Source organism: Phyllostomus hastatus, unplaced genomic scaffold (genome assembly GCF_019186645.2).
Source record: "Phyllostomus hastatus isolate PE091 unplaced genomic scaffold, TTU_PhHast_1.1 phas_contig_118, whole genome shotgun sequence".
NCBI lineage: Eukaryota > Metazoa > Chordata > Mammalia > Chiroptera > Phyllostomidae > Phyllostomus > Phyllostomus hastatus.
Window position 1 is genome coordinate 12,168,658 of NW_025333543.1, and position 144,179 is coordinate 12,312,836.

Genomic DNA, 144,179 nt, shown 5'->3' on the forward strand with positions numbered 1-144,179 from the left:
TAAAATTTAGCTGTGAAGCCATCTGGTTCAGGGCTTTTGTGTGCCAGGAGGATTTTTATTACTGCTTTGATTACATTCTTTGTTATCAGTCTATTTAGGTTTTCTGCTTCTTCGTGTTTCAGTTTTGCAGAAGCAAAACAAAGCTGGAGGTATCACAACCCCTGATATCAAACTATATTATAATGCCACTGTAATCAAAACAGCCTTGTACTGGTACAAGAACAAACATATAGAGCAATGGAACAGAACAGAGAACCCAGGAAAAATCCTAGGGTATGACTAATTGATATTTGACAAAGGTGGTGAAAGCATACAATGGGGCAAAGACAATCTCTTCAGTAAATGCTGCTGGGAAAACTGGACTAGTATATGCAAAAAAAAATGAAACTAAACCACCAATTTATATCATATGCAAAAAAGAACTCAAAATGGATAAAAGACTTAAATGTAAGTAGTGAAACCATATAAATCCTAGAATAAAACATAGGTAGTAAAATCTCAGATATTCAGTGTAGAAATGTTTTCACCAATATATCTCCTAAGGCACTGGAAATAAAGCAGAAATTAAACAAATGGTACTATATCAAATTAAAAAGCTTCTGTACAGCTAAAGAAACCATTGATAAGATGAATAGGGAACCCAATCCATGGAAGAACATTTTTGTCAATGATACTACATCTGACAAGTGTTTAATCTCCAAAACAGACAAAGAACTAATACAACTCAATGCCAGAAGACAACCCAATTAAGAAATGGGCAAAAGACCTGAGTAGACACCTCTTCAAAATGGACATACAAAAAGTTATAGACATAAAAAAATGATCAAAATCACTAATCATCAGAGAAATGCAAATTAAACCCTCAATGAGATATCACCTTACACCTGTCAGAATGGTTACCATCAATAAATAGACACACAACAAGTGTTTGTGAGGATGTGGACAAAATTGAACTGTAGTGGGAATGCAGACTGGTGAAGTCAGTGTGGAAAACCATATGAAGTATCCTTAAAAAATTGAAAATAAAACTTCCTTTTGATCCAGTGATTCCACTTCTGAGAATTTATCCCATGGATCATGAAACTTCAATACAAAAACAGGTAAGTAACTCTATGTTTATAGCAGTACTACTTACAATAGCCAAGATTTGGAAATAAACTTAGCGCCCATCAGTAGATGAGTGGATAAAAAAGCTGTGACATTTACACAATGGAATGCTACACAGCAGTAAACTCTTACATTTTGCAACAGTATAGATGGGCCTGGAGAAAATTATATCAAGTGAATTAAGCCAGTCAGTGAAACAGAATTATCACATGATCTCACTTATATGTGGAATCTAATAAACACAATAAGCCAATGAACAAAATAGTAACAGAAGCTTAGATATATATAAAACAGACTGACAGCTGCTGCTGGAAAGGAGGAGGTGGGGGATGGGATGAAAGGTGGTAAGGGGTTTAACCAAACAACATTTGTGAACAACCCATGGACACAGACAACAATATGGGGATTGGCTTGGAGAGGGTAATGAGTGGGGCTAGTGGTGATGGGGAAAGGGAGAAAAAGCAGGAATAACTGTAACTGAATTAAAAAGACCATAATTTTTTAAAAAGTATCAGTATTTATTTTTTTAAAGGAAGTAGAATTAGAAGTGATGACAATGTAATCTAGTAGAAATATCTAGCAAGTAGCTAGAAATGTGACAATGTTTCCCAGAGAGCAAGAGTTATAGATTTGTGATTTGGTTAGTGATTACATTTAGAGTGATACAGGAGTCTGCAGAAAGTGTAACTCAAACTTTTCATTTACATATGTAGAATCGGAGTGTGAGAGTGCTTCATCACTATAGATGTGTTGCTCCTTCTGACCATCATTAACTATCAAATGAAAATGAAGAAATTCACTCTATTTGGGGAGAAAGACCCAGTGTATAGATAACACTAATAGAAAATAAGTGGGAGGAAAACTTGTGATCATTGAAGGCCCATTGTGTACTAATTTTTTATTTAATAAATATTTAAGTGCCAACTATGTATCAAGCACTATGCTTGCCTGATTTAATGGCATGCAAAACCAAACATGTACCTGCATTTGAGAAAATGAAAGCAGGTCGGAGTGGAGAGAGTTAGGGCAGTGTGGTGGGAAGTCAGACCAAAGGTAAAAAGGGGCCAGACTATATACAGTTTGTACATGTTTAAGGATTGTGACCTTTATCCTAAAGGAGATAAACCATCTAAAGGTTTTAAGGATTTTTTTTTACATACATCATTTCATTTAATCCCTATAACCCTGTAGAGCAGGTATTATGAGCACCCATTTACATGGGGAAACAGGTTCAGAGATTAATTAACCTCCCTAAGAGCTATAAACAGAAAATGAGGGTAGGGATAGAAGGTAGGCAGGCAGGCATGCAAGCAGGGTTTCTTAAAGAGAAAGAGGAATTCATACTTCTTGAGAGCCTACCTTATGCCAGAAAAAATAAATACTGTGTCACTGAAGATTCACAACTTTGCAAAAAAAAAGGTTTCATTACATTTTAGATGGAGACCCTAAGTTGTACATAGACAAGAACAGAGATCAAACCCCAAGACCATCCTTCTCCACAGCTGTTGTGAAATGCTGCCTCCACGTAATATCCCCTAGTACTTATTCTGTGCGTTGAGAGTACGAATAAAAATCAGCCCTGGAGTTTGAAGAGCCCTCAGGATTTGAGGCCGGTGAACTAAGGGACAGGGGGAATAGGCCAGGAGTAGGGGTTGTTGGTGGAGTGAAGACCCCGGCGGTATATTAAATGGAGTTTCGACTTAGAAAATGTGGGAAGAAGGGCTTTGAAGGTGAGCCTAAGGAGTTTTGGCTTTATCTGGTCAATGGACACAAAGCCACATCTTATTCCAAAGGTATAAGCAGCAATGCCTCCTGCAGTATTTTCAATCCACTTGTGGCTATCCCACCCCAGTGTTACAGAGCAACAAGGGGGGGCCTACGGGTGATATACTATTACTGAAAGGAACCCCCCAGGTTCGTTATGTCCGCCACCAGAGGAAAGACATCTCTCAATGCCAGAGATTCATGAAAAGGAAAGGAAATGTTTATTTAATGCTATACAGACTTAAAGTAGTGACCTAATGTCTTCATCAAAATCCCCAAGTCCCTTAAAAAACCCACAAACACACACAGTCCTTCCTTCCCTCCTTTGTCCAGTCTGGGGTACCATATCTCAGGAGAAGAAACAGAAGTCTGTGGCTCAGGCAACACCTGGTTCTTCCCAGTAATCCATCTCAGCTGGTAGGCCACCCTCGGTTCCCGGCACCCTCAGTTGTGTCGCTGGGATCTCTGCTAAAGCCGGGTGGTGGTTCCCCCTTCTAAAGCTGCAGGGGTCCCCACTCTGGCAAAGCTGCGTGGTTCTCTCTCCACTGCCCCAGTTTCATGGTGCTTCTCTGCACAATGGCTGTGGGAGTCTCCACTCAGCCAAAACCGCATGGTTCTCCCCTCAGTAGCTACAAGGAGGAGGGTCGCCACTCTGCCAAAGCTAAGTGGCAGTTCTCTGCTAAAGCCGCAACGTGATTTTGTCTGGCAGGGCTGCAGGAGTCCCCACTCTGCACTGCCACAGCTGCATGCATGATTCCCCCAGCAATGGCTGCCACATCTGGGTTTAACTCCCCGCGCCAATCCTCCTCTGTAGCCCTATTTCCGACTCCTCCCACACTCAGTTACACCTGCCAGCACTCTCAAAGCCTTCCAGCTTTACTAGGCTAACATCGTGGGTCTGAGCAGGTGTGGCCCCATGTCATGGAGCCAATCGCCTCCAAGTTCCTGCGCAGGCACCGTAACTCGACCTGCCCCCCAGTTACGTCTTGGGGGGAAGTTACTTCCATTCCCCTGGCTCAGAGCATGGCTACAGCTATTTAACATGCCTATACAACCAGTTAAAGGTTATAGATATGTTAAATGACCACACCACAGGTTAGCTGCAAAGCTGTTGCTATACAAAGCAGCTCTCAATGGCTCTGCTCCATGTGTCCCTTCCCCCAACTCACACCATGGGGGAGGGGAGGACATCCTAATATTTCCTGAACACCTTGAGTTCTGGACCCCATTCCAAATTCCTATTTGGGGCCCCCCTCTTGGCTGCACCCTGTTACACCAGTTCCAGGTGCTTCATGGATACGATCGGTAAGATTCTTAGTGGTCTTCTCGCTCCCTATTCTCTGCTGCTGATTTCAGGTATGTGAAGGCAAAAGAGGTAACGCTTAGCCCTAGGTGGGGAATGCTCGCACACGGCCAGGCTCACCAGAAATCCCCGCAGGGTGAGGAGGTTTTGCAGGAAAGGGCGGGTCCTTGGGGTAGGGGAGGGGCGGAGGGCGGGGCGGAGGGGCGGAAAGGAGGGGGCGGCAAGGAGGCGGGCTGCTTAGTTTGACCCCCAAGGCGTTCCGTAAGGCGGGTTCTGTGGTGGGAACATGGCGGCTGTGGCGGGGCCGGTTGCGGAGTAAGTTTCGGAAAGAGACTGGCCTGTTCTAGTGTGTGCGCCTGGGGCACTCAACTCTTCCCTCGCTCCCGTTCCATGTCATAGGCACAGCTTACTGTGTTGCCCTCAGAGATGACTTCGAAGGTTGAGAGAGCTTTGGTGCCAGCGGCCCAGTCAGGTAGGCGGTGAGAGGGTGAACAGCTGGGCGGTGAGACTAGGGCACAGACACCTCACAGGGCTCCGCCTAGTTCCGACCCCAAGCGCCGCCCAGGCGTCTTCCCGAGGCTGGAGCTGGGGTACCAGCGGGAGAGTACTTGATGGTGGGGTGGGGGACGAGGGGAAGGGGCGAGGTGCAACATGAAAAGTATAATAGTATCACCCAGCCTTTTCTCACTCAGCTGGGCGTCCAGTTGTGGTCACCTTCTCCCAAAGTAGAGCCGTTGTTGAGAACTGCCAGGCCCCTCCGACCTCCCATATCTTGCTAGAAGGAGGTGGAATACAAGGAGAATGACTACTGCTGCCCTGTTGCTGAGGGATGTATATTCGAGGCACCATTCTCTTTTTATGGAGTAGGCCCAGAAAGTTTATAAAGCCCATGAATTTATAGAACCGAAGCACTGGAATTCTCCGACCCTAGCTGCTCAGCATGGTTCTTTAAGTTTTTGACACTTCCCCTAGATGGGGCGGAAATACAGTATCTCGGTTGAAGGACGGTACACGTGTTAGGTGTGTCCAGGAGTCCCTAGTGAGCCATTCCCTAGAAGGTAGGGCATGGAAGATAACTTATTGATTGATTTAGATGAATGAATTAGATGAAGGCTGGAGTAAGGCAGAAAGAGAAACAATCCAGAAGTTCATGAAATCCCTTAGCTCTACTAACTAGCTGTGGGATATTGGACAGCTTGTTTATTGTTTTTGTGTATTAATAAGTGTTCAGTAACTAATTGATATTGTTATTAAATATAGTTATTTCTGGATTAGTCTTAATTTCTTCAACAAGTATTTAAATACCTACTTGGTGTCAGACTGCTAGACTCTGGGCATATAGTATTGACAAATTTTCAGAGACATTGTGATCTAGTGGGAAATGGAGACAAGTGATAATCCGTATTTGCCTATTGTAGAGGAAGTACAGGGATCATGTACATGGGTCAGGGATGGTCTTCCTAAGAAAATAATTTAAGACCCAGAGAGTAGGCGTGAGCCAGGTGTGAGGACTGCTGTGGGCCAGGGAGGAGGGGAGTGCACCTGGAGAGGGAATAGCACTCAAGGAATTGAAAGGTCAGTGTGGCTGAAATACAAACTTCAGGAGGAAGGTGATGAGGCAGGAGAGTTTATTCACGTCCAATGCACAGAGCCTTATAAGGCATTTGAAGGAGTTTAGACTTTATTACTAAGGGTAATGGGAAGTCTTTGGAGAGTTTTACACAGCAGAGTGATAAGAAAAAATTTAGTTTACAAAAGGACATTTCTTGGAGAGGTCAAGCATGAAATGCCTGTGACCAAAATTGGGATTACGACCTTGGAAAGCAGAAACATTTAAGAGGTGTATAGGAAGAAGAGTGGTCAGTACTTGGTGAGGATTAATCTAGGTGGTGGGGAGGAGAAGTATACAGTTTTTAAAAAGCAAATTCTGGCAGTTATTAAGTTTTTCTATGTGCACATTAACTTTTTTGTGCTCCATTTTTATCTGCCTCTCAAGTAATTTTCCAATGATGGCTGACTGATTGAACATGATTGTAGTGCTTTGTTGTTTTACTCTCTGATTTAGGCTAATTGTTGTTTGAAGAACATCATAATGGGTGAAAGACTTTTGTAAATTAGCACTTAAAAGTAATATTCTTCCATATTGATTTTGGCTGGTAAGAGTGGCTGCATATATTCCATTATATTGATGTGCTGTACTGTTTTAAATCTGGATTTTTACTTCTGTTAACAACATAGAACCAGGGCAGTGCTTTTCTTTCTATCAGGTAGAGTAATGTGTATGTATATTTTGGGGCAGATAATAATTGAAGGCATGGAAATAGATGAGATTGCTTATAGAAAATATGTAGTAGGAGAAGAGCCTAAGCTTAGGTTTGAAAGTCCAAAGTTTGTATTGGGAATGAACAGCCTGCAAGGAGACTGAGAAGGAGAAATCAGTAAGTAAGGAAGTAAATCTGGAGACTGCTGTTTGGAAACTAAAGGAAAGACAGGTTTTAGAACGAAAGAGTCAACAATGTCAAAGGTTGTCCAAAGAATGTACAGTATAATGAGTGAAAAGTACCCATTGGATTTAGGAATTTACAGGCCATTTCAGAACTTGGCAGAACATTTATTCTTGTGGGGTGGAAATCACAGTTGTGTGATAAAGGTGTGAAAAGTAAAGCAATCAAATATCAGCTGTTAAAAGTGCAGAAGATTGAACTTGAAAGAGGAGATGGGATGACTGAGATTGTTTTTGTTTTTGTTGTTTCTGGGTGAGTTTTGGGGGGTGTATTGTTTTTGAAAAGAGCTTTGCACATATTTAAGTTATGGATAAGAGAAGAGTGGGAGTTTGAAGAGAGAGGAGAGAGCGTTCACTGGAAAAGCAGAGGGGAATGGATTCCTAGTATGTCTGAAAATTTTACCTCCAATGGGAAAGGGACACTCTTTCCTTGTATCAGGAGAGGTAGGAAGAGGTGGGTTTGTGGTGTTGGAAACTTAAGTGAACTCCCCTTCTGATTATTTTGTTGGAGGCAAAGTCATCTGGTGAGAATGCAGTGGGAAGTGGGTGTCAGAGATTGAGGATAGGGAAGAGAGGTTTGGATGATAATGGAAGAGAGTATTGATCAGGGACACACAGAAGGATGTCTGTGGTTGAATGGCAACCATTTAGCCTAGTGTATGATTTATTTTTCCTCCAGCAGTGTTCAGTCACTAGAGCCCAGACTGTACCCATTGACTCTTTGAGGATATATATATTTCAACTTATTTGCTGAATGAGTATATAACACACAAAAGTGATATTAAAAAATGCAGTACTCTTTGTTTTATCAGTTTCTCATACTTATTGAAAAAGATAAAGCAAAAATATATCAATGGAAGATATTTTCTGTAGAGGTATTTGGTATCTTAAGAAAGAAATTATTGAATGAAAATATAATTGAGGAAAATCAGTTAAAATACTTAATTAAATAGAATTAGCTATAAAAAATATGCTTCCTGAATATGTAGAAGTAGAATTAATAATAATGCTTGGAACCTTTTAGAAACCCTAAGGTTGTCACCCAGTGACATTTTTCTCCAGTCAAATGGATAATTACAGGTTTATCCCATATTAATATATTTTCATTGGGTCTTTCTTTGTAGGGTCCTGCTACTAAGAAAGCATACATAAGGTGATCACAAACTAGTTACTTTTTGAATTTTTATCTGGTTGAGTTCTCCATGGATATTGAGTGAGACCATGAGTCATTGCATGGATCACTTCTTCTGAAACAGTATACTAGAAAAATTGAAGAATTACCTAGTAGGTAGTTAAGCCATTTTTGTTTTTGGCAATTGTCATGCTTTCAGTGCAACTTGTGGGGCACTTAAGATTGAAATAATTATCTGCTCCTTTAACAAAGAATTGTGGTAACTTTAAAAAGTAAAATTAAGTGTTTAATTTACAATAACTTGGTCAACATTCCCACTTTTCACTTTTGACTAGGAAGGTCAGGAATTGGTTTGCTACATGGGTGGTACTTAGATTTGGAAAGTAGGTTTGATAAAATAATTTTGTAGAGGTAAAGTACCTGGAGAATTATGGGTCAGTTTTAAAGGACTAAGTAACTTTAATACAGTTAAACTTTGCTTTAGAACATTTATTAAACAATGTAAAGACTAAGGTTTTATAGCATTTTAGAGTTGCCATGTATGCAGGGGTGTCCAGCCTTTTGGCGTCTCTGTGCCACACTGGAAGAAGAGGAGTTGTCTCCAGCTGCATGTTAAATACATTGTCACATGCAGTCACAAAAATGTTTTAAGTAAATTTATAGTCTTGTATTGGGCCACCATCACAGCCATTCTGGGCTGCATGTGGCCCACAGGTTGGAGAACCCCTGATGGGTTTTAGGCAGGTAGTAATGATTGCTATTATTGGATACTGGTGCTTTTCAGAGTAGAGGTAATGATGAAGTCCCTCATTCTACTTAAGATCTGAATAGCATTACATTATGCTAAACCCATCTGCTACGATCTAAGTTGAATATCTCATATTTGCATGTTGTTGAAAAACCAGATATTAGAGTAAGAATGAATTGGGCAAATTCCTTACCACCTCTGGAAAAACAGTTTCATTATTGATCATTTAGTCATACAGTCCTTGCATATGATGAGCAGAAAGCACAGCCTTTTTAGTTTGGATAAACTGAATTTTTAAGCCAGAGACACTTACCATTAAGGAACTTTATTTCTCACTTATTTATTATTATTTTGTATGAAGAAGCTACATGTTAAAGGTAAATTATATAAAATTAACATTGAAATATGTTTTCTTCTTTTTAGATCACTAAACAAAAATTCTACCAAAGAAAATGCTGAAATAGGAGTTACGGATACATGGCATTTGCTGGATGAAATATAAGGAGTTAATTTTTGTAACGTGGGGAGAAAGCCCAAATTGTCAGATTACATGTGTAAATCACTGCGTTATTGCTTTAGTCATTGTCTGTATTTAGCAATGACAAGACTGGAAGAAGTAAACCGAGAAGTGAACATGCATTCTTCAGTGCGTTATCTTGGCTATTTAGCCAGAATCAATTTACTGGTTGCTATATGCTTAGGTCTTTATGTAAGATGGGAAAAAACAGCAAATTCTTTACTTTTGGTCATTTTTATTCTTGGTCTTTTTGTTCTTGGAATTGCCAGTATACTCTATTATTATTTTTCAATGGAAGCAGCAAGTTTAAGTCTCTCCAATCTTTGGTTTGGATTCTTGCTTGGCCTCCTATGCTTTCTTGATAATTCATCCTTTAAAAATGATGTGAAAGAAGAATCAACTAAATATTTGCTTCTAACTTCTATAGTATTAAGGATATTATGTGCTTTGGTGGAGAGAATTTCTGGTTATGTCAGCCATCGACCCATTTTACTAACCACAGTTGAATTTTTGGAACTTGTTGGATTTGCCATTGCCAGCACAACTATGTTGGTGGAGAAGTCGCTCAGTGTCATTTTACTTGTTATAGCTTTGGCCATGCTGATTATTGATCTGAGAATGAAGTCTTTCCTAGCCATTTCAAACTTAGTTATTTTTGTAGTCTTATTATTTTTCTCTTCATTGGAAACTCCCCAAAATCCAGTTGCTTTTGCATGTTTTTTTATTTGCCTGATAACTGATCCTTTCCTTGACATTTATTTTAGTGGACTTTCAGTTACTGAGAGGTGGAAACCTTTTTTGTACCGTGGAAGAATTTGCAGAAGACTTTCAGTCATTTTTACTGGAATGATTGAGCTTACATTTTTTATTCTTTCAGCATTTAAACTTAAAGACACTCATCTCTGGTATTTTGTAATACCAGGCTTTTCCATTTTTGGAATTTTCTGGGTGATTTGCCATATTATATTTCTTTTAACTCTTTGGGGATTCCATACTAAATTAAATGACTGCCATAAGGTGTATTTTACCCACAGGGTAGATAACAACAGCCTCGACAGAATCATGGCATCCAAAGGGATGCGCCATTTTTGCTTAATTTCAGAGCAGTTAGTTTTTTTTAGTCTTCTAGCAACAGCTATTTTGGGAGCAGTTTCCTGGCAGGTAAGCTTATAGTTTATTTATTATATCAGTGCCTGTGCTGTGTGATTAAATGCTTGCTTCAAGTGTTCAGTTATTAGAATTGAAAAATCAACTTCCTGACTTCAAAAAGAGATTCTTTTTTTCTATGCTTATCTAGTTTTGTTCATAAAGTTGAAGTACTGAATAAATGTTGATAGGATAAGTTAGTAGTTAGTTTGACCTTTAGCAAAGAGGTACCAAAATGTTAGGAATACCCAGCATGTGACGTGCCTCCCACCTTTTGCTTGTTCATTAATGAAGAAATCTTCATAGATTAAACATTTCTATAATATTGAACATTTGAAGGATGCTTAGTGATAGTACTTTAATTCTTTCATTTTTATACATGAGGAAACTGAAAGCCAGAGAAGGCTTATCTCCAGAATCACTGGTAATATCCAGAACGAGGTTACCTAGGTTCTGTGTAGTCCACTGGTCTCACTAGAGCACATTATTTTTTACATAGCCATTTGCCTAAAGATTTTATATAAAAGGTGATTAGATGTATAATAACATATCAGGTATTTACAGATTAACACTTCTCCTAAGAAAGAAAAAAATGGGTTTTATAATATATTTAGTCTACAGAATGGTAAAAAAAAAAAAAAGGGTCTTTTGCAGACAAAGGCATTTAAACTCTATGGTTGGAATTTATATATAGAATATTAATCCAGTCTTCCATTCTTTGAACATTTATTGACTACAATATGTCAAGTACTGTACTGTGTCAGTGATCTCAAGATGACTAAGACATGCCTGTGTTCTTAAAGAAGGCACAGTCTCTAATGAGGTGGGGAATAGGCAGACATGTAAAGAAACAATTATTACAGTGACAAATGCTATAATTTGAGTACATCAGGTTGGAATGTAAGGCATAAAGGAAGGTCAGCTCTAGTTGGTGCGATTCTCTGCTTTGCAGTAGTTAGTTCCTGCAGAATGATTTCTGGATGTGACTATTTCAAGGGAGATGTGGAGACTTTCCTGTGTATGGTGCTTTTTAGTCAGTGTGACCTAGGTAGGGAGCCTGTGTGGGTGTAAACCAAATGATGTAAATACTGTGGGTGTAGCCTCAGTGTATATTCCCCACTTTACTTGCCAGTGCTAGGGACTATCAGGATGATGATGACAATGATGGTGATGAAGGAGTTTGGTGTGGGAAACTAACAAGAGTTATCTTTCCTCTTCCTCTCCTCAAAGAGCTTACTACCTATGTTTTCTTCTAGGAGTTTAATGGTCACAGGTATTGTATTTAAGTCTATTTTGAGTTTATTTTTGTATATGGTACAATAAAGTGATCCAGCTTTATTTTTGTTTGCATTCGTCTATACAGTTTTGCCAACACCATTTATTAAAGAGTCTGTCTTTTCCCCCACTGTATATTGCTGCCTTTCTTGTTGTAGACTAATTGGCCATATATGTATGCATTAATTTCTGGGCTATTCTGTTCCATTGTACCAGTATCATACTGTTTTGTAGTAGAGCTTGAAATCAAGGAAAGTTGTATCTTCAGTATTCTCCTCTCTCAGGATTACTTTGGGGACTTTATGGTTTCATATAAATTTTATGATTATTTGTGATTATTCTGTAGATTTCTTGGGTAGTATGGATATTTGAATGCTATTTATTCTTCCACTCTGTGAGCCTGGTATGCCCTTCCATTTGTGTTGTCTTCATTTTCTTTCTTCAGTGACTTACAGTTTTCAGAGTATAGGTCTTTTCCTCCTTGGTTAAATTTATTCCAAGGTTGTTTTTTTTTTAAATGAAATTGTAAATAGAGTTTTTTTTTCTTAATTTTGGTTTCTGATAATTCATTATTAATGTATAGAAGTGCCACTGATTTCTGTTTGTTAATTTTGTATGCTGCAACTTTACTGAATTCATTTACTGTGATAGTTTTTTGGGGAGGCTTTTGAATTTTTTACATATAGTATCATGTCATCTGTGACAGTTTTCCCTGTTCCTTTCCAATTTGGATGCATTTTATTTTCTTTTGTTTTCTGATTGTTGTGGCTAGGACTTTCAGTAATAGCTGTATGTTTAATAAAAGTGGTGAGAGTGGGCATCCTTATCTTATTCCTGATTTTAGGGGAAACATTTTTAGCTTTTCACCATCGAAGTGGTGCTGGCTGTGGGCTTGTCGTTATATGACTTTTATTATGTTGAGATATGTTCCTTCTATTTCCACTATGTTGAATTTTAATCATAAATAGATGCTGAATTTTGTCAAATGCTTTTCCTGCATCTACTAAAATGATCACATGATTTTCATCCTTTCTTTTATTAATGTGTTGTATTACATTGATTGATATGCAGATATGGTTGGTATTGCAGATATTGACTCATTTTTGCATTCCTGGAATAAATCCCATTTGGTCATAGTGTATGATCCTTTTACTATGTTGTTGAATTCGATTTGCTAATATTTGAAATTTTTTGCATTTGTGTTCATCAGGGATACTTGCCTGTGATTCTGCTTTTTTGTGGTCTTTGTTTTGATATTAGAGTAATGCTGGCCTCATAGAATGAGTTGGAAATATTTCATCTTCAATTTTCTGGAATATTTTGAGAAGGATAGTTATTAATTTTTAAAAAAATATTTGGGCCCTGACCAGGTTGGGCTTTGTCCTGAAAAGCAAAAGGTTGCTGGTTCTATTCCCAGTCAGGGCACAAGCCTGGGCCAGGTCCCCTGAGGGGCATGTAGAAAAGGAAACTGATTGATGTTTCTCACATCAATGTTTTTCTCCCTTTCTTCCTCCCTCCCCCTCTCTCTAGAAATAAATAAAATATTTTAAAAACATAAAAATGAAAAGAAATATTTGGTATAATTCACCTGTGAAGCCATCTGTTCCTGGACTTTTGTTTGTTAGAAGATTTTGATTACTGATTAAATTTTGTTACAGTAACCTGGCTGGCATAGCTCAGTGGATTGAGCGCGGGCTGTGAACCAGGCATTGCAGGTTCGATTCCCAGTCAGGGCACATGCCTAGGTTGCAGGCCACGGCCCCCAGCAACCGCACATTGATGTTTCTCTCTCTCTCTCTCTCTCTCTCTCTCTCTCTCTCTCTCTTTTTCTCCTTCCCTTCTCTCTCTAAAAATAAATAAATAAAGTCTTAAAAAAATTTGTTACAGTAATTGGTCTGCTCAGATTGTTGTTTCTTCCTGATTTGGCCTTGGAAAATTGTATGTTTTTAGTAATTTATCTGTATCTTCTAGGTTGTCTAATTTGTTGGTATATAGTTCTTAGTATTCACTTAATGATACTATGTATCTTTGTGATGTTGGTTGTAATTTCTGATTTTATTTATTTTGTTCCTTTTTTGATGAGTTAATAGAAGGTTTACACATTTTTTTATATTTAAAAAGCAGTTCTTAGTTTCATTGATCTTTTAATTTTTACTCTATATCTCCATTTTATTTATTTTCATCCTGATCTTTCTTTATTTCCTTCTACTAACTTTGAGCTGTCCTTGTTCTTCTTTTTCTAGTTCCTACTGATAAAAGATAAGACTGTTTGTTCAGATGTTTCTTGTTTCTTGAGGTAGCCCGTTATTGCTATGAATTTTCCTCTCAGAACTGCTTTTTCTGTGTTCCATAGATTTCTGGATCATTATATTTTCATTTTCATTTATTGGTAGATATTTGTTGATTTCCTCCTTAACCCATTGGTTATTTAGGAACACATTGTTTAGCATACACCTGTTTGGTTTTTTCTAGTTTTTCTATGTAATTGATTTTATATCATTTTGGTTGGATTATACCTTAAAATTTTGTAATTGGGTTTAAATCATTTTGGTTGGATTATACCTTAAAATTTTATTTTAATTTTTCATTACAGTTGACGTACAATAGTGTGTTAGTTTTAGGCGTACAACATAGTGATTAGACATTTATATAACTTACAAGGTGATTACCCCAATAAATCTGGTACAAATCTGACACAGTACATAGTTATTACAGTGTTACTGACTGCATTTTCTATTCTGTACTTTATATCCCTATCTGTTCTGTAACTACCAATTTCTTCTTTTTAACCCCTTCACCTTTTTCACCCAGCTCCCTAACCCTCCTCCACTCTGGGAGCTGTCAAGTTTATTCTCTATATCTATGTGTCTGTCTGTATTCTGCTTTTTTATTTTGTTTTATAGATTCCACATATAAATGAAATCATGTGACATTTGTCTTTTCTGTCTCACTTACTTTGCTTAGTATAATACCCTCTAGGTCCATTCACATTGTGGCAGATGGCAAGTTTTCCTTTTTTTTGTAGGTATTCATTGTATTGTGTGTATGTATCACTTCTTTATCCATTCACCTATAATGGACACTCAGGTTGCTTCCACATCATAGCTATTGTAAATAATGCTGCAATGACTGCAGTGAATGTTAACGTGCATATATTTTTTGATTTTAGTGTTTTGCATTTCTTCAGATAAATATCCAGAAGTAAAATTGCTGGGTCATTCTTCATCTCTTGTTAGCCTTTGTTTTAAAGTCTTTTTCATTTGGTGTAAGTATTTTTTTTTTGTTTCATATTCATGAAATATCTTTTTATTCCCTTCACTCTGTATGTGTGTTTTGATCTGAAGTGTGCCTGACCTAGGCAGTATGTATAAGTGTCTTGTTTTATTTTTTGCTTGGCCACCGTATGTCTTTTGAATGGCGCATTTAATCCATTTGCATTTAAAGTAATTATTGATAGATAGGTATTCATTGACATTTTGTTCCTATTTTTGATCTTTTTTCTCCTTAAAGAAGATCCTTTAACAGTTCTTATAAGAATTGATAGATAGGTATTCATTGACATTTTGTTCCTATTTTTGATCTTTCTTCTCCTTAAAGAAGATCCTTTAACAGTTCTTGTAAGACTGTTTTGGTGGTGATGCCTTTCCCTTTTTCTGTAAGCTCTCGATGTCACCTTCAGTTCTAAATGATAGCTTTGCTGCTAGAATATTCTTGGTTGTAGGTTTTTGCTTTACATCAATTTGAATACTTCTTGACAATCCCTTCTGGCCTGCAAAGTTTCTGTTGAGAAGTCAGCTGACAATGTAATGGAAGCTCCTTCACAGGTAACTAACTCCTTTTCTGTTGCTACTTTAAGATACTCTCTTTCTCTTTAATCTTTGGCATTTTAAGTACAGAGTGTCTTGGTGTATACTTCTTTGGGTTCATCTTGTTTGGAAGACTATGTACTTCCTGGTCTTGTATGTCTGTTTCCTTCACCAGGTTAGAAAACTTTTCTGCTAGTATTTAAAAAAATTTTTAAAGATTATTTATTTATTTATTAATTTTTAGACAAGGGAAGAGAAGAAGAGGGAGAGAAACATCAGTGTGTGGTTGCCTCTCATGCGCCCCCTACTGGAGACCTGGCCTGCAACACAAGCATGTGCCCTGACTAGGAATTGAACTGGCTACCCTTTGGTTTGCAGGCTGGCATTCAGTCCATTGAGCCACACCAGCGAGGGATCTGTTAATATTTTTTGATGTAGGTTTCAGTTCCTTACTCTCTCTCTTCCTCTTCTGTTAACCCCATGATGTAAATATTGGTATGCTTGAAGTCCCAGAGGCTTCTTATACTATCCTCATTTTAAGGGATTCTTTCTTCATTTTGCTATTCTTTTTAAGTATTTTTTATTGATTATGCTATTACAGTTTTTCCAATTTTTTCCCCCTTTATCCCTGTCCACCTTGCCCCCCAACCCTCTAGCATTCCCTCCCCAATCCCCAGCATTCCCCCCCTAGTTCATGTCCATAGGTTGTACATAAAAGTTCTTTGGGTCCTCTGTTCCCTATACTATTTTTTATCTCTCCCCGTCTATTTTATGCCTACTAATTATGCTTCTTCTTCCCTTTACCTTATCCCCCCTATTCCTCCCCTCTCCCTCCCCACTGAAAACTGTCCATGTGATGTTCATTCCTTTGATTCTGTTCCTGCTCTATTTGTTTGCTTAGTTTTTGTTTTTGTTGTTTTTCTTTTAGGTTCATTTGTTGATATTTGTGAGTTTGTTATTTTATTGTTCATATTTATGATCTTCTTTTTCTTAGATAATAAGGGCTTGGTGATGATAAACTCCTTTAACTTGATCTTATCTGGGAAGCACTTTATCTGCCCTTCCACTCTAAATGATAGCTTTGCCAGATAGAGTAATCTTGGATGTAGGTCCTTGCCTTTCGTGACTTAGAATACTTCTTTCCAGCTCCTTCTCGCCTATAAGGTTTCTTTCGAGAAATCAGCTGATAGTCTTACGGGCACTCCTTTGTAGGTAATTGTCTCCTTTCCCCTTGCTTCTTTTAGGATTTTCTCTTTGTCTTCAGTCATGGGTAGCTTAATGATGATGTGCCTTGGTGTGTTCCTCTTTGGGTCCAACTTCTTTGGGACTCTCTGGGCTTCCTGGGATTCCTGGAAGTCTGCTTCCTTCATCAGATTAGGGAAGTTTTCCTTCATTATTTGTTCAAATAAACTTTCAATTTCTTGCTTTTGTTCTTCTCCTTCTGGCACTCCTATAATTCGGATATTGGAACATTTAAAGTTGTCCCAGAGGTTCCTAAGTCTCTCTTCATTTTTTTTTTTTTTTTGGATTCTTGTTTCTTCCTTTTCTTCTGGATAGATATTTATTTCTTTCTTTTGTTCCAAATTGTTGCTTTGAGTCCTGGTTTCCTTCCTGTCACTGCTGGTTCCCTGAATATTTTGCTTTATTTCACTTTGGGTATCCTTCATTTTTTTTTTTTCATTTTTCAACCCAGCTCAATCAGATCTGTGAGCATTTTGATTACCAGGGCTTTAAGTTCTCTTTCAGATAGGCCAGCAATCTCCTCATTGCTTAGTTCTGATGTCATGCTCTGTTCTTTCATTTGGGCCCTATTTCTTTGTCTTGTTGCAGCTGATGGGTTGTAAGGGAGTGGGGCCTTAGATATTCACCCAGGCAGGGCAGCCCTCCTTGCAGGGAACCCTCCTTGCTATGCTGAGGTGCTGCCTGTGGGAGAGGGACCAGAGAGGGAACACTGTGGCTGGCCTGCTTGTCTCTAGTGCACTTTTTAACTCTCGTGTGAGGCTGGGAGTGTCTCACCACGGCAACCCCAGCCGTAGCCCACAGTCAGCTCTAAGTCTCAGTTTTCCCTTTAAGTGAGCCCCTCCTGCATAGCCCACCAAACTCAGCACCCAGCCCTGACCCAGAGGTCTGCTTTGTCTCTGTGGTTTTTCTGAGTCTATGGCCTTACCTGTCTGGTTGTTCTGGTTGATTTTTTTTCTTGAATTCCTTGGTTGTCAGAGTTCCATGCGGTTTGATTTTCTGGTGCTTTTGGTGGTTTATTGATTTTAGATTGGTTGTTATCCTCCTTTTGGTTATATGAGGAAGCCAAGGGTTTCTACCTAGGTTCATAAGATTTCTCTTATAGGTAAGGGAGGTCATATGGTATTTGTCTGTTGTCAACTGTCTTACTACATTTAGCATAACAGTCTCCATTTCTATCCAGGCTGTTGCAAACGGTAGGACTTCATTCTTTCTGCTGCATGGTATTCCACTGTGTAAATGTACCACATTTTCTTAATCCACTTATCTACTGAAAGCCACTTCAGCTAGTTCCATTACTTAGCTATTGTAAATAGCACCGTTGTGAACATCAGTATGCATAAGTTTTCAAATGGTGTTTCAGGATTCTTAGGGCATATTCCCAGCAGTGGAATCACTGGTTCATAAGGCAGTTCCATTTTTAGTTTTCTGAGAAAATTCCAAACTTTTTTCCACAGTGGCTGCACTAGTCTGCATTCCCACCAGATGGCAGTAGGATTCCCTTTTATCCACTACCTTGCCAGCACATTTTTGTTGCTTTATCAATAATTGCCATTCTGACAGGTGTGAGATATTATTTCATTGCAGTTTTAATTTGGATCTTTCTGATGGCTAGTGATGTTTGAGCATCTTTTCATATGTCTGTGGGCCATCTATATGTCCTCCTTGGAGAAGTGTCTGTTCAGGTCCTTTGCCCATTTTTAAATTGGATTGTTTGTCTTCCTGGTATTGAATCATATGAGTTCTTTATATATTTTGGGTATCAAACCTTTGTCTGATATATCATTGGCAAATATGTTTTCCCCTAAGTCAGTTCCCTTTTCATTTTGATGAAGGTTTCTTTAGCCATGCAGAGACTTTTTGATTTGATGTATTCCTATTTGTTTATTTTTCCTTTCCCTAAGAGATATATTGGCTAAAATATGACTATGTGGAATGCCTGAAATTTTACTGCCTATGTTTTCTGTTAGGACTTTTATGCTTTCAGGATTTATATTTAAGTCCTTTATCCATTTTGCGTTTATTCTGGTGTGTGGTGTAAGTTGGTAGACTAGTTTCATTTTTTCCATGTACCAGTCCAGTCTTCCCAAAACACTGTTTATTGAAGACTGTTTTTACTCTTTTGTCTGCTCGTGCGTACCCCCTTTGTCAAACATTAATTGACCGTAGACACATGAATTTATTTCTGGGCTCTGTCTTCTGTTAACATTGATCTCTGCGTTTGTTCTTATGCCAGTACCAGACTGTGTTGATTACATTGGCTTTGTAATATTGTTTGATATCAGGTATTGATTCCTTCCAACTTTGTTCTTCTTTATCAGGATTGCTGAGGCTATTCGGGGTCTTTTTTGGTTCCATATAAATATTTGGAATCTTTGTTCTAGACCTGTGAAATATTCCCATTGGTATTTTAATAGGAATTGCATTGAATTTATAGATTGCTTTGGGTAGTATGGACATTTTAATGATGTGTTGGTAGTTCTTCCAATCCATGAACATGATATGCTTCCATTTATTTGTGTCTTCCTCAGTTTCTTTCTTCAGTGTTGTATAGTTTTCCAAGTATAGGTTTTTTACATCTTTAGTTAAATGTATTTCTAAGTACTTTATTTTTTTCATTGCTGTAAGTAAATGGGATTTTTTCTTAGTTTTCTTTTTCTGATAATTCATTGTTGGTGTACAAGAATGCCATCAATTTCTGAATATTGCTAAATTCACTTACATGGTCTGGTATTTTTTGGTCAAGAATATAGGGTAGTCTCTGTACACCCTCATGTCTGCTGCAAATAACAGTTTTACTTCCTCCTTTCCAATTTGGATGCCTTTTATTTCTTTTTCTTTTCTTCTTACTGTGGCTAGAACTTCCAGTAATGTGTTGAATAAGAGTGTGAAAGTGGGCATCTTTGTTTGTTCCTGGTCTTAAAGGAGGCTTTCAGCTTTTGCCCATTGAGTATGATATGGTCTCTTGCAGTAGGTCTGCTCAGCAGTAGGTCTCTTGTATATGGCCTTTGTTATATTGAGGTATGCTCCCTCTGTTCCTACTTTGCTGAGTGTTTTTACCAAAAGTTGATACCGGATTTTGTCATATGTTTTTCAGCATCTATTGATATGATACTGTGATTTCTGTCTTTCATTATGTTAATGCAATGAATTACATTTATTGATTGGTGAATGTTATAATACCACCATTGCATCCTGGGGTAAATCACACTTAATCATGTTTTATATGATCTGTTTAATTTCTTGCTGGATCTGGATTGCCAGTATTTTGTTGAGGATTTTAGCATGTACATTCATCAGAGATATTGGCATGTAGTTTTGTTTCTTTATTGTGTTTTTACCTGGTTTTGGAATTAGGATAATACTGTCCTGTGAAAAGAGTTTGGGAGTCTTCCCTCTTTTTCAGTTTTTTGGAATAGTTTGAGAAGGATAGGTATTCTTTGAATATTTGGTAAAATTCACCTATGAAGCCATCCATTCCAGGGCTTTTGTGTACCAGAAGTTTTTTGATTACTACTTCAATTTTGCTAGTTGTTATTGATATTCTCAGGCTTTCTGCTTCTTCTTGATTCATTTTTGGGAAATTGTATGTTTCCAGAAATTTGTCCATTTTGTCTAGGTCATCCAGTTTCTTGGCATATAGTTGTTCATCATATATTCTTAAAATCCTTTGTTTTTCTGTGATTTTTTTCTCATGTTCTGATTTTATTTATTTGGTTCCTCTTTTATTTTCTAGGTGTGTCTGGGTAAAGTTTGTCAATATTGTTTATCTTTTCAAAGAACTAGCTCCTGAATTTATTGATTCTTTGAATTGTATTTTTAGGCTCTTATATCATTTAATTCTGCTCTAATCTTGATTATTTTCTTCCTTCTACTCACTCTGACCTTTGTTTGTTTTTGTTTCTCTAGTTTTTGTAGATGTAGGGTTAGGTTGTTTATTTCAGATTTTTCTGTGTTCTTTAGGTAGGCATGTAATGCTATGAACTTCCCTCTCCAGACTGCCTTTCTTGTGTCCCATAGGTTTTGGGTTGTTGTGTGTTCATATTCATTTGTTTCCCACTACTTTTTGATTTCTTCCTTGATCTCATTGTTGACCCATTCATTATTCAATAACATGTTATTCAGTCACCATATATTTGAATATTTTGAGTTTTTTCCTTGCGGTTCATTTCTAGTTTCAAGCCATTGTGATCTGAGAAGATGCTTGATATGATTTCAGTTTTCTTGAATTTGCTAAGTCTTATTTTATTTTGAGTCCTACCTTGTGGTCAGTCATTGAAAATGATCCATGTGCATTTGAAAAGGATGGATATTTTGCTTCTTTGTGGTGAAATGTTCTATAAATACCAATTAAGTTATGCCATCTTGATCCAGAGTATTGTTCAATGCCACAATATCCTTGTTGATTCTTTGTAGGAAGATGTGTCCATTGTTAACAGTGGGGTGTTAAAATCCCCCCTGATGACTATGTTGCTATTGATCTCCTTAAAGTTCTACAAGATTTTCCTTATGTATGTAAGTGCTCCTGCGTTGGGTACATATATGTTTACAAGGGTTATATCTTCTTGTTGACAAGTCCCTTAAGTATTATGTAGTGACATTCTTTCTCTCTTGTTACAGGCTTTGTTTTGAAGTGTATTTTGTCTGATAGAGGTATTTTTTTTCATTCCTATTTTCCTGGAATATGTTTTTTTCATCACTTCACTTTTAGCCTGTATAGATCTTTTGTTCTGAGGTGAGTCTCTTGTAAACAGCATTTTTGTGGATTGTGTTTTCTTATCTACTGAGGTACTCTATGGATTTTGTTGGAGCATTTAATCTAGTTACATTTAAGGTTGTTATTGACAGGTACTTGTTCATTGCCATTTTTTCCCTTCATACATCTATTCCTCCTCCCTCACCCCTGTGTCTCTCTCTCTCTCTCTCTCTCTCTCTCTTTCTTTCTCTCTCTAAATTTCTTCTTCTTAAAGCAGTCCCTTTATCATCTCTTGCATTGCTCGCTTAGTGGAGATGCACTCTTTTAGCTTTCTTTTGTCTGGAAAGCTTCATTTTTGCCTTCCATTTTAAATGAGAGCCTTGCTGGATAGAGTAGAGTAGTCTTGGTTTTAGGTCCTTGCTTTTCATTATTTGGAATATTTCTTGCCACTCACTCTGGCTTGTAGTGTTTCTGTTGAGAAATTAGCTGATAGCCTTATTGGAGCTCCCTCATATGTTACTAGCTGTTTCTCCTTGCTGCCTTTAAGATTTGCTCTTTCTCTTTAAATTTTGCCATATGTCTTGGAATTGGCCTCTTAGGGTTCATCTTGATTGAGACCCTCTGCTTCCTGAACTTGTGTGTTTTTTTTTTTCTCTTACCAGTTTAGAGAAGTTTTCTGTCATTATTTTTTCACACAGGTTTTCTATCCCTTGATCTTTTTCTTCTCTTTCTGGTATTCCTATGATTTGAATGTTCTTATGTTGCATGTGGTCCTGAATCTCCCTTAAACTCTTCTTGTTATTTTTGTGTCTTTTTTTGTTTTGTTGCTTTGACTGGGTATTTCTACTTGTTTTCCAGCTCCATGATTCAGTCCTCTGCTTCATCTATCCTGCTTTTAATTCTTTCTAGTGTATTCATTTCAGATATTATATTTGTCATTTCCTTCTGGTTCTCATTCATAGTTTCTATGTCCTTTTTCATGCTGCTTTACTTCCCATTATAGTCCTTGTAACTTCCATAGTTCCTTGTAGTTTTCTCTGAGTTCCTTGAACATCCTTATAACCATTATTTTGAATTCTGTATCTGAGAAATTGCTTGCTTCAATTTCATTTAGCTGTTTTTGGGATGATTCGTCTATTTCTTTCAATTGGAGTTGTCTCTTTGTCTCCCCATTTAGGTTACTCTTTTTGTTTGCTTCTGCATCTCAGATTGCTCTGCTTTGCTTGCCTGTTTTTGTAGGGTGGCCTTCTCTGGTAGGAGTTCTGTGGGACTCAGTAGTGCAGTCTCTTTGATTGCCTGGTCTAGATGATTAGGAATGACATTTATTCAGTGTATGTGGGCTGTCTTGTTGTACTTGGGCTTTGATTATTGAAGCTCATTCATTGATGGGTTCTCCCTCTGGCTGATGGATTGAGAGTCACAACCCCTACCATGTTTTGTATGCTGTTGTACAGATGCTGGCAGAACAAAGCAAAACTACCCTGAAAACCAAACCCATGCCAGCAAAAATTACCCCCTACCACATCAGCAGTATGAATAGCAAATGAGCAAAAATTAATAAAGGTGAAAGAGATTAAGAATATTATAAGATAGTAAAAAAGAATATGAGATGACTAAAGGTGAGAAAAATGATTTTAAGAGGGAAGGGTGAGGAGAAATAATAAGAGTAGGGAATTGAAACAAGGCAAAGAAAGGGAGAAAATAAAATTTACTATGTAAGTAAAAAAGAGAAGGGTGATAGCAAAATGGAGTAAGAAGAGGGAATTATATGAGGTTTGAAATAAAATATAAAAAGTAGTGAACCATTGGTAACAAACTTGCAGGAAAACCACAACAGGGTCAATAGCAATGACAGCTGAGCAAAGATTGATAAAGGTGGAAAGAAAATAAGACTATTATATGAAAGAAATAATGAGTGTCTACTACACTGCATGTGGTATATGTCTACAATAAAGTAATATAATTTTGAGAGAACAGAGGGAGGAGAAATAATTTGAGTAAGGAACAGAGTCCAGGCTAAGAAAAGGAACAATAATATCCCATACTCAAGTAAGCAAAAACAGGAGGAAGGCAAAACGGAGTAAGACAGGGGGTGAGTAACCTGAGATTTGAAATGAAATAATAGTGAACAAATAGGAAGAAAATTGAAGAAAAACAGCAATATCCATGCCAAACAAGCAATACTTAGTAAAGGTAGAAAGACAGTAAGAATATTATAAGAAAGGGAAAAAGAATGTGGGCTGACCAAAGTAAAGTGATTTTGAGAGGATAGGGAAAAGAGAAATAGTAAGTGTAAAGAATATGAACAAGGTGTAAATAGGGAGAAAATAAAATTTAAAATGAAAATAAGAAAGGGCAGGAAGAAGGCATAAGCCTAAAGAGTGGAAGAAGGGAGTAAGCCAAAAGAAGGGTACTAGGTGATTTTTTTAAATGAAAATAAGTAATATAAAACTATAAAAGGAATAAAAAATGAAAGACAAAAATAGTAAATTAGTGGGAATACTATTGAATAAAAAGGAGAAATGTTACAAGGCTGTGCAAGACAAAAGAAGAATGCAAATTCTGAAGAATGAGGTAGAATTTGTCTCAGTAAGTTTGTTGTTTATCTTCTGGACCCACCTCTGGCTTTTTATCAGTTCAAGGTCCAGGGATGGGTCACCCAACATCTGGCAGCACTGCATGTACCACCTTCACCTTTCTCCAGAGGGGGCTTCTGTTGTGATTGGGAGAGTGGAACTCCTGGGGCTCCCTTGGGAAATGCTGTTCAGTCTTCTGGGAAAATTGTGGTTGTGTTACCCTGCCCCTCCACCACCCATCTTGGTCTGTCCCAGCTTATTTCCAATAATGTATAGTTTCTTATGAACTAGCTGTCTGCTTCAAGGGTGGGGCCAATGTGTGTAAGAGGGTCAGCTCTTTTCTGTGTGGTGCTGTTCTCAGACACTGCTGGACAGAGTCCGCATCATCTGGCACCCAGGAACAGGGTGGTTCCCAACAGCGGTTGGCAGCTCTTTGTGAGAGCAAAGGCTGGTAGGGCCCTGATTACCCCTTGCTGCATCGCTTTCTGATCTCTGTGCGTTTGTGGACTTAGTGGAATCAGACCCACGGAACCAGTGTATTTTGTCTCCCCGAGAGAAGTTTAAAATGAGCCCTTTGGGAGTTTCTCTTCCTGTCTTTTCCTACAGATACATACCCTGCAGAGGGTTCTTGAGCTTCTCCTGCCTGTTCTGCCCAGCTTCCCCTTTGGATGCAGTGCTTGCAATCTTGCAGGAGGTCGGTGCTGTGTATGTCCTTCCCTTCCCAGAAATTAGAACTCTGCCAGGGAATGTAGTTCTACCTGGCTGTAAGTAATCTCAGGTGCTTGACTCTTATCTGTCTAATTCCCAGCTCACTGCCCCTGCAGTAGACACAGTCCCAAATTTTCCATTTTGTGTAGCCCCTGGCTTGCCAGCCATGCTGGGTTGGGGCCCAGAAATCCTTTTGCTGTGCAATTTTATGATCTCACTGCCCAGCTGTATTCAGTGGGAGCAAACTGCACTTTTAGTCTTGTCCGTTTGCTGGCAGGGCAGCTGTACACAGGGTCCCAGCCCAACACATTTCAGCTCCCCTTTTAAAAAGTCTTTCTGGTACACCCACTGCAGTATCAAGTCACTGTCCAATTTTCTGCACACACCACCTCCTTCAACTTATAAAATATCTTTACTGTCCATTCTGAGGTGTCTTCTGTAGTTCTTGGCTCAAAACTTCATATTGGTTGAGATTCTGTTGATAGTTCAGGTTATTTGTTGGAAGATCAGCCAAGAAATCTGAGTGGGTACAAGAGCAAGTGGACTCAGCTTCTACCTACTTGGCCACCGTCTTCTCCCCTAAGCCATAATTCTTTGCTTTTTGCTGTTCTGATTGTTTTCTGCTTCCTTATCTGCCATATCTTACTTGATCAACTCTGCTTCATCTACTCAACTGTTAATTCTTTGTAGTGTATTTTTCATTTTGGTTAATGTATTTTTGACTGGTTCTTTTTACATTTCATATCTCTTCGTTGACATTCTGACTGATATTATTGAGCTTCCTTGTAACCAATGTTTTGAACTCTGCATGTGGTAGATTGCTTTTCTTCATTTTGTTTAGTTCTCTTTCTGGAGTCTTGTTCTGTTCATTCATTTGGGATCTGTTCCTTTGTCTCCTCATTTTGGCTACCTCTCTGTATTTGTTTCTGTGAATTAGATAGAGCTGTTACATCTCTAGGGCTTGATTGAGTAGTAACCTTATGTAGTAGGTGTCATGTAGGGCTCTGTGGTACAGCCCTGTCACCAAGTCTGCATTCCAGGTTGACCTCATGTGGGCCCTGTACACCCTCATTTTGTAGTTGAGCCTTGACTGCTGTTGGAATGTCAATGGAAGGGATTTACCATAAGAGCAGTTTGTCCCAGTGATTGGCTGCAACCACAGCAGAGGAGCTCCTGTCAGGGGCTGACTCTATGGAGTGTCAACAGGTCTCTGGTGCCCACTGAAACTGACCCTTGAGTGTGTTGCTGGTGGAGGTGGTTGGGGGTGCTCCAGTGTGGTCTGAAGCTGGACACCTTGTGCTCTGACTCTGCAGCTTTCCAAGAAGTGCTGACCAAGATCAGCTGTTGCCTGTGCCATGCCAGGGGCCACCCAGCATGAGCTAAAAAGCGACCTGCAGATGGCTGCTACTTGTGTTAGACTTGGAGGTGCCCAGGAGAGGCCAAAGTGTGAAGTGAGGTTGGCTACCACTAGCACCAGGCCTGGGGCCACTTGGCAAGGCACACCAAGGCCAGATGCTACTTCTGTGGGGTTTGTGAACTTCTGAGAGGTTTTAGGAAAGTCAGCAGCATGACCTGTGGGGAGACTCTACCTGCAGAGCTCCCCTGGACCATTGCCGGTGAGAATAAATCTACCAAGACATGATCTGCTTGGGGAGGAAAGGTGACCAATCTCTCAGAGGAGAAGGGTTCTGAACATTTCCTTTCCTACGTTTTTATTGAGTTCAGGTCACACAGAGATACATAGTATGCACATAAAGCTCATCAACCAATGTCCAAAAAGCTACAGTCATGAAAAACTGACATCATTTGTGGATAATAGTTGAAGAAATACAAGGATTGTCTCTGGTCAGGGTGGCTTTAGCTCAAGTGTCTGTGTCATAGCAACAGGGCAGAGCAAGCCTCAAAGGAAGGAAACAATACATATTTTTTCTCTGGCCTGATTTGGCCTGCAGGAGCTGTCTGTTCTAGTACAAGGTCTCAGCTGCCTCTAGCATAGTTCCTAGGCTGAGTCAGGCAGGGAGAGCAAAGCAGCCAAGAGACTAGGAGACTTTTACAGAAAGACTAAGGACTCAGGCTATGACAAAGCCAAGGGGTAAGGGTCTTTCTGACCCTTCTCTGAAGATTCCTAAGTCCTTCCCTGGTGGCTCATCACAACTGTGCCTGTCTTAGGTTGTGTTGCCCCTCCCTTGAGGGAACTTAATCATCATTGGCTAGCTAGTCATCCACCCAGGCCAAGCGGGGGTGAAAGTGAGGGAGGCAGGGGCTGTACTCCTGCCAGGAGGAAATGTTCTGTCTCCTTAGTGGCTCATGTCCCCAAGGCCTTTTCACTCAGGCCTAGTTGTGGGACATTTTTATTCATTAATGAGGCTACAGTCCTCAAAACCAGAAAAAATGGCTCTCAACAATAAGCCAAGACTGGTTTATGGTAAAGCCACTGGAAATGGCTTGGGTGGCTCAAATTTGGGTGAGGGGCAGGGTCTCAGGGAATCACCAGGGTGAGGCAACGGTGTTAGCCAGATTGATGGATATTCAGTCATAGTGCCCATCTTCAGACTCTTTTAGGGAGGGCTCAGCAAAGGAACAGTGGATTCTGTCAGCACTCTGTCTGGGAGAAAACTGGCCTGTCATCCCTGATCCTGAAGTCAGACAATTCAGTTCCTTCCCATATGTCCCTGACTTGCCTTTTGAGCTGCTGCCCCAGTGCTGGACCTGAGAGGGAGTCTGAGTATTTCTGTGTAGGCGCCTTAAGAGGGATACCTGGAACTCCAGAGACACCATCTCAGCCACAATCTCCACTGATTTCCATGGTCAGAAGTTAATGGGGACTCTCTCCTGGCCCTAGATCCATGGGCTGGGGCCCTGATGTGGGATTGGGATTCTTTGCTCCTTTTGGGGGACCTATGCAGCTGAGATATTTCTCCACAGATTTTTAACTGCTACACATGGGTTTAGGACCAGCCTGTTCCATGTCTCCACCTCTCCTCCCAGTCTTCGTGTGGCTTCTCTATATCTTTAGTTACAGGACTGCTGTTTAGCTATATTTTAGGTGGTTCTCAGAGATGGTTCTTCTGAAGTTTAGTTGTAATTTTGATGTGGTTGTGTGAGTTTCCAAGTACTGTGTTTACCTACGACGCTAAAGTTGGCTGGAAATATGAAAAGATACTGTATATGATTTGAATCTTCTTAATTTATTTGGACTTGTTTTGTGGCCTCACACGTGGTCTATCCTATAGAATGCTTTGTGTACACTTGAAAGAATGTGTGGTGCTGTTTTAGGTGGGATGTTCTGAAATTATCAGTTAAGTCCATCTGATCTGCATCATTTAAGGCCATTCTTTGTTGATTTTCTGTCTGGATGTTCTATCTATTGATGTAAGCAGGGTTTTAAAGTTCCCTCCTGTTATTGTTATACAGTCAATCTCTTCCATTATACCTGTTAATACTACTTTGTGTGTATAGGTGTTCCTGTGTTGGATGTATTGATGCTTACAAGTGTTATATTCCCTTGTGAACTGATGCCTTTTTCATTACATAGTGCCTTTTTTTGTCTCTTGTTACAGTCTTTGTTTTAATGTTTATTTCGTCTGAGTATTTCTACCATAGCTTTCTTTCCTTTCAACATAAGCATTTACTATAGTTTACCACTTAGTATTAAGATTTTTAAAAAAGCTTTTTTCAGTTATACTTGACATACAATATATACAATCTAGTGATTAGACATTTATATAACTTTCAAAGTGAACACCCCTATATGTCTAGTAGTCCACCATCACCAATACATAGTTATTACAATATTACTGACTATATTCTCTGTGCTATACATCCCCATAACCTTCTTTTACTTCCAGTTTGTACTTTTTAATCCCTTCATCTTTCTGATCCCCTTAACTCCCTTCCCATCTGCAGCCATCAACATATTCTTTATATCTGAGCCTGTTTCTGTTTGTTCATTTATTTTGTTTTGTAGATTCTACATAAGTGAAATCATATGACATTTGTCTTTTTGTGTTTGACTTCCACTCAGCACAATACCTTCTAGGTCCACCCATGTTGTTGTAGATGGCAAGATTTCATTCTTTGATGGCTGATTAATTTTCCATTGTATATATGCACCACTTCTTTATCCATTCACTTTTTGATGAGCACTTAGGTTACTTCCATATCTTGGCTATTGTAAATAATACTGCAGCATACATGGATGCTTATATTTTTCTGATTTAGTGTTTTGGGTTTCTTTGGATAAATATCCTGAAGTGAAATTGCTGGGTCATTCTTTATTTCTTGTTATATAGCCTTTGTTTAAAAGTCCATTTTTGTCTGGTATAAATATTGACACTCCAGGTTTTTTGTTTCTTTGTTTGTTTTCATTTCGATTAAATATCTTTTCCAGCCCTTTCCTTTCAGTCTGTGTGTCTTTCAATCTGAAATGTGTCTCTTATATATAGCAAATGTAAGGGTCTTGTTTTCTTTTCTGTTTGTCCACCCTGTGTCTTTTGATTGGACCAATTAATCCATTTGCATTTAAAGTAATTATCGATAGATATGTATTTATTGCCATTTTATTTTTCATATTTTTAATCTTTTTTTTTCCTTTTTAAAGAAGACTAACTAACATTTCTGGTGATACTGATTTGGTGATGATGAACTCTTGTGCATTAATGACTTTCTGTAGTGATATATTTGAATTCATTTTTAATATATTCTTTTTATTTTTGTGTGCTAGTATAGATTTTTTGTTTCTGTTACTATAGCCCAGATGTCCCTTAAACTATGCTCATTAAAAGTTTTTTTTGTTTTAATTAGCTCATTTCTATATTCTCTTCCAGATTTGTTCTTTTCTGTAATCTAATCTGCTGTTGATTTTTTTCTAGTGTATTATACATTTTAATTACTGTATTCTTCAGTTCTGAATTTTTTCCGGTATTTTTCTACCTTTGTTGAAGTTCTCATTGAGTTCACCTGTTCTTCTCCCACGTTTGTTAACCAGCTTTATAACCATTGCTTTGAACTCCTTAGTTGTTAGATAGCCTGTCTCCATTTTGTTTAGTTTTATGTTTTCTGGGGTTGTCTCCCATCCTTTTGTTTGGAACATGTTCCTTTGTCTCCTTATTTTGTCTTGGGGAAGGCTGTATTGTGAGCCAAGTCCAGGTACATTGTGTGGTGCGTGTGGAGCTGTTTCAGAGGGGCTCCACCCTGGGCTGGTGAGTTGAGTGGGGTAGGGTGGGATCTTAGTGTAATGAGGAGGGCAGGTGATGGTGTTAGGCTAATGAAGAGTGATAGATTTGGCACCAGGCAGATGGAGAGTACAACAGAAGAAACAATATAGTGGCACCTGCCAGCAGTTCCATCTACTGCCAGCAGTTCCATCTACAGACAGAGTTCCCATTGATCCTTACTCCTTTAGTACTATCCTTAAAGTAAGTCAGTTTAATTTCTCCACATGTGACCTAGGCACTTCTCAAACTGCTGCCTCCACGTGGAAGCTTGGACCAAGTGAGCTGTGGTGTGAGCCCTTTAAGAGCAACATCTTAGTCTCCCACAGCCCTTCATTTTCTCAGAATTAATCCCTGCTGCTTTTCAAAGCCAGATATTGTGTTGTCTACTCTTCCCAGCACATGTCCTTTGGGCCAGAATGCCCAGTGCAGGCCTCAGAATCCTGACTCCTCAGGGGGATCATGTGGCTAATTTACTTCTTGTTTGTGAATTATCACACCATGGGTGTGAGACCTGACAAGACCATGACTGTGTCCTTCCTACCTGTCTCAATATGGTTTTTTTTCTATATCCTTAGTTATAGGTATTCTGTTTGGCTAGTCTTCAGGTGGTTCTCATTGATGGTTACTCTATATTTGTAATTTGGTGGTATTTGCTGAAGGAGGTGAGCTCCAGATTTTCCTGTTCAGCCATCTTGACTGGAAATCAGTTTGGTGCTAGTTTTAGTGCTCACCTATAGGCTTTTATGAAATCAGCATAATTTATAATTCTGATGAAGATAAAAAGAGAGGGACGTGTCCAGATGCCCAAGGAAACAACCTCATGGCTTGCTCTTAAGTTTAGAGATTTTTCTCTAATCTATCACATGAGATTTTATATACCTATCATTACCAACTATTATTATTTGCAGATTGGGGGTTTGATATGACTTTGTAGATGCCCTTTTTACCAAACCAGAAAAACTATAACCACAGTCAATGTAGGGGAAGCAATGGCAATCATAGGTGTGACAGATGTAACAAGATCAGCCTCACATATAAGGCACATATAATCCACACTGCGGCAGTTTTATTTCTAGCAAGAGAGCAGATTCAGCCATATTATTACTTCACTTGGATTGGATATAGGTAGTTTTAAAATCTGCTCAAAACTAGAAATGCATATGTTTTATATTTTTGTTCTGTTGTGTTTCTCTTCTAAAATTTAGAGCTGATTTTGTCTATATGTGAGAGAGGACAGTAATTCTTTTTACCTTGAGGGTATACTTTTCCCCCCAGATTTAAAAATTGTTATATATCTAAGATAGGAAAAAGAGAAAAAACAAGACAGAATACAAACCAAAAAAGAATCCCCTGATCCTTAATTTGGCAGAGGAAGAAACCTTGTAGTTGTGTAGGAATATTATATCTATTCATTATTGCAAAATAAAATGAGTTCTTTGGAAAAAATAAATTGTTTATGAAGGCTTGACAATCCTATTGCTGTTTATTAAAACAGCCTGAATCTTTAGTGTGAAATTTAATTTTAATTTTTTTCTTGTTGTTTATTTTGTTCATTAGGTCCCACATATAGGTGAAATCATATGGTACTTGTCCTTCTGTGATTGACTTGTTTCACTTAGCACAATACTTTCCAGGTCTGTCTGTGTTATCACAAAAGCTAAGATTTTTTATGGCCAAGTAATATTCCATTGTGCAAATGTACCACAACTTTTTATCCACTCATATACTAATGGACACTTGGGCTGTTTACAGACCTTGGCTATTGTAAATAATGCTGCAATGAACATAGGTGTGTATATGTTCTTTCAACTGGTTGTTCTGGGTTTCTCATGTTATAGTCCCAGAAGTGGGATCCCTAGGTCATAAGGTAGTTCCATTTTTAATTATCAGAGGTTACTCCATACTGCTTTCGACAGTGGCTACATTATGTGCATTCCCACCAACAGTGTGTGAGGGTTCACTTTTCCCCACGTCCTCACTAACGCTTGTTGTTGATATATTGATAGTAGCATACTGTTAATTTGATTATTTTTTCTCTCTTTCCGGAACACTGTGAAACAGGGACATATGCTTTGGTTTTTCTAAAACAGCAATACAATGGCCTGAATATTTTTTAATGTATCTTATTGATCACACTATTACAGTTGTCCCAATTTTTACTCCTTTGCCCTCCCTCCACCTGGTATCCCCATTCTCGCCAGCATTCCTCCCTCTTAGTTCATGTCCATGGGTCATACATATAAGTTCTTTGGCTACTCCGTTACCTGCACTATTCTAACATCACCCTGTGTATTTTGTACCTACCAATTTGTGCTTCTTAATCCCTACACTTTTAACCCCATTACCCCCCTTGCTCTCAACTAATAACCCCCCAAATGATCTCCATATCTTGATTCTGTTCCTGTTCTGCTTGTTTGCTTAGTTCATTATTTGGATTCAGTTATTGATAGTTGTGAATTTATTGCCATTTTAATGTTCATCATTTTGATCTTCTTTTTCTTATGTAATTCCTTTTAGTATTTCATATAATAATGGCTTGGTGATTAAGAACTCCCTTAGTTTTACCTTGTTGGGAAATCTCTCTATCTGTCTTTTAATTCTAAATGATAGCTTTGCTGGGTAGAGTAATCTAGGTTATAGGTCCTTGCTTTTCATCACTTTGAACTTCTTGCCAGTCCCTTCTTGCCTGCAAAGTTTCTTTTGAGAAATCAGCTGACAATCTTATGGGAATTCCTTTGTGGATAACTATTAGCTTTTCTCTTGCTGCTTTTAAGATTCTCTATCTTTTACCTTTGGCATTTTTTTTTCCAAAGATTTTATTTATTTATTTTTAGGGAGGGAAGGGGGGGGAGAGAGAGAGAGAGAGAGACAGACAGACAGACATCAATGTCAATGTGCAGTTGCTGGGGGTTATGGCCTGCAACCCAGGAATGTACCCTAGCTGGGAATCGAACCTGGGACACTTTGGTTCCCAGCCCGCACGCTCAATCCACTGAGCTACGCCAGCCAGGGCTTACCTTTGGCATTTTAATTATGATGTGTTTTGGTGTGGTCCTCTTTGGGTCCATCTTGTTTGGACTCTCTGTGCTTCCTGGACTTCTATCTATGTCTATTTCCTTTGCCAAATTAGGGAAGTTATTGTTCTTTCTTCATTATCTTCTCAAATATATTTTCAGTTTCTTGCTCTTCCTCTTCTCCTTCTGGCACCCCTATGATTCAGATGTTGGTATGTTTAAAGTTGTCCCAGGGAATTCTAAACCTGTCCTTGTTTTTTGTTTTTTGTTTTTTTATTCTTTTTTCTTCTTGCTGTTATGATTGAATGCTTTTACCTTCCTTGTGTTCCAAATTGTAGATTTGATTCTCGGCTTCATCCCCTCTACTGTTGGTTTCCTGTAGATTTTTCTTTATTTCATTTAATGCAACCTTCATTTCTGCCTGGGTCTTATTTAAGCTGTGGAAGTACTCATTGAGTTCCTGGAGCATCCTGATAACCAGTGTTTCGAACTGTGTATCTGGTAAGTTGCTTATCTCTATTTCTTTTTGTTCTTTTTCTGGAGTTTTGTTCTGTTCTTTCTTTTGGTCCCTATTTCTTTGTCTACTCAATTTGGCAGCCTCCCTGTGTTTGTTTCTGTTTATTAGGTAGAGCCGCTTTGACTGCCTGTTTTATTAGCATGGCCTACTGTAGAAAAGCGTACTTGTTAAGTTGTATGGGGTGGATTTTTAGGTATTAGCCAGGAAAAGGCACTTGGTGTCACTGCTCTGTTGCTCTGTGTGTGGGAGGGCTCAGCAAAAGGACAGTGCCACTCCCTGGCCTCTGGAATTTTGCCCATGAGGAAGCTGTTTTCTGGCACTTGCCCTATGCTGGACACTTCACTTTCTCCCCAAATGCTACCAGTGCCCGTCCAGCTGTTGCCCAGGTGCTGAGTCCCAGAGGGGGTAGGTCTCCTTGAGTCCTACGTCAGTTATGGGCTCTTTCAAAGGAATTGCTTGAGAGTCCTGCTGTTACTTCAGCCACCCCTAACCACACTGGTTTTTACAGCCACAAGTTATGGGGACTTATCTTCTTGGTTCTGGAACCCTGGGCTGGGTGGTCTGGTTTGGGGCTGGGATCCCTTGCTCCTGAGATATCCCTCTGGAATTTTATCCACCACATGTGTATGTGGGACCGCCCATTCCCATCTTCAGCATCTCTGTGCTTCTCTGTCCCTCTGCACCTCTCCGCTTTTTCATGCATCGCTGAGCCTCTTCCACTCCTGCCCATTTGAATGAATGTAGCTTCTTTAAGTTCTTGGTTGTCAGATTTCCACACAGCTCAATTTTTCTGACAAGTCTGGGTGATACTGATACCTATTTTGTAGTCTAGTTTTAATTTTTGCTATAGTTGTGCATGTAGCAAGGCGTATTTACCTGCACCTCCATCTGACTGGAAGTCCTTCCCATTCTGAATATTGTTTTATTCTTGAAGTAAGACATTTTTTCTTTCCCCCAACTGATTTTTCAACTTTTAATATTCTTTTCTAAATTTTAATGACTGGAATACTCTGGTTTCTCCTAAGATCATATAAATCTTTCACCTTTTACTAAATTTTAATGACTGGAGATAATTTTTTACACTGTAATAATAAGATTTAACCATTTATTACCTCCTTTATACATGTTATCCACCATCCTCTGCTCTTTATGCTTATTGTTTAATTTTCATGACACTTTGAGATAGTTACTATTATACTATTTTATATATGAGACATGCTGTGATATTAGGAAACTTGCTCGAGACCACATAGCTAGTAGGAATCCAGGTAATTTGCCTTCACAACCTTGACTCCTAACCACTTAGTGCCATGTGATTATAGAGTTGAAAATGAGCATAGAGGTTATTCAGTGTAACCTGTTTATTTTGCTCATGGGAAAAAGTAAGATAGAGTAGACTGCCTGAGTTTTATTCCATACCAGTTCTGTTTCACTTTTATCTAGATTGTGGTCCCCCCAAATTTCTATTTTTGCTGTCTCTTTTAAGGCTATTAAAAAATTATAATGCATTTGCTATGGTCTTAACTCTACACCAAGATTTCATAAGTAGCAATAATCATTTACACAGAGAAGTAACAGTCATTCTTTTGTTTCGTTCATAGTGATCTATTTCAACTTAAATGCATTATTGCAGATTACAGCTACCATTTTTGTGCCAGACATATTTTATATATTTCTAATGTGTAGAATAAGCTCATAAAATAAATAGCCCCCCTTTATAAATTTGGACTCAAAAGGTCAATTTGGTCATGTACACACAAGTGAGTAAGTGGTTGAGCTAGGACTGGACCAGAGTCTTAACTCTAGAGCTTGAGTCCTTTTACAGTATGTCCTATTGCATCTCTACAGAAAAATCACTTTAAAACTATAAAGTAGCTTTCCTAATATTCTTAAATTTATTGAAATAACCAAAATTTTGGAAGTTGTTTGTTGTTTCTTAAATAAATATTTCTCACACTGAAAAGCATAATACTTCCATTAGTATATTGCTTTGTAAAATACATTTATATATTTTGTTTTTTAAGTGAGTTTCATTTTCTTAGGACTTCTGTGTGTAATATTTCCCAAATCTGGCTTACTTGAGGTGACTCACACAAAAATAATTATGAACAAATAATAATTATATCTCTTACGAAATGCCAGATTTTTTAAAGTGAAATTCTGACATTGGTCTCTGTGTATTGCATAGAGATTTTGTTCCTATTACCTGAGAAATTTTAGGGTATGAAAGTGTTGAATATTTTGATGATGACTTGGAAGCCCAGCTGAAATTACTTTTTTACAAAGGACATTATTTATAGTTTTTTACTTGTCTGTTATTATGTTTAGTTTATATTTGCATTGAGATTTGAACCATGTTTTAAAATTTGATAGTGAGTGTAGGATGATTTGAGATGCAAAGGAAAGTACCTACACTTGTTTTGATTAAATAAATTGATCATATTTTTCAAAGGGAATTGTTTAAAATGAAAAGAGTACTCCTAAGTCACAAATGACTTTAAAGTTGAAACTATAAAATAAAAATTTGCATGCTAGTAAAATTTAAGCTTTCTGAAAGTGGTGAGTAGATAAAACATCCTAAATTTATTTTGTCTCTCCCTAGACATACTTGCCATCTGTTCATTTAAGGCTGCAAATTTTTTGTATGCTAAACTATTTACTTTCATTTGTATGTTATCTTGATAACATATTGACTATTTCTTTTCCTGTTTTTTTCAAGTTTAATAGTATATTTTATTGAACCCAATATATTAAAAACATTATTTTAACATGTAATCAATGTAAATAATTATTAATGACATATTATTTCACATTCTTCTAAACTACTAAGTCATTTAACCCTACTATGTATTTTACATTTATAGTGCATCTCAGTTTGAATTAGATACATTTCAAGTGCTTAAGAGCCACATGTTTCTAGCATCCACTATATTTGTGAGTACAGATCCAGGCAATGGGAGCCATTGAAGGAATTTAAGTGAGGGGTGCCATAATCTGATGTGTGCCCCAGAGTAAGAATTTTGGTGATGATGAAAAGGGTGGATTAGGACACGAGCCACTCAGGATTTTTGTGTATAGTTGTACAGATTGTGTGGTACAAGGACATGAATAAGGACTGAAATCCAGCCCATATTTCACCTAGCAAGTCAGGTTCTGAACAGAGAATCTATTCCTAATTGGTCAGCCCAATGGCAGTGACTGTTTTCTAATTTTCACAAAGATGCCACATTTGCCTGCCCTGGGGACTAGCAGGTCACTGTTGAAGGTTCTCATGGATAAGAAATATCACATCTCTTTATAAAGCTGAGTTAATTCCATTTTGAATTCCCAGTCCCATAAATCCATAGGGAAACAGCCTTACTTATTCTTGGGATACCTCACTCAGTTGTGCCTGAATTCTGATACTTTGTATGCACCAAGGCATGGGGCCTTAGACCTCTAGTCATCTGGTCATGCTAGTTACTGTTGGGCTATCCATTGATGCCTGTGTAGGGTCTTTTAGGCCTGGCAGCATTCTGATGTTTTGTGAAAACATTTTCATGATGACCCCAATTGCTATATTTCTTACCTCACAAACCTCACAACTTTGTTCTGTCACCTTTCGCACACTCTGCCCAGAATCCAGGCCAGGCTCTGCCACTCTGAAATTCACACAGCTGTTTATCTTCTAGTTTATCTTCTTTACTTATAGTAGGAGACTATTTCAATTTGTAGAAATCATTTTCCTTTTCTGTTTCTTACTAATTTTATTTCATTTTTAAAAAATTTTTATTGAATTTATTGGGACGACATTGGTTAATAAAATTATATAGGTTTCAGTTGTAAATTTCTATAATACATAAGTTGTGTATTGTACTGTGTGCTTAGCACCCAAAGTCAAGTCTCCTTCCATCACCATTTATCCGTCTTTTACCTCCCCCACATGCCTTTCCTCTGATAATCCCTTTACTGTGGTTTATGAGGTTTGTTTTTCCTTTTGATTAATCCATTCATCATATTATCCCAGCCTCCCAACCCTCTTCCTTATAACATATGCCAGTCTGTTCTCTGTATCTTTGAATCTTTATTTTATTAGCTTCTTTTGTTGATTAGATTCCACATATGCATGAAATCACATGGTATTTTCTTTCAGTGACTGGCTTATTTCACTTAGCATAATACTTCCTGGGTCCGTACATGCTGTTGCAAAAGATAAGTATTCCTTCTTTTTTATAGCTCAGGAGTATTCCATTGTATTAATGTACCACAACTTTTTTATCTACTCATATAGTGATGGGGACTTGGCTTTCTTCCAGATGTTGGCTATTGTAAATAACATTGCAGTGAAGACAGAGGTGCATATATGATGTGGACTCTGTGCAGTGGGGTCTGCGGTGTTGTGGATGAGACGAACAAATTCACACAGATTACAGAAGTCCTGTGGAGAAAAAGGGACAGCACGGCCACTCCCTGAGAGAGAGAGAGAGTGCCTTGACCCTTGCCTGGAAAGGCTTTTATTGGTTTCCACTAGCATTACATCAAAGAAGGTTCTCATTCATAATGTTCGTGTTTACTTTTTACAGATAACAAAGGAAAGGATGTTACTGATACTTCCTACAGATTAACAAGGAAAAAAATGTTGCAAATGCAAGGGAACCATAAGAGTGATTGGTCTGGTTACACTCTTGTCTTTGGGAGAATTAGCACAGACTTCAGGAAGTTACTTTAAAGATATGCAGTAAACATTTGCTGCTTCAACTCAGGGTGAGGGAGTTTTAGCAAGAACAAGTCACAAAGCAACCTAGGTATGTTGCAGGCCTGGTTTCCCAGGAAAGCCGATCAGTGAGTTTGGCTCCTGTGTGCCGACTTGCGCCTGCTGGTTTTCTGATAGGGCTGGGCTACGCTCGCCACACCAATCAGATCGGTTCCCTATACATATATTCTTTCAAATGGTTGCTTCAGGATTCTTAGGACATATTCCAAGAAGTGGAATTGCCGGGCTTTAGTAAGGCAGTTCCATTTTCAAATTTTTGAGGTAACTCCACTGATTTCTGACAGTGTCTGACCAGTCTATTCCCACCAGCAGTACATGTGGGTTCCCTTTTTTCTATATCTTGACAATATTTGGTGTTTGTGGATTTATCGATGATAGCCATTCATTCTGACAGGAGTGGTGTGATAACTCATTGTGGTTTTAATTTGCATTTCTCTGATGACAGTGACACTGAGCATTTTTTCACATGTCTATTTGGCCTTCTGTATGTCATCTGTGGAGAAATGTCTTTTCAGGGTTTTTGCCCATTTTTAAATTGGATTTTTTTGATGTTTAGTTTTATTTTTTAAAATTTATTTAATTATTTATTTTCATTAACATCTGTCCACCATAACCTTTTCCACTTCCACCCATCCTCCTCCACCTCCTAATCACCACATTATTGTCTGTGTCCAGGATTACTTTTTCTTTTTTTCTTAAGCTCAGTTTTGCCACCCCAGTATATGACTCCCCTGCAAACTGTCTACCTGTTCTCTATCTAAGAGTCCATCTCTGTTTTGCTTGTTTGTTCATTAGATTCCACATATGAGGGAAATCATATGGTATTTGTCTTTTTCTCACCGGCTTATTTCACTTAGCATAATGTTCTCCAAGTTCATCCATGTTGTAGCAGAAGTTAAAAGTTTCTCTTTTTTTTTTTGTGGCCGAGTCGTATTCCATTGTGTAAATGTGCCATAACTTTTATCCAGTGACCTACTGATGGACATTCGGGCTGCTTCCAAATCTTGGCTATTGTAAATAACGCTGCAGTGAACCTAGGTGTGCATATTCTTTTGAACTAGTGATTAGGGTTTCTTCAGATAAATTATCAGAAGTGGAATTGTTTGGTTATAAGACAGTTCCATTTTTAATTTTTTTGAGAAATTTTATACTGCTTTCTGTAGTGGTTGCAAAATCTGCATTCCCACCAACAGTATACTACCCTTTTTCCACATCCTTGCCAACACTTGTTTGGTGATTTATTGATGATGATAGCCGATTTGACAGGTGTGAGGTTATATCATCATGGTTTTAATTTGCATTTCTCTGAAATTAGTGATGTGAACATCTTTTCATATGTCTATTGGCCATATATATGTACTCTTTGGAGAAGTGTCTATTCAGGTCCTTTGCCTGTTTTTAATTGAATTGTTTGTTTTTTTGTGTGTTGTTTTAAAACTTTTTAAAAAAATAAATTTTGGCTCTTAACCCCTTATCAGATGTATGAGATGTATTTGGTGGTAACAGACTCCTTTAGCTTTTTCTTATTTGGGAAGCTTTTTATTTCTCCTTCAATTACAAACAGTAGCCCTGCTGGGTAATGTAGCTCCTTGCTTTTCATCACTTTGAGTGTTTCATGCCAATCCCTCTTAGCCTGAAGTATTTCATTGAGAAATCAGATGACTGTCTTCTAGGAGTTCCCTTGTAGGTAAGTAACTGTCTTTCTGTTGTGGCTTTTGAGATTCGCTCCTTGTCTTTATACTTTGCCCCTTTAATTGTGATGTTTCTTGATGTGGGCTTCTTTGAGTTCATCTTGTATAGGGCTCTCCATGCATCCTGGACTTACATATTTCTTTCCCTCACCAAGTTAGGGAAGTTATCGATCATTATTTCTTCAAATATCTCTTGCTTGCTCTCTTCTCCATATGGTACACCTATGATGCAAATGTGTTATGATTCATGTACCAGCGGTCCATTCAATTATCATATTTTTTCATTTGTTTTCCTTTTCTTACACTGATTTGATGTTTTTTTTCTATCTTAACTTCCACATCGCTGATTCTGTCCTCTACTTCATATAACCTACTGTTTATTCCTTTCAGAGTATTATTTTAGATATTGCATTCATTATTTCTGACTGATCCTGTTTTATGGTTTCTATGTCACTTTCCGTGCTATTGAGATCTTTATAACCCTTACTTTGAACTTTATATCTGATAAATTGCTTGCCTCCATTTCATTTAGCTCTTCTTTTGGAGAGTTCTCTTGTTCTTTCATTTGTGGCCTGTTTCTTTGTCTCCCATTTTGGCTGCCTTCTGTGTTTGTTGCTGTGTATTAGGTACATATGCAAAGACTCTGGTGCAAACCTATGGCAGATGCTGCCTGTGACGGGCCTTGGCAATTTGTTTTGAATTCTCAACCACAGCTTGTGGTTTCCTCTGCTGGCTTTTACCAGCCCTGGTTCTGGGGACAGGTCAGCAAAATTCTCAAAGGACCAAGAGATCTGCCTCTGCCTACAGGCTGCCTGTTAGAGTGAGTCACTGAAAGAGCTTCTGTCTGTACTCCTCAGCAGGGCTTTAGCTCCATGGGGTAGTAAAAGTGGGATTCCTGAGGATAGGACTAATACTTTCCCTTACGCTGATGCCATGTGGATGGAAGTCCTCTGCTAGAGAAATGGCTTCCACAGAATGAGGTGATAACTGAGTGCAGGGATTCCTATGGTTGAACCTTCAGCTTTCTCCTAGAGCCACCAGCCTCAGATTGTCCTCACAATGTCTCTAATCCACTCTGACTTCCCTCCTCTGAAGCCCAGGGTAAGTGGGGAAGCAAACAAAATTTTGTGTATTGGCCCTTTATGAGGGTGACTGCATCTTTAGCCAGCTCTTTCTGGCGGACAGAAACCCCACTGCTTTACACAGCCAGATATTATGTGACTGCCTTTTCCAGTTCTGGTGCTCTAGGCTTGGGAGTCCAGTTAGGGGTTTAAACCGCACACTTCTCAGAGGGAACCCCACCCCCTGCAGCCACTGGAACTTCCATCCACTGACCGTGGGAGCCCAGCCAGGCCTCTTGTTCCTCCTAATGTCTTGTCAGTCTTTACATGACTTTTCTGTAAGTCTTTGGTTATAAGGCTTCTCCCCAGCCAGTCTTTAATTGGTTATACAGGATAATTTTTCTATAATTTAGTTGTGATTCCCGTTCCATTCTGGGAGGAGATTAATGTAATAGTTTCCACCCAATCTGCTATCATCTTAGAGCAGATTCTAAAGGGTATCTTTAGGTTTTCTTGGAATCTGGCATATCTATGCCACCTACTTCTCACAGGTCCCAGGAAGAAAGGGTCTAGTTTTATACATTCTTTGTAGATTTTGGATATTAACTAACCTATTATATGTGTCAGTGAATATGTTTTACCATTCATTGTGTTGGGTAGTCTTTTCATTTTGTTGAAGTTTTCCTTTGCTGTGCAAAACGTTTTAGTTTGATGTAGCCCCATCCTGAGGATATATATAATAAAAAATATTGTTATGAGAAATGTCCACGATTTTACTGTTTTCATCAAGGGTTTCTATTATTTCGAGTCTAACATTTAAGTTGTTAATTTTTAGTTTATTCTTGTATGGTATAAGAAGGTGGTACAGTTTCAGTTCTTTGTATATAGCTGTCCAGTAGTCTCAACATCATTTAATAAATGGGCTCTCTTTACCCCATTGTATGACTTTGCCTTCTTTGTCGAATATTAATTGACTATAAAGGCATGGTTCTATTTCTGGGCTGTTTTCTGTTTAATTTCTTATCATGTCTGTTTTTATGCCAGAACTATGATTCATTACTGTGGTATTGTTTCTCGAGATATCTGTGGCTAGTTGAAGTCTCTTGTTGTTCCATATAAATTTTTGGATTATTTGTCCTAGTTCTGTGAAATAATCCATTGATATCTTGACAGGAATTGCTTTGAATTTAGAGATTGCTTTGGGTAGTGTGGACATTTTAAAGATGTTAATTCTTTCTCTCTGAACATGTATATGCTTCCAATTATTTATATCATCTTCACTTTCTTCAGTGTCTTATACTTTTTTGAGTACAAGTCTTTCACATCCTTGGTTTAATTTATTCCCTAAGTATTGTTTTTGAAGGAGTTGTGAATGGCAGTGTTTTCTTATTTCCCTTTCTGATAGTTTATTATTAGTGTATAAAAATGCAACTGATTCCTGGAAATGTATTTTGTATCTGGCTACTTTACTGAATTCATTGATCAGTTCTAGTAGTTTTTTGGTGGAATCTTTAGGTTTCTTTGTATACAGTATCATGTCATCTGCAAATAATGTCAGTTTTATTTGTCTCATTGCTGTGTCTAGGACTTCTAGTACCATGATGAATTAAGAGTGGGGAAAGTGGACATCCTTGTCTTCTTCCCATTCTTAAGGTGAATACTTGTAGTTTTTACATATGGCTATCCAGTTTTTTCAGTACCATTTATTGTAGAGACTTTCCTTTCTCCATTCTGTATTCTTGGTTCCATTGTAAAATAGTTGTCCATATGTGTTTGGCATTTCTGGGAGCTCTCAGCTTCAGTCTATTGGTCTGTGTGTCTTTTTTTCTGGCAATACCATAATATACATGTGTGTGTGTGTATATATATTTAACTTTATTTTTGTTGTTGACACTACACATATATCCCTGTTCTTTCCCCTTTGCCCCCCTCCACTCAGCCCTTTACCCCCTTTTCCTCTGGCCATCACCACACGGTTGTCTGTGTCTATGGGTGTTTTAATTCCTTTAGTTTGGTAGTGTAGTTTCTTTCTTTCTTTTTAATTAAAGATTTTATTCATTTATTTTTTAGAGAGGGGAGAGAGAGACAGAGACAGAGACATCAATGTGCAGTTGCTGGGGGCCATGGCCTGCAACCCAGGCATGTGCCCTGACTGGGAATCGAACCTGTGATGCTTTGGTTCGCAGCCCACGCTCAATCCACTGAGCTATGCCAGCCAGAGCGGTAGTATAGTTTCGAATTGGGGAGTGTGATACATTTGGTTTTTGTTCTTCTCTGGATTGCTTTGGTAGTTCAGGGTCTTTTGTGGTTCTGTACAAATTTGAGGACTTTTTTTGTTCTATTTCTTTGACAAATGTCCTTCAGATTTTGATAGGTATTGCATTAAATCTGTAGCTTAGTTTTGGTAATATGGACATTTTAACATTGTCAGTTCTTCAGGTTGATGATCATGGAATGTCTTTCCATTTCTGTATGTCTCTTTAGTTTCTTTTACCATGCTTAGTAGTTTTCAGTGTATAGGTCCTTTAATTCCTTTAAGTTATTCCTAGGTTTTTTTTGTGTGATTATATGTGGAATTTTCATTTCTCTTTCTAAAATTTTGTTGTTAGTATATGCAGATGCATCATATTTTTGTATATTGACTTTGTATGCTGTGACATTAATGTACTCATTTATTATTTCTAACAGTTTTCTGGTGGAGTCTTTAATATTTTTCTCTATAAAAAATCATGTTATCTGTAAATAGTGACTGGTTTACTTTTTCTTTCCCAGTTTGGATATATTTTATTTCTCTTTCTTGCCTAGTTGCTTTGGCTAAGATTTCCAGTGCTATGTCAAATAACAGTGTCAAGAGTGGGCATCCTTGTGTTTCTCTTGTTCCTTATCTTAGAGGAAATGCTTCCAGGTTTTTACCATTGAATATGTTGTTAGATGAGTGGTTTGTCTTATAAGGCCTTAATTATGTTGAGGTTAATTCTATACTCTTTTTATTCAAAGTAATTATCATGAATGATGTAGCTTGTCAAATGCTTTTTTTTTTCTAGTGAGATGATTGTATGATTTGTATTTCTTATTTTGTTAATGTGGTAAGCCATGTTGATTGATTTGCAGATGTTGAACCATATTTGCATCACTGGAATTAATTGTGTTTGATTGTGGTATATGATCCTTTTAATGTATGGTAGTATTCCACTTACTAGTAATGTGTTGAGGATTTTCATGTGTATTTCAGCATAAATATTGGCCTGTAGTTTTTTGTTTTTGTGATGTCCTTGCCAGGTTTTGGTAGCAACATAATGTTGGCCTTGTAAAATGCATTAGAAAGCATTCACTCCTCTTCAGGTTTTTGGAAGAATTTGAAAAGGGTGGGTATTAAGTGTTTGTTGAACGTTTGGTAGAATTCACCAGTGAAGCCATTTAGTCCTGGGCTTTTGTTTAAGAAGGTTTTTGCCTAATCTTTTTTCAGTAGTCTTACTAGTAGTAATTCATCTGTTCAAGTTTTCAAATTCTTCATGATTCACTGCAGGAAGTTTCTGAGAATTTGTCCATTTCTTCTAGATGGTCAATTCGATGGCATATAGCCTTTCTTAGTCGTATTAAATAATTATTTTTATTCTGTGATATCTTTTGTAACTTTTTTTTCCATTTCTCATTTATTTGAATTATTTCTCTGGTACTTAATGAGTCTAGTTAGAAGTTTGTCAATTTTTTTATCTTTTCAAAAACCAGCTCTTTTCAATATTTTTTAAAGTCTTTTAAATAAAATTCTCTTTATTTTTCTCTCTGATTTTTGTATTCCCCTTCTACTGACTTTGAGCTCATTTGTTTTTCTTTTTTCTTGTTCCTTAAAGTATACTCTTAGACTGTTTATTTGAGGTATTTCTTGTTTCTTGAGGTAACCTATGTTACTATAAACATCCCTCTTAGTACCGCTTTTGCTGCATTCCAAAATTGTTGGTATGTATAGTATTTTATTTTTATTTTTATTTGTCTCTGCAAAGCTTTTGGTTTCTTCTTTTATTTCTTCTTTGACCCAGTAGTTCAGTAGAATGTTTAATCTGCAAATATTTGTGATTTTTCCATCTTTCTTTTTGGGATGATTTCTATTTTCATAGTTGTTATTGGAATAGATGCTGGATATGATTTCAGTCTTCTTAAGTTTATTGAGACTTGTTTTGTATCCCAACATAATTGTTTGCCCTTCGGAATGTTCCATGTACACTTAAAAAGAATGCATATTCTGCTTTATGTTAAAAAAGGAAAGTTCTATTTATATCTATTAATGTTATGTCATGTAATGTGTCATTTAAGGCCAACATTTCCCAGGGGATTGTGTCTGGATGATTTTACCCATTAATGTACAATAAGTAGGGTATTAAAGTCCCTTACTGTTATTAAACTGTCAATTTCTCCCTTTACATATGTTTATAATTTCTTTATATGTTTTGGTGCTCCTAGGTTGAGTATATGTACATTCAAGTGTCATGTCTTCTTGATGGATTATCCCCTTCATCATATAAAATGTCCATTTTTGTATCTTATTGCCTTTGTGCCTTGAAATCTATTCTATATAAGTATGGCTACACCTATTTTTTTTGTGGTTACCATTTACATGAAGTATTATGTAAATGGTACATAATACCATTTACCCCTTCACTTTGAGGTTGTATTTGTCTTTGGAACTACGATGGTTCTCCTGAAGGCAGCATATAGTCGTCTTTTTTTAAAAAATATATTTTATTGATTATGCTATTACAGTTGTCCCATTAGCCCCCATTCATTCCTCTCCACCCAGCACACTCTCTTCCACCCACATTCCCCTCTTTAGTTGATGCCCATGTGTCCTAAGTTCTTTAGCTTCTACATTTCCCATACTACTCTTGCCCTCCTATCTATTTTCTATCTACCATCTATGCTACTAATTCTCCGTATCTTCTCTCCCTCACTCCTCCTCCCACTCCCCTATTGCTGACCCTCCATATGATCTCCTATTATGTGGTTTTGTTCCTGTTCTAGTTGTTTGCTTAGTTTGTTTTTGTTTTAGGTGTGGTTGTTAATAATTGTGAGTTTGCTGTCATTTTACTATACATGTTTTTTGTCTTTTTTTTCTTGGATAAGTTCCTTTAACATTTCATATAATCAGGGCTTGGTGATGATGAACTCCTTGAACTTGACCTTATCTGAGAAGCACTTTATCTGCCCTTCCATTCTAAATGAAAGCTTTGCTGGATAGAGCAATCTGGGATGTAGGTCCTTGTCTTTCATGACTTGGAATACTTCTTTGCAGCCCCTTCTTGCCTGCAAGGTCTCCTTTGAGAAATCAGCTGAGAGTCTGATGGGCACTCCTTTGTAGGTTACTGTCCCCTTATCTCTTGCTGCTTCTAGGATTCTCGCCTTCATTTTTGCCTTGGCTAATGTAATTATGATGTGCCTTGGTGTCTTTCTTCTTGGGTCCAACTACTTTGGGATTCTCTGAGCTTCCTGGACTTCCTGGAAGTCCATTTCTTTTGCCAAATTGGGAAAGTTCTCTTTTATTATTTGTTAAAATAACTTTTCCACTTGTTGCTCTTCCTCTTCTCCTTCTGGTACCCCTATAATTCCGATGTTGGAACATTTCAAGATGTCCCGGAGGTTCCTAAGCCTCTCCTCATTTTTTTGAATTCTTGTTTCTTCATTTTTTTTCTGGTTGGATTTTTTTCTGGTTGGCATTTTTTTCTTTCTTCTTTCTGGCCCACACCACTGGTTTGAGTCCCAGTTTCCTTCCCATCACTATTGGTTCCCTGTACATTTTCCTTTATTTCACTCAGCATAGCCTTCATTTTTTTTGTCTAATTTGAGACCAAATTCAACCAATTCTGTGAGCATCCTGATCACCAGTGCTTTGAACTGTGCATCTGATAGGTTGACTATCTCTTGGTTGCTTAGTGGTATTTGCTGTGGAGTTTTGAGCTGTTCTTCCATGTGGGCCATTTTTTTGGGGTGGGGGGTCATGTCAGGCCTGTTATGTATGTGGGGCAGAGCCTCAGGTGTTCACCAGTCACTGGGTTGTGACACTGTATGGGGGGCGGGGTCCAGGAAGGAACAATGGTGCTTGGTCAGCTCTCTGTAGGACTTCAGTCCCTTCCACCACTTCCCCCAAGCAAACTGGGCCTTTCTGGTGCTGATTCCCATGTGGGTGGGCTTGTGCACATTCTTGGACCCTATGGGTCTCTCCAACGAACTCTCTTGTGAGGGTGGGAGTCTCTCCCTGAACCTCAACCCCCACAGGTGTTTTCAATCTGTGGTTTGAGGCTCTGTTTCTGGGCACTGGGACCCTGGGTTGTGTGCAGTGCCTCACTTAACAATTGCAGCCTTGCTGGGTCTGCTGGTTGCCACCGCTCGCCTGGGGTCTTCTGGCCTCCACCTGCATGCCCAGGGTCCGCCCGCTGCAGTCTTGAGCACTCAGGATGTGTTATGCACTCGGTGCCACCGCTTTTTGTGCCGTTACCCCTCTCCGCCCCTCCTACTGGTCTGAATGAACGAGTTTATTTTAACTCCTCGGTTGTCCGACTTCCATACAGTTCAATTTTCTGTCAGTTCTGGTTGTTATTCTGTTTCTGAATTGTTGTCCCTATCTTGGTTGTGGGAGGAGGCACAGTATGTCTACCTACGCCTCCATCTTGGCAGGGAGTCCTTTTTTTTTTTTTTCCTTCTGAATCCATCTACCTACTGTTTGCCTTTCAGTTGGTGAGGTCATTCTCTTTTCATTTAGGGTTGTTATTGATATGTGAGAACTTCAGCCATTTCATCTGTTGCTTTATGGTTGCTCTGTATCTCCATTGTTTTTCTGTATGTTTATCTCTGCTACTTTAGATTGGTGGTTTTCTATGCTATTTTTCTGTTTCCCTACATTTAAAAAAAATTTGTGTCTCAGCTCTGGATTTTTGTTTTGTGGTTGCTATGAGGTTTATATAAAATGTCTCATAGATAAAGTAGTTTTTCCTTCTGATAGCATCTTCATACACCTATACAAGTTCAGTTTTTTCTTCTTCCCCTTTTATTGTCACAGATTATCCCCTTTTTATGTTGTTACTAAATTGTAATAGTTACAGTTATTCTTAATGTTTTTAAAACATTTGTGTTATAATTTTCTAATAACCCTATTCTGAAATAGAGTTGCAGTTTTTTGCTTTTGTCTGTCACACCATACTTAAGAGTTTTGTATACTTGTAACCTTTTGTTTCAGGTAGTGGAGCTACTGTCAACATTTCTTGTTCAGGTCTTGTGTTGGTAAATTTTATCACTTTTGCCTGTCTTGGAAAGCCTTTATTTGTCCTTCATATGTAAAGAATAACTTCGCTGGGTATATTATTCTTGGCTGATGGCTTTCTCTCTTTCCACATTTTAAATGTATCATTTCACTTTCTCCTGGCCCTGTAGGTTTTTCCTGAGAAATCTGATAATAATCTAATTGGGTTTTATTTTTGCATTGAGATAATAAGGTGTTAGATTCTTATATTCAAATGTCCAGCTTACTTTCTGAGATTGGAATGTTCTCATCAACTATTGCTTTGAATAGACTCCATTCACTTTTTTTTCCTGGGATATCTGTTATCCTTAATGTTTCTCTTCTAATGGAGTCAGAAAATTCTGGTAGAGGTTTTTTGTTGTTGTTGTTTATTTATTTATTTTTTACTCTTAGTTCTCTCTATTCTTCCACCTGAATCATTTCTAGATTTCTATTTTTGAACTCACTAATTCTCTCTTCCATCTTGGTCTGTTCTTTTTTCCAGTGCTTCCTAATGCATTCTTCTTGTCATTTATTTGAGTTTTTCAGTACCAGAATTTGTGTTTGGTTCCTCTTTTTATAGATTCACTCTTAATAATGTATTCCTTTTGTTCATTGATTTTATTCCTGAGCTCACTGAACTACCTTTCTGGTTGTTCTTGTAGCTCATTGCATTTCTTCATAACTATAGTCTTAAATTCTCTGTCATTTTAATTAGTCTTCCATGACTGAGTTTGGTCTCTGGAGATTGTCATTTATTATGTGTGCATTACCATTTTACCTTGTTTTTTCATGGTATTTGATGCATTGTTCCTCTGCCTTTGCATATGAGTTAGTGAAGTTTTTATTTATTTTTACTTTTCATTTTTATTTTTAATCCTCATTGATTTTAGATAACAGGAGAAAAACATTGATGTAAGAAACCTTGATCAATTGATTGCCTCTCACATGTGCCCCAACTGGGGATCAACCCTTAATGTAGATATGTAACCTGACCGGGAATTGAACCTGTGACCTTTAGTTGTACAGGATGATAATCCAATCAACTAAGCAACACTGGCTAGGAGGAGGTAGTGAACTTTTTTGTTGTGAGTATACAATTTTGATCTTAAATCAGCAGTTTTTTTGTTAGAAGTCTTTCTTTTATAGAAAGTCCATGTATCATACTTATGATTCCTTTAGCTTCTACATTTCCCATACTATTCTTACCCTCCCCCTATCTATTTTCAACCTACATTCTATGCTACTTATTCTCTATACCTTTTCCCCCTCTCTCCTCCTCCCACTCCCCTGTTGGCTAACCCTCCATGTGATCTCCATTTCTGTGGTTCTGTTCCTGTTCTAGTTGTTCGCTTAGTTTCTTTTGGTTTTGCTTTAGGTGTGGTTGTTAATAATTGTGAGTTTGCTGTCCTTTTACTATACGTGTTTTTTCTTTATCTTCTTTTCTTAGATAAGTCCCTTTAACATTTCATAAAATAAGGGCTTGGTGATGATGAACTCCTTGAACTTGACCTTATCTGAGAAGCACTTTATCTGCCCTTCCATTCTAAATGAAAGCTTTGCTGGATAGAGCAATCTGGGATGTAGGTCCTTGTCTTTCATGACTTGGCATACTTCTTTGCAGCCTCTTCTTGCCTGCAAGGTCTCTTTTGAGAAATCAGCTGAGAGTCTGATGGGAACTCCTTTGTAGGTTACTGTCCCCTTATTTCTTGCTGCTTCTAGGATTCTCTCCTTCATTTTTACCTTGGCTAATGTAATTATGATGTGCCTTGGTGTGTTTCTTCTTGGGTCCAACTTCTTTGGGGCCCTCTGAGCTTCCTGGATTTCTTGGAAGTCTATTTCTTTTGCCAGAATGGGGAAGTTCTCCTTCATTAGTTGTTCAAATACGTGCTCAATTTGTTGCTTCTCCCCTTCCGATTCTGGTACCCCTATAATTTGGATGTTGGAACATTTAAAGATGTCCTGGAGGTTCCTAAGCTTCTCCTTGTTTTTTTTTTTGAATTCTTATTTCTTCATTCTTTCCTGCTTGATTGTTTTTTTCTTCTTTCTGGTCCACTCTATTGTTTTGAGTCCCAGTTTCCTTCCCTTCACTTTTGGTTCTTCGTGCATCTTCCTTCATCTCTTTTATGGTAACCTGCATTTGTTCATCTAATTTGCGCCCAATATCAACCAATTCTGTGAGCTTCCTGATCACCAGTGTTTTGAACTGTGCATCTGATAGATTGGCTATTTCTTGGTCGCTCAAAAGGATGAGTCCTGGGGGACTGATCTGTTCTTCTGTTGGACACATGTCTCTCTCTCCTTTTTTTTAATATTTTTTTTTTTCTGGGTCTGGTTGCTCCTGTTCCAGTGAGGGGTGGAGCCTTAGGTGTTCCCCTGGGCTGGGCTCCCCAGTCGCTAGATTGTGACGTTGTAGGTGGGGCTGGGGACGGGCGTGGGGGCAGGTGCGGGGGCGGGAGGGAACAATGGCAGTAGCTCCGTTCTCCTGGGATCTCCGTCCTTTCTCTGGGATCCTGGGTTGCGCACTCTGCTCTAGTCCACAGTGCTGCCTCACTGGGTCTGCCAGCCGCCGCTTGTGTATTCAGGGTACACTGCTGCGTGCCAGAAAGCTTACGTGCTCCTGGTTGCCTTATGCGCCCAGCTCTCCCCGATCTCCGAGCCCCGCGCCCTGCGCCTGTCTCCTCCTCTCCACCCTTCCTACCGGTCTGGATGATAGGGTCTACTTCAACTTCTTGGGTGTCCGACTTCCATTCAGATAAATTCTCTGTCAGTTCTAGGTGTTATTCTGGCTCTAAATTGTTGTTGTTCTAATCTTGGTTGTGCGTGGAGGTACAGTGCGTCCACCTATGCCTCCATCTTGCCGGAAGTCTGGAAATTTCTTTAATAAGACACAAAATACTACATTACATTTAGGAACTTACATTAAGCAAAAACAGCATCACAGGAGTCACAGAGGGGAAAGGTACAGGCCTACCTTGGAGATACCATAGGTTCAGTTCCAGACTACTGCAATGAAATGAGTATCACAGTAAAGTGAGTCACAAATTTTTTGGTTTCCCAGTGCATATAAAAGTTATGTTTACACTATAATGTAGTCTATTGAGTGTGCAGTAGGATTATATCATGAAAAACAATGTATGTACCTTAGGTAAAAATAATTTATTGCTAAAAATGCTATCATCTGAGCCTTAAGCAAGTTACACATTTTTGCAGGTGGAGGGTCTTACCTTGATGTTGATGTCTGATCAGAGGGGTGGTTGCTGAAGGTTGGGTGGTGGCTATTTCTTAAAATATGACAATAATTAAGTTTGCCACATTGATTGACTTCCTTTCACAAATGATTTCTTTGTAGCATACAGTGCTCTTTTTATAGCATCTTACCTACAGTGGAACTTCTTTCAAAATTGGAGTCAGTCCTCTGAAATCCTGCCACCTCTTTATAATTAAGTTTATGTAATATTCTAATCTTTTGTTGTTATTTCAACAGTCTTCACTGAATCTTCACCAGTAAGTAGATTCCATATCAAGGAACCACTTTCTTTGTTTATCTGTAAGAGGGAACACCTCATCCATTCAAGTTTATCATGAGATTGCAGCAGTTGAGTTACATTGTTGGGCTCCACTTTTCTTGTTTGGTTTCATAACTTCAGTTACTTCCACCACTGGTGTCATTTTTTCTAATTTTATTTTTCAATTACAATTTATATTCAGATTATTTTGTATTAGTTTCAAGTATATAGCATATTGGTTAGACAATTTAATATTTTTACAAAGCATTCACTGATATTTCAAGTACCTACCTGGCATTAGACATAGTTATTACAATATTATTGTTATTATTTGTATTTTGTCTTTTTCAATTACAGTTTACTTATAATTTTATATTAGTTTCAGGTATATAGCATAGTGATTAGGAGTCATATACTTTACAAAGTGTTCCCCTTGATATTTCCAGTACCCACCTGGCAATATACACAGCTATCACAACATTATTAATGATGAGATTCCTTGTGCTGTACCTTACATCTTTGTGACTATTTTGTAACTGCCAATTTGTTCTTTGTAATTCCTTGACCTCCTTTCCCAATCCCCTAACTCCTCGCCCCTCTGCCAACCACCCATCCACATTCTGTATCTATGAGTCTATTTTGTTTGTTCATTTATTTTGTTCTTTAGATTCCACAAGTAAGTGAAAACATATTGTATTTGTCCTTCTTTGTCCTACTTATTTCACTTAGCATAATACCTTCTAGGTCCACCCATGCAATCACAAATGGTAAGATTTCATTTGTTTTTATGACTGAGTAATACTTCATTGTAACCACCACTTTTTCATCCATTGGTCTATTTGTGGTCATGAGAGTTGCCTCCATATCATGGGTCTCATGAATAATGCTTCAGTGAACATAAAAGGTGCATATATACTTTTGAATTAGTGTTTGGAATTTCTTTAGCTATATAATCAGAAGTAGAATCGTTAGGTCATAAGGCTGTTCCATTTTTTTTTTGGCGGGGGGGGAGGGGACCTCCATACTGTTTCCCATAGTGACTGCATCAATTTGCATTCCCACCAACAGTGCATTAGGGTTTCCTTTTCCTTATATCCTCCCAACACTTTGGATTTGTTGATTTTTTTGGTGTAGCCATTTTGACACCTGTAAGGTGATATATCATTGAGGTTTCAATTTGCATTTCTCTGATTATTAGTGATTTGGGGCATCTTTTCATACATTTATTGGCCATGTGTATGTATTTTTTAGAGAAGTATCTGTTAAGGTCCTCTACCCATTTTTCTCTTGTGTCTGTGTGGAGTCATGTGAGGTCTTTATCAATTTTGGAGATTAACCCCTTATTAGATTTCTCACTAGCAAATACATTTTTCCTTTCAGTAAGTCATTTTTTTTGTTTTGTTGACGGTTTCCTCCGATGTCCACAACCCTTTTAATTTGGTGCAATCCTATTTGTTTATAGAACATTATATATCCCACTTTGGAAAAAAATATAAACATATATATATATTTGTGAACATACATTGTATGAAGCCTGTAAATATTTTAAGAAGGTAGTACCTGTGTGTGGATGATGGTACCTTCCATAATTTGAATGACATAAACATTAAAAAATACAAGTAAGTAAAGAAGTTTACTTACTTGTATTTTTTAATGTTTCTAAATTGGTCATGTACTGTATTATTGATGTAATTGATTACAGAATGTACCAGATATAGGACCTTAAATCCATTTTTCTATTATGGGAATCCGTTTTCTGTTTTTTTATTAAATTTTAATCAAATAAATCTCCTTATTGTAGCTAAAAAATTTGTCTTCATGCACATTGGCACATGACTGTAATATGTACAGTAACAACACAGAATATAGGATAGTATCACCATTGCAAAGATATAAATCAGGACTGAATAACTATCATCCTTCTATTTTCACACTGAAAATTGTAAAGAATAGAAGGTGCATCCTTCTTTTCTTTACACTGAATGGGTCCTTTTTTTTCTGATCCTTTATTGTAGTTACTACCTAATCTTGCCTCCTCTTTTTAATATTTCTAGTGCCTCTTTTTCTCTAATCTGCTTTTGGATGTTTAAATTTTCTTCCTTTATTTCATATATTCTTAAAGTATATTTTATTGATTATGCTATTACAGTTTTCCCAATTTTTTCACCTTTACCCCATTTCACCCTGCACCCCCAAGCCTCCAGCATTACTCCCCCTTAGTTTATGTCCATGGGTTATACATGTGAGTTCTGTTTCCTATCCTATTTTTGACCTCTCCCTCTATTACTGCCTACCCCCCTCCTTGCTGCCTACCAGTTATGCTGCTTGTTCCCTGAACATTTTCCCCTGTATTCCTCTCCCCCCACACTGAAAACCCTCTATGTGATACCCATTTCTCTGATTTTGTTTCTGTTCTAGTTGTTTGCTTAGTTTTTGTTTTCATTGTTTTTTTTTTAATTTTTATTTTAATTGTTGTTCAAGTACAATTTTCTATCTTTTACTCCCATCCCAGCCCACCCACCCAGCCTTCCCCACAACCCTCCTATTTCCACCGCCCGCCCCCCAGTTTTTGTCCATGTGTCCTTTATACTTGTTCCTGTAAACCCTTCCCTTTTTCCCCTTAAATTCCCCTGAAATTCCCTCCCCTCGCCCCTCTCGCCTCTCGACACTGTCAGCCTGTTCTCTATTTCTGTGTCTTTGGTTATATTTTGCTTGTTTGTTTTGTTGATTAGGTTCCTGTTAAAGGTGAGATCATATGGTATTTGTTTTCCACCTCCTGGTTTATTTCAATTAGTATAATGTTTTCCAGTTCTATCCATGCTGTCCCAAAGGGTAGGAGCTCCTTTTTTCTTTTTGCTGCATAGAATTCCATTGTGTAAATGTACCATAGTTTTTTGATCCGTTCATTTACTGATGGGCACCTAGGTTGCTTCCAACACTTGACTGTGGTAAATTGTGCTGCTATGAACATTGGGGTGCATAGGTTCTTTTGGATTGGTGTTTCAGGGTTCAAAGGATATAATCCTAGCAGTGGAATTGCTGGGTCAAAAGGCAGAACCATTTTTAGTTTTCTTAGAAAATTCCATACTGTTTTCAATAGTGGTTGTACCAGTCTGCAATCCCACCAACAGTGCAGTAGGGTCCTCTTCTCCACAACCTCTCCAACACTTCCTGCTTGTTGCTTTGTTTATGATGGCCATTCTGACCTATGTGAAGTGATATCTCATTCTCTCTGTTATAATTTTCATCTCTCTGATAGCTAGCAATATTGAGCATCTTTTCATGTGTCTCTGGATCCTCTGTATGTCCTCCTTGGAGAAGTGTCTGTTTAAGTCCTTTGCCCATTTTTTAATTGGGTTGCTTGTCTTCTTAGAGTGGAATCATTTAAGTTCTTTGTATATTTTGGGGATTAAACCCTTGTTTGAGGTATCATTGGCAAATATGTTTTCCCATACAGTTGGTTCTCTTTTTATTTTAATACTGTTTTCTTTAGCTGTGCAGAAGCCCTTTATTCTTATGAGATCCCATTTGTTTATTTCCTTAATGTCTCTTGCTCTAGGGGACATGTCAGTAAAGATGTTGCTGCATGAAATAGCTGAGATTTTCCTGCCTATGTTCTCCTCTAGGACTTTAATGGTGTCACGGCTTATATTTAAATCTTTCATCCACTATGAATTTATTCTTGAGTATGGTGTAAGTTGCTGCTCGAGTTTCATTTTTTTGCATGTAGCTGTCCAGTTCTCCCAACACCATTTGTTGAAGAGGCTACTGTTACTCCATTTTATGTTGCTGCCCCCTTTGTTGAATATTAATTAACTGTAGATACTTGGGATTATTTCTGGGCTTTCTGTTCTGTTCCATTGGTCTATGTGCCTGTTTTTATGTCAGTACCAGGCTGTTTTGATTGCAGTGGCCTTGTAATAGAGTTTGGTATGAGGTATTGTGATCCCTCCTACTTTGCTCTTCTTTCTCAAAATTGCAGCAGTTATTCAGAGTCGTTTATAGTTTCATATAAATTTTTGAACTGTTTGTTTTATGTCTGTGAATTACGCCATTGATACTTTAATAGGTATTGCATTGAATCCGTAAATTCCTTTGGGTAGTATGGACATTTTTGTGATGTTAATTCTTCCCATCCATGAACACAGTGTATGTTTCCATTTGTTTGTGTATTGATTTCTTTCTTCAGTATTGTGAGTTTTCTGCATACAGGTCTTTTACCTCTTTGGTTAGGTTTATTCCAAGGTATTTTATTTTTCTTTTTGGTATATTGAATGGGATATTTTTTGTTTTGATTTCTGCTTCTGCTGTTTCATTGTTGATATACAAAAATACCTTTGATTTCTGGATATTGACTTTGTATCTTGCCCTTTAGCCAAATTCATTTATTAGGTCAAGCAGTTTTTTGTTGCAGTCTATAGGATTTTCTCTGTACACTATCATGTCATCTGCAAACAGTGACAGTTTTGTTTCCTCCTTTCCGATGTGGATGCCTTATTTCTTTTTCTTGTCTGATTGCTGTGGCTAAAACTTTCAATACTATATTGAATAGAAGTGGTGAAAGTGGACAGCCTTGTGTTCTTCCTGATCTTAGTGGAAGAGATTTTAGTTTTTGCCCATTGAGTATGATGTTGGCTGTAGGTCTCTCATGTATAGCCTTTATTATGTTGAGGAATGCTCCCTCTGTTCCCACTTTGCTGAGTGTTTTCATCATATGTGGGTGCTGTACCTTATCAAATGCTTTTTCTGCATCTATTGATATGATCATGTGATTTTGTCTTTGTTTTTGTTTATGTGATGTATTACATTTACTGATTTGTAAATATTGAACCATCTTTCCATCCCTGGGATGAATCCCACTTGGTCTTTTCTGATCTTTTTAATGTATTGCTGGATGTGGTTTACCAATATTTTGTTGAGGATTTTAGCATGTATGTTAATCAGTCATATTGGCTTGAAGTGTTCTTTCTTTCTTGTGTCTTTATCTGGTTTTGGGATTAAGATGCTGTTGGCTTTATAAAAAGAGTTTGGGAGTCTTCCATCATTTTGGATTTTTTGAAATAGTCTGTGAGGGATAGGGGTTAGCTCTTCCTTAATGCTTTCTAGAATTCTCCTGTGAAACCATCTGGACCCGGGCTTTTTGTGTATTGGGAGTTTTTTGATTACTGCTGCAATTTCATCTGCTGTTATTGGTCTGTTCAGGCTTTCTGTTTCTTCATTGAGTTTTGGAAGATTATATTTTTCTAGAAATTTGTTCATTTCTCCTAGGTTTTCAAATTTCTTGGCATACAGTTCTTTGTAGTAATTTCTTACACTCCTTTGTATTTCTTTGGTATCAGTTGTAATCTCTCCTCTTTCATTTCTGATTGTGTTTATTTGGATCCTCTCTCTTTTTTTCTTGATGAGCCCTTTTAAAGGCTTGTGGATTTTGTTTATCTTTTCATAGAACCAGCTCCTGGATTCATTGATCCTTAGAATTGTGCTTTTTGTCTCTATGTCATTTAATTCTGCTCTTATCTTGATTATTTCCTTCCTTCTACTTGCTCTGGGCTTTGTTGTTGTTCCTCAAGTTCTTGTAGGTATAGGGTTAGTTAGTTTGTTTGTTTGTTTAAAACATTTCTATCTGTTTTAGGTAGGCCTGTAACTCTATGAACTTCCCTTTCAGGTCTGCCTTCACTGTGTCCCATAAGTTTTGGGTTATTGTAAGTTCATTTTTGTTAGTTTCCAGGAGCTTATTGATTTCTTCCCTAATTTCATTCTTGACCCATTCATTCTTTAGTAGCATGCTTCAATCTCCATGATTTTGAGTGTTTTGGGTTTTTTCCCTTGGTGTTGGTTTCTAGTTTCAGTCCCTTGTGGCTGGAGAAAATGTTCGGTATGATTTCAGTGTTCTTGAAGTTGTTGAAGCTTGTTTTGTGTCCTATCATGTGATCTGTCTTTGAAAATGTTTCATGTGCATTTGAAAATAATGTGTATTTAGCTTGTTTGGGATGAAGGACTCTATATATAATCAGTTAAGTTCATTTCATCTAGGGTATTGGTCAGTGCCACAATATCTTTGTTGATACTTTGTTTGGAATATCTTTCTATTTTTGACATCCCCTACTATAATTATATTGCTATCAATATCTTTTCTTGAAGTCCTCTAAGATTTTCTTTATGTACTTGGGTGCCCCTATGTTGGGTGCATATATATTTACAATGTTTATGTCTTCTTGATGGATTCTTCCCTTGAGTATTATGAAGTGACCTTCTGGGTCTCTCTTTATGACCCTGTTTTTTTTTTTTTTTTAAATCTATTTTGTATGATACGAGTATTGCTACCCTGGCTTTTTTTTCCTGTCCGATTGCTTGGAATATTTGTTTCCAGTCCTTCACTTTCAGTCTGTGTGTGTCTTGTATCCTGAGGTGGGTCTCTTGTAGGCAGCATATATGTGGTCCTGCCTTCTTATTCATTAAGCTATTGTATGTGTTTTAATTGGAGTATTTAATCCATTTATGTTTAAGGTTATTTTCGATAGGTACTTAATTCATTTCCATTTTTGTACCCGTGTTCCTCCCTCCCTTCCTCCCTCCCTCCCTCTCTCTCTCCCTCTCTCTCCCCCTCTCTCCCTTTCCCTCCCTTTCCCTTCCTGTCCTTACTTATTCATTGCCATTTTTTGTACCTGTGTTCCTCTCTCTCTCTCTCCCGTTCTTTCCTTAAAGCAGTCTTGTTAGCATCTTTTGCAGAGGTGGTTTGGTGGAAGTGTATTCTTTTAGACTCCTTTTGTCTGGGAAGCTCCTTATTTGGCCTTTATTCTTTATTGAGAGCCTTGCTGGGTAGAATAGCCTTGGTTGCAGTCCTTTGGTTCGCATTACTTGAAATTTTTCTTGCCATTCTCTTCTGGCTTGGAGCGTTTCCATTGAGATGTCTGCTGCTAACCTTATTGGGGTTCCCTTATATGCTACTTCCTGTTTCTCCCTTGCTGCCTTTAAGATTCTCTTTGTCTTGGCATTTTGCGATTTTAATAATGATGTGTCCTGCGGTGGGCCTCTTTGAGATGCTCTTGACTGGGACTGTCTGCATTTCCTGGATTTGTGTGACTTTTTCTCTCATCAAATGAGGGAAGTTTTCCATCATTACTTTTTCAAATAGGTTTTCTATCCCTTGCTTTTTCTTCTCCTTCTGGTATTCCTATTATATGGATATTATTACGTTTCATATTGTTCTGCATTTCTCTTAAACCCTCTTCATTCTTTCTGAGCCTCCTTTCCTTTCCTTGCTCTTTCTAGTTTTTTTTCTACTTTGTCCTCCAGCTCACTGATTCAATCTTCTGCTTCATCGATCCTGCTTTTTATTCCTTCTACTGTGTTCTTCAGTTTAGAAATTGTGTTCTTCATTTCCTCTTGGCCCTTGTTGATAGTTTCTATTTCTTTTTTCATGTTGATATAGTTTGCAGTGAGTTCATTGTAGCTTCCCTGTAGTTTCTGGCAATTCTCTGTGAGCTCATTGAGCTTCCTGATAATCATTGCTTTGAACTGAATATCTGATAGTTGAGTTGCTTCTATTTCATTTAGCATTATTTCTGAGGCTTCCTCCTTTCCTTTCATTTGGGGATTGTTTCTTTGTCTTCCCATTGTTTTTGAGACTCTTTTCGTTAACCTCAGCTTCTTAAATTGATCTGTTCTGGCTCCCTGTTTTTATGGTGTGAACTTCTGTGGTAGAAAGCCTGTGAGATTCAGTGGTGTAGTCTCATTAATCTCACAAGCTCACTGTGAGACAAGCTCACTGGTCTTGGACTGTCATTTCAGTTGGCTCTGTGTTTGTCTTTGGGTTTTGATTGTTGTTGGGTCTCTGATGGGTCCTTCCCACCTGCTGGTTAACTGAGGGTCACTTTGTCCACCATCTCTTGTATTTTGTTGTGCTGGTGAGGGCAGGTTGTGTTGAAGTTGGTTCTTCAGTGTGTACAAGGTTTTTAGCATTCTCTCTTGCCCTTGTTCAGTTGTTTGTACTGGGTATTTTCTCCACTATTTAGTTGTGTTTCCAGATAGGTCCTGGATTAAGGTTTGTGTGGTTTCCACTCCCTCCTTCATCTTCTTCTGTTGTTATCTGTTGGTGGTTCCTTTGTTGTTGTTGAGTTTCCTGTTCTAGTGGGTATCGTGGTGTTCACTGCTTCCACCTACTCTTTTGTGATCAGTTGAAGTGGGGAGGCAAAATGGTTTAAGAGAGCAAGAGAGTATTCTATGATATTTACAGTAGCAGTCTATACAGAAGAGAGAGGAGATCCTTTGGCTATGTATAGTGTTAACCATGGTCTTCCACCCAACTAGCAGATTTTTAGAAAGGATGGGAGGAAGATACGGTTCTTGTTGGGGCGGGAAGGATTGTGAATTGGATCTAGAAAGCAGTGAGCTTGTGAGAGGTCAGATTCTGAGGTAAGGTGAGAGTAAAGTATAGTAAATAGGTGTGTAGTGTGTGAGAGAATAGAGTTAACCACTAAAGTAGTATAGTTCAGGAAACAGTGAAGAGGGCTAAGATCTGAGACGGGTCTTGTGAAGTATTTACAAGTGTATGAAATAGCTATTATTTACAAAAATGTTAGAGGAAGTATCATAGGACAGAATCTATGTGATCTAGATAACAAGAATAGGGAGTATAGGACATTGAGTTGTGTGCTAATGGAACACAAGTGAAGTGAAGGGCAGTAAATTAGCAATACACTATGAGAGAGAGATCGGGGAAACCTGTGAAGTGATACAATATAGCCAGCCAGGCAAAGCAGAGTATACAGAAGGAAGAGGAACACAAAAATACTATTAAAATAAAAGATGTAAGAATAATGAAAAAAATAATAATACAAATATGCAATAACTTGCAGGTTCTCTGTGATAGCAAAGTGAAATTTCTCTCACTGTCTCGGCTGTTGGGAAGCCCCTTCTTTGGGTCCAACTCTGGTCTTTTCACAGTTCCAGGTTTTCATGTGTTTTGGTGCGTTTTTGGGTTTTTTTTTGTCTCTCTTGTGGGCTTTTACCAATAAAAAGGCAGTAGAAGGAAGGAAGAAGAGATAAAATTGGCAAGAAAGAAAGCAAGAATGAAACAAGAAAGAAGGAAGGAGAGGAAAAAGGAATTGAAAGATAAAAAAATAATAAAAATTCAAAAATAAAAAATTGTTAAAAAAATAAAAATAGAGTAAAATAAAAAACCCTCTTGGTTTCAAAATAGCCAAACCGGTTTTTCTGGTCTTGCTGGCTGCATCAGGCTGAGGGTCAATTGTTATGGCTTTTCTTCCTTCTGGATCTGCACTTAGTCAGCCTCTCAAGCACTCTCCCAGGAGCTATCTTGCCACCTCTCCCCTGTGACTTGGATATGGGATTGAGGCCTTTCCCTGCGGTTACCGCTGTGGACTGGGGTGTGGGCATGCGCAGGCTTGGCCAGGCTACCTCGGTCCCTTGGTTGCACACCTTTCCCAGTGCTGTGGGCGTGCTCAAGGTCTTCCCCAACAACCTTCTGCCCAACCTCAGGATTGCTGCCCAGCTGGGTGGTGGGGAGGCTGGGGCTATTCCTGCAAGAGTATTCCCCAAATAGTGTCTGTCTTTTCACTTTTTCTTTTGGAGAAATTCCTCCTACCCAAGCCTGCCATTCCATACAGTGGCCTGGCCTTTGCCACAGCCCAATTCTCCAGCCAGACAGGTTACTATCATGGTCAGAGCCCATCACTGCATGACTCTCAACTCTGCTGACCTCCAAAACTCTGCGCGCAGGTGCTCACAGCCCCTCTCTATTTGCTACTTAGTCCTTATTCCCCTCTCTGCAACTTTAAGCAACCAGGTTTCTCCTGGTGCTGCTTAGACCTTGTTTGGCTGGGGAGGGAACAGTTGTTCCGGCTCTCTCCCAAGGACTCTAAGGCAGACCTGGCATGCTGGGCCTGGGGCTGCAGCCACCCTGGACCCCGTGTGTGTCCCTGGTACCTTATTGTCCTGAGGCACTCACCTTACTGTCTGGTTTTCGGTTCCGTTACAATTTTTGGTCTCTTATTTTCATTTATGCTGTGATACTGTTGGCTGTTTGCTCTTTTACTCTGTTGATCGGCTAGGATTTTCTCCCATGTGTAGGGGGGAGTTGAATCTGCTCACTCCTACCCTGACGCCATCTTCCTCTCTCCTCCTCATTGTTTTTTTTTTTTTTTTTAGATTCAGTTGTTGATAGTTATGAGTTTGTTGTCAATTTACTTCTCATAGTTTTTTATTTTCATCAATTTCTTAGATAAGTCCCTTTAATATTTCATATAATAAGGGCTTGGTGATGATGAACTCCTTTAACTTGACCTTATCTGGGAAGCACTCTATCTGCCCTTCCATTCTAAATGAAAGCTTTGCTGGATAGAGTAATCTTGAATGTAGATGCTTGTCTTTCATGACTTTGAATACTTCTTTCCAGCCCCTTCTTGCCTATAAGATTTCTTTTGTGAAATCAGCTGATAGTCTTATGGGCACTCCTTTGTAGGTAACTCTCATTCATTCTTGCTGCTTTTAAGATTCTATCTTTGTCTTTCTTTAACCATGCATAACTTAATGATGATATGCCTTAGTGTGTTCCTCTTTGGGTACAACTTTTTTGGGACTTTCTGAGCTTCCTAGAAGTTTCTTTCCTTTGCCAAATTGGGGTAGTTTTCCTTCATTATTTGTTCAAACACTTTTTCAGTTTTTTACTTTGTTCTTCACCTTCTGGCACCCCTACAACTTGGATATTTTGATGTTTAAAGTTGTTCCAAAGAAGGACTTCCGGCCAAGATGGAGGCATAGGTAGACACACTGTGCCTCCTTGCACAAGCAAAAGGACAACAACAATTTAAAAAACAAAAAAAACCCCAGAATTGACAGAAAATCGAAATGCATGGAAGTCTGTCAACCAAGATGTTAAAGAAGACACACTCATCCAGACCAGTAGGAGGTACGGAGACAGGCAGTGGGGTGGAGAAGACTTGGGGCAAGGCGGCTGCTGGTGGACCCAGAAAGGCAGAAGACTGTGGAGTGGGGTGCACAAGGCAGCAGCTGACCAGCAAGGTGGCAACTGGTGGAGTGGGCATTCCCACATTTGTGTGCAGATAAACTGGGAGAAACAACTGGGGAGCGGGATGGACTGTACAGCCCAGGCCTCCAGCTCTGGGAAATCGAGCCTCAAACCAAACCACAGATTGAAAACACCTGTGTGGGTTGAGGTTCAGGGAGAGACTCCCACCCTCACAGGAGAGTTCGTTGGAGAGACCCATGGGGTCCTAGAATGTGCACAAGCCCACCCACATGGGAATCAGCACCAGAAAGGCCCAGTTTGCTTGGGGGAAGTGGTGGAAGGGACAGAAGTCCTACAGAGAGCTGAGCAAGCACCATTGTTCCCTCTCGGACCCTGCCCCCACATACAGTGTCACAACCCAGTGACTGGGTTGCCCAGCCCTAGTGAATACCTGAGGCTCTGCCCCTCATACATAACAGGCCCAACATGACCCCCCCCCTCCAAAAAAAATGGCCCAAATGGAAGAACAGCTCAAAACTCCACAGCAAATACCACTAAGCAACCAAGAGATAGTCAACCTATCAGATGCACAGTTCAAAGCACTGGTGATCAGGATGCTCACAGAATTGGTTAAATTTGGTCTCAAATTAGATGAAAAAATGAAGGCTATGCTAAGTGAAATAAAGGAAAATGTACAGGGAACCAATAGTGATGGGAAGGAAACTGGGACTCAAACCAGTGGTGTGGGCCAGAAGGAAGAAAGAAACATCCAACCAGAGAAAAAAAAGAAGAAACAAGAATTCAAAAAAATGAGGAGAGGCTTAGGAACCTCCAGGACATCTTGAAATGTTCCAACATCGGAATTATAGGGGTACCAGAAGGAGAAGAGGAAGAGCAAAGAAGAGGAAGTGGGAAAGTTATTTGAACAAATAATAAAAGAGAACTTTCCCAATTTGGCAAAATAAATGGACTTCCAGAAGTCCAGGAAGCTCAGAGAATCCCAAAGAAGTTGGACCCAAGGAGGAACACACCAAGGCACATCATAATTACATTAGCCAAGGCAAAAATGAAGGCGAGAATCCTAGAAGCAGCAAGAGATAAGGGGACAGTAACCTACAAAGGAGTGCCCATCAGACTGTCAGCTGATTTCTCAAAGGAGACTTTGCAGGCAAGAAGGGGCTGAAAAGAAGTATTCCAAAGCATGAAAATCAAGGACTTACATCTAGGATTGCTTTATCCAGCAAAGCTTTCATTTAGAATGGAAGGGCAGATAGAGTGCTTCCCAGATAAGGTCAAGTTAAAGGAGTTCATCACCAAGCCCTTATTATATGAAATGTTAACACATTGTTTGCGGGTAGTTTTTATCGCGAGCTCTACTACCAGTCAACGTAAAACGTATAAATACGTTTTTCCGTATACAATATGTTAAAGGGATTTACCTAAGAAATTGAATAGAAAACTATGAACAGTATAATGACAGCAAACTCACAATAATTAACAACCACACCGAAAACACAAACAAAAGCAAACTAAGCAAACAACTAGACCAGGAACAGAACCACAGAAATGGAGATCACATGGAAGGTTATCAATAGGTGAGTGGGAGGGAGAGAGAGGGCGAAAAGTTACAGAGAATAAGTAGCATAGATGGTAGATAGAAAATAGACAGGGGGAGGGTAAGAATAGTATAGGAAATGTAGAAGTCAAAGAACTTATAAGTAGGACCCATGGACATGAACCGAAGAGGGGGAAGGTGGGTGGGAGGGGGAATGTAGGGCAGAGGGGAGTGAAGGGGGGAAAATGGGACAACTGTGATAGCATAATCAATAAAATGTATTTTTAAAAATTAAAAAAGTTGTTCCATTTGTTCCTAAGCTTCTCTTCTTTTTTTTCTTTTTTCTTTTTTTTTTAAATTCTTGTTTCTTCATTCTGTTCTGGTCAGATGATTATTTCTTCCTTTTGTTTCAAATCGTTGCTTTGAGTCCTGGTTTCCTTCCTGTCACTGGGTTCCCTGAATATTTTGCTTTATTTCATTTTGGGTATCTTTCATTTATTCTTTCATGTTTCGACCAAGCTCATTCAGATCTGTGAGCATTTTGATTACCAGGGCTTTAAACTCTCCCATCAGATAGGTTGGCTACATCCTCTTCTCTTAGCTCTCTTTCTGAGTTTGCTCTGTTCTTTCATTTTGGCCCTATTTCTTTGCTTCAGGCTTCTGTTAAGTTGTAAGGGGGTGGGGCCTTCCATATTCACCTAGGCAGAGCAACCCTCCTTGCTGCAATGCAGCAGTGCTGTGGGGAGGGGCCAGAGACGGAACAATGCAGCTCACCTGCTTAGCTCTAGCCCCACTTTTCAATGAACCCTTGTGTGAGTGTGGGAGTTTCTTTCACTGTGCCAACCGCTGTACTCCACAGAGAGCTCTGAGTCCCAGTTTCCTGTTCAGGCAGCCCTGCCCTCAAGTCTGCCCCCTCGCCAGGAGTTCTCTCAGCCAGCCCCCCGCCCAGCCCCACATGGCTTGCTGTGGGTTCTTTCTGTCCATGCATCTTACTGGTCTAGTTGGTCTGGTTGACTAATTCCTTGGTTGTCAGAGTTCCATGCAGTTTGAATTTCTGGCACTTCTGGTTGTTTATTGATTTTCGATTGACTGTTATCCTCCTTTTGGCTGTGTGAGGAAGCAAAGGGTTTCTACCTATGCCTCCATCTTGCCTGGAACTAGTTTTTTATTTTATATTTTTGCAGTTTTAAATTTAGTCTATACAGAGTCTAAAGCTTTTCAAAGGAAAACTGTTTATAAGTTCAATTAAATATAAGAATGGAATTCATTTTGATAGTTTTAGGATCTTTAGTTTAAAATTTTATTCTCTTAATTTGTGGACTTTTCAGAGGATTAAAAAAATCACTCTCTAAAGTATCTTTTCTGATAAAGTGAATAAGTGTGTGATTTGAAAAATGATTTAGAGCATGTGGGTTTTAACAGGAAAGATTTGTTTTCTGGCTTTTACTCAGTTAAGTAGCTATGTTTTTGTTTTGTATTTCTTTTTACTTTGAGTGAGATGTTTCTTAGAAATTAGGGAAATATGTGCCATATTTGTTTTGTCCCAACTTCTAAGGACCTGAGAAATAAATTTAGGGTTAATTGCCCATGCATATATTCTTGTCTGATTCAACACACAATTGTTTTTAGATCATTAATTGTCCTTTTTATTCTTTCTGGGAGTAGTAGCCAAAAATGTAGGGTAAATATTAATGTACGTACACCTATATATGTATGCACACGTAAACCAGACACACTATGTAAACATGATTTTTCAAATTTCTTTTAGCCAGCAAATGGAATCTTCTTGAGCATGTTTTTAATTGTTTTGCCATTGGAATCCATGGCTCATGGGCTCTTCCATGAATTGGGTAATTGTTTAGGAGGAACATCTGTTGGATATGCTATTGTGATTCCTACCAACTTCTGCAGGTACAGTATTCTAGAATGTAATAATTAGTAATAACTACTTGACTCTTAACATTTTCTCAATATGATAAATGCAAATTATAGATGAGTTTTTCAAAACTATAATATTTTAAAAATACAATACTATTGCATTTTTTACTTATCCCAAATGTTTAAAAAGCATTTACTCTCAGTAAGAATATAGTCTTCAGGGTTCAATTTAATTGTCTTTTGGATAAATGTGATTAGCTTATATTTTGCTAGAAATCAGGAAACATTAATGGATTTTCTAAGTAAACATCCTACCCTTTCTTTAGAAAGGGATAATCTTGTTGGGAAAATGTCCTGTGAAACAATATGGTAAAATGTAATACAATGTACACTGGACTTGAGAGTCCTAAATCCAGATTCTATGTTACCTTAGGCAAATCATAACTTCTTTGAACTTCATTGTCTTTATTTAAAATATAAATTATGGTAGCTATTCTTCCCATCTCAGAAGAATATTATGAAGAGCTAATGAGAATATGAGTATAAAAACACCCTGCCCCCTGAATAATGTCATACAGATACCAAGAATTCAGAAGATTGGAAATAAGTATGTGTGTATAGTGTGTGTCTGTGTATGTAAATACTTGTTTGTGTATGTGCATAAACATATATTTGACATCAGTTTCACTTCAGAATAATTTTTGATTCCCAAATATGTGGTGTATCTCTCTGAACCTATAATTGTTGACAAATTTTAATTATTTTTTTTAACATTGTTAAGTACCTTTGAAATAGAAAAAAATTAGTTCTTTGCCATTAATTAATTCTGATGGGCAAGTATTCATCATACTTTCCTTGGGGTGAGGAGAACTTAAAACCAAAAGTTTTTATCTGATTTTTAAGTATGTGACATAAAAACCTCAGATAGACTGGTTTGTATTTTTTTCCTCCATGTTAAAGCTTAATAAAAATTTGAAGATTCTCGTGAAAAATAAAATAAAGATTTAGAAGGGTTCCATAAAGAAATATGTGATAACTCTGCAGGAAGAATATGTGGAAAAAGTAATTTGCATTTTAGTTTTATATTCTTAGATTTTTATTTATACATTCCTTTTTTGTGATTATTAAATGAGTATGGAACAAAATGTTGTATTGTTGTAATGAAAGCTAAAGTCTTATGTGAATGTAGTTTTTTAAATTCCTTGGCTAGATAGGATTGATGAGTCTCCCCTTCCAGCTCAATATGGATAGTGTTTTGATTTTAATTAGTTTATTGTTGTTCAGTTACAGTTGTCTGCATTTTCTCCCCATCACTCCCCACCCACCCCAGCCAAACCCACCTCTCTCCCTTGATTCCACCCTCCCCCTTAGTTTTGTCCATGTGTCCTTTATAGTTTTTCCTGAAAACTCTTCTCCCCACTGTCTCCTGCCCCTCCCCTCTGGCTATTGTTAGATTGTTCTTAATTTCAATGTCTCTGGTTATACCTTGTTGGCTTTTTTCTTTTGTTGATTATTAGAGTATCACTTCACAGTTGTTTGAGGAGTAGACGTAGGTCTTCAATTAGTGTTCAGTAAGATATGGCAGTTGGACGTAAATTTTAATAATTTATTAAAATGCCATTTACTAATAGGTAATATCTCATAATTTATGTACCTTTGGTTAGTAAAACTTGAGCACAACTTTATAAAGACTCCTTTTCAATATAGAAATTAATATACAATTTAAAATATTGCTTTCATACTTTATTAATTTTTTTCTCAAGAAAGAAAAGTTTTCATGATGGTCCCCACCCTTGTTCTCAAAATACATTGGGGGTAGAGTTAGTATAATTTTGTTTTTAAAATGCCTAATACCAATCATTTGGTGAAAAGATAGGAAGAAAGGACAAAGAACAGTAGTACTGTCTACATTTGGAGATCTTTTTATCCTAACTTTCAGTTTGGTTATTGCTTTATTGATAAGAAATATATATATATTTATTATAAGAAATATTTTTAGAAACTAGAGTTCCACTTTTAACACATAATCTTAGCACTAGGAATTTTAGAAAGGATATTTTTTAAAATCCTGCCATTTAGTTAGTAACTATTATAATTTTTAGATAATTAATTATAAATGAAGGATAAAAATATGGTACAGAAGGAATACTCCTTAAACACCAAAATAACCTTTTTTTTCTTTCTTCAGTCCTGATGGACAACCAACACTTCTTCCACCCGAACATGTACAGGAGTTAAATTTGAGATCTACTGGCATGCTCAATGCTATTCAAAGATTTTTTGCATATCATATGATTGAAACCTATGGATGTGACTATTCTACAAGTGGACTGTCTTTTGATACTCTACATTCCAAACTGAAAGCTTTTCTTGAACTTCGGACTGTGGATGGACCTAGACACGATACATATGTTTTGTATTACAGTGGGCACACTCATGGTACAGGAGAGTGGGCTCTTGCAGGTAAAGTCACCTTTGGCAATTTCACTTTTGTGACAGTATACCAATTGTGGAAATCTATCCTTACACTGAAACATTGAATTTTCAGAATTCTCATTTTTTCACTTTACTGTTTACCAAGTATAACATATGACTGTTTTTTCTTTTCTCTAGCATAACTATATAGCATAATTTTAGCAATCTCCGAAGGTTTTGAAAATTATGGCTTATATTTGTGGGAAGAAAAATCTGTTTGATTTGCGACTTACAGTCACTTTCCCTTCAAAGTATTTTCAGAATTATTAAATACAGTAACACTTTTCAGAAGATGATTAACTAATTTGATTAGTACTTTTAAGTCTCTAAAAGTTATAGATGCTGACTCTAATAGTCTTTCACATGCATGGTTTTATTTATGTTAGAAAGCTCAACAAAATTTTAAACAGCAGGCAATGTGTGGTAATGGGAAAAGCACTAAGGTTGGGAGACCTTGGTTTTGGTGCTAATTTGCCACAATAGTGTTATTTTAGGGAAGTTGCTTAACTTCTGTTAGCTTCACTTCTCTCATCTATAAAATAAAGGGGTAATTTAAATCTCCCTGCCAAGGGAGAAATGAGATCTCTCTATATTATATGTAAATTTGTTTGTTGCTCTCACCAACTAGAATAGTCACCCTGTAGGCTTTGTGAATCATTTGCCTAGCACCTAGAATGTAGCCTGGCATGTAGTTGGGGATCCTTAAATAATTGGTAGATGGATAAAATCATTGAATGAATTGTGAAAAAGAACAATTTTTTATTTTAAATTAGAATAGTTCTTTTAGGGATAATTATATCCTTTTTTTTTTCATAAATATTTTACATTATACCAAGAACATATACAAAAAACTACCATAAAATGTAAGTAGAAATAGATACTCAGATCAAAGAAAATATAAACAAAATATTATAGAAGGGCAGAGTCAGAACTGCCAATACATGAACTCCAGAAGTAAGGAAATAAACTTGATGTTAAAGTAGAGATGACTTTAAACAATCATGGTCTCAATAACTCCATGCCAGACTTGTAACCAGGGCTTTATCATAAAGAAAATTATTTTTGTAATTTTTTGTGTCTTTAAATAAATATTGACCAACTTGATGGCTGTCTAGGAGTAATAACAAACATTTATTGGGCACATTTGAAGCACAGCTCCTATGGTTTGCACTTTATACACATTAGATTTAATCCTCACTTGACATCCTTTCAGGTAAATAGTAACACCTCTATCAGTTACATTTTTCAAACATGAAATGAAAGCTAAAAGTGGTTATATAACATATATTGCTTATACTACTAATAAGTGAAGAACCCTGATTCAATCTCAGATCTGCCTGGCTCCTAAAGTATATTTTTCCCTATTGTACCAAGTTCCTGCCAAAGGCAAAAAACATGAGGATAGAGAAATGGCATATTCTGGTAAGTAGATGTTTTTGTTAGCATGGTTCAACCATTAAAACTACTTGAACATAGCCCTGGCTGGTGTGGCTCAGTGGATTGAGCACTGGCCTGCAAACCAAAGGGTTGTTTGTTCGATTCCCAGTCAGGGCACATGCCTGGGTAGCAGGCCAGGTCCCCAGTGAGGGGCTCATAAGAAGCAACCACACATTGATGTTTCCCTCTCTTTATCCCTCCCTTCCCCTCTGTCTAAAAATAAATAAAAATAAAATCTTTAAAAAACTACTTGAATATAATTTATAAGATTACTTTCTTGACCTGAACTTTTTAATAACTTAAAATAAAAAACAACTCTTTAACCTTTATTACTTTATTCTAGGTAAGTGTAGCGTTCCATGTACTTCAGAACACAAGAAAAACGTTGTAGTAACTTTAAAAATCTTTGGAGAAATTAGAATTTCAGATCTAAAAACAGCATTATGTTTGTTGAAAATTTACCATAATACTTATGATAATAAACTTTTCAAATGAAATAGAAAATAAAGGCATAATTTTGGTGGTCATGCGCATGTCCTTAGTTATTTTTAAGTGTTATACAAAAGTAATCTCATTTTTTTCTTTAATTTTGTTTTATATTTTCATTGATTTTTAGAAAGAGGGAGAGAGAGAGCAACATTGATTTGTTGTTCCACCCATTCACGCATTCATTGGTTGACTCTTGCATGTGCCCTCACCATGTATCAAACTTTCAACTTCGTCACATGCGACCGTGCTCTCACTAACTGAGCTACCCCACCAGGGCCATAAGAAAGTCTTCTTACTTTAAAAGTAAGCTTATTGTATTTTTTAGGAAAAGGGTTTATTAATATAACAGTTTTCAAAAAGTATGCATTTTTCTTAAATATTACAATTTATTTCAAGTATTTTTAAAAAATGGCTTTGGAAGTAAATTCTAGATGTACAGTTTACTAATATTTGTGTCAGCCTTTTCTTTCTTAGGAATAATAGACACCAGGATTGTGTGTGTGTGTGTGTGTAAATCTTGTTAAATTTTTATTCACTATCAATTAGGAGTAATTTGTGAAGACTCAAAAACTCTAAAGTAACGGTGTATTTTAGGTAAATGTTATATTGTGGAATATTTATATTTTTTGAAGTCTTTCACCAATAAGTTGACCATCATGGAATTCCTCTATTAGCCATGAAGATTTGTTCTTATTTGTGTAACTGTCTATGTCACAGACTTTATAGTTGAAAGTAGAGGGGGAAAAAACGAGGAACAGATTTTTGTCCAGTAAATCAGTACCTATATACTCTAACAGCCTTAGGCATCTGGCTTACTTGTTGGTAAGCCAGTTGAACTAGGTTGATCTAGGTTGAACTAGGCAGAGAGGCTAAGCTGTCTTTTCAGTCAGTTTCTGCCCTAGCCTTCCCCAGACAGCCTTCAAAGGCTGATTCTACTTCAGAAGTAGTGTTAAACCAAGTGACAAAGAGCTCTGAGCTCTGAAATTTTTTAATAGTTACCTTTCTAAAAACTTTTAAAACAGGAAACATCATAACTGGATTTTACTTGAGTTAGCAAGTTAAGAGCAGGTCCATAACCAAATATCATTATGAGAAGAAAAATATATTTGCCCTTTATCCCATACCTTTACTCATAGTACTTTTTAGAATATGTAGTCTTCTTTGCGGTGGGTGCTCCGCCTGCAGGGACCCCCCCCCCCTCCCCGGCCACCACAGATGAGAATAAGTCTACCAAGACATGATCTGCCTGGGGAGGAAAGGTGGCCGATCTCTCAAAGGAGAAGGGCCAGGAGCCTGTTCCTCAATGGGCTTTATTGGGTTCCTTTACACAGAAATTCAGGTAAAGCTCATTAATCATTGCCAGGCAGTAAGGATCAAACAATAGATAACAAAGAACTCTGGGGGCCTATTTTGAGTCAGGGTCAGATAGTAAAAGAGCTGTAAAACCTTGAGAAACAAACTTACTTCTTGCTTGGGTTATCATTTAATTGAGAGCATTCTAAACAAAGCAGGTTTCACAGGATTTTACATATTCTTTCTTAGGCCTGATCACCTGGAGAACCCTCCCTTTCAACACAGGGCTGCACCACCCTCTGTCATTGTTTCAGGCTTAAGTCAGGCAGAGGAAGTAAGGCAGTCAAGAGATTAGGAGATTTCTTGCAGACAGTGAGGACTCAGGCTTTGTCAAAATGGAGGGGTGAGGGTACATCACCCCTTCTGCTGTAGCCCCCAGAGTCCTTCCTTGGGGGCCTCTCATGAGATCTTGCTTGTCTTAGGTCGTTCCCCCCTTTGGGGAATCTTACCCGTCATTGGCTAACCAACCAAGCATTGGGGGCCAGTTATAGATGAAGTAAAAGGAGTGGAAGCGGCACTCCTGCCAGGGAGATAAACTTTTGTCTCCTTGGTGGCTTACAGTCCAAGGTCACTCCCTCAGCCTTAGCCTTGGCTGGGGTTACAGCCTCTGAAACCAGCAGGGTGGTTCCCAACACTTCTTACTTATGGATTTTCATAATTTGTAACCTACTATTTTTGCCTCTTTGCTTGAGGGTAAAAAACACGATGGTAATGATCAATAGAAATACAGGATGCGGCAAAAGTAGGTTTATAAAAGTGAGTACATGAAACACAGAATTTCTATTCTTAGTTATTAGTATATTATTTTCCATAGTAAGAACTATAAAACCTACTTTTGCCTTACCTTGTAAATGAAAAAATATGTAGATAATCTGTAAGTACTTTATCAAAGATAAACAGAGCCTTTAAAACGCAATCTTAGTTACTTGAACTGCATTCGATTGCTGTTATTTAGGATAAATGTAAGTGCTTTTGTATCTGGGCCAAAAGCCATATGAATTTTCTTCAGTTCATAGGAGAAAGCAGACAAAAATAAAACACAAAAAGATAGTTTAAAAGAGGTTGTATATAAGAATTAGTGTAGAATGTGCTGAATAATATTTATTGATGTTGTAGAAGGCAAGTTAGATAGTGATGTTTTGTGGCAGATGGAATTTGTATAATGGCTCCTGTAATCTGTCATTCTGTGATCTCTAGAGAAATTTAATAAAATTGACAATAACGAAAAGTTAACATTTCGATGACTTCCGGCAAGATGGAGGAATAGGTGGACGCACCGTACCTCCTCGCACAACCAAGATTAGAACAACAATAATTTACAACAATAATTTACAGATAGAATAACACCCAGAACTGACAGAGGATTTATCTGAATGGAAGTCGGACAGCCAAGAGTTTGAAGTAGACCCGTTCATCCGGACTGGTAGGAGAAGACGAGCCGGGCTGGCGCAGGGCTGGCGCGGGGCTGGCACGGGTCGGCAGCGAGTGGAGGTTGGGGAAAGTTTGGCGTGAAATCGGCGCGACAGCCATCCGGGGCGCAAGAACGCAGCGGTGATCCCTGAGTACACAAGCTGTGGAGGGCGGACCCAGTGGAGCAGCGATTGTGGACCAGGGCAGAACTCACGGCCCAGGATCCCAAAGAAGGGTCTGGGCCCAGGAGAACGGAACTGCCACCATTGTTCCCTCCCGTCCCCGCTCCCGCCCTCGCCCCCACATATAACATCACAATCTAGCGACTGGGGTGCCCAGCCCTGGTGAACACCTAAGGCTCTGCCCCCCACCATAACAAGAGCGACCAGACCAGGGGGGGGGGGGGAAGGAGAGACAGGGACAAACATGTTTCCAACAGAGCAGATCAGTCCCCCAAGACTCATCCTTTTGAGCGACCAAGAAATAGCCAATCTATCAGATGCACAGTTCAAAACACTGGTGATCACAAAGCTCACGGAATTGGTTGATTTTGGGCGCAATTTAGATGAAAGGATGCAGGTTACCATAAAAGAGATGCAGGAAGATACGTGGAGGAGAGCCAATAGTGAAAGGAAGAAATCTGAGTCTCAAAACAATACAGTGGACCAGAAGGAAGATAGAATCAACCAAGCAGGAAAGCATGATGAAATAAGAATTTAAAAAATCGAGGAAAAGCTTAAGAGCATCCAGGACACCTTTAAACGTTCCAGTATCCAAATTATAGGGGTACCAGAATCGGAAGGGGAGAAGCAACAAATTGAGCACGTATTTGAAAAACTAATAAAAGAGAACTTCCCCAATCTGGCAAAGGGAACAGTCTTCCAAGAAATCCAAGAAGCTCAGAGAGCCCCAAAGAAGTTGGACCCAAGAAGAAACACACCAAGGCACATCATAATTACATTAGCCAAGGTAAAAACGAAGGAGAGAATCCTAGAAGCAGCAAGAGATAAGGGGACAGTAACCTACAAAGGAGTTCCCATCAGACTCTCAGCTGATTTCTCTAAAGAGACCTTACAGGCAAGAAGGGGCTGGAAAGAAATATTCCAAGTCATGAAAGACAAGGACCTACATCCCAGATTGCTCTATCCAGCAAAGCTCTCATTTGGAATGGAAGGGGAGATAAAGTGCTTCTCAGATAAGGTCAAGTTCAAGGAGTTCATCATCACCAAGCCCTTATTTTATGAAATGTTAAAGGGACTTATCTAAGAAAAGAAGATAAAGAAGAAACATGTATAGTAAAAGGACAGCAAACTCACAAATATTAACAACCACACCTAAAGCAAAACCAAAAGAAACTAAGTAAACAATTAGAACAGGAACAGAACCACAGAAATGGAGGGCACATGGAGGGTTAGCAGCAGGGGAGTGGGAGGAGGAGAGAGGGGTTAAAGGTACAGAGAATAAGTAGCATAGAATGTAGGTTGAAAACAGATAGGGGGAGGGCAAGAATAGTACGGGAAATGTAGAAGCTAAAGAAATCATAAGTATGACACATGGACATGAGCTAAAGGGGGGAAACGTGGGTGGGGGGGTACAGGGTGGAGGGGAGAGAAGGGGGAAATGGGACAACTGTAATAGCATAATCAATAAAATATATTAAGAAAAATAAAAAAGAAAAGTTAACATTTCACCATTTTTGAAAAGGTATTTTCAGGAAGTATTTGTGAGGCAATCCATTAGTAATATGTAGAGACAATGCGTTGAAATAGTGCCTCTGAGATATATGCATGTGTTTTTCATTTACAGAGCTAAAGAATAAGAGAAATTTAATTATTCATGAAGAATGTGGTACCTTGATTCAGAGGTTATATTACTAATATAATACAAATTATAAAGGATTCTTTCTCATTCTGGTATTAACATTTTGATAGTTTAGCAAGGAGGATGGTTGCTCTTGCTAGAACTGTGTATTCTAAAGTTAGGTTTAGGATCTTGTGCAAGTAGACTACAAATGTTAAAACTTTTTCCTAATTACAAAAACAACATATTCAATGTAAAAACTTTGGGAACACATAGAAAAATATAACAAAAGCCACCTGAAATTCAAACACCCAACAATAACCACTGCTTTTTTGTAGATACATTTCTCTGTCATATGTTTTTTTCCCTAATTTTATAGCTGATTTTCTCATCATTAAAATTTCTTTATAAATAATATTTTACTGTAAACTTCCCGCATGAGTTGCTACTATAGTTTATTTCCATTCTCCCTGGATATTTTAGATTTTACACTATCTTAGATAGCAGAGGGAAGAAGATCTCTTTATATGTAATAATTTGTCTTAATCTCTGCTCTTTCCTTAAGATAAATAACTAGAATTGGGATGATTGTATCAGTATACCACTGACAGCCAGGACTAGGGTGAGATGAGGATATAGCAGTGGCCATGAAATTTAAGAGAACTCCAGAAACAAATAACATAATACTTTAATGTAACATTTAAAAATCAAAATTAATGGAGGGGGGGCGGCTATCCACAATGAACCAGATAGAAAGCCTACTATGCTGTAAGACAGGTTTCTAGGTCAGATTTATTTACTTTAGATTTTTCTGAGTAAACTTTTTAATTCTTTGTTTTTCAGGTACAAAATTGATTTTAAAATAAGTTCATTCTAAACTTTCTTTTTCATTCCGTAGCTATATAGATAATGAGGATAGGTAACCTTATTTTATCAGTGGTGCACAACAGCATTGGTAAACTTTTTCTGTAAAGGGCCAGATATTCTATAAAGGGCTTTGTGATCCATAAGGTCTCTGTTGCAACTACTGAACTCTGCCACTGTAGTTGAAAAGCAGACATAGTCAGAATACAAATTAGTGTTGTTAATGGAAACAATTACATTAAATGTATATGTCCTATAATTTTCCCATATCACAAGTACTGTTTGTTTTTTTTTTAAAAGATGTTTCAAATATGTAAAAATATAAAATCAATTCTCAGCTCTGAGTCTATATCAAAACAGGTAATGGGCTGGATTTGGACAACAAGCTATATTTGCTGCTTTGGATGTAGAATATAAGCTTTCCTTTGTAATTATATATTTTTCACCAAATTTAACTTTATAAAAATTTTTCTTAATATATTGTAGCATATCCAAGTAACAAGGATAGCTGTTTTTTAACCTGAAGTTGAAAGTTTGTTTTTTAAAAATCTTCTGAAAAGATACTTTGAAATGAAGTCTCTATATTTTTACTCACATACTTACTTTCACAAATTTAAAGAAAATACACTTATGCAAAAGGGAATTCTTATTAAGAGGCTTCAGAAATTATTATTCTATTAAATTTTCTTTTGTTTATAGGTGGAGACATACTGCGCCTTGACACACTTTTAGAATGGTGGAGAGAAAAGAATGGTTCCTTCTGTTCCCGACTTATTATTGTATTAGACAGTGAGAATTCAACCCCCTGGGTGAAAGAAGTAAGAAAAATCAATGACCAGTATGTTGCAGTGCAAGGAGCTGAGATGATAAAGACAATAGATATTGAAGAAGCTGACCCACCACAGCTGGGCGACTTTACAAAAGACTGGGTAGAATATAACTGCAATTCCAGTAATAACATCTGCTGGACTGAAAAGGGACGCACGGTGAAAGCAGTGTATGGTGTGTCAAAACAGTGGAGTGACTATACTTTGCATTTGCCAACAGGAAGTGATGTGGCCAAGCACTGGATGTTACACTTTCCTCGTATTACATATCCATTAGTACATTTGGCAAATTGGTTGTGTGGTCTCAACCTTTTTTGGATTTGCCAAAGTTGCTTTAGGTGCTTGAAAAGATTAAAAATGAGTTGGTTTCTTCCTACTGTGCTGGACACAGGACAAGGCTTCAAACTTGTCAAATCTTAATTTGGAAGCCAAAGTAGAATATTAGTATATCGAGAGTTCATACTACCAGTTATCACTTAATTTGCCATTTTTTGTACATTATATTCTTATTTTTGAAAAATATCCTGTTACTTCTATAGCTTGCTTTTACTTCTCTCAATTATGGTATGTAAGATGTTTGGAATAACCATTCTTTCATATTAAAAATATGTGGAGATTAAAAAATTCTGACTGTAAATGCATAAAAGATGTTAAAAATAGCACTGCACTTTGAGAAATGTTTGCATTAGAAATAAAACACTTGCTCATAGATTAGAGGTTGTAGACCAAATAATTTGTTTACTATTATAAGAAAACTATGAATTTGCTTACAGAAGATTATTTTTGTGAACAGTAGGTTTGAGTCCAAAACCACTTGAAGAATTACAAACTCTTTCTTTGGAAAGAAAAAGAAGTTTACCTGTCATGCATGCAAAATTTGCTTATAGTCCATCTATTCAGATGTCTAGGTGTAACTTGTTACCAGTGTAGCAGGGAAGCACAAATCACTGTTTAGTTCAAAACATTTTTTATGTTGGTAGTAGTAAGAGGCTAGAGCCAAAAGTTGCTCCTTCATGAATTGTTGGGGGCCTCTGAAAGTACTGAAAATTTTAAGTGTCTTTCTCAGGGCAACTTTTTTCTTTGTCTGTTTTTTTAATGAGCAGTGTTTTCAGCTACAAAGTCCTTCCAAAAAAAATTATCTTCCTTTTCAAAAAGTAATCCTTAAATTTAGCAATTTCTTATTGATTTAGTCTATTTTCAGTATTCAGAAATTACCTTGATCTCTATAAATTTAAAGTTCTGAAGTTCTAGCATGAACATTATTTTAAAATCTTCGTGATAATTTTTTTAGTTAAGGTAAAAAAATTGACAACAGGTATATACATGTAATGTATTATGTAAAAGTGTATTCATATTAACAATTTTAGATAAGCGCAATGGTGTGGTTGTAATTGTTAAAACCTAATTCAGTGTTTGGACTGATTAAAGCAAGCATTAATCAGATCAGGACATCTTCAAAGAGCTAATTTACCTCCTATTCCCTTCTAATAATCCTTACATTCTAAATTTTTATCTCTGGGAAATAGCAAGACGGGAATATAATTACATTAGGGAAAATCTAATCTTTGCTGTTTAAATGGTGTCCCTTCTCACATCAAAGCCATTTCTCCAGCCTCAGAGACACAAAATAATGCTTCTACCATTTTATGACTGGTGACTTTAAAACTGAAGTTTTAGTTAGGAAGACGTCACTAAGCGTCAGGGAACTTGTATTCCACTATCTATGCAGCGTCGTTATAGTCTGATTATTTCTGTGTTTTGAATATGATTTTCCTAATGCTTTGAATAAAATTTAAAAAATAATAATTTTCCATGTAATGTGTAAGTAACAGTTATTGCATATTTTAGTATATTACAAGTGATGGTAAAAAAAAAATGTCCGTGCATTAGAGTTCATGGTTGGTAGCAGGTTGATTTGAAAGTTTCTTGGTTAAGTATCTATATCAGTATCATCCAAATGAAATATTACGGTGTTTTATTATACTATTCTGAAAAAGTATAGCAGAAAAGCCAAATGTTAAAATTACGAACTTATAGCTACAAAAAAGTTAATGTTAAGTAAAATCCCCCTTTAAATTTCTGAGCCAATGCTGAGCAAATTAGCTTTTATTAAAGTATATGTCTTTACTCTGAGAAAGTCAAATATAGAGGTAGATGAGAGAGAACACCCCAAAAAGTAGGATTTGTTTATAAAAATTGTATATTCTTACATGTTTAAACTTCAGCCACTTTCAGAGTATTCTCCATTTGATGCAACACATCTATCAAGACATTTTCTCCACTGCTCAAAACAGTTTTTGAACTTAATGATTTTGATGTCTTCTAGTGTTTCTGCCATTTTTTTTGTTTCCCCTCTTCCACATCAGCAAAGCATTTCCCTTTGAGGACTTTTTTCATCCAGGGAAACAAAAAAAAGTTGCTAGGGGCATGATCAGTCAAATAGGTAGAGAGACTCACAGAGGTCATGCAGTTTTTGGTCAAAAACTGCTGAGCAGTCAGCGCAGTTGTTGTGGGCAATTACACTCATAAATTACCCATCATAAAATGAGCAAACACGTTGAAAGAATCTTCAACAAAAAATCACTGAAGCCAAAAGCAGTGTTTCACAACAACAGCAGCTGGTACACTGATACTGATGGATTCCTAGAATGCTCACCAAATGGGGAAAGCTTATACTACAAGGGGCCCGCCCTCTGGAAGATTATTTTGGGGGGAGGTGTCCCTTCTCATATTCTGCATTCTTTATGAAGTATTAAGAGTAATAGAAATCATATCAAAAGGTAACAGACATTTTTACAGCCCAGAAACTGATGTTTTGACATACTTTATATAAAAGTACAACAAAAAAAGTTCTGGGCTAGAAATGTGATAAGCTAATTTATTAAAAACTTTGGAATGTCTAGTTTGATGAATTCTACCCAAAGAAACAAAAAACTATAAATGACTCTTAGGAGATGGCATCCTAAGTTAAAACTGCCAGTTTTTAAAACAGTAACTGATAGTATAAAGAGGGGATTATATGGGAGGGATTAAGAAATAGGTAATTTTTATGGCTTTCATTTTATATATCATGTTTAGGAAGGAGTTACTTAAAATGATAAGAATTATTTTAGGGCAAAATTCTGTTCCACTAAAGAGATAACGTGGAGGTATTTCTCAATGTAATGTTGACCTATTTTGTTACACAACATTTTGCTAAAACCATGAAAGCACCACCCTCTAAAAACATCTTTTTAAAAAATGGACATTTGTATGTGATAAATTAAGAAGCTAAATTATTTTTCCATAACTTTCCAGTTACGCTATTACTTGCGTTGGTTTACTCTGACTCAACTCTTCCTCCCTGGGATACTTGGACTTACCTTTACCTTTGCATACTTTCTATCTTGCTCCTCTTAATAAATACGAAAGTGTACAGAAAAGAGCCTTTTCAGACCAGCGTTTTCATAAGCTCTATGATTTAAAAAAATGACATTGTTAATTAAAATGCATTTATATTTAGTGCACTAGGAGGCAGATTTTGAGTAAAATATTAGAATCTATATGTAGTTGTATATTTGTAAATCGTGGCTTAAATGTATTTGCTCTTTTGGATACTGCCTTTTTATATTTCACATTTGGTGCTTAGTTTCTTTTAAAGTAATGTTCTACATTACCTTTCTATAGGTGATGTGATAGTTAATATTTTATGTGTGCCAGAAGAAAATTGTTTAATTTTAAGAATGTGATTAGGTATATTTTATAGAAAATGTTTAAAGGAATTACATCAATATTTGAGCATCTCTATTGGAAACTGCTGGAATGTCATCTCTTTTTCAGGCAAATGCTTACACATCTTGGTATTTCTGGTACACAGTTACCCAGAAGAGTGCCTTCCCCATAATAGGGGATATTTAAAGATATTTTTAGCTGAGTGAATAGATTTAGAAATCCTAAGCAGAAATTGTAATAACTTGGTTGTAAATTACATTTTCTTTAAAATTTTAAGTAGATACAATTTCAAGATTCTCATTAAGTTAATAATTACTAATGGCTGTTAATGGAGTCAGTAAGATTTTTAAAAAGTCACATTTATAATTAGTAATTAGTGTCAGGAGTAGGAAGGAAAAACTGAGGCAGGTTTGAATGAAAACATAGCTGATGTCATAAAAAATGACTATTTGTGGGTTGAGTCCATTTTCATCATGACTCCAAAACAATTAAGATTGAATCTTTTATTGATTTATCCATTAGAAACAGACAAGTTGAATATTATTACAAATGAAAATTAATTATTGGAAGTCTGGTAACTTGAGGCCAAGATGGAGGTGTAGGTAGACATGCTTTACCTCCTTGTGCAGCCATAGAAAGAATTACAACCAGACCTCAAAAACAACACGCAGAACAATCAGAAAATCCGGCTATATTGAAGTTCAATAACCAAGAATTTAATGAAGCCACATTCGTCCAGATGAGCAGGAGGGGCAGTGTGATGAGAGGTGGCAGTGGCAACAGTGGAACAGGTTGATAAAAACTGCAAGGGATACCTTGGGAGTGAGTGATTCCAGCCCCAGGCCAGACTGCACAGCCCAGGGTTCCAGCACTGGAAAGGTACCTCTGCCTGTAAAAAATTGGGGGAGTTCAGTTGGCTGAAGAAACTCCCAGATTTTCACACCTTAAAGATCCCACACAGACTTCGAGTGTATGCAAACCCACCCACTTTGGGTTTCACCACCAGGGTAGTAGCTGGAAGGGCACCAGTTGCGTATGGGAAGTGCATGAAGTGACCAAACATCATGAGGGCAGGGCACACCTCCTGAAGCCAGGCAGTGGCATTGTCTCCTCTCTAATTCTTCCCTACACACACAGCCACAAAGTGGTAAAGTGGGTCACCCCACCCTGACAAATGCCTAAGGTCTGTCCTATACAACTTAACAGGTGTGTTAAGTCAGGGAGGCACACAGCCCTACCTAATACACAGAAACAAACACAGGGAGGCTGCCAGACTGAGAGAAATATAGCCCAAATGAAAGAACAAAACCAAACCACAGAAAAAGAACTTAACAAAACAGAGATAACCAATCTATCAGATGTGAAGTTCAAAACACTGGTGATCAGGATGCTCAGAGAACTCAGAGTACAGCAAAAACATAAAGGAAGAAATGAACATTACACTAATTGAAAAGTCCACAGGGGATCAATAGTGAAGGGAAGGAAACAGATTCAAATGAATGATTTGGAACATAAGGAAAAAATAAACATTCAGCCAGAACAGAAAGAAGGAATAAGAATTCAAAAAACAAAACAACAAAAAAATGAGGCTAGACTTAGGAACCTCTAGGACAACTTTAAACTAGCAACATCCCAATCATAGGGGTGCCAGAAGGAGAAGAGGAAGAGCAAGAAATTAAGAAATTTGAAAAAATAACTTGAAAAAATAATGAAAGAAAACTTCCCTAATTTGACAAAGGAAATAGGCATACAAGGCCAGGAAGCTTCCATCTCTGTGCTTCCTGGACTTGGGTCCAAACAAGATGGACCCAAAGAGGACCTCACAAAGACACATCATAATTAAAATGCCAAAGGTTAAAGATAGAGAATCTTAAAAGCAGTGTTACACACAAAGGAGTCTCCATAAGAATATCAGCTGATTTCTCAAACTTGCAAGCAAGAAGGGATTGAAAAGTATTCAATGTGGTGAAAAGCAAGAACCTATAACCTAGATTATTCTATCCAGCAAAGCTGTCATTGAGAATGGAAGGACAGATAAAGTGCTTGCCACACAAGGTAAAACTAAAGGAGTTCATCATCATCAAGTCATTATTCCATTAAATGTTAAAGGGATTTGTTTGAGAAGAAAAAGACCAAAACAATGAACGTTAAAAAGGCAACAAATTCACAACTATCTAAAATTGAATCTAAAAAAAAGCAAAAAACCAGAACAGGAACAGAATAAGTGTGGAGATCATTTGGAAGGTTATCAGCTGGGAAGGGGAAAGGGGCGGGGGTGAGGGAAATTAAGCATAATGGGAAATTATGTTTAATTATGGATTAAGCATAATTTGTAGGTGCAAAATAGATGGGGATGTTAAGAATAGCATAGGAAATGGAGATGCCAAAGAACTTACACCACCCATGGACAGGAACTGGTGGTGTAAGGGGTGGGAGTTGCTTGAGGGAAGGGAGGTACTGGGCAGAGGGAAGCAAATGGGGGAAAATGTGGGTAACTGTCATAGCATAATAAAATATACTTAAAGTCTGATAAGGAATTTGGCTATGAGTAGGGACAACTAGATTGTAAAGTCAGAAAAAATTGGCCTATAAACATAAGTTTAGGACAAATAGGGAAACTACAAATTTGTTTTTTTCAGTATTTCCCTATTCACTGGTTGCAATATATAGCTATAAAGTATGAAACAATGAAATTTTTTAAGTAGTGATTTTTTTGAGCAACTACTTAGTTTATGACGCAGGCTCCAGCCCACAGTGTCCTCAGTGTTATTGGTGAGACGAGATACATTCACATGGACTACCAAGTCCTGTGTAGGAAAAGGAATGGCACGGCTACTCTCTCAAGGGGAGAGCACCCCGACCCTTGCCTTGACAGGTTTTTATTGGCTTTCAATTTGCACAGGAATGCAGATAAAGCTCATTAATCATTGTCAAGAAGTAAGGATCAAACAATGGATAGCATACAAAGAACTATGAGGACTTATTCTGAGTCAGGGTCTGATGGCTAATGGGCTACAAAACTTTGGGAAACAAACTCATTTCCTGCTCAGACCCTTACCATTAAATGAGAGCATTCTTATCAAAAGCAGGTTTCACAAGATTTTACATCTTTCTCAGGCCTGAACCCCCAGGAACCTGCCCTTTCCAGCACAGGGCTGCACCACCCTCTCATTGTTTCAGGCTTAAGTCAGGCAGGGGAAGTAAGGCAGCCAAGAGATTAGGAGACTTCTCGCAGACAGAATGAGGACTCAGACTATGTCAAAGCTGAGGGGCGAGGGTCCATCACCCCCTTTTGCTATAGAACCCCAAGTCCTTCCCTGAGGCCTCCCAATAATTGTGCCTGTCTTAGGTTGTCCCCCACCCTTGGGGAATCTTACCCATCATTGGCTAACTGATCAAGCATTGGGGGCCAGTTATGGAAAAAGGAGCAGAAGTGGCGCTCCTGCCAGGGAGATAGCTTTGTCTCCTTTGTGGCTTATGGTCTGATGGTCACTCACTCAGCCTTAGCCATGGCGGGGGGGGGGGGTACAGCTTCTGAAACCAGGCAAAACGGTTCCCAACAAGTTTATAAAGTAATTTACATTTATGTTTGTTAGGAAATACTATTACTTAGACCAAAGCTGATACACAATTGAAACTATAGTCTAAACACTAGTTTTTTCTTAATGTTATACATTTTTTTGATCATTTGAAAAGCAAAGTTGACCAGGCAATAATTTTGTGTGATGACCTCACAATATTTTATAAGTATTAAAATAATTAAGTGATAATTATAGTAAACATTTGTTGTTGCAGTTTGGTCTAGATCAGAAAATATTGGTGTATCTTAAATCAAAGATATTTAGCAGTGTGCCAGAGATAAAAGAGGAACATGGCATATTTAAACCAAACAATGCTTATTCCATTTATTCCATATGAAATAAAAATACTATATATTAAAACATACCAAGTATTGATGAGCAAGATTTACATTAGTATTTAGTGTAAGTCACAAAATTTGAAAGCAGTTTTAACGTTGCAGTGAGGCATTTGTTGTATTCTCACCCCACTGAAGTACACTGAAGAATCTTTAGATACAATATTAGATGTTAATCAAACTCTATACAGAATATTTTATTTTTTTATGTCATTCTTTCCATGGTATTTTGTATTGGTCTCAAGTGTATATAGCTTAGTGATTGTCTAATCATGTACTTTACATAGTATTTCCCTCAATATTTCCAGTACTTTAACTGGCACCATACATCTTTATCATGTTATTATTGACTATTTTTGCTATGCTTTATGTGCATTCCCATGACTATTTTGTTAACTACCAATTCGTATTTTATTCCATTCACTTTTTCACCCAATGCCCCAAACCACCTCAGTCAATCACCAGTTCTGTCTGTGTGTCTATGAGTCTGTTTCCATTTTATTTGATCATTTAATTTTATTCTTTAGATTCCACATATAAGTGAAATTAAATGGTATTTCGCTTTACCTGATTTATTTAACTGAGCATAATACCCTTGTAGTTCATCCACATCCATGCAGTTACAAATGGTAAGATCGCATTCTTTTTATGGCCAACTAATATTCCATTGTATATATTTACCACAGTTTCTTTTATCCACTCATCTATTGATGAACACTTACGTTGCTTCCATAGTTTGACTAATGTAAACAATGCTGCAATGAACAGGGTGCACGCATTCTTTGAATTAGTGTTTTGGATTTCTTTGGATATATACCCAAAAGTGGAATCACTGGGTCATGAGGCAGTTTCACTTTTATTTTTTTGAGGAAACTCTATACTGTTTTCTATAGTGTCTATACCAATCTGCATTCCTACCAACAGTGCACCAGGGTTACCTTTCCTTTATATCTTTACCAATATTTGTCATTTGTGGATTTATTGGTGATAGCCATTTTGACAGATGCAAGGTGATATGGCACTGTGGTTTAATTTTCATTTCTCTGATTATTAGTGACATTGAGCATTTTTTTCAGATGTCTATTGGCCATCTGTATGTCCTCTTTGGAGAAATGTTAATTCAGGTCCTCTGCCTATTTTTTAATTGAATGGTTTGGGGTTTTTTGGTGTTGAGTAGTATGAGTCCTTTTTTTAAATTAAGTTTATTGGGGGTGACATTGATTAATAAGAATATGTAGGTTTTAAGTGTACATTTCTATAATACATCATTTGTATATTGCATTGTGTGCCCACAACCTAAAGTCAAATCATCTTCCATTGCCATATATTGGAACGCTTTCACCATATGTTGGAACCGTTTACCCTTTACTACCTATCCCTTCCCTTTGGTGACCACCATACTGTTGCCTATGAGTTTCAGTTTTACAAGGGGGTACCACCAAAAAAAAACAGGAATTATCTTTTGGAGAGTGGGCCCCTTGTAGTACAGGTTTCCCCTCCTGGATGAATGTTCTGGGAACCCATCTATATCAGTGTACCAGCTGGCATTGTGAGAGGCTGGTTTTGGCTTGAGTGAATTTTTAAAGACTCATTCAATGTATCTGCCCATTTCATGCTGGGTGATTTATGAGTGCACCTGCCCACACCACACTGAGTGTTCAGCAGTTTTTGATCAAAAACTGCATGACCCTCATGCCCCACCCTCCCTATTCACCCAATATCTCCCTGGACAAACCTTATTTTTTAATGTGTTGTTTCCGCAGATGGAAAAAGTCCTCAAAGGGAAATATTTTGCTGATGTGGAAGAGGTGAAACAAACAAGCAAACAAACAAACAAACAAAAAAAAACAGCAGAAGCACTAAAAGGCATCAAAATCAAAGAGTTCAAAAAGTGTGTTGAGCCCTGGCTGGCGTAGCTCAGTGGATTGAGCACAGGCTGCAAACCAAAGCGCCGCAGGTTCGATTCCCAGTCAGGGCACATGCCTGGGTTGCAGGCCACGGCCCCCAGCAACCGCACATTGATGTTTCTCTCTCTCTCTTTCTCCCTCCCTCCCCTCTCTAAAAATAAATAAATAAAATCTTTAAAAAAACAAGTGTGTTGAGCAGTGGAGAAAACATCTGGATAAGTGTAATGCATCAAATGGAGGGTACTTTGAAGGTGACCAAAGTTTAAATATGCATGAATAAATAAACAATTTTGTATGCATAAATTCTGGTTTTATAAATTCCCCATATATCCCACATATGAGTGAAATCATATGATTCCTAACGTTTTCTAATTTATTTCGCTTAACATGATATTCTCAAGGTCCATCCATGTTGTTGCAAATGTATGTCTGAGTCATGTTCCATTGTATATATGTACCACATCATCTTTATCAAATCATCTATCCAAGTACCCTTTGGTTGTTTCCATGTCCTGACCATGAATAATGCAGCAATAATTATAGAGGTGCATGTATTTTTGTGAATTAATGTTTTCAAATTTGTTGAGGAGATACCCATATGGTAACTGTATTCTTAATTTTTTGAGGAAACTCCATACTGTTTTCTATAGTGGCTACACCAGTCAACATTCCAACCAGCAGTGAATGTGAGTTCCTTTTTCTCCACTATCTCTCCAACACTTATTACTTGTGTTTTCAATAATAGCCATTCTAACAGGTTTAAGGTGGTATCTCACAATAGTTTTGAAATGCTTTTGCTAGTGAAGTTGAGTATTTCTTCATATATCTGTTGGCCATTTGAATGTCTTGTGAGAAGTTTCTGTTCAGGGCCTCTGCCCATTTTTTTAAATTGGATTGTTTGGTTGATTGGTGTTGAGCTGTGTATATTCTTCATATATTTTGGAAAATAACCCCTTTATGGAGCTGTTGTTTGCAAATATTCTCCCATTTGGTTAAGTGCCTTTTGTTTCCTTGAGCATTTCTTTTGCTGTGCAGAAACTTTTTAGTTTGCTATAGTCCCATTCATTATTTTTTGCTTTTACTTCCCTTGCCTTTGGGGTCAAATTCATAAAATGTTCTCCATGACCAAGATATATAACTTTAATATCTATGTTTTTTTCTCTGTGATATATTGTTTCAGATGTTATGTTTAGGTCTTTGATCCATTTTGAATTAGTTTTTGTACATGCAGACTAACTGGTCTAGTTTCATTCTTTTGAAAGTGGCTTTTCAATTTTACTATCACCATTTATCAAAGAGGCTTTCTTTATTTACTCCATTATATATTTTTGTCTCCTTTGCCAAAAATTATTTGCCTATATACATGTGGTTTTATTTCTGTGCTTTCAGTTTTGTTCCATTGGTTTGAGTATCTGATTTTCTACCAGTACTATGGTGTTTTGATTATTGTTGCTCTGTAGTATAGTTTGAAGTCAGGTAGTGTGAAACTTCAGCTTATGTTTCTTTCTTTTCTCTTTCCTTCTCTTCTCTTTCCTTCTCTTCCCTTCTCTTCTCTTTCCTGCCCTGCCCTGCCCTGCCCTGCCCTCTCTTTTTTTTTTTCCCCCTACCTTCCCTCGCTTCCTCCCTGCCTGCCTGCCTGCCTTCCTTTCTTTTCTTTCCTTCTCTCTTCTTTCAGGATTGCTTTGGCTATTCGGGGTCTTTTGTGGTTCCAAACAAATCTCGTGATTTTTTCCCTTTATTTCTGTAAAAAATGTAATTGGGACTTTATATGGATTGCATTAAATCTGTGCATTTGCTGGGAGTAATATGGACACTTTAACTATGTTTATTCTTCCAATCCATGAGCACAGAATATCTTTCCATTTCATTGTGTTTTTTAAATCTCTTTTAATGATACTTTGTAGTTTTCACAATTAACACAATTGTTTTCACAATTTTTGTTAAGTCTGTTACTAAGTATTTTATTCATTTGTTGCAATTGCAGATGGAATTTATTTCATTTTTTGAAATTTTATTGTTAGTATATAGGACAGCAGTGGATTTTTGTACATTGATATTTCTGTGTCTTTCAACTTTACAGTATTTTTTAGTAATTCTAAGTTTTCGGTCGAGTCTTTAGGTTTTTTTAAATATAAAGGATCATGTCATCTGTAAACAGTGACACATTTCTTCATTCTTAATTTGCATGCCTTTTATTTCTTTCTCTTGCCTGATTGCTCTGGATAGGAGTTCCACATTTTTCTTGAATAAGAGTGGTGAGAATGGACATCCTTGTCTTGTTCCTGATCTTAGAGGAAAAGCTTTTAGTTTTTCACCATTGAGTGTGATATTAGCTGAGGGCTTGTTATGTATGCCTTCATTATCTTAAGGAACTTGCCTTTTATACCATTTTTTAGTGTTTTAATCATAAATCAATGTTTATTTTATGAAATTCTTTTTCCAATGTATTAATAAAATTATGATTTTTATCTTTTGTTAACATAGTATATTATGTTGATCAATTTGCATATGTCAAATCACACTTGTGGATCTTGAATGAAACCCCTTCATCATGATCTTCAAATTTTTCGATGTATTTGATTTAGGAGTTTTGCATCTGTATTAATCAGAGATATTGGTTTATAGTTTTCTTTTTGTGTCTTATCCTTGCCATACTTGGGTGTCAGGGTTATGTTGGCCTCATGAAATGAGTTAGCAAGTATTGCCCCTTACTCAGTGTTTTAAAAGAGTTTGGGATAGGAATCAAATCTTCTTTGTATGTTTGGTAGAATTCACTAGCAAAGACTTTGGCTTTTCATCCTGAACCTTTTTTTTTTGTTGTTTGTTTTGTTTTTTGTTTTTGATAAAAACCAAAGGCTTTTGCTTTTGAAAGGTCCTGGACTTTTACTTTTGGGGAGGTTTTTGATGGTTGTTCCAGTTTCCTCACTGTTCATTGGTCAGTTTAGACTCTCATTTATGATTCAGTTGAGTAACGTTATATATTTCTAGGAACTTAATCTACTTCTTCTAGGTTACTGAATTTGGTGGCATATAGTTTTTCAATATATTCTAGTATAATCCTTTTGTATTTCTATGATGTTTTTGTTATTTCTCTTTTATTTATCACTTTGTTTATTTGAGTCTTTTTTTCTGAATGAGTCTTGTCAGAGGTTTGTCAATTTTATTAAATTTTTTCAAAGAATCAGGTGCTTATTGCATTAATTTTTGTATAGTCTTTTTGTTCCCTATTTTGTTCAATTATGCTCTAATTTTTATTATTTCCTTTATTCTGTTGACTTTGGGCTGCATTTTTCTTCTTTTTCTAGCTTTTTAAGATGTAATGCTAAGAGTTTACTTGAGATTTTTCTGGTTTCTCTATATAGGCCAAATTATGTTATGAGTGTGTTGGTGATCCTACTCATATTTTTTTGACTTTTTGTTCTTTGTTTCAGGTAGGGTATCTCCGTTGAGTGTTTCCTGAAGTTAAGGTCTTCTGGTAGTTAATTTCATCCACGTCTTTATGTCTGAAAAAATCATTACTTCTCCTTTATATCTAAAACTTTGTTGAATATAAACAGTCAAATCTTGGTTCTTGAACATCTCTCATCTACAATAATTCAGTTCCTGACCAAGTTGGTCATAGAAAAAAAATGGCGTGGTTATTGAACAAAACTTGGTCTTCAACCCAACAAAACTTTCATGCTGATACCTGTATTATCAGTCATCTGTATGATTCATTTTTTGAAAAAAATCACTTCTCAAACAGCCTTCTGGGACAAATTAAGTTTGAGAATCAAGGTTTCATTGTATTCTTGGCTGGTAATTTCTGTTTATCTATCTATCTATCTATCTATCTATCTATCATCTATCTTTTTTATTGTTGTTCAAGCACAGTTTTCTCCATTTTCACCTCAGCACACACCCCTGCCCCACCTATCCCCTCCTCCCACCTTTGAACCTAACCCCTTTGGCTTTGTGCATGTGTCCTTTATACGTGTTCCTTGATGGCCTTTTCCCTGTTTACCCCCACTATCCTTCTCCCCCCTTCCCTCTGGCTACTGTCAGCTTGTTCTTTATTTAACTGTCTGTGGTTATATTTTGCTTGCTTGTTTGTTTTGTTCATTAGGTTCCACTTATAGGTGAGATCATATGGTATTTGTCTTTCACTTCCTGGCTTATTTCACTTAGCATAATGCTCTCCAGTTCCATCCATGCTGTCAGGAAGGGTAGGAGCTCTTGGCTGCTAATTTCTTTACGTAATTTGAATATTTGGTTCCACTTTCTTCTAGCTTGTAGAGTTTCTGCTGAGAAATCTGATGTTAACCTAATGAGCTTTCCTTTATAGGTTACTTTCTTATTTTTTCTGGCTGCCTTGAGAACATTTTCTTTGTCATTAATTTTTGACAGTTTTAATATAATATGCCTTGGAGAATGTCTATATGGATTGAGGTGGTAGATGTTCTGTTTCTGCCTTGCATTCAAGGATCTAACTCTTTCCGTCGATTTGTTAATGTCTTGCAATTATGTGTTTGAAATAGTCCTCCATTCCCTTCTCCCTCTCTTCTTCTTCAGGTATGCATATTATTATTTTCCTTTTTTATTGTTGTTCAGTTACAATTGTCCCAACTTTTTCCCAATTGCTCACCCCTACCCTGTTAATTGCCCCCATTCTCTATGCCCACGAATCCTCTATTCATGTTTCTTTGCTTGCCCCTTCCCCTTCTCTCCTCCATTATCCCCAGTCCCCTCCCCTCTGGTCACTATCAGTTTATTCTTTATTTCTAAGTCTCTGGTTCTGTTTCGCTCATTTGTTTGTTTTGTTGGTTAGGTTCCACTTATAGGTGAGATCATATGGTATTTATCTTTCACTGCCTGGCTTACTTCACTTAGCATAATGCTCTCCAGTTCGATCCATGCTGTCATGAAGGGTAGGAGGTCTGTCTTTCTGCTGCGAACTATTCCATTCTATAAATGTACCACAGTTTTTTATCCATTCATGTACTGATGGGCACTTAGGCTGTTTCAAGCACTTGGGTGTTGTAAATAACACTGCTATGAACATTGGGATGCATAGGTTCTTTTGAATTGGTGATTCAGGATTCTTAGGGTATAGTCCCTGCAGTAGCATCGCTGGGTTGAAAGAAAGTTCCATCTTTAGTTTTCTGAGGAAATTACATACTGTTTACACAGTGGCTGCACTAGTATGTATTCCCACCAACAGTATATTAGGGTTCCCTTTTCTCCACAACCTTGCCAACACTTGTTATTCGTTAATTTGTTAATGATGGCCATTCTGACCAGTGTGAAGTAGTATCTCATTGTGGTTTTACTTTGCATCTCTTCGATGGCTAGTGATGTTGAGCATTTTGTCATGTGTCTATGGGTATTCTGTATATCCTCCTTGGAGAAGTGTATCTTCAGGTGCTTTGCCCAATTTTAATTGGATTTTTTGTCTTTCTGGTGTGGTGTTGTGTGGGTTTTTTATATATTTGGAGATGAACCCCTTGTCTGAATTATCATTGGCAAATATGTTTTCTCATACAGTTAGTTCCCTTTTCATTTTGTTGGTTTTTTCTTTAACCAAGAAGAAGTTATTTGATTTGATTTAGTCCCATTTGCTTATTCTTTCCTTTATATCCCTTGCCCTAGGGATGTATCAGTGGAAACACTGCTGTATGGGATATCTGAAATTTTCCTACCTAGGGTCTCCTTTAGGACTTTTATGGTGTCACAACTTATATTTAAGTTTTTTTATCCATCTTTAGTTTTTTTGTGTGTATGGTGTAAGTTGGTGGTCTAGTGTCATTTTTTTTTGCATGTGCTTGTCAAGATATCCCACCAACATTTGTTGAAGAGGCTATTTTTACTCCATTTTATGTTCTTGCACTTTGTCAAATATTAACTGACTGCATTGACATGGGTTTATTTCTGGGCTCTCTATTATGTTCCATTGGTTTATGTGTATTCTTATGCCAGTACCATACTTTTTTTTATTATAGTGACCTTGTAGTGGGCTTGTTAATTTTGTTTATCTTTTCAAAGAACAAAATGAATTTATTGATCCTTTGGATTGTTCTTTTAGTCTCTATGCCATTTAATTCTGCTCTGATCTTGGTTATTCCCTTCCCTCTACTCATTCTGGGATTTGTTGTTGTTGTTGTGTTTCTGATTCTTGAAGATGTATGGTTAGATTGTTCATTTGAAATTTTTCTGTCTTTTTAAGGTAGGCCTGTATTGCTATGAACTTCTCACTCAGTATTGTCTTTGCTGTGTCCTGTACATCTTGAGTTGTTATGTGTTCATTTTCATTCATTTCCAGAATTTTTTTATTTCTTCCTTTATCTCATTGTTTACTCATTGGTTGTGTCATAACATGTTATTCAGTCTCCATGGATTTGATTGTTTTTGAGTTTTTTCCTTGAGGTTTGTTTCTTGTTCCAAGCCACTATGATTCAAGAAAATGCTTGATATGATTTCAATTTTCTGGAGTTTGTTGAGGCTTATTTTGTGCCTTATCACATGGTCTGCCTTTGATAATGTCTAAGTGCATTTGAAAAGAATGTATATTTTGCTTCTTTGGGGTGACAGGTTCTGTATAAATCATTAAGTCCATTTGACCTAGCATGTTGATCAGTGCCACAGTACGTTTGTTGATTCTTTGTTTAAAATCCTTTCTTGAAGTCTTCCAAGATTTTCCTCATATATTTGGTTGTTCCTATGTTCGGTGCATATATGTTTACAATGTTTATATCTTCTTGATGGATTCTTCCTTTAGGTATTTTGAAGTGACCTTCTCTGTCTCTTTTTATGGCTTTTGTTTTGAAACTATTCTGTCTGCTGTAAGTATTGCTACCTTGATTTTTTTTCCCTGTCCATTTGCTTAGATAATTTTTTCCCCAACCCTTTACTTTCAGCCTGTGTAGGTCTTTTGTTCTTAAGTGGGTCCTTTGTAGACAGCATATATGCAGATTGTGTTTTCTTATACATTCAGCTACCCTATATCTTCTGAATGGAGCATAATCCATTTACATTTAAGGTTGATATTGATAGGTACTTTTCATTGCCATTTTTTTTGTTTGTAGCTATGGTCCTCTCTCTTTCTGTACCTTCATTTTCTTAAAGCAGTGCCTTTAGCATGTCTTCCAATGCTGGTTTGAGGTGTATTCTTTTAGCCTTCTTTAGTCTGGAAACGCCTTGTTTCACCTTCCATTTTAATTGAGCTGGATAGAGTAGTCTTGGTTGTAGATCTTTGCTTTTCATTACTTGGAATATTTCTTGCCATTTCCTTCTGGCTTGATATGTTTCTGTTGAGAAAAGAGCTGCTAGCCTTATTGGAGCTCTATCTGTTTCTCTCTTGCTGCCTTTAAGATTCTCTCATTGTCTTTAAAATTTGTCATTTTAATTATGGTGTGTCTTAGAGCAGGCTTCTTTGGGTTCATCTTGACTGGGACTCTCTGTGCTTCCTGAACTTGCATGGTTTTTCCTCTCACCAAGTTATGGAAATTTTCTGTCATTTTTTTCATACAGGTTTTCTATCCCTTGCTCATTTTTCTCCTCTGGTATTTCTCTGATTCAAATATTCTTCCATTTCATGTTGTCTGAAGTTCCCTTAAACTATCCTCATAACTTTTGAGTCTTTTTTCATTGCTGTACTGCATTATTTTTTCTACCTTGTCTTTCAGCTTTCTGATTTGATCCTCTGCTTCATCAAGCCTGCTTGTAATTTGTTCTAGTGTATTTTTTTAATTTCAGATATTGTATTCTTCATTTCTTACTGGTTCTTGTTTATAGTTTCTATTTCCTTTTTCATGGTGTTGTATTTCCCACTTTGTTCCTTGTACTTGTCACTGAATTACTTGAGCATCCTTATAACCGATTTTTTCCTAATAATGTGCCTGGTAGATTGCTTGCCTCAATTTCATTTTGCTCTTTTTTCTGGGGATTCTTCCATTCCTTTCGATTGGAGGTCTTCCCCATTTTAGGTAACTCTTTTTGTTGTTTCTGTGTCTCAGGATACTCTGCTTTGACTGTATGTCTTTGTGGGGTGGACTTCTGTTGTAGGAGTCTGTGGGACTCAGTGGTCTCTCTCATCTCCTTGTCTGGGTGTTCTAGGGTTGCCCTTTCTTCCATTTGTGTGGGCTCTCTTGTTGTGTTTACAGAACAGACAAGGGGGGGCCTGGGACGATATACTATTATTGAAAAAAGGCCCCGGGTCCGTTATGTCTGCCGCCCTAGGAAAGACGTCTCTCAATGCCAGAGATTTGTGAAAAGGAAAGGAAATGTTTATTTAATGCTATATAAACTTCAAGTAGTGACCTAATGTCTTTATCAAAAATCCTAAAGTCCCTAAAAACACCCACAAACACACAGTCCTTCCTTCCTTCCCCCTTTGCCCAGTCCAGAGTACCATATCTCAGGAAAGGAAATAGAAGTCCATGGCTCAGGCAGTCCTCTGGTTCTTCCTCTCAGGGCTGTGGGAGTCTCCACTCTGTCAAGGCCGTGTGGTTCCCCCTCTCTCAGGGCTGTGGTCCTCTCTGCACTTCTACAGCTGCATGGTTCTCCCTCAGGGCTGTGGGAAGGGAGAGTCCCCACTCTGTCCAGGCCGCGTGGTTCTCCCCCAGTGGCTGCCGTGTCTGGGTTTAAATCCCCCGCGCCAATCTTCTTCTGAAGCCCCATTTCTGACTCCTCCTACACTTGGGCACACTTGCCCTCAATCTGCTGTCTTCTCCAGCTTTTCTGGTTGCCATCGTGGGTCTGGGCAGGTGTCACCCCATGTCATGGAGCCAGTCTTCTCCCAGCTCCCACGCAGGTGCTGTAACTCAGGGGACCTGCCTCCCAGGTCCCATCTTGGGGGGGAGGTCCCTTTCCATCCCCCTGGCCTTGAGCATGGCCATAGCTATTTAGCATATCTGAGTGACCAGCCAAAGGCTATAGGTATGCTAAATGACCATGCCATGGATTAGCTGCAAAGCTGCCCTGCATGTTCTTGCTCTGTGTGCCCCTTCCCCCAACTCACACCTGTGGGGGAAGGGGTGAAGACATCTTAAAATCTCCTGGACACCTTGAGTTCTGGACCCCATTTCAAATGCCTATTTGGGGTCCCCCCTCTTGGCTGCACCCTGTAACAGTTGTACTTGGGCTTTGCTTGTTGGTGGCTTCTCCCCTCCAACTGGCTTATTGGTGGTCAAAACTCCCACCTTGTCTTATATGCTTTTGTACAGGTATTGGTTAACAAAGGAGTATTACCAGGTAATGAAATCTGTGCCAGCAAAAGGAACCCCTCCACTGCATCAACAATATCTACTCCTATTGAGCAAAGATTAATAAAGATAAAGAATATTGTAAGATAGATCAAATGGAATAAGAGATGAGTAAGGGAGGAAAATGTTTTTGAGTGAGAAGAGGAGGGAGAATTGATAAGAGCAGGGATAGAACTGAGGCAAAGAAATGGAGAGAACAAAATTTAAAATGTAAGCAAAACACAGAATGGTATGGGAAAAATGGAGTAAGAATAGGGAAGAGTATACTATGAAGTTTGAAGTTAAATTAGAAAGTTATTGGGCCAACAAGTGCAAAATTGCAGAATCCACAACAGAGTCAATAGCAGCAACAGCTGAATGAAAGTTAATAAAGGGGAAAGGGAATAAGAATATAATACAAAAGAGAAAAATGAATATAAGATGTCTATAGTAAAGTAAAATTATTATGAGAGGATTGGGGAGGCAGACTAGTAAGATTAGGCAGTGAAGCCCACATCAAGAGAGGGGAAAGAAATTAAAATAAAATTCCTCACCCAACTGATCAGGGGCACGGGAAAGACAATATGGAATATGACAGGGGAAGAGTACCCTATGGGATTTACAGTACAAATAAATAGTGAACAAGCAGGAGTTCTGTTGGAGAAGTACAGTAATAACCATAGTATTTTGCCCAGCTAGCCACAGTGTATAAAGGTGGAAAGGAAATAGGAGTATTATAAAAGGGGGAAAAGAATGTGAGCTTACTTAAGAAGAGTGCTTATGGGAGGTTACATAGAGGAAAAGTAGAGTAAGGTATAGGAAAATGGCATAGTGTGAGAGAAAATAAAGTTTACAATAACAGTAAGAAAGGTCAGGAAGTTGGCAAAATGGAGTATGACTAGGGAAGGGTGTTGTGTGGGATTTGAATAAAAATAATATGAAAAAATATATAATCTGTATAAAAAATAAAAAAGACCAAGAATAGTATTAGTTGGAATATGAGTGAAGCAAATGAAGAAATATTAAAATGTTATATGAAAGGAAGCTAGCAAAAAGAAGAGAGAAAAAAACACAAGTTCTGAGGAAGAGCGAGGTGAAATTTGTCTCAGCTATTGTTCATCTTCTGACTCCTTTCTGTATCTGTCTCTGATTTTCTATCAGCTCAACGTTCCCAGGTGTGTCATTCAACTTTTGGCAACACCACCTGTATCTCCTTCCCCTGCTTCTAGAGGGAACTTCTGTTGTAATCAAGAGGGTGAGGTCTCTGTGTCTCCTCTGGGAAACACTGTTCAGTCTTCTGGGAAAATTGTGGATGTGTTTCCCCTGCCCCTGTACCTCCTCTCTTAGTCTGTCCCAGTTTACTTCCAATAATGTATAGTTTATAATTAAATAGCTGTCAATTCTGCATGGTCCAGGGGGCAATCTGTAAGAATGTCAGCTCATTCCTGCTTGGTGTAGTCTGCAGCTCTGGGTGTGAGCCAAGTCTGTGCAGTGCCCTGAATCCTCCTTGTTGTACCCTTTCTTAAATTCCTATTTTGATGGCCTCCATTAAATACAGTCCTGGAACCTAGTGGGGAGTGCAAAATGGGCCTTTTGAGATGTTAATGTTGCTATCCTACTCTTTCAGAAAAGCCCCCTGCAGGTTGTTAACCCTGCAGGTTGTTAAGCCTGCCCAGTCAGTTTTGCATATCTTCCCAGCTTTTGTCTGAGTTGGGAGGCTGGGTTCAGTCTTCCTTTCCCAGGGGTTCTGCCAATGTAGGGGGACCAGGCTGGCTTCACTTAACCTCAGGTGCACAGTCCTCAGCCCACTGCTCTCACAGTACACTGTAGGCTGCACCCTCCACTCTGTGACACTGCGCTGGTCTGGGGCTAAGAAACCAACTCACTTTGAACCCTTTTGATCACACTGCCTAGGTATACAGGTTGGGAGCAGATCATGCCCACAAACCTCCCTCTTTGTTGGCTGGACAGCTACATGTACATGGGATCCTTGCCCAGCACACTTTAGCTCCCCCTTTGAAACAAGTATCTCTAAGCACTTCTGTTGTAGCTCCAAACCACTGCTTGACTTTCCACACACTCCAACTCTCTGGCCAGTCAAGAGTCCATCTTAGTTATGGCCAGTTGTGGCCCTCCTCTTCCCCATGCTCCATTCAGTTGGAGCCAAAATTCCCAATCTCTGGCACTGTCTTGTCTGGCAACTGCCTCCATAGTTAGGGTACAATGCCAGCTGTGCGCATGTGTACAGCCTGTTTCTCCCTGGTGACTCTGTGCGTTAAAGTCACTCTCGGCACAGGTCGGTGGATTCCCCACCCTGGGAATGGAGGGAACCACTAAGCTGCTATTCCTGACTGGAGTCTCCTCAGATATTGTCCCCACAGGCAGCTGTGGTTTCTGGCACCATGTCCAGGGACTTTCCCTGTCTACATATAAAACCTACTTACTGCCCATTTTGAAGCATCCTCTACACACTTTGGCTTCCAGTCTTCATATCATCTTAGATTCTGTTGACTGTTCACTTTGTTTTTGGAAGGTCCACTAAGTGTCCTAGTTGGATGCACAAGTGAGTGGGCTCAGCTCTCACCTATTTCACCACCATCTTCCACCTCCACAGTTACGGTTATTGTTTATAAGTACTTATTCATGGCCAGTCCCCCTCCTCTGTGCATGTGTTCCTTTCTCTATTTCTTCTTCTTTTAAAACATATTTATTTATTTTTAGGGAGGAAGAGAGGGAGAAATAGAAGGGGAGAAATAGCAATGTGCAGTTGCCTCTCACACACCCCTAACTGGGGACCTGGCCCACAACCCAGGCATGTGCCCTGACTGGGAATGCAACCGGTGACCCTTTCATTTGCAGGCCAGCATTCAATCCACTGAGCTACACCAGCCAGGGCTATTTTTCTTCTTCTTAAAGCAGTCCTTTTAGCATCTCTTTCAATGCTGGTTTGATGGAAATTTAGTCCTTTAACCTGCTGGGTTTTTTTTTCCTGGGAAGCTCTTTGTTTCACCTTCAGTTTTTAATGAAAGTCTTGCTGGATAGAGTATTCTTGGTTGCAGTTTCTTCCTTTTTATTATTTTGAATACTTCATGCCACTCCCTTCTGACCTGTAGCGTTTCTGTTGAGAAATCAGCTGACAGCCTTATTGGAGCACACTTCTAAGTAACTGTTTCTCTCTTGCTGCCTATAAGATTCTCTTTTTGTCTTTAAACTTTGCTGTTTTGATTATGATGTGTCTTGGTGTGAGTCTCTTTGGGTTCATCTTGATAGGGACTCTCTTTCCTTCCTGAACTTGTATGACATTTTCCTTCACCAGGTTAGGGAATTTTTCTGTCATTATTTCTTTAAACAGTTTTCTATCCCTTGCTCACTTTCTTCTTCTTCTTGTGTCCCTATTGTGTGAATATTATTGTGTTTCTTGTTGTCCAAAAGCTCTCTGAAGCTATCCTCATTCTTTTTAAGTCTTTCTGTCTTTGTTGCTCTGACTAGGTGTTTTTTCTATCTTGTCTCCCAAATTGCTGACTTGACCCCCCATTTTATCTAGCCTGCTTTTCATTTTTTTAGTGTGTTTGTCATTTCAGATATTGCATTCTTCATTTCCAGTTGGTTCTTATTCATAGTTTCTGTGTCCTTTTTTATGTTGATGTAGTTCCAAGTTTCTTGTAGTTCTAAGTTTTCTGAGCATCCTTATAACCATTACTTTAAACTTTATGTCTGATAAATTACTTGCCTCAATTTAATTTGGTTCTTTTTCTGGGGATTCTTTTCTTGGGAGGTTGTTTTTTTTTTGTCTCCCCATTTTAGCTGTCTTTTTTGTGTATTTCTATGGATTTGTGCTTCACACTGCTTTGATTTCCATGAGGTGGCCTTAGGTGGCAGGATTTTTGTGGGACTCAGTGGTGTAGTCTCCTTGATCTCCTGAGCTGGATGCTTTAGGTATATCCCTTGTATGGTTTGTTTGGTCTCTCCTGTTGTACTTGGGTCTTGATTGTTGTCCTGTTCATTGGCAGGATCATCCCTCTGCCTGGCTGACTGAGAGGCTCAGCCCCACCATGTTTTAAATGCTGTTGTGCAGGTACTCACAGAACAAAACAAAACAACACACACAAAAAAACAAAGACAAAACAAGCAGACCATTCCACAACAACAGCAAAATCCATGACAAAAGAGCGAAGAATAATAAAAGTGGCAAGAGAAATCGAATAATAAAAAAATTAAATATGAGAAGACCAAAAGAAAGAAAAATGATTATGAGAAGACAAAAGGAAGAGAAATAATAAGAGTAAAGAATATAAAGAGGAAAATGGAAAAAGAACAAAGGAAAAGAAACTAAAACAAAAACAAAAGAAACTGAATTAAAAATAAGAGATATGAAAGAAAAAGAAATATAGAAGCAAAAGAAAAAATTATAAGACTATGATTAAAAAATAATGCAAATAATGAAAAAGACCAAATGGAATTCGTTTCTGCAGAGTTTACTCCCTAAGTGCTGGGTTTTCCTTAGGCTACAGCTCTGATGTTGTCTGACATTGGTGTAAGCCAATGTCCAGTGTGCCCTGCAGTATAGTTTTTAATAGTCTAGCCCTTGGCAACCTGTTTGAAGCTACAAGCAATGCAGTTTACGGCTGTCTCCTCTGGGTTTGGCTGCACACAGGATGGGTTAAGCTGCATTTAAAGGCTGACTTTTATCAGCACTGGGCCCACAGGTGAGTCAGCAAATGTCCTAATGCACTGCAAGATCTGCCTCTGCCTGCTGGCTTGCTGTCAGTCTTAAACTAATTGCTGACTCTACTGTTTATGAGAGGGCTTCTGGCAGAATCAGAGGGGTTGGAATCCTGATTTCCCATGGAGGTACATTCAGACTTCAGGGAAAATGGTGGGTGTGCTCCCTGACCACTGAGCCACATGTCTGAGTCTGTCCTAGATTATTTCCCTGAACTTGTCAGGGCAGAGCCCCTAGTAGGCAATGGGTGGAGCCTTCAGATCCCAGAATTTCAGTCTTCCAAAAACCAAGACAATGTTTCTATATCTCTCCCATAAGGGTGAAGCACCAGTCTGGTACCCAGGAAAGTGCATATAATGGCTGTACACTAAAGCCAGTCTCTGAAACCCCCTGAGTCTGTGTATGTTTCTGCCTGCTCAGCAGTGGTTAAGGTGCAGGATGGGGGAAAAGAAAAAAAATGATGCAGCATGAGCCAAGCAGGATTTCAGAGAGTGGACTGAGTGAGATTCCAGAGGTTTGGGTGAACAGTATCCCACAGGGTGGGGTACTGTTTTTCCCCTGGGAGGGGCTTGCTTTTCTCAAGTTAGTTGCCTGCAGTATGTCCAGGCACAGTATGTCCTTGCAGCCACTCCCCGACATCTCTCACCAGTGCCTCCCACTCCAGCCTCTGCTTGGGAAACTCCAGTCCATGCTGCCCCTTTTTTTTTTTGTGGAGCCCCAGTTCAGTTGTTGCAAGAAAAACACCTGTGCTTTGTCCTTTTTAAGAAAAAAGACTGATTTTGTGTTGCCCCCAGCAGGCTCCATTATTCCCTGATATACAAAAGTCCCATGGCCTTTCTTTTACCACTGGATGCTATATTGGTGGCTGATCCAACCACTGGCACTCAATTTGGGAGCCTGGTCTGGGGTCCAGAATTCACTTCTCTCCATGGGGAGCTCCCACAAAAATGCTATTACCTTGGCCCACTACCCATGTGAGTGGGGCCATCTGCTTTCACATCCCCACCCTTTCTACCAGTCTTGAGGGTGTTTCTACCCATCCTTGGCCAAAAGTATTTTTTTTTCAGATAGTGTTCAGTTGTTCATTTTTGGGTGCATGTTCCTCTTTTTATTTTTATTTCCAGTTTGGTTCTGGGAGAGGTTCAAGAAAGTTCCTCCTATTCCATTGCCATCTTGTGACCTTCCCCTTAATTCCAAAACTCAGTTTTGAGCCTGATTTTATGTTGTAAGAACCCCCATGTTCCAGGAAAATATGGTTTTACTTGAGTATAATTACCTACTTCTGCTTTAGAGAACTGTTTTGAGTAATTGTCAAGGACTAAATACCTACCAACAACCACATAAGCATAGAGGAGAGGGACAATTAGACAACATAAAGACCTGTAATTATTAACTGTACTAATATTATCCCCACTTTTGAGCCCCTCACTTAATTTTCAGGCAGTCTCTACTATCAGAGCCTTTTTTGGTTTGTCCTGAACTTGTCAGATTCTTCCTCATCAAATTTTCTATTAGGCTGCTAAGATACAGCTTGCTCTTCTCTGCCTCTTCAAATTATACTCTCTTTTGTCTTCTGGATATATACTAAAGAGAGATGAGTTTTCCATAAGTAAACAAAGACTGTAGCTTCTATAGCTGGGGTAAATTCCTGTGAGTGTTAAATTAGAATTTAGGTGGCATAGACCAGGAAATATTACAGAACAGAGGAAATCAACTAAACTTTGAAAACATTCTGAGATTGGTCTGCAAGGATATTAAGTGCCTGATCAAACAATTCTTTGCCCCATTCCCTTGAATTTTATTAAGAAAGTGGCAATGTAGGAAGGCCTAGTAAGTACAGATAACTCATGAAACTTAGGACATCACACTTAATTGTGAGTTGGAACCAAACTTGGATTCAAATTAAACCTGAGACCAAGCTCTTATTCCAGGTAAAATATTTTTTTAAAAAAAAACATCAAATGCTCAGTCTCTTGGGAGGTGAAGAATGGGAGGTTAGGGATTGTGCTAACTGAAGGTGAATTCAGTCTTAATAAGGCTGCAGCCTGCAACAACTCATTCATCTTGTGAGGGATTTGGAAGGTAAGTCCTTTACCCTAAACATCACAGAATGAACACACACAAAATTATGCTTCACTCTCCACTGTTCTTTTTTGTACAATGCAAAGTACATTTTTTAAAATCACAAGACACATGAAGAGAGAGGGAGCTGGATCCATTATCAAGAATGAGCAGTCAATGGAGACTTGTAAATTAGTGGCAGAGAAGAACATTTAAAAACAAGTGAGTCAAGATATGTACAGGAATGATGGGTAACAGGCAAAGGGGACATTTCAGAACCAAACAGAGGTTTGAGGGGTAATAAATACATCAGAAATAGGAACGTTACTAAATGGCATTTGTGTGTTTGTATGTGTGTAGAAGAGGAAGCCTCTAGCAATGGGTGTCAGAGCATATATGGCTGAAACCACAGAGGAGTGACCTGGCATAGGCTAAGGAAGGGTATCCACATGAGGGATGGGAGAAATGATGAAAGATTGGTTACATAGCTGGGATTTATCAAGTATGAATATATACTAAAGTCAACGGGAATGGATTTTTCTGTTGAAGAAAGGTTTGCAAATATGGAAATGAAAATTAAAACATTCCCTAAGGTGATGTATTGAAAAAGGAAATATTATGTAGATATGGAAATTAATATAAAAGAAAGAAATTAATATAGATGTAAGCACAAGCATTTGTATGTGTGTTTTTATACAAATAATCACTAGCTTCCTCTACTATAAGGACCTGAATTTATCAGTGCTCCAACAGCAATGAACACCTAGATTCCACATCATAGCTTCTGAATATTATTCTCCACTAAAAGGAACCAAGGATCTTTAGAGAGACAAGTGATTAATTCTGATTACTTTTGCTAGAGGAGGAAAACAAATAACATAAGCCTGAAAACTCTGTGAGTTGCAGGAAGCAAACAGTGATCAAAGAATAATAAGTTCAGATAAATAAGGCAAGAAAATCAGCCTGAAGCAACTCCTATGGCCGTAGCTGGGATAATTTGAGCATAAAAGAAACAATTATATTAATAGACAGTAGCCCATTGAGTAAAACAGAAAACTATAAGCCCATATTGATTAAATAAATAGTTACATAAATATCTGATGAACAGAATAGTTACATTAAAACAAAGAGGCATGATGAAAATACAGGAGAGAGAATATTTAAAAAGTACTTGAGACTTCTTACCAAGATGGAGGCATACGTATATATACTTTGCCTCCTCGCACAACCAAAAAAAGGACAACAACAAATTAAAAAAAAAAAAAGCAGAACTGCCAGAAAAATCAAACTGCATGGAAATCCAACAATCGGAGTTAAAGAACAAACATTCATTCACACTGGTAGGAGGCATGAAGATAGGCAGGTAGGGTAGAGAGGATGTGTGACAAAGAGGTGGCTGGAGGACCAGGCTGGTGAAGTGGTGGCTGGTGGACTGGAACAAGCAAGTCTGCTTGGTGGGTTGAGCAGTCCCACATTTGCATGCAGGTAAACTGGGAGGAACACCTGGGGAGCAAAACAGACTATGCAACTGAGAGTTCAAGTGAGGGAAAAGAAAGCCTCAAAACTCTGGCTGGAAAAACCTGTGGGGGTCACAACAGCAGGAGAAACTCCCAGCCTCACAGGAGAGTTTGTTGGAGAGACCCACAGGGTTAGAATGTACACAAACCCACCCACCCAGGAATCAGCACCAGAAGGGCCCACTTTGCTTTTGGGTAGCAGAGAAAGTGACTTGAAAGCCAGCCAAGAGCCAGCAAGTAGCATTGTTCCCTCTTTGACCCATCCCCTACACACAATGTCATAATTCAGCAAAGTGGGTAGCCCTGCCCTGGCAAATACCTAAGGCTCCACCCCTTACGACATAACAGGCCCACTGAAATTAAAAAAAAAAATGTGGAACTGCCCAATCCACCAAACACTGCCTTGCCTGCCCCAGTCCACCAGCCACCACTTCACCAGCCTGGTCCTCAAGCCACCTCTTTGCCATATGTCCTCTCCACCCCACCTTTCTATCTCCACCCCTTCTACCAGTCTGAATGAATGTTTGTTCTATCTGTTCCAAATCATTGATTTGAGTTCTGGTTTCCTTCCCTTTACTATTGGTTTCCTATGTATTTTTCTTTATGTCACTTTTCATAGCCTTCACTTTTTCTTCTATTTTTTTATGATATTCAACCATTTCTGTGCATATCCTGTGAGGAGAGGCTTGGGAACCTCTGGGAAAACTTTAAACATTCCAACATCTGAATCACAGGGATGCCAGAAGGAGAAGAGGAAGAGCAAGAAATTGAAAACTTATTTGAAAAAATAATGAAGGAGAACTTCCCCAATCTAGTAAGAGAAATAAACAAGCAAGTCCAGAAAGCTGAGAGACTCCCAAACTTGGAGCCAAGGAGGAACACACCAAGACACAACATACTTAAATTACCCAAGAATAAAGGACAGAATCTTAAAGCAATAAGGGAAGGAGAGAGTTCCCTGTGAAGGAGTTCCCATAAGACCTTCAGCTGACTTCTCAAAAGAAAACTTACAGGCAAGAAGGGGTTGGGAAAAAATACCCAAAATCATGAAAGGCAAGGACCTACATCCAAGATTACTCAATCCAAAAAGCTATCATTGAGAATGGAAGGGCAGATAAAGTGCTTCCCAGATAAGGTCAAGTTAAATGTACCATCATCACCAAGACCTTATTATATGAAATGTTAAAGGGACTTATCTAAGAAAAAAGAAGATAAAAAATAAGAACAGTAAAATGACAACAAATTCAAAACTATCAACAACTGAACCTGAAAAAGAAAAACAAACTAAGCAAACAACTAGAACAAGAACAGAATCATAGAAATGAGATCACATGAAGGGTTGTCAGTGGGGAAGTGGAGGTGGAAGAATAGGGGAAAATGTACAGTGAATAAGAAGCATAATTGGTAGTTACAAAATAGACAGGGGGAGGTTAAGAATAGTATAGGAAGTGGAGAAGCCCAAGAACTTATATATATGAGAGAACATATATATATATATATATATATATGAGATCTATGGACATGAACTAAGGGAGGAGCGATGCTGGAGGAAATGGTGGTATCAGGAGGATGGGGATAAAGTGGAGAAAAAAATGGGATAACTGTAATAGAACAATCAATAAAAATATACTTAAAAAAGAAAATGCACATGGAACATTTTCAAAGATAGATGACACAATAGGGCACAGAAACCTCAACAAACTCAAGAAAATTGAAATAAGATCAAGCATATTCTCAGATCACAATGGATTGAAACTAGGAACCAACTTCAAGTAAAAACTCAAAGACAATAATATCTAATGGCACCGAATACCTTGTTATTAAACAATGAATGGGTTAAGAATGAGATTAAGGAAGAAATAAAAAAGGTTTCTGGAAACAAATGACAATGAACACACAACATCCCAGAAACTATGAGACACACTAAAGATAGTCCTGAGGGGAAAGTTCACAAAAATACAGTCCTATCTAAAATAATACAAAAATTTCAAATAAACAACCTACCCCTACATCTCCAAGAACTAGAACAACAACAACAAAGCCCAGAGTGACTTGAAGGAAAGAAATAAGATCAGAGCAGAGTTAAATAACATGGAGACTGAAAGAACAATTCAAAGGATCAATAAATCCAAATGTTCTTTGAAAAGTTAAACTAAATTAACAAACCTTTAATCAGACTCATCAAGAAAAAAAAGAGGACTTAAATAAATAAAATCAGAAACAAAGAGGAGAAACTACAGCTGACACCACAGAAATAAAAAGGATTTTAAGAAATTACTACAAACAACTATTTTCCAAGAAATTTGAAAACCAGAATGAAATGTAAAAATTTCTAAAACCATATCATCCTTCAAAACCAAGTCAAGAATAAGCAGACAGACTGAAGAGGCTGATAACAGGTGGTGAAATTAAAACAGTAATCAAAATCTTGCAGAACAGAAAACCCTGGACTGCAGGCTTCACAGGAGAATTTTACCAAACGTTTAAGGAGGAGATAACCCTGATCCTTCTCAAACTTTTCCAAAAAATCCAAGAAGAGGGAAGACTGCCAAACTCTTTTTATGAGGCTAATGTCATCCATTTCCAAAACCAGATAAACAATAAAGAAAGAAAACTACAAGACAATATTGCTGATGAACATATATGCTAAAATCCTTAACAAAATATTGGCAAACTGGATCCAGCAATACATTAAAAAGATCATGCACCATGATCAATTTGGATTCATCCCAGGGATGCAAGGATGGTAAGTATACACAAACCAATAAATGTAATATATCAATAAATACATGAAGCACAAAAAATCACATGATTATATCAATAGATGATGAAAAAGCATTTGATATGGTACAATAGCCTTATGATAAAAACACTCAGCAAAGTGGGAATAGAAAGAGCATTCCTCAACATAATAAAGGTCATCTTCCTGGCACTGGGATCCTGGGTTGTGGGGCCTGCTATATGCCTGGGACTGCTTGCTTCTGAGATATCCCTCCCAATTTTTATCCACTACATGTGGATGTGGGCCAGCCCATTGTGCATCTCCAGATGTCTATCCCTCCTTTGGGTGGATGTGATTTCTTTCTTAATTCCATGGTTTCGTCCTTAATTCCGTGGCTACAGAACCTCCATTCAATTCAATTTCTGCCAGTTCTGATAGTTTAGTTGTAATTTTGATGTGGTTGTGAGGAGGCAAGCCATTTTTACCTAAGCCACCATCTTGGAGATCTAGCTCTTATATCATTCTTTATTAATTCCACTTTAGAGAAATTTCACACTATGGCAGTAGCATCCAAGCTTCCATAGCTAGAAGGTTGTGATGCTAAGTTTCAAACCTCTGTCTGCAGTCCACTTTCAGAGTCCAGGCAGTTAGAAATGAGCAGAGCAAAGGTGATGGCCAGAAACTGAAGATGAACAGGATAGAAAGCCCCAGGTGCCCAACAACGGGAAGTACTGGGAGAACAAGGACTTCACCTCCTTCACCTCCAGGGTAACCTTTCCTTCCCTAGAAAAGCCATTGGTCATGCATTTCTGAACTTCCCCTGCATACATTGAAGAGACCCAGGAAAAGGGAGTTACTCTCAAAAGAATGAAATCTTACAATTTGTGACAACATGGATGAATTTAAGATTATTAAGCAGAGTAAACAAGGTCAGAGGGAGAAAGGCAAATACCAAGTGATTACAGTTATATGTGAAATATAAAAAACAGGTAAACAAACACAAGAAAAACTTATAGATCTGAGAATATTTGGATATTTGCCAGACATGAGGGTGGTTTGGGAATGGGCTGAATTTAATTGGCAAAACGATAAAATTCAATGGGAACGAGCTTGTAATATAATAATATATTTTACCAAAATACTTATTTACAGTTTCCAAGTTCTTGGAAAAAAATGTTCTTAGTCACCATCAACAAACTATTCACTAATCAATAGCATCATGAAGAGCCCAGAGTATAATTTGGTTTACACTGAATACTTAAGAAACTTAATGTTAAACCTATTTTTTAAAAGATTTTATTTATTAGCCCTGGCTGGCATAGCTCAGTGGATTGGGAGCGGGCTGCGAACCAAAGTGTTGCAGGTTCAATTCCCAGTCAGAGCACATGCCTGGGTTGCAGGCCACGGACCCCAGCAACAACACATTGATGTTTCCCTCTCTCTCTTTCTCTCTCCCTTCCCTCTCTAAAAATAAATAAATAAAATCTTTAAAAAATAAGATTTTATTTATTTATTTTTGGAGAGGGGGAAAGGAGGGAGGGAGGGATGGAGAGAAACATCAATGTGTGGTTGCCTCTAGTGCACCCCATACTGGAGACATGGCTGCCAACCCAGTCATATGCCCTGACTTGGAATGGAACCATCCTGGACACTTTGGTTCACAGGCCTATGCTCAATCCACTGAGCATAGAGCCCTATGCTCAGCCAGGGCTTAATGTTAAACCTATTTGAAATTCAACCTGAGCAATAGTTTCAATTCTCTCTACTTCTGCAAAGGACCTATAAAACTGAGTTCAGAACAAACATTAATGAAAACCATAATCATTTTCTAAGCACTGCTCCTTTTTCTAATTATAATATTTATTTAAATTGACTGTCCATTCAAAATGAATGGGGATGAGGTTTAACTGCCAGGATGAACTCACAAAAATCAATAACACCAACAGATACATACACGTTAGTTCCTTCTTTTTTTTTTCACATTAGTTACTTCTATAGGTCTGTCTCAATCTTCTACTTAAAGCTAACTGTATCTCAAGCTTTGTCAGTCCATAGCACTTCCCAGTTTAATAATAAACAGAATTTGGACTTCACCTCACTCTATAATCTAATGTAAAGTAAACCATAAATTCAAAGACGGAAACCTAAACATACCAAGAAATGTATTGTGTTTTACAGGGATACAAGCAAATTTCCCAGAAATCTCCAGTTTGAAGATGAGTGATGTCAAATTTAATCACTATGTAAGAGAAGATTGTGAATTTGGGGATTGTATGATTGGCTAAGGAGAGACTGAAACAACAGACTTCAAAGGAATGAATCTCCAGAAGGTACTAACTTCACTCTAGGATACCTGTCATTAAAACAGAATGAAGACTAAATGTAGACTTTTGGATGCATAGTTATATCTCTTAATTTTCAGAAGTTTTAAATAGCACACCATTCAGGAGACTTCATGGACTTTATGTGCTTTTTAATATGTTTATCCATTTGATAAAATTCATTGATAAAGGGCTTGTATATTGTGAGTAAACATTATCAAAAACTTCTTTTACAATTCCCAAGTTCTAAGAAAGGTAGTGTGTGGATAGCATCAACAATCTCTTCATTACTCTCTTGCATCAAGAATAACGTAAAACTTATCTTGGTTTACACTGAATACTTAAGAAACTTACTGGAAAATCTATTAGAAAGTCAAACCAAGCACTCACTTCAATTCTGTTTACTTCTGCAACACAAAATGAACTTAAAATGGAATTGCAAACACAGATTAATCAATCATTTCCTAAGCTCTCCTCCTTTTTCTGAGCATAATATTAATTGAAATTGAACTTCAATTCACACCGCAGCATGAATATGTAGGTATAATTGCCATTTGAACACATAACAAGCAATAACACTCAAGAAGTAGTTATACATTACTGAATTGTGTAGGTCTCTCTCATGCTTCTACCTAATGCTAAAGCTGTCTTACACTTTGTCTATGAACCTTCCCATGTTTCAACCTGACAGGAAGTTTGATCTCAAGTAATTTTTCTAATATAACCCAAACTAATCCTAAATATCTATGTCCTAAACCTAGACATACCAGAAATTATATCATGTTTTGCAAAGCTGCTAACAAATATCTCTTAAAACTACATGTTTGAGTACATTTCAGGTCAAGGTTACTCATTACTGAAAGAAAAGATTTACAATTTATGGAGTATATTTCTGCTAGGAAGAGATTGTAAAATTCCCACTTGCTATTAATTAAACTTTAGTGGGCATTAACCTATCATGTAAGATTGCCAGGATAAAACCAGATTGAAGTTTAAAGCAAGCTGTTTTAGCCTGGTATGTTTTAGAGACTTTAGTATCCTGTACTATCATTCAGTACCCTGTACATGCATTTCTTATTTTGAATAGGTTTCTTCATTTGATAGAATACATTGGCAAGGAGCTGGGGTTATTGTAAAAATCTTATTTCACACTTTTCAAGTTCTAACAAAGGCAGTTTGTTAGTTGCTCATCAACCAGGTCTTCATTACTCACCCTCATTTCAGAACAGAGTTTATGTTGGCTTACAATAAATAATGAAGATAGTAAATGTGAAATCCTATGTAACTTTTAATCAAGCACTAGTTTCAACAGTGTACACTTGTGTGACACGAAATGAACCACAACACAGAATTTGAACCAAACAGCAGGGTAAAACATGTTTATTACCAAGGTGCTAGCTCATTCTCTGATCATAATATATATCCAAACTGAACCTCAATACAAACTGAGCCAGGATTGTCAGTGAACCTGTAGTTCAAAACTGAAAGCAAGCAAGGACACCTACAAGTTTGTACACAGACATTTATTTGGTAGGTGTGTTTCAGGCTTCCATCCCAAGGCTCATTAAATCTCAAACACAGTATGTCCAGAAAACTTGCAGAACTTGAACCTCAGCAAACTTCCATAATCTAAACTAAAGTTAACCTCCAAATCCAAGTCTGAAACCTAAACTGACCAGAAAATGTATCATGTTTTACAAAGATACTATCCCATTTCCCAGGAATCTCAGCTTTTAAAATGAACCATATCCACTGCATTCCTTACCAAAGAGAAAATGTTGAATTTAGGGATTTTATTATGGGCTAAGGCGAGATGGAAACAACAAGCTTCTTAGAAAAGGATCTCCACGGGTCACTAACACTTCACTCTAGGTTTCCCATCATGAAAACTGATCAAATCCTCAAAGTGCACTGTTGTATGCATAATTTTCTCTTCTTTTGTAGAAGCTTGAGATTGTACATGATTCAGTAGACTCTCTGTGCATGATGGTCTTTGAGTTACTTAAGATTTCAGTGAATATTATGGTATGAATAAGCAGTTGCACCTGGGTATTGATTACCTTTTGCAATAATGATGTCTTAGAGTTGCATGTATTAGTTAAGTATGGAGTGCCTTTGTGAGGAGAACAGATATGAGTGTTTAGATGTTAAAACAGGTTCACTGTTTATTTTCCTTAGTACGTACTGGCAAAGCAATATTAACGGTGTTCTTTAAAGGGTGTAGTTTAGGAATGAATACATTCCTAAAGAGCTACTAAATTGCTATTATGAGTGTAAAACACTCAAAGAATTCATACAACTCTGTCAGTTTTGAAATAGAATAAGCTACTTGCACAAAGATTTCTGTCATGTATTTTTCCAAGAAGAAAAGCTTACCCTACCTAGGACATGCATGTATAGTGTGCTACATGACTTGGATTCTACATGTTTGTGAATATCAAAGTAAATATGAACATAAGTGTCCACTTTGTCATTCTGCAAGTGCATTTCATTCTGAGAAGACTGTATAGAAGTGTTTGAACACCTCAAAACCACTTTGGACTAACATTTCAGATGAAATAGTTTTTTTGCAAACACTTCTGCAGTGTTTTTTGGGCCATATAGACATAAGCATTTCAGCATATGATGAATGCAAGTGGTATCTGAAATAATAAGTAGTATTCTGTGTAAAGATCTTTTGAGTATATTGTGAAATATGATCACTTCATTGGTAACTTTCAGTTTAAGATTTGGCATTTGAGATTAACTTAATGTTGGGATAAACAACATTTTGAAGAAAAATTTCAAATAGTTCTTATACAAAGGAATATTTTCAGAAAAATATTGTAGACAGTGTAAGTTTTTGTTTTAAGCTTTAGGTTTCACAGGAGAATTAAATAACAGTTACACTTATTCCAGTGTTATTGCTTGTATTAATGCTATGGTCGGAGAATGCTTAGCTGTCCAACTCATTTTGTAGTTAAGATTTCAATGAATATTATGGTATGAATAAGCAGTTGCACATGGATATTGATTGCCCATTGCTCTAATGATGGTCTAGTGTGACATGTATTTTCCGAGCTTGGGGTACCTTCATGAGAATAGATACGAGTGTTTGTTTAGAAGTTAAAACAGGTTCACTGTTTATTTTCCTGACTAGGCATTGGCAAACTAATGTTTATGGTGTTCTTCAAAGGGTGAGGGTCACAAATGAATACATTCCTAAAGAGCTTCTGAAATCACTATTATGTGTATAAACAGTAAAAGATTCATACAACTATGTCAGTTTTGGTATAGAAGTAGCATCTTGCACACAGTTTTCTGTGATGTATTCTTACAAGCCAAAAAATGAACCATACCTAGGTCATGCATGTAAAATGTGCTACATGACTTGGACTTCACAGATTGGTGAATATCACAGTGAATATGAACATAGAGTCCACTTGTCATCCTCCATTTATTCTGATAAAACAGTAGTGAAGTGTTCAAAACCACTTTGGACTAAGATTATTTTCTATGAAATGGATTTTTTGCAAATATTTCTGCAGCATTTACATGTCATGTTGATGTAACCATTTCAGCATGTAAGGAATGCTAGTGGTGTCAGAGATAGTAAGTACTGTTCTGTGTAAAGATCTTTTGAATATAGTTGTGAAATATAGTAACTTCAGTGGTAAGTTGCAGTTTAAGACTTGCCATTTGAGTTTAACTTAATGTTGGAATATACTACAGACTTCAAGACAAAATTCATGTGAGTTCTTAGACATGAGAACTTTTGGTCAGACATGTTAGAGATAATGTTAGTCTTGGTTTCAAGTTTTAGGTTACACAAGAGAATTAACTAACAGTTTTGCCTTGTCCAGCATTATTACCTGAATTATGTTAGAAAGCAGGTTATCCTTAGCTATATGGTTCAGTTTGAAATCTAATTAAGATTTCAGTAAATATTATGTTATGAATAAGCAATTGAATGTGGATATTGATTACTCTTTGAAATAGTGAATGCTGGAGGACAGAAGATGGTGGCTTTACTCTAGGAAGCGTTTTTCTCGGCTTCTGTGAAGTGGGGGAAACTCCAGGATCGGTGGAGAAACAGAGCAAGTGGGCTAGGTTACCGAATCACTTTTGAAAGCAGGACATCAAAAATTATTGCACTCACTGGAAAATCAGATGGTAAGGAGACTGCTACAGGACAAAAGAGGCCCAGGGATCAGCACGGGGTCTAGGGGTGTGCAGACCCCAGGCCCGCCCCGTGCTCTGGGGTCTGCCCCAGGGCTCCCGGGAGAGGGAAGTCGCTGCTCCCTCCCCTGATTATGGGGGGTGAGCAACTCCAGGGGAGAACGTGTTGCTAGAAGGAAGAGATTGGCCAGTTGGACTGGGAAAAAATCGCCCAGGGACTATGAACACCCACCCAGAGACCAGGGAGAAGTGAGGGCCTCTAGCCGACAGGACCAGGGGCAGTCTGGAAGAGCACCCGCACCCCTAGCCTGGTGGAAGTGCAGATGGGTGGAGAGTACAGAGCCAGGCCGCTCGGCTCGCGCCCCAGAGGGAGGCCTGAATCGCGCACTGCGATCCCGGGAGGGATGTGGCGCTTGGTGTGTTCCTACAGTAGTGGCTCCAAAATTTCCACCCAGCCCAAATGGGGGAGCAGGGAAAGGCGCCAACACCCGGTCCGAGTGCGGTTCGGTGGAGAACACGGAGCTGGAAAGGGCTTGGTTCGCGCACTGTGGGGAAGACTGACTCTCGAGCACTTTGAACCCGGAAGGGTCGTGGAGAGGCGCTTAGGGTGATCCTAGACCCCGAATCTCAAAAGTTTGGGGGAGGGGCGCGCCCTTTTATGATTCCCAGGGAGGGCGCAGTGAATCCCAAAATGTCGCGGGTGCCTCCTGAGATCATAGAACTGGAACCCTGCAGGACCCTGGAGTCCGGAAGAACAGTGGAAGTGAGATCCAGAGAGCCAGTGTGTTAGGGAGTGCCCAGGGTACCTGACTTGCTGAGATCTGGCCAGGAGAGAGAGAAGCATTTCAAAGGTCCCTCAGACAGCTGAAGCCAGCAAGATTAGAAAAACTGGTCTGGCCACTTAGAAACCAACAAGAGGTTTTGTTTTGGTTTTGGTTTTGGTTTTTGTTTTGTTTTGGTTTGGTTTGGTTTGGTTTGGTTTCTCTGGCTGTTGTTGGTTGATTGATTTTATCTTGTGTTTTATGTGAACTTTTATTTTTCAATTCTTATTATTTTTATCTCACAATCCCTTATGTTTCTCTTCCATTCATCCTAATATTATTCTTTCCACTCCAAATTTATCTCTCCTGCACTACATCTTCTGCTTTTCTTTCCTTTTTTTTAATCTTGAAAGTTACTGTAAATTTGTATTATCTTTTTTCTCACTTTCCTGACATTTTTTATTTTAATAATATTTTGGTATTCTTTTTCTTTCTGTATAATCTTCTTTGCTTGGCTGGTTATACTGTCATTTGATAGGTTCCCCCTGGTATCTCAGTCACAAGGTGTTGATAAGTTACTTTCCTTCACCTGTGTTCCATTAATAGACCTCTCAAGGTTCTATACTCTTTATTCTTGTTATCTAGATCTCGTCGATTCTGCCACAAGACTGTCACTTTACTATTACTGTTAATAAGACCTAGTCCATACAATTGTAAATACTACTCAATACCCCTATCTGATCTCAGCCCACTTTGCAATCTTCTGAACTATACTATTGTGGGGGTTCTCTCTATTCTTTTACACACTACTCCCACATATGAATCTTTAATCCAACCCTACCTTAGAATCTGACCTCCCACAGTCTCACAGCTTTCTAGATCCAACTAACAATCCTCTCATCCCTAATAAGAGTCTTACCTTCTTTCCATCCTTTCTAAAACGTGCATAGTGGGGTGGAGGATCACAGTTAACACTATAAGGAGCCAAAGGATAACCCATCTCTTCTCTACTGGCTGCTAATGTAAATATCATAGTATACTGTCTTGCTGTCTTAAACTATTTCACCTTACTCCTCCAATGATCACAAAAAAAAGAGTAGGGGGAAGCTGTGACCATCAGGATACATAAAGGAGATTGCACCACTGAATCTCATAAATATCCAACCACAGAAGTTCACACCATAATTACAGGGAACCAGAACAGATCAATTTAAAAAACAAGAAGAAAAAAGAAGAAACCCACGAACAATGAGAAAACAAAGAAACAACCCCCAATTGAAGGGAAATGAGGTAGCCTCAGGAAAAATGCTAAAGGAAATAGAGGCAACTCAACTATCAGACAGTGAGTTCAAACCAATGATTACCAGGAAGTTCAATGAACTCAAAATGAGCTTTCAGAAATTAGAGGGAAACTACATCAATCTCACTGCAAACTATATAAACATGAAAAAGGAAATAGAAACTCTCAACAAAGGTTAAGAGGAAATGAAAAATACAATTTCTGAACTGAAGAACACAGTAGAAGGAATGAAAAGCAGGAGTGATGAAGCAGAAGATTGGATTAGCGAGCTGGAGGACAAAGGAGAAAATAGCATCCAGAAAGAGCAAGAAAAGGAAAAGAGGCTCAGAAAGAATGAAGAAGGATTAAGAGAAATGCAAGACAATATGAAACGTAACAATATCCGTATAATAGGGATACCAGAAGGAGAAGAAGAAGAGCAAGGGATCAAAAACCTAGTTGAACAAGTAATAAAGGAGAACTTTTCTAATTTGATGAGAGAAAAAGTCACACAAATCCAGGAAACACAGAGAGTCCCATACAAGAGGAACCCAAAGAGACCCACCCCAAGGCACATCATTATTAAAATGACAAAATTTCAAGACAAAGAGAGAATCTTAAAGGCAGCAAGGGAGAAAAAGGAAGTAACATACAAGAGAGGCCCAATAAGGCTAACAGCTGACTTCTCAATGGAAACACTTCAAGCCAGAAGAGAATGGCAAGAAATACTCCAGGTAATGAGAATCAGAGGTCTGCAACCAAGGCTACTATATCCAGCAAGGCTCTCAATCAAGATAGAAGGCCAAATAAGAAGCTTCTCAGACAAAAGAAGTCTAAAAAGAATACACCTCGATCAAACCAGCTCTGCAAGAGATTCTAAAAGGACTGCTTTAAGGGGAGGGAAAGAGAGAGAGAGAGAGAGAGAGAGAGAGAGAGAGAGAGAGAGAGAGAGAGGAACACATGTACGTTAAAGACAATGAATAAGTACCTATCAATAATAACTTTAAATGTAAACAGATTAAATGCTCCAATCAAAAGACATAGAATAGCTGATTGGATAAGAAAAAATGACCCACATATCTGCTGTCTACAAGAGACCCACCTCAGGATAGAAGACCTGCACAGGCTGAAAGTGAAGGGCTGGAAGCAAATCTTCCAAGCAAATGGACAGGAAAAAAAAGCCGGGGTAGCAATACTCATATCAGACAAAATAGACTTCCAAAAAAGGTCCATAAAGAGAGACCCAGAAGGTCATTTCATAATACTCAAGGGAAGAATCCATCAAGAAGACATAAATATTGTAAATATATATGCAGCCAACATAGGAGCACCCAAATACATAAAGAAAATCTTAAAGGACTTCAAGAAAGATATGGACAGCAACACAATTATAGTGGGAGATTTTAACACCCCACTATCAAAAATGGAGAGATCTTCTAAACAAAATATCAACAAAGATATTGTGACGTTGAACAATACCCTTGATGAAATGGACTTTAGTGATATACACAGAGTCCTCCATCCTAAAGAAGCTAAATATACATTCTTTTCAAATGTACACGGAACATTTTCAAAGATAGAGCACATGATAGGACACAAAACAAGCCTCAAGAATTTCAAGAAAATTGAAATCATACCAAGCATTTTCTCAGACCACAAGGGACTGAAGCTAGAAACCAACCCCAAGGAAAAAAAAACCCCAAACACTCAAAATCATGGAGATTAAATAGCATGCTATTAAACAATGAATGGGTCAAGAATGATATTAGGGAAGAAATCAAAAGGTTTCTGGAAACAAATGAAAACGAACTCACAACAACCCAAAACCTATGGGACACAGCCAAGGCAGTCCTGAGAGGGAAGTTAATAGCAATACAGGCCCACCTAAAAAGGTTAGAAACATTCCAAACAAACAACCTAAACCTACGTCTACAAAAACTCAAGGAACAACAACAAAGACAGCTCAGAGCAAGCAGAAGGAAGGAAATAACCAAAATCAGAGCAGAATTAAATGACATAGAGATTAAAAGCACAATTCTAAGGATCAATGAATCCAAGAGCTGGTTCTTTGAAAAGATAAACAAAATAGACAAGCCTTTAAGCAGACTCATCAAGAAAAAAAGAGAGAAGACCCAAATAAACACAATCAGAAATGAAAGAGGAGCGATTACAACAGATACCACAGAAATACAAAGGATTGTAAGAAATTACTACAAAGAACTGTATGCCAAGAAATTTGAAAACCTAGATGAATTGGACAAATTTCTAGAAAAATATAATCTTCCAAAACTCAGTGAAAAAGAAGCAGAAAGCCTGAGAAGACCAATAACAACAAAAGAAATTGAAGCAGTAATCAAAAAACTCCCAACACACAAAAGCCCGGGATCAGATGGTTTCACAGGAGAATTCTACAAAGCATTTAAGGAAGAGCTAACACCTATCCTTCACAGACTATTCCAAAAAATCCAAAAAGATGGGAGATTCCCAAACTCTTTTTATGAGGCCACCATCATCCTAATCCCAAAACCAAATAAAGACACAAGAAAGAAAGAACTCTTCAGGCCAATATCACTGATGAACATTGACACTAAAATCCTCAACAAAATACTGGCAAACCACATCCAACAATACATTAAAAAGATGTACACCATGACCAGGTGGGATTCATTCCAGGGATGCAAGGATGGTACAATATTCACAAACCAGTAAATGTAATACATCACATAAACAAAAGCAAAGACAAAAACCAAATGATCATATCAATAGATGCAGAAAAGGCATTTGATAAGGTACAGCACCCATTCATGATAAAACACTCAGCAAAGTGGGAATAGAGGGAGCATTCCTCAACATAATAAAAGCCATCTATGAGAGACCTCCAGCCAACATCATACTCAATGGGCAAAAACTAAACTCTTTTCCACTAAGATCAGGAACAAGACAAGGCTGTCCACTTTCACCACTTCTATTCAATATAGTACTGGGAGATTTAGCCACAGCGATCAGACAAGAAAAAGAAATAAAAGGCATCCAAATTGGAAAGGAGGAAACAAAACTGTCACTGTTTGCAGATGACATGATGGTATACATAGAAAATCCTATAGACTCTACCCAAAAACTGCTTGACCTAATAAATGAATTTGGCAAAACAGTGGGATACACAGTCAATATCCAAAAATCAAGGGCATTTCTGTACACCAACAATGAAACAGCAGAAACAGAGATCAAGGATAAAATCCCACATGAAATAGCAAAAAGAAAAAGAAAATATTTAGGAATAAACCTAACCAAAGAGGTAAAAGACCTGTATTCAGAAAACTATACAACACTGAAGAAAGAAATCAAGGAAGACACAAACAAATGGAAACATATGTTGTGTTCATGGATTGGAAGAATTAATATCATCAAAATGTCCATACTACCCAAAGCAATTTACACATTCAATGCAATTCCTATTAAAGTACCAATGGCGTATTTCACAGACATAGAAGAAACACTTCAAAAATTTATATGGAACCATAAACGACCCCGAATAGCTGCTGCAATTTTTGAGAAAGAAGAGTGAAAGTAGGAGGGATCACAATACCTGACACTAAACTATACTACAAGGCCACTGTAATCAAAACAGCCTGGTACTGGCATAAGAACAGGCACATGGACCAATGGAACAGAACAGAGAGCCCAGAAATAAACCCAAGTCTCTATGGTCAATTAATATTTGATAAAGGAGGCAGCAACATAAAATGGAGTAAAAATAGCCTCTTCAACAAATGGTGTTGGGAGAACTGGACAGCTACGTGCAAAAAAATGAAACTTGAGCACCAACTTACACCTTATACAAAAATAAATTCAAGGTGGATAAAAGACTTAAGTATAAAACGTGACACCATTAAAGTCCTAGAGGAGAACGTAGGTAGGAAAATCTCAGATCTTTCACGCAGAACCTTTTTTAATGGCCTGTCCCCTAGAGCAAGGCACATAAAGAAAAGAATAAACAAATGGGACCTCATCAAAATAAAAAGCTTCTGCACAGCTAAAGAAAACAGTATCAAAATAGAGAACCAACTGTATGGGAAAACATATTTGCCAATGATACCTCAGACAAGGGTTTAATCTCCAAAATATATAAAGAACTTACAAGACTGCACTCTAAGAAGACAAGGAACCCAATTAAAAAGTGGGCAAAGGACTTGAACAGACACCTCTCCAAGGGGGACATACAGAAATCCAAAGACACATGAAACAATGTTCAATATCGCTAGCTATCAGAGAGATGCAAATTAAAACCACAATGAGATACCACTTCACACCAGACAGAATGGCCATCATAAACAAAGCAACAAACAACAAGTGTTGGAGAGGTTGTGGAGAAAAGGGGGACTCTAGTGCACTGCTGGTGGGACTGCAGACTGGTACAACCACTATGGAAAGCAGTATGGAACTTCCTCAGAAAACTAAAAATGGATCTGCCTTTTGACCCAGCAATTCCACCTCCGGGACTCTATCCTAAGAATACTAAAACACCAATTCAAAGAACCTATGCATCCCAATGTTCATAGCAGCACAATTTACAATAGCTAGATGCTGGAAGCAACCTAGATGCCCATCAGTAAATGAATGGATCAAAAAACTATGGTACATTTACACAATGGAATTCTATGCAGGAGAAAGAAAGGAAGAGCTCCTACCCTTTGCAACAGTGTGGATGGAGCTGGAAAACATTATGCTTAGTGAAACACGCCAGGCAGTGAAAGACAAATACCATATGATCTCACCTTTAACAGGAACCTAAATAACAAAACAAAAAAACAAGCAAAATATAACCAAAGACACTGAAATAGAGGCCAGGCTGACAGTGCCCACAGAAGAGAGTAGAGGGAATTTAAGGGGACAGTGGTAAGGATTCACAAGAACAAACTTAAAGGACACATGGTCATAAACTAAGGGGAGGGTGGTAATGGGAGGGAAGTGGGGAGGGTGAGAGGGGGGCTGGATTGGGAGTAAAAAGGAGAAAACTGTATTTGAACAATGATTAAAATAAAATAAAATAAAAAGAAATAGAGAATGCTTAGCATGTATTAGCAAAGTTCTGGGTGTCTTAGTGAGGAGAATAGATATGTGTTTGTTTAGAAGTTAAAACTGATTCACCATTTATTTTCCTGAGTAGGTATATGGCAAAGCAATGTTAATGGTGATTGTCAAGGGATGCTGGCCAGGAATGGATAAATTCCTAAAGAGCTAGTAAAATCACTGTTATATATGGAAAGCAGTCAAAGGATTCATATAGCTGTCAGTTTTGTTATAGAATAAGCTTCTTCCACACAGTTTTCTGTAATGTAATCTTCCAAGCAGAAAAGCATACCCCACCTAAGACATGCATGTACAGCATGCTACCTGACTTGGACTCTACAGATTTGTGAATATCAAAGTGTATATGAACATTAGAGTCTAATGTCATCCTTTAAGTGAATTAAATCTGGGAAAACGGTAGTGAAGTGTTTGAACACCTCGAAACTACTTCAGAATAAGAAAATTTCCCACCAAGTGGGTTTTTGTGCAAACACTTCTGCAGCATTTATATGCCAAGTACATGGACTCAATTCAGTATGTAATGAATGCTACTGTTGTCTGAAATAAAAAGAACTGTTCTGTGAAGATCTGATGTAGTATCTTTTTGAAACCAGTTCTTGAAGAACATGACCAGTTCTTTCATAAGTTTGAATGCAAAAGAGCTATTAAAATCACTGTTCACTGGGATGGGGGTAAAGGGCAGAAAACTGTACTTGAAAAACAATTTAAAAAAACAAAACCCAGAAGCAATAACAGTATTGCTGTATTTTACTACATTGAAAAAACTTGAATATGGAAAAAAATTAAAACCCTAAGAAAATAAAGTTAAAAAAATCACTGTTCAATGTACAAAACAATCTCTGGATTCATAGGACTATGGCAGCTTGGAAGTACAATAAGCTTCCGGATGACAGTTTTCTGTGATGTATTCTCCCAAGAACAAATGCAAACCCCACCTAGGATATGCATTTACAATCTACTACATGACTGAGATTCACAAGTTAGTGAATATCAAAGTGAACATGAACATAACAGTCCACTTGTCATCCTCCAAGTGTATTTCACTCTCGCCAAAGAACACTTAGGAAAGTGGAAAATTTTTTAGTTTCTGCCCATTGAGTATGATGTTGGCTGTAGGTCTCTCATATATGTCTCCTTTATTATGTTAAGAAATGATCTCTGTTCTCACTTTGCTAAGTGTTCAGTGATATTGATCTGAAGTTTTCTTTCTTTGTTATGTCTTTATCTGGTTTTGAAATTAGGATGATGCTGACTTCACAAACAGAGTTTGGGAGTCTTCCATCTTCTTGGATATTTTAGAATGGTCTGAAGGATAGGGGTTAGCTCTTGCTTAAGTGCTTTGTAGAATTCTCCTGTGAAACGGTGTGGTCCAGGGCTTTTGTGTTTTGGGAGTTTTTAGATTAGTACTTCAGTTTTATCTGCTGTTATTGGTCTGTTCTGGCTTTGTACTTCTTCATTAAGTTTTGGAAGATTATATATTTCTAAAAATTTGTCCATTTCACCTAGGTTTTCAAATTTCTTGGCTTATAGTTCTTCATAGTAATTTCTTACAATCCTTTGTATTTCTGTGGTATCAGTTGTAATCTCCTCTCTTTGATTTCTGATTGTGTTTATTTGGGTCCCCTGTCTTTTTTTCTTGATGAGCCTGCTTAAAGGCTTGTTGATTTTGTTTATCTTTTCAAAGAACCAGCTTCTGAATTTATTGATCCTTAGAATTCTGCCTTTAGACTCTATGTCATTTAATTCTGCTCTGATCTTGTTTATTTACTTCCTTCCACTTGCTCTGGTTTGTGTTTGTTGTTGTTCCTTAAGTTCTTGTAGATTTAGGGTTAGGTTGTGTATTTGAAATGTTTTTTTTTTTTTAGGTAGGCATGTATCACTATGAACTTGCTCTCAGGACTGCCTTTGCTGTGTCTCATATGTTTTGGGTTGTTATGAATTCATTTTCATTTGTTTCCAGGAACTTTTTGATTTCTACCTTGATCTCATTCTTGACCCATTCATTGTTTAACAGCATGGTGTTCAATCTCCATGAGTTTGAATGTTTTTGATTTTTTTTCTTGAGGTGGGTTTCTAGTTTCAGTCCCTTGTGGTCAGAGAAAATGTTTGACATGATTTCAATTTCCTTGAATTTGTTGCGGTTTGTCTTATGTTGTATCATGTAGTCTACCTTTAAAAATGTCCCATGTGCATTTGAAAAGAATGTGTATTTTGCTTGTTTTTGATGAAAATATCTCTATATATATCAGTTAAGTCCACTTGATCTAGAACATTGTTCAGTGCTGCAAAATCTTTGTTGATATTTTGTTTGGAAAATCTATCTATTTTTGACAGTGGGTTATTAAAATATCCTTCTACATTTATGTTGCTGTCTGTATCTTTCTTGAAGTCCTCCAAGATTTTCCTAATGTATTGGGGGGCTCCTATGTTGTGTGCATGTTAGTTTATAATATTTTTGTCTTCTTAATGTATTCTTCCTTGAATATTATGAAGTATCCTTCTGGGTCTCATTTTATAGCCCTTGTTTTGAAGTGTATTTTGTTTGATATGAGTGTTTCTCCTTCAGCTTTTCTTCTCTGTCCATTATCTTGGAATATATTTTTCCAACCCTTCACTTTCAGTCTGTGGAGGTCTTTTGTTCTGAGATGGGTGTGTTGTAGGCAACATATGTGTGTGTCATGATTTCTTATCTGATACAGACCCTGGCTCATGGGGTCTGTGACATGTGGATGAGATATGAGAAATTCACATGGACTACTGAGTCCTGTGGAGGAAAAGGGATGGCATGGCTTCTCTCTCAAGAGGAGAAAAAGCCTCAGAGTGCCTCGGCCACTCTTTCAAGGGGAGAGCACCCTGACCCTTGCCTTGACAAGCTTTTATTGCTTTTTTGGGGGACATTACATGATGGTCCTCATTTACTATGCACAGGTTCACTTTAGGTGGTTACCTTTTACAGAAAACAAAGGAGAGGATGCCGCTAATCACATCACAGAAGAAGGATATTTGCAAATGCAAATGGAAAAGTGGTTGAACTGGTTACATTCTTCCTTGGAAAGTTTAGCACAGACTTTAGGAAGTTACAGTAAGCACTTGCTGCCTCAATTTGGGGTGACTGAGTTTTAGCAAAAGCAAGTCTCATAGCAGTCTAAATACAATGCAGGCCTGATTCCCCATGGGAGAACCTATCCATGGGCATGGGTCCTGTGCATCTCTGAGTGGGAGCTGGGCCCACACCACGCAGATCAGTCTCCTATACTTATCCATTCAGCTATCCTATGTGTTTTGTTTGGAACATTTAGTCCATTAATGTTTAAGGTTATTATTGATAGGTATCTGTTCATTTCTCCCCTTTGTACCTGTGTTCCTCTCTTTCACTCCTTTCCTTTATCTTCTTGTAGTAGTCCCTTTAGTAAATCTTGTAGGGCTGTTTTGGTAGAGATGTATTCTTTCAGCCTTTTTTTTGTCTGTGAAAATCCTTATTTCACCTTCCATTTTAGTTGAGAGCCTCGCTGAGTAGAGTAATCTTGTGTGCAGGGAGTCTTTGTTTTTCACTACTTGGTATATCTCTTGCCTTTCTCTTGTGGATTGGAGTGTTTCTGTTGAGAAATCAGCTGGTAGCCTTATTGGAGCTCTTTGTATGTTACTTCTTGTTTCTCCCTTGCTGCTTTTAAGATTCTCTCTTTGTCTTTAATACTTGGCAATTTAATTTTGATATGCCTTGTAGTTGGCCTCTTTGGGTTCATCTTGATTAGGACTCTGTGTGCTTCCTGAATTTCCATGTCTTTTTCCTTCTCTTGGGTCAAAAGTTTTTGTCATTATTTTTAAACAGGGTTTCTATCCCTTGTTCTTTTTTCTTTTCCTTCTGGTATTCCTATGACTCAAATGTTGTTGTGGTTCATGTTATCTTGGAGTTCCCTTAAGCTATCTTCATATTTTTTAGTTTTTTTTCATGCTGCTCTACCTGGGTGTTTCTTTCCACCTTGTCTTCCAGCTCACTGATTTGGTGCTCTGCTTCATCCAGCCTGTTTGTAATAGCTTCTAGTGAGTTTTATTTCCAAGATTTTGTTGTTAATTTCTTCCTGGTTTTTGTTTATAGTTTCTATTTCCTTTTTCATGTTGATGTAGTTCTCATTCAGTTCCTTGAAGATGTCTGTGAGTTTCTTGAACATCTTTATAACCGTTCTTTTGAATTCTATATCTGATAGTTTGGTTTCCTCCATTTCATTTAGCTCTTTTAGTGGGGAGTCTTCCATTCTTTTGACTGCGTGTTCCTTTTTTGTCTCCCCATTTTAGGTTACTCTTTTTGTTTCTGTACTTCCTGATGTTTCACTTTGTTAGCTGTCTTTGTAGGGTGAACTTCTGTGGTAGGAATTCTGTGGGGTTCAGTGTTGTAGTCTCTTTGATCTCCTTGTCAGGATGCTCTGGATTTGCCCTTTCTTCTGCTTGTGTGGGCTCTCTTGTTGTACTTGAGTTTTTACCTTTTGGTGGTTCCTTTGTTGGTGGGTTCTCTCCTCCAGCACGTATACTGATGTTCACAGTTCCCACCTATTCTTGTGTGTGATCAGTGGCAGGGGTAGATAAAAGTGTATTAAGACAGAAGGAGAGTATTCTATGGGATTTAAAGTACCATCAAGTAGAGAAGAGATAGGAGACCCATTGGATAAGTATAGCATTAACTGTGATATTTCACCCAACTGACCACTTTTTTAACAGGTGGATGAGAGATAAGAGTCTTGTTAGAGGGGAGGAGGATTGTGTGCTGAATCCAGAAAACAGAGCACTTGTGCAAGGTTAGATGATGAGATATAGTGAGAGTAAAGGATAGAAAGTAGGTGCAGTGTGTGAGAGAATAGAGTTAACCACAAAAATAATAAAGCTCAGGAATAAAGGGAAATGGGCTAATCAGGGCATTTCCTGATTAGCCCATTTCAGGGGTGCTATGTAGTATTTAAAATTGTTTGGAACAACAATAGTTTACAACAGTACTGGAACAACAATAATATGACAAGAAATATATAATTTGGATAACAAGAATAGAAAGTACACTATCTAGAATAGTGTGTTATTGGAATACAAGTGAAGTGAAAGAAGGAAACTTAAAATACAATATAAAAGAGAGAATAAGGAAATCCAGTCAATGCAATTAAACAGAGAAATAAAGTGAAGAAAACTAAACAGAAAGAACAGAAATAAATATACTAATAAAAGTGGTAAAAATAATGAAAAAAATAATATAAATAAACAATAAAATTCCAGTTCTATGAGATAGCAAAGTGAAATTTGTCTCAGTTTCTCAGTTTTGGGGGTTAGCCTTGGAGTCCCCCTTTGGATCTGTTTCTGGACCTTTCACAACTCCAGGTCTTATTGTTTCACTTGGGGGAACAAAAGAAAAGAAAGAGGAAAGAAAAAAATAAGCCTCCTGATGACTTTAAATCTGCTAAGTGAGTTCTGCTGGTCTTCCTGGATTCCACGGGAAGAGTGGGCCTGGGCTTCACTCTTCTCCCTCCCTATGGTTTTGTGAGGATGGGTGCCAGGTCTGGGCTGCAATATTCACATTGCCCAGCCTCCAGCCCAGGTCCTCCATGAGATGCTGGGCCTGGACTATCCATGTGCACCAGGCCTGTGCCTTTAATCCAACAGTTGCACTGAGGTCAGTGAAGTGTGCCTCCTCCCTGCTGTTTGTGAGCCCATGATGACTGGAGCCCACTGCCTGGCAAGCAGTACCAGTGAGCCTGTGGGCACACGATGCCACTCAGCCTCTGGGTGAGAAGCACGAGTCAAGCTTGGGCAAACATGGCTCAAATCAGCCTCTGGATGAGTGGCTATGAGCAGCCAGATTCAGCCGCAGAGTAAGCAGCACCAGTAAGCCACCTGGTGAGTGGTGTGACTCTGCTGCAGGGCTAGAGTCCAAAGTCCAGCCCAGGCCAGTGGCTCAAATCAGCCTCAGGGAAAACGGGGCAAAGGGCATGTGGCTCAGATCTGCTGTTGGGCAAGCAGACCAAGCCAAGCACTGGTGCGCAGGTCAAATCACCCTCTGGGCAAGCCAGTCACTGCACGAGAGTTTCTAACAAAGTGGCTGTGAGCCCCCCCTTTTTTTTCCTTGAGTAAAAGCCTCTTTCTAAAACCCCCGTCTTAACAAGCACCTGGTTTTTCACACAGCCCAACTTTCTAACCAGACTGCAGACTTTCTGGGTCAGGGTCCAGTATGGCCCAACTCTTTTCCCTTCTCCAGGTGTCTCCTGGCTCCCCAATTTCTCTGGTAATGATCTAGCTGGCATCCACCATCCCAATGAGTATACACCACCTCTGTGTGTCTCCCACTTCATCTCTATTTCCCCCAGCAACTTCAAACATCCAGGCCCCTTCTGGTGCCAGGCTGCTCTCCCTGCTCTGATAGGGGGGGTGGGGGGAGTTGGTGATCTAACTCTCCTCCAAGTATCCTGTGGCTGGCATCGGTGCAGGAGGGGGATGAACAGCAGCCTAGGTCCCTGTGCAGATCCTAGGGACCTTAGTGTTCCAATGCAATCTCCTCAATGTCTGTTTTTCAATGTCCTCTACAATTTTTGGCCTCCAAATTTTATATAAGCTGGGATTCCATTGACTTTTTACTCTGTTCCTCAGAAGATAGGCTAGGTGTTCCAGCTGGGCACAGGGAGAACTGGGCTCTGCTCCCACCTACATCACCACCAGCTCTGTACTTGTTTTAATATGTGATGAGTGGAAGTGGTGTCAGAGATAATAAGTACTGTCCCATGAATATCTTTTGAAGTATCATTGTGAAATATAATCACTTTAGTGGTAAGTTAGATTGTGAAATAGCTACTAAATTCACTGTTCAATGGGCAAAACACTCAATGGATTCATACAACTATGTCACTTTTGAAGAATATAGTTCAGACCCACAGTTTACTGCAATGTAGTCTTCCAAGCAAAAAAGTGTAACCCATCTACTTGCAAGTATACTACATGCAAATAGACTTGCATGTAAATCTGCTACGTGATTTGGACTATACAGATTAGTGAATATCTATGTCAATATGAACAAACAGTCCACATGTTGTGTTCTCAGTGCATTTCAGTCTGATAATGAAGTAGTGAAGTGTTTGAACACCTCAAGCCACTTAGGAGTAAGAATATTTCATAACTAGTCAGTTTTTATATAAACAATTCTGTAGTGTTTATACTGCATGTACATGTACTCAATTCACTGTTAAGTCTGTTGGCTGAAATCTCTTGAAGTCACTGTTCTATGTGCAAAAGAGTCAATGGATTCATACAACTATGAGTTTTGAAGTAGAATAATATTTTGGCCCATATTTTTCTGTACTGTACTCTTCCAATATAAAAGAGTACCCCACTTAGGACTTGCATGTACAGTCTACTATTTGAGTAGAGGAATACAGGTCTGTGAATATCAAAGGAAATATGAATGTAAGTCCACTTGTCATAGTTCAAGAGCACTTCACTCTGATAAAACTGTAGCAAAATGTTTCAAAACCTTAAAGTTTGGGAATAATAATATTTCCTATGAAGTGGATATTAGTGCAAATACTTTGAAGCATTCATATGTCATGTGAATGTACTCATTTCAGTATATGATGAATTCTAGCTATGTCTGAGATAAGTACTGTTCTGTGAAAATCTATTGAAGTATCTTTATGAAATATGATCACTTCAGTGGTAAGTTTGGTGGCAGTATGCAAAATAGTCAATGGATTCATATGACTATGTCAGTTTTGAAAAAGAATAAGCTTCAGGCCCACAGAATTCTACAATGTATTCTTCCAAGCAGAAAAGCATACTCCATCTACAACATGCATGTACAGTCTACTACATTACTAGAAGTATACAGGTGTGTGAATATCAAAGTGAATATGAACATAATGGTCCACTTGTCATCCTCCAAGTGCATGTCACTCTTATAAAACTGTAGTGAAGTATTTGAACACATCTGAACAGGTCAGAATAAAAATATGTCATAATAAACCAGTTCTCATGTAAACATTTCTGCAGCGTTTCTATGTCATGTACATATGTTTATTTCATGATGTGATGCATGCTAGTGGTCTGAGGTAATTCACACTATACCATGTTGATTTGGAAGTATTTTGTGAAATATAATCACTTGAGTCATAAAGTTGATGAATATAGAGCTATTAATATCACTGTTCCATGTGAAATCAGTCAATGGATTCATACAGCTATGTCAATTTTGCAGTAATCTTTTTTTGTGGTGTGGCTTTATTTATTTTTACCAATTTAAGATAAGAAAATAAGGAACTGTTTATACCCCTATTATATAATATTACCATTTCTCCCTTTAAAGAGTAAAGTGAATTAAAAGCCTAGAATAAGAGTCAACAACCTTCAACACCTGTGCTAACAGTTCATGTAGGTCACAGCATTTGGCCCACTAGAGGCAGCCACCATCCTTGATTTCGGGTACTCCAGCTTGTGTTGGCTTTGCTTGTGCCACCACAACGAAAGTACAGCCATCAGCAGTATTTGCTGTAGGAAAAAAAAAAGGTTTTTTTATCCAGGAAATGTTCAAATAATCAGTCCACTGGAAAGCAATTTCTACACACAAGAATGAGGTATTTGAGTAACAACAGATCTCTAATTTAGAGCTATTTTCAATGCTTAAGGATTCATCAGAGCTGACAAGTGTGGTATGGTATGAAGTCTTACCACCAGGTGAAGAGGAGCAGGGTAACCCAGAAGGATGCACACTGTCATATACACAAAAATCCAAAGAACCTTTATAAGTAGCAACTGAGCATCTTGAGCATTTTTATAAAGGATTTGGGGACACAATTAGACTCCATTTATATATGTTATTTCATCTTGAAGTTGCAATGAAGATTCAAAGTTTGGCAAATTTTTCTTCTGTTCCCATCTCCCTTCATGGAGATGTTGTGTTTTATAAAATGAAGGCAATATGTAGGTGTGATAATTTTTTGAATTTCACTCAAAGAAATGAGAAATTTGGAAGTAATAATTTTATTATTTAAAAAATTTATTTTAGTGATAATGCTATTACAGTTTTCCCAATTTTCCCCCATTATCCCTCCTCCACCCTGCACATCCCAACCCTCCAGCATCCCCCCATTAGTTCATGTCCATGGGTTGTACATATAAGTTCTTTGAGTTCTCTGTTTCCAATACCATTTTTGACCTCTTCCTGTCTGTTTAATGCCTACCAATTATGCTTCCTCTTCCCTGTACTTCCCCCCCTCTATTCCTCCCCTCCGTCCCCCACTGAAACCCCTTCATGGGATGTCCATTTCTCTGATTCTGTCCCTTTTCTAGTTGTTTGCTTAGTTTTTGTTTTCATTGTTTCTCTTTCTTTTATTTTTTAGGTTTATTTGTTGATAGTTGTGAGTTTGTTGTCATTTTGCTGTTCACATTTTGATCTTCTATTTCATAGATAAGTCATAGATATAACATTTCATGTAATAATGGCTTGGTGATGATGAACTCCTTTAACTTGATGTTATCTGGGAAGCATTTTATCTGCCCTTCCATCCTAAAGGATAGTTTTGCTAGATACAGTATTCTTGGATGTAGGTCCTTGCCTTTCATGACTTCAAATACTTCTTTCCAGCCCCTTCTTGCCTGTAAGGTTTCTTTTGAGAAATCAGCTGATAGCCTTATGAGCATTCCTTTGTAGGTAACTCCTTTCCTCTTGCTGCTTTTAAGATTGTCTCTTTGTGTTTAATTTTGGGTAACTTAATAATGATGTGCTTTGGTGTGTTCCTCTTTGGGCCCAATTTCTTTGGGACTCTCTGGGCTTCCTGGGATTCCTGGAAGTCTATTTCCTTCACCAGATTGGGGAAGTTTTCCTTCATTATTTGTTCAAATAAGTTTTCAATTTCTTGCTCTTGTTCTTCTCCTTTTGGCACCCCTATAAGTTGGATATTGGAACATTTCAGGTTGTCCCTGAGATTCCTCAGCCTCTCTTAATTTTTATTTTTGATTCTTACTTCTTCATTCTGTTCCAGTTGGATGTTTATTTCTTCCTTTTGTTCCAAATCATTGCTTTGAGTTCTGGTTTCCTTCCTGTCATTGGGTTCCCTGAATATTTTGCTTTATTTCATTTTGGGCATCTTTCATTTGTTCTTTCATGTTTTAACCAATCTCAATCAGTTTTGTGAGCATTTTGATTACTAGGGCTTTAAATTCTCCATCAGGTAGGTTGTCTACATCCTCCTCTCTTAGCTCTCTTTCTGAGGTTTTGCTCTGTTATTTTGGCCCTATTTCTTTGCTCAGGGCCTTTGATAAGTTGTCAGGGGGCAGGGCCTTTGGTATTCACCCAGGCAGGGCAAACCTCCTTGCTGTGCTGCAGCACTGCCTGTGGGGAGGGGCCAGAGAGGGAACAATGCAGCTCACCTCTTGTCTCTAGGGCACTTTTCGACAAAACCTCGTATGAGACTAGGAGTTTCTCCCACCATGGCAACGGCTGTAGTCCACAGCTACCTTTGAGTCTCAGTTTCCCCTTGAGTCAGCTCTTCCTACACAGCCTACTGCCTCACTACAGCCAGCCCTGCCAATGTGGTCTGCTGCCTCACTGCAGTTACCTCCATCCGCCCCCTTACTGGTCTGGTTGTTCTGTTTGACTGTTTCTTCAATTCTGTGGTTGTTGAAGTTCCATGAAGTTTGATTTTCTGGCACTTCTGGTTGTTTATTGATTTTAGATTGGTTGTTTTTCTCCTTTTGGTTGTGTGAGGAAGTGAAGGATCTCTACCTATGCTTCCATCTTGGCTGGAACTGGAAGTAATCTTGAAGTAATCTTCTGACCACAATTTTCTGTAACGTATTCTTTACATTAGCCAAGCTGAAAGCATGCCTCACCTAGGACATACATGTACAATGTACTACATGGTTGGGAGTACATAAGTTTGTGAATATCAAAATAAATATGAACATAATATTTACTTGAGTTTCCAAGTACATTTCATCCTGATAATACTGTAGTGAAATGTTTGAATACCTCAAATCCAATTGTGAATAAGTATAGTTCATACCAAGTGGGTTTTCATGCAAACACTCCTTCAGCATTTACATGCCATGTACATGTACTCATTTCAGCATGTGATGAATGCTAGTGGTCTCTGAGATAATAGTATTGTTCTGTGAAGGTCTGGTTAGTATCTCTGTGAAATATGATCATTTCAATAGTAAGTATGATTGCTAAATAGCTAAGAAAGTTAATGTTCCATAGTGTAAATGGCCAATGGAGTCATATGACTATATCAGTTTTTGAAATAGAATAATCAGGCCCACAAATTTCTGTAATATATTCTTCCAAGTGGAAAATCATACCCGACCTAGGACATGCACATACAGTCTACTACGTGACTTGGGCTATATAGGTTAGTGAACATGAATGTGAATATGAACATAACAGTCCACTTGCTGTTCTCCAAGTGCATTTCATTTGAAATGCCCCACCTAGGACATATATGGACAATCTACTACATTGGGAGTATAAAGGTTTGTGAATATCAAAGTAAATATGAACGTAATAGTCAACTTTTCATCTTCCAAGTGCATTTCATCCTGATAATACCATAGTGAAATGTTTCAACACCTCTAAATCACTGGGCAAGAGGAAATTTCATATGAAGTGGAGTTTTGGGAAAACCCACTTGCACCATTTATAATGTCATGTACATGTACTCATTTCAGTATGAGATGAATTCTGATGGTTTCTGAGATGATAAGTGTTCTTTTCAGCAGATCTGGTGAAGAAACTTTGTAAAATATGATCAATTCAGTGGTAAGTTTGATAGTGAAAGAGCTGCTATAATCATTGTTCCATGGGTCAAAGAGTGAATGGATGCATTGGACTCTGCAAGTATTGAAGTAAAATAACCTTCTGGATCACAGTTTTCTGCAATGTATTGTTCCAAGCAGAAAAGCATACCCCAACTAGGATGTGAATGTACAGTCTACTATATGACTTGGACTCTACAGTTTTGTGAATGTCAAAGTGAATATAAACAAAACAGCCCACTAACCATGCTCCAAGTGCATTTCACTATGATAAAATGGTAGCGAAGTTTCTGAACACCTCGAAACGACTTAGGAATGAGAAAATTTTATATGAAGTGGGTTTTTGGGAAAACCCATCTCCAGCATTTATAATGCCATGGACAGGTACATATTTCAGTATGTGATGAATTCTAGTGTTGTGTGAGATGATAAGTGCTGTTTTTAGCAGATCTGGTAAAGTGTCTTGGTGAAATATGATCACTTCAGTGGTAAGCTTGGTAATGAAGGAGATACTGAAATCACTATTCCATGGGCCAAAGTGTTGGGAACCGCCCTGACTGGTATCAGAGGCTGAAACCCCCGCCTAGCTAAAGCTAAGGGAACGCCCTTGGAGCCAGCAAGGAGACAAAAGCTTATCTCCCTGGCAGGAATGCTGCTTCTGCTGCTTTATTCATGACTGAACCCCCAAAAGCTTGGTCGGTTAGCCAAAGACGGGTAAGATTCCCCACGGGGGAACGACCTAAGCCAGGCACGATCACTTTGGGAGGCCCCCCCAAAAGAAGGACTTGGGGGGGGCTGCAGCAAAAGGGGGGTGATGGACCCTCGCTCCTCGGCTCTGACATAGCCTGAGTTCTCAGCGTCTGGGAGAAAATCTCCTTATCTCTTGGTTACCTAGTTCCCTTGCTCCACCTAAGCCTGAAACAATGACAGGGTGGTGCAGCTCGGTACTGAGAAGTGCGGATTCCCCAGGGTGATCAGGCCTAAGAAAGAACATGTAAATTACTGTGAAACCTTCTTTGTTTAGAATGCTCTCAGTTGAATGAGAAGGGTCTTAGGAGGAAGTTAGTTTGTTCCTCAGTCTTACAGCTCTTTGACCCCCAACTCAATAGACCGGCAGAGTTCTTTGTTTTCTATAGTTCCTTACTTCCCCTAATGAGTACTGTACTTTACCTGAATTATTATGCAAAATGAGCCTAATAAAAGCAGGTATGGACTGTAAATCAGCGCGCTCCCCACTAGGGGGGTGGCCATTTCGTCCCTACTTCCCCACAGAAACTAGTCTGTCTCTGTGCATGTGTTGTTTTTTCTCGCGTGTTTTGTCGAGCCATCCACAGCGTTCCGTGGTCACTGCTGGCCGGTGACCCACACGCAACACCAAAGAGTGAATGGATGCATAGGACTATATCAGTTTTGAAGTAGAATAAGCTCTGGACCACAGTTTCCTGCAGTGCATTCTTCCAAGCAGAAAAGCATACCTGACACAAGACATGCAGGTATGGTATACAACATGATGGGGAGTATACAGGTTTGTGAATATCAAAGTGGAGATGAACATAATAGTCCATTTGTCATCCTCCAACTGCATTTAACTCTATAAGACTGTGCAGAAATATTTGAACACATTAATAAGCCTTGAGAATAATTAATATTTCTTAAAAAGCAGGTACTAATACAAATAATTTATAGAGTTTATAAGCCCAGTGCATGTACTCATTGCAGTATTAGTTGAATGCTAGCTGTGTCTGAGATAAAAAGTACTGTTCTGTGAAGATCTAGTGAATAATTTTGGGGAATATGATCATTTCAGTAGTAAGTTTGGTTGCTAAAGACCTATGAAAATCACCTCCATGTGAAAACAGATAATGGACTCATAGGACACTAAAACTAACCGAAACCCTAACTCTAATCCTAAAACTAACTGTGAACTTAACCCTATCCCTAGACTTACCCATATCTAATTTCTGAAGAGAACTTTATTTCTATGCTTCTCACAACTCTAGAAGTAACAAAGTTACCACAAAATCTAGAAAAATATAAGAGCACACCTTAAAAACACAACCTTGCAAATCGTCGTTTCTGTCCTTCAGAATTGTAGTCTCTGCTGATAAACACTCGTATTTCTCACCTGGTATGCACTAAAAGTAAGCATGTTCAAACACTGCACTGTGGTTTTTGAGCATGACAAGGATGCTGAGAGTGATCAGGAGATCCTCCAACATATATACTCCTCATAAACTTAAGCAACTCCCAGATTTCAAGAAATTTAAGACAGTACTTTCACCTTTCTTCATTACAATGCCTTTCTGTCCTTGGAACTCTTCATTGCCCTAGCCGTAGCCGTAGTCCAAAACCTAACCGTAAACTTAACCATAGCCATAGACCTAAACCTGACGCTAATCCTAACCCTAATCTAACCCTAGCCTTACTCTTAACACTACCCCTAATGCTAGTGCTAGTCCAAAGCCTAAGTGTAAACTTAATCCTAGCCCTAACTCTAACCCTAACCCTAACCCACTTCCTAATGCTAACCCTATTCCTAACCCAAACCATAGATCTAACCCTAACTTTATCCCTAATTAAAACCCTAAACCTCATATGCCAGCAGTATCCCAAAACCTAAACATAACCCTCACCATAACACAAGCCCTAGCCCTAATCTTAAACCTAAAACTAACCGCAACCCTAACCCTAAACTTAACCCTAACCTTAACACCAGCCTTAAACCTAGCAAAACAATAAACCTAGACCTAAACCTAATCTTAATCCTAATCCTAACCCTAATCCATGCCCTAACATTAACCATAACCTTAACCTTAACCCTAGCCCTAACTGTAACCCTAACCTAACCATAATCCTAAACTTAGACCTTCTCCTAAACCTATCATAATCCTAACCCTACCCTGAAAGTAACCTTAACCATAACAATTAGCCTAGCCAAAGCCGCAGCCCTAAAAACCTAATCTTAGCCTTAAATACAACTTTAACCCTAGTCTTAATACTAACCCCTAGCAGAAAGATTAAGCCTAACCCTAACCCTTAACCATAACCTTAATCCTTAACCTAACCCAAAACCTAGCCCTAGCCATAACCCTAACCCTAAATCTAAGTTTAAACCTAACACTACTCCTAGCCCTAACCCTAACACTAACCTTAACCTTAGCCCTGATCTAACACTAACCCTAACCCTAGCCATAAACCTAACCTAACCCAATCCCAAACCCTAACTATTAAGCTAACCTGGACCTAACCCTAACCATAATCCTACCCCTAAACAAATACTAACTCTAACCCTAACCCCAGCCCAAGCCCTAACTTTATTTCTAAACCTAACAATAACCCAAACCCTACCCTTAACTCAAAATCTAAACATGACCCAAATCCAAACCCTAGACTTAACCCTAACCCTAGCCCTAGCCCTAGCCCTAGCCCATAACTGTAACCCTAAACCTAACCCTAGTCCTAGCCATACGCCTAACTTGACCTTAACCCTACCTCTAGCTCTAGCCCTTATACTAACCCTAAACCTAACCCTAAATCTAATTGTAACCCTAACCCTAGCCTTGACACTAACCCTGTCCTAACCCTAGCCCTAACTATAAAACTAGACTAACCCTAAATCTAATCCTAACACTAGCAAGAGACTTAACCCTAGCAATAACCCTAACCTTAAAAGGGTTAGGGCTAGGTTTAGGTTTACCCTTATGGTTAAAGTTTGGGTTAGAGTGATGGTTAATTTTAGAATTAGATTTAGTGTTAGGGCTGGGTTCCTGGGTTAGATTAGGCTTAGATTTAGGCCAGAGTTAGGGTATAGTTAGGTTTAGTGTTAGGGTTAGGGATAGCTCTAGGGTTAGAGTTAGCAATAGGGTTAATGTTATAGTTAGGTTAAGGGCTAGGGTTAAGTATAGGGCTTAGGCTTGGAGTTAGGTTGTTGGGTAAGGTTAGGTTTTGAGTTAGGGTTACACCTAGGACTAGGTGTAGGGCTAGGGCTATGGCCAGTGCTTTGGCGCCTACAGTTTCCATGAAAAAAACACATTGTAGGAAAGAATTCTGAAAGTACTATCTTTTTTTTTCTTTAATCATTGTTCAAGTACAGTTTTCTCCCTTTTACTCCCAATCCAGACCACCCACCCAACCCTCCCCACTTCCCTCCCATTACCACCCTCCCCCTAGTTTTTGTGCATGTGTCCTTTAAATTTGTTCCTGTAAACCCTTCCCATTCTCCCCTGAAATTCCCTCTTCTCTCCCCTCAAGTCACTGTCAGCCTGTCCTCTATTTCAGTGTCTTTGGTTATATTTTGCTTGTTTCTTTGTTTTGTTGTTTAGGTTCCTGTTAAAGGTGAGATCATATGGTATTTGTCTTTCACTGCCTGGCTTATTTCGCTTAGCATAATGCTTTCCAGCTCCATCCAAGCTGTTGCAAAGGGTAGGAGCTCTTTCTTTCTTTCTCCTGCATAGAATTCCATTGTGTAAATGTACCATAGTTTTTTGATCCATTCATTTACTGATGGGCATCTAGGTTGCTTCCAGCACCTAGCTATTGTAAACTGCTGCTGTGAACTTTGGGGTGCATAGGTTCTTTTGGATTGGTGTTTTAGTGTTCTTAGGATAGAGTCCCAGCAGTGAAATTGCTGGGTCAAAAGGCAGATCCATTTTTAGTTTTCTGAGGAAGATCCATACTGCTTTCCATAGTGGTTGTACCAGTCTGCAGCCCCAACAACGGTGCACTAGGGCCCCCTTTTCTCCACAACCTCTCCAACACTTGTTGTTTGTTGCTTTGTTTATGATGGCCATTCATTGTCTAAGTTCCTGTACTGAAAGAGAAATGTCTGGTCCATATATGGTATCTTTCCTACCAGGATGTAAAACAGATAGATGAATATATGAATAGATAAATACAAGTATGTTCTGTACCTGATACTTATTAAAACATTCTTCAGAACACTTCTGAAAGATACCTCAGAAATGTTTTCTTCATTCTATTGATCGTGGGACAGTTTGGACAGGGTAAAAATGAAATCATTTGTCTACCAGCATATTAACACAGAAGCTGTTTTTGGAGATCGCATTCTTCTACAGGATGTACTGAGATAGAAGAATGTTGTTTCTACAGACCTCAGTGCTCAGAATGAACTAAAACACAGTCACATGCTTCTATACAGACACTGGGGTAGAAATAGCCAACATGAGCCATGGTTGCCTCAAAAGGGTTTTTAATGAATTCAGAGCTGAGACCTAAAAGGGTGGTGAGAGGGGCTTGTTGATATTTATGGAAAAATTGATTTAGTGTGTGCAAAGTCCTGGACTAGCAAAAGGAGGACAGAAACAAGGCCATTGGTTGCTTGTTTGTAACACTGGGCACTTGCTGAAATAATGTTACTTGTGAAATTATGAATTGTCTACCAGGCCTACAAGAATAGAAACTACAAATTGCCAGGGACTTTGTTTTGCACTGCTTCATTTTCTTTTCCGGCACCTAGCATATTGTCTTGCAGATAATAGGTATATATTAACAATACTGAATGAAAGAAAAAATATTCAAGGTACATGAAATGTTTTCTAACCAGCTCCTGACTTCTCAGGCGAATTAAGAGACACCTAGCGGAGCTGAAAAGTTTTCCCGGAGAATGGGACCAGGCCCAGGCTTTTGGATCTTGGACCTCTGATATTTCCAGTGCACCATGCTGCCCTCTGCTGGTTCAGTTTAGAAGAATTAGTTGAGTGTCTTTGAAAAGCACAGGTTCTTCCAGAGAGACTTTCTTTTATTTTGAATTGCACATTCTAAGGTTATATGTGAAGAATCTTTAGATCATGTAAGTTCCAATAACACCACCACCCTAGGAAAAAAAAGAAAGGAAAGAAATATTATCAGCATACAGGAGAAAACGAAACATAAAATGCCTTTTCTATAAGCATTCAAATAATATCAGAGTACAACTTAGAGCAAAAGAAAACAAGACCACACCAATTTTAAAGTGGGCAAAAGATTTGAAGAGATATTTCACTAGAAGCCACTGTGAAGTTCCCCGAAACAAAAAACAATAGGGGGAACTTGATTTCTTGCAAAGTTTAACGAAAGAACCCTAGAAGATTTTCCCCACTTGGAGGAAAGCAACTGAACTCCTTGTAATTTCATCCCCTTAAGGTGCGTACCTAAAACAGGCTAAGTTGGGCACTGTGTCCTCACTCACAAACTGGACCATAGGCCTGTTCCAATTAGTGTTCTATGCTCTGTCGCACTTATCCCTGTAACTCTTTTTATTAAAATGTGATTGATTTTTTTGAAAGAGGGAAAGGGAAGGAGAAAGAAGGGAGAGAAACAACAATGTGTGGTTTCTTCTATCGCATCCCCTACTGGGGACCTGAACCACAACTCCAGCACTACACTTGGAATGGAAACAGGGACCCTTTGGCTTGAAGGCCCAAGCTCAGTCCGCTGAGCTAGACCAGCCAGGGCCATCCTTTTAACACTTCTACATCTGATTTTCTGCATCACATTCATGGGTTGACAGACTAAGGTTGTTAACAGACATTTTCTCATTCACACCCTAGGATGCCCTTAGGAAATGGTTCCTAGCATCACCCTCATTGTGCAGGTTTGGAGACTAGGAAGGCCCTGAATGGCACAAAGAATTCCTGAGAATACAAAACTGGTAAGAAAAGGTTTTTGAACTCAGCTTTCTGCCCTAAACCAAGCACCTGATACATTCCCAGGGAGCTGTGGAGAGGACTGTGTTAGGTATCAGTGTACAGATACATAAGAGAGGAGGGTGAGTACTCTCTATCTCCCAGGGGACGTTGGGAGGCTCTGGTTGGAAAAAGGGGCTCAGGTCATAGAACCTTGAAGGGACGACCTCACTTCCTTGGTGACAGACCCCCAAGAGAAATTAGAACTCTTGTAACTAGGCACACACATTCTAGAGACAACTGCCTCTCCAGGTCAGTTGACTGTCCACAGTCAAGAGACTAGGATGTCTCTGTGCTGCTTCCCGCTTTTTCGAGGGTCTAGGCCCAAGAAAGTCCAGAAGGAGAAAAGTTTGTCTTTCTTTAGAGGCTGGCGAAACAGCGGTCGGCGTAAACACTTCTCACCATCTGGCAAGATGGACCCTGAGGTAATGATGGTCAGTCCAGGGCAGGCCCATCACAACCAGTCCCCCCATAGGATCCCACTTGGACCCCATATTTGCCCCTCTTGCTGCAAATATGTGTGTGGGGGCGTGGTAATGTAATCAGGCTGAGGGGTGCTCATTCTGGGTAAAGATAGTTCTTAAGAACTAGAAACCTGAAGGGGCTTTCCTGGTCCTACCCCAGGTTATGGTGGCTAGAATGGGAAGGTGAGTGTTGGAGACCAAGCTCTTGTACTCACTGGGCCCTCAAGGTGTCATTTGATTTCTACCCAGATTGGAGGTGTTTTCAGGTGCTTCTCACTGCCTCCTGATGCAGGCAGTATAAAGTGCGGTGGGAATATCCCCCAGTGGCAATGCCAGACAGGGAAACACTTGATTCTTTATTGTGCTCAGTCTCTGCAGAAGTCTAACGAGAACATCATCGAGTTGGCTGATGGGTTCACGTATGTCCCCAAGCCCTGTGTTGGAGAAGTGCAGCAGGCAAGAAACACAGTCCCATGCCAGTCTGAGGTGAGAGCTGGCCCAACCAAGGTGCCTGAGATGAACACGGTGGGATCAGAACCTAAAATCAAATCTGTGGGTTTGAGGATTTCACACACCCACTCCCAAATTCCCCTTTCCCTCCAATCCTACTACCAGGTTTCTGGTAGGGTAGAAATCCATTCTTCATGTTTGTTAGAGTGGTGGAGGAAAAAGAGTCATCTTGTTCCATTTTACTTGTTTTCATTGTTTAACTACATCTGGAACATGTATCTTGTGGAGTAGTCACCTCTACTGTCCTTGAACATCTTCAAGTCTACACATCATCACACATACAGGAGGGCATTTTTTTAAACAACAAACCAAACAACATGGGAGGGATGTACATATTTGATAATATTTGTCTGCACCTTGGCATCTCACAAAACACACAAATCATTTTAATCCAGCCAGATCAGCAGCTAACGCCCTATACATGTCAATATTACCCTCTAAAGAAGGTAATTTTCCCCAGTGATTCAGCCTTTTCCTGTTGTTACACCTTGACATGATGCCATTGTGCTGTGATATCAGCAGTGTGACCTGGAACTACCTCCCTGTGTCCTGATAGACTGTGTCCTAGTTTACTAGGTCTCCATTGCACAGAACCACAGATTGTGTGGAAGGTTACTGAGGACTCCTGGCTCAGTCCCTGGCTCTGTCTTTCCAGATCCTTGATGATGACATCCTTGAGGTGCTGGAGCACAAGGCCCACTTTAACATCTACAGGGTCAAGGTGCAGGTGCACCAGACCGACACCACCATCAAACCATGGTCTCAGGTGAGAGCTGGGCCAGGGTTTGTCCACCCCCAGGAACCCAAGATGACCTGAGAGAGCCAAGAATATAGGCACAAATGTGGGGATGACTTCCTCATGGCCCTCCCAGTGCTCTTTCCAAAGAGTCTCACTATCCCAAGAACATCGGAATCTGCATCTCCACTTCTCCCATCACCTAGATAGGACAGGAAAAAGGCATTCCTTGCATTTTTGTGGGAATTGTAGAGAAAATATATGCCACACGTCACAGCACAGTTCATGATTATTAGCATTTTTCTCCTTTTGTTGATATTCCTGCCAGCCCAAAGATTCTGGTAAAATAGTAAGCTTCACTGTCCTTGCAGACAACCAAATCTAGCACATCATCACACTCGATTAGAGAGTATTGGGCACAAATTAATAGAAAGAAAAAATTAATATTAATCCTCTGCAACTTTTCACTTCCCAGACCTGTGAAAGCCATTTCAATCTGGACAATTTAGGAAGTGGGACCTTCGTCATGTCCATAGCATCTCATGAAGGAAGTAGTTTCCACAGTGTTCAGCCATTCAGCGATTTTAGACTTTGACATTAATCAGGTCTGCTTCTACTTCAGCAGGGCTGAAATGAACACCCTCACTGTTACCCAACAGAATGTATCAGTGTGTCAGGGCTGCCATAGGACTGAAGCAGAGGATGCTTGGAGGGTTCCTGATGCTTATTGTTTGGGTCCCGGGTTTTCATTGTAGACTCTGAATGAAGATATTCTGGAGGAGATGGTGAATGGGTATAACTACTGTACATTGCTGAGCAAGAAGAATGTTCATCAGGCCAGTGACACCAGGACATGTTGCACTGAGGTGAGAGCTAGCTCAGGAGTGTCTCCACACTCATGACCCAGACATGAAATTCTAGTGCCCAGGACTCAATCAGGGTGACTGCCCCAGAAACCTCCAATGGCATTTTCTACACTGTCCCACATGCCATAAACCCAGGCCTCTGGACCTCAATTTCTCCCTCCAGCTACAAGTGACAGTAGAACGAAAATGCTTGTAGTAATAGAAATACTGGAAAACATATTCATTTTGATTATAGTAGATCACAAGCATATTTGTGATTTGCTTATTCTTTTCTGATTGTTTTGTGGGTTTTTTTAAAACTGCCTGCCACAAATACCCTGCAGATCAGTGAGGTCAACAGTCATTGAAGACCTTCTCTAATAATGGGGGTTGTGTGTCACACTAATGCAGCCTCTCAGTGCTGGTGGACATGGTGTCTTGTAGCTCAGGTGGAATATCAGCAGTCCAGCCAGATAATTTAAGTGAGTCCCGGGGAAGTGTGTATGGATGGGGATGCCATAATCTGGACCTCACTGAGTGATGTAAGGATCAGACACTTAGTTTTTGACAATTCCAGAGAGTAAGAGCTCCAAGTGAGGGTTTCAACAGTGCTGGCTCCTTTGGAGGGGTATTTTTCTTCCTGGTCAGTGCACGTCTTCTCACTCTGGGTCACAGGGAATCACTTCTGTGACTCCTTGTCCCCTCACCTCTTCCTTTAACGCGACTCGTCATACTAGAGTAAAACTCACATCTTTGAATTCACTTAACCTTAATAACCATCTTCAGGACATACTCATACAGGCATATAGTGATGTTCTCAGGGTTCAAAAGTCATGGCAATTGGGTGTCACACTTTAGACCACAATGTTCATCTGGACCATCCTTAGCTGGCAAGAGATGTAAAATTTTAGTGGCTACAGCCAGATTCCAAAATGAAAAGTCCATAGCATTACCTTGTCAACAGAACTTCCTCATGATGCTGCTGCCTTGCACCTTGCCTATCCAAACTGTTTCTCATTCATATTTATTTAGAGCAAAGCAGGGAAAATAGAAACAACTGTAGCTGAAGAACTTTAAACAAATTAAAAATTACCAATTTCATTATAATGTGTCCCAGGCAATTCCTCTGTTCCTTGGCTTTCATTAGTCCCCGACCCACTTTGACTCTCCTGTCAGCTTGTGTCCATCTTCAGGAATTGCACCCCCCAGAGTCACTGCTCAGACTACTAACAGGTAACCAGCTTTCTCCAGTCAGGTGTCACCAGGAATTTGTCCCTGTGCTGTTTCTACATCTCAAAATGACTTTAATTGCAAGAAAGGGGAATAAGTGCCATTTTGGAAGTCACTGGTTTTCATAGACTGTGTCTATTCATCTTGTATTCACATCCCCAAAAAGGAGGGACAGTATTTCCCAACCATTTCTGCCCATGTCAGGAACACATAAGTCTCAGGGAGCTGACAGGAAATGCCATAAATTGCTTTCTTGAGACATTTCTCAGTTCGAACCTGCATGACCTTGAACAGCCATTTAGCATCCCTAAGTGTCATATCGTCTCTTTACTTAATGGTACCATTTGATGGTTGACGTGTAGACAGCTCTTCATAAGACTATGGGTATGGAAAGTCTTTTATTCCTCATCTTTCAAAAATGCCTGGAGAGGAAAATTGAATCAATATCCCCAACTACCAAAAAGTGATGGTACTTTTAAAACTCCTTGATAAAACCCTTATGGCATGGAGACTCCAGACCCTTCTCTTGCACATGTCCCTGATGATCCGGGAGTTTTGGATGAGCTCCAGACCTCAGAGCTTCTGGTGATTCATGGTGACACCACTGACTGGATGTCTATTCTGCTCCCCCACAGGGTACATCTGAGTTCAACTTTCCGTTCAGAGAAATCTGTAGAATCCGGTCCCTCCAGGGATGCATACTGAAGAATTGGAAGGAGTTCATGACTCCAGATGTCCTGAGTGAAAACATCAACTACCTATCCACCTCCAGGCACAGGCACCTGACCTTCTCCAGAGCCCAAATTCTTCTGGATGATCTACTAACTCAGTGAGCCATGCCCACCTTGCATCATAGGTCTGACTCTGCCCACTGTAAGCAGTGTGCCAGGAAAATGTCACCACATCTCCCTGATCCTCAGATAGGTCGTTTCCAATACAAGGTGACAGAGAACCAATGTCATGAAGTTTTTGCACAGACTACTGTGGGTTCAATCCAGGCAGGTCTTAACTGGCACTTGGCTCTGCTGAAAAGGCTTCTGGATGTGCTATGGTGGTTCATGGCATTTATTTCATTTTCTGTGCACTATGTAAATTCTCTTCCTCACCTATTGTGGCCTGTGGCATCTCTGAGTGTGGAAAAGTAATTGGAAAACAATGAGACAAGTAGGGGCGGGATAGCACATCACTACTCTTGATGCTTGTTTTTGTGTTGCCACATTAGGAATCTCTCAGAATAGCAGGGGTCTCCTGGCTCACTCAGATATCAGGGAAGGATCTGGTTAGACTTCATTTATGCAACAATGTGTATCAAGCAGCTACCACAAGTAGGCCCTACCAGTAGCACTAGCATAACTCAGTGAATGAAGTAGACACAATCCCAGGGCTTCAGTTCTAGTCAAGAAATCAGTCATTTACAATAGATATCATTGGAAGGTCCTGTCCTCTATCCATCATATCAGAGACAATCAAGATCTTCTCAACACCTGAAGGGCTACCTGCTTATAAGGACAATGCACACACACCAAGGGATCAAATAAAGAGGTGCATAGTATTTGTGTCTTGATGGAAGACATTCTGTGTGCACAGCATACTGGGAGTGGCAGGGAGGGTCTGGCACAAAGGAGATCTTATAGATGTGATTCTCTAGGGAGGCCTGAGCTCTGGTGACTTCTATGTCAAAAGAAGAGCATAGAGAGAACTGTGGATGGGGCCCATGGACTCATACCACTGGATTGAGGTTGGGCTGCAATTTGCCTTAGAGTCTCCACCCACTACAGTCTTGTCCCATTCATCCTGCCCCTCTCCATTGTCAGCTGTTCTCACCACCATCCCACCGCTCCAAAAAGTAGTTGTTGTCACAGCCTGTTCACCAATATAACTCACATATTAGTATGGATGAGCAGGTGTATGATGAGCAGGGTTGG

The 144,179-nt window shown here is 38.4% G+C and overlaps 1 protein-coding gene across 3 annotated transcripts; it reads left to right on the plus strand.

Annotated features, from left to right (window-relative positions):
* Window positions 1-4,435: 4,435 nt before the first annotated feature.
* TMEM168 (transmembrane protein 168) lies at window positions 4,436-78,432 on the plus strand. 3 transcript variants are annotated; one of them, XM_045847865.1, is made up of 5 exons: window positions 4,436-4,489; window positions 8,981-10,235; window positions 65,862-66,004; window positions 68,160-68,434; window positions 76,499-78,432. In XM_045847865.1, exons 2-5 carry the CDS (start codon window positions 9,108-9,110, stop codon window positions 77,044-77,046), a joined length of 2,094 nt encoding a protein of 697 aa, XP_045703821.1. In that variant the 5' UTR covers window positions 4,436-4,489; window positions 8,981-9,107; the 3' UTR covers window positions 77,047-78,432. The 3 variants fall into 3 exon arrangements, with proteins under 3 accessions (XP_045703821.1, XP_045703812.1, XP_045703829.1); XM_045847856.1 differs by having other exon boundaries at window positions 4,446-4,646; XM_045847873.1 differs by lacking the exon at window positions 8,981-10,235 and having other exon boundaries at window positions 4,447-4,646.
* Window positions 78,433-144,179: the final 65,747 nt, after the last annotated feature.

What these genes read in the sequence shown, in the direction of transcription:
- TMEM168 (XM_045847865.1), top strand. Translation starts at nt 9,108, where the DNA reads ATGTGTAAATCACTGCGTTATTGCTTTAGTCATTGTCTGTATTTAGCA. An exon ending in ATTCCTACCAACTTCTGCAG is followed by an intron (nt 66,005 to 68,159) that starts GTACAGTATTCT and finishes TTCTTTCTTCAG; the next exon opens with TCCTGATGGACAACCAACAC. An exon ending in AGGAGAGTGGGCTCTTGCAG is followed by an intron (nt 68,435 to 76,498) that starts GTAAAGTCACCT and finishes TTTTGTTTATAG; the next exon opens with GTGGAGACATACTGCGCCTT.